This window comes from Scomber japonicus, chromosome 1 (genome assembly GCF_027409825.1).
Source record: "Scomber japonicus isolate fScoJap1 chromosome 1, fScoJap1.pri, whole genome shotgun sequence".
NCBI lineage: Eukaryota > Metazoa > Chordata > Actinopteri > Scombriformes > Scombridae > Scomber > Scomber japonicus.
In genome coordinates this window covers 31,083,143-31,227,321 of record NC_070578.1, presented here as the reverse complement: position 1 = coordinate 31,227,321, position 144,179 = coordinate 31,083,143, and the positions used below count along the sequence as shown (strand labels likewise).

General features: G+C 39.2%; 3 protein-coding genes across 3 annotated transcripts; all 3 read right to left on the bottom strand.

The window, feature by feature from the left end:
• Positions 1-5,865: 5,865 nt before the first annotated feature.
• On the bottom strand, positions 5,866-19,069 carry LOC128358005 (Bardet-Biedl syndrome 4 protein-like). The gene is given in 17 exon segments (XM_053318461.1): positions 5,866-6,020; positions 8,252-8,456; positions 8,541-8,685; positions 8,794-8,863; positions 9,457-9,628; positions 10,257-10,409; positions 10,618-10,686; positions 11,434-11,488; positions 12,400-12,527; positions 12,618-12,671; positions 13,329-13,401; positions 13,663-13,774; positions 14,014-14,077; positions 14,404-14,483; positions 17,416-17,458; positions 19,008-19,037; positions 19,040-19,069. Coding segments are annotated over 17 exon segments (1,638 nt in total).
• Positions 19,070-27,272: 8,203 nt separating this feature from the next.
• scamp2l (secretory carrier membrane protein 2, like) lies at positions 27,273-33,985 on the bottom strand. The gene is made up of 10 exons (XM_053321983.1): positions 33,929-33,985; positions 33,135-33,212; positions 32,927-33,013; positions 31,932-32,061; positions 31,692-31,820; positions 30,749-30,908; positions 30,268-30,369; positions 29,586-29,703; positions 28,255-28,429; positions 27,273-27,463 (listed from the first exon to the last, which is right to left on the bottom strand). Exons 1-9 carry the CDS (start codon positions 33,983-33,985, stop codon positions 28,274-28,276), a joined length of 1,017 nt encoding a protein of 338 aa, XP_053177958.1. The 3' UTR covers positions 27,273-27,463; positions 28,255-28,273.
• Positions 33,986-36,719: 2,734 nt separating this feature from the next.
• On the bottom strand, positions 36,720-129,792 carry myo9aa (myosin IXAa). Its single transcript, XM_053319181.1, has 45 exons — positions 128,908-129,792; positions 85,284-85,378; positions 85,134-85,196; positions 83,204-83,303; positions 80,865-80,918; positions 76,526-76,623; positions 76,141-76,267; positions 74,815-74,904; positions 71,729-71,845; positions 71,425-71,559; positions 65,447-65,568; positions 63,932-64,073; positions 62,901-63,096; positions 61,267-61,386; positions 59,680-59,755; positions 55,802-55,945; positions 55,195-55,234; positions 54,967-55,089; positions 53,687-53,767; positions 53,362-53,472; positions 51,110-51,232; positions 49,932-50,081; positions 49,000-49,310; positions 48,331-48,551; positions 47,831-48,300; positions 47,438-47,791; positions 46,770-47,380; positions 46,161-46,260; positions 45,710-45,925; positions 44,640-44,737; positions 44,333-44,463; positions 44,002-44,225; positions 43,588-43,704; positions 43,229-43,417; positions 42,872-42,922; positions 42,528-42,639; positions 41,603-41,664; positions 41,140-41,332; positions 40,861-40,989; positions 40,605-40,710; positions 40,378-40,509; positions 40,042-40,165; positions 38,721-38,929; positions 38,475-38,617; positions 36,720-38,326 (listed from the first exon to the last, which is right to left on the bottom strand). Exons 1-45 carry the CDS (start codon positions 129,790-129,792, stop codon positions 37,833-37,835), a joined length of 7,989 nt encoding a protein of 2,662 aa, XP_053175156.1. The 3' UTR covers positions 36,720-37,832.
• Between the last annotated feature and the right edge of the window lie 14,387 nt (positions 129,793-144,179).

Below are 144,179 nucleotides of genomic sequence, written 5' to 3'. Positions count from 1 at the left end.
TTTAGCACACTAAAAACAAATCTGGTGGTTGCCTGATGTGAACTGCGCACAGGGCCTTTTAACCTTCTAGCAGAAGTGATGCACGCAGCAACAAAATCGGGACACAAGTAATCAGCTCGAGATGCATAATAAAGACAGATGTGAACAGGAATGTGTCTCAGCTGTCCACTTGTGATCAGATCATCCGATACGCATGTTATTACCAGGTGTACAACAGTATTTTGAAGTGTTGGAAATGTAACAAACTACATAGTGTGTGAAAACAGGCTAATGAGGATGAAACAAACCAAGATATGTAAGTTGTGGCTGTAAAACTGAAACAATGACTTGAAAGATGCTCAAATACTCCACAGAGATAAGAGGAACTGCAAAGTCAAGTAATGACTGTCTGTGGGTTCAACACTGTGAGTGAAGACATTGATTAGTGCAGCTTTAATTAAACAAAATTAATTCTTTAGTATTAAGAAAAGACATGAATAGCCAGTACCACAGTCTTGGCTTTTTCTTCAGGTTGGATTTTGACACAGGCATCCTAAAAAATATAAAACACAGCCTACTTCTTCATAAACGAGTACAGAGTTGAAGCAGTCCTTCAACCTTTCCTGCCATTTGATCAGCGTAAGTAGTGGCATGTGGAATGTCACATGTTTAAGTTTCTATGCCCTATTAATCTCTGAGAAGAAAAATGTTCTTCTCACCAAGGCAAGTCAAGGCACTGTGTCGATTAGAGGTTAAATGTCTGCTCAAGTACACCTCAGCGGGTGGTATATAGAAGATATACTGAGGACAGAAACATGTAAGGAGAGTTGGAGTGTGGTAAAATTACAATATAGAGCAATATAATGACAATAATGTACTTGCTTGTGTAAGACGGTCACGCTTGTCCAAACATACAAATCACACCCAGATCTGTTTTTATCCTTATCTGCTTTCACAAGCTGCACAGTACAAGTAAAAAAATAGAAAGAAAAGCAAACATCACACAGTTCAGGGAGCACAGAGAATAAATCCAAACTAAATGCTGATGAAACCAACTGCACAAAACAAGCAAACAAGATCAGCTCTGGACGAAATTCCCCCCTTTTCAGTTCGTGGCCATGATATTGCTCATATTTTTTAATGCTTTCATAGTAGCTTCAAATTCACTTTTAAATACATTTTTACATGGAAGGAGTGCTGTGGATATTGTCCCCCATCACTTGCATTGAAAGTGCATTATGAAGGGATCTCTTAATGGAGCCACTAGGAACAAGAGGCATGATTACAGCAAAACATTGATGTTAATATTCATTTGGGCACCAATATATTGTTTTAGGACAGACTTGAAATGTGAACCTTTAATGTGTGTTTGAGCATCTCTTATTACTTTCCAACTTCCCTGCCTTATAGTCAGAGGCACTCAACCCAAAACCCATTCATTCCTACTGGACATACATAAATCTTTAAATACATGTCACAATACATACTTCCATGTTTTTTAAAAGGTCTCAGTAGTATCCTAAACTAGCTTGGTAATGTTGTTTTTGGCAAATGTCACTCGAAGAGGAGGAAATAGTATATTGGTTAGGGACTATTTTCAAGTGTGGACTGATACGAATCTGGTGCACTGGTGAGTATTTACAACACAAGATGGTGTTTGTGGGATTGACTTAAAATAAACTACACTGTGTGTGTCCATGGGAATTAAATAACATGTCACTTTGTGCAGCAGTGTGTCTCAGTGATGTGTTTGTAGCAGTTTTTGGACAACAATGGCTTTGTTGTTGAGGCTTTAGCTCCTCAGACGATACTTTTTAGCAGGTTAATTTTCAGCTTTTCACAGGATTTGTTGACTATAATAAGAAAGGATGTATCATCAGACCTATCCTTTAACAATTAATTTGAATAAATAACTTTAAATTTGGAGCTGATGTTTAATTCAAGGACTCTACAAAACAACAACTTGACATGTACCAAGTTTGAACCAAGTTTATATTTGACACAGTACATGTTACTTGCTGTGCTGAGGTTTCTCTAGGCATGAGAACAGCATGTGAACTCTCATGATAAGATGCGTGCAACACCACATAAATATTTTGATACAAAAATGGCCTAAAATTTTAATGATGCTGGTAATATCTTCAAAACAAGTTTAATCTTTAAAGAATATTGATAGGCGCATGATTGAATTCCCAGTTTCCGTAACTTTATATTAAGATGCCGAAGATGGAGAGTGGAATTTGATCTGTATGGACTCCAAGATTTATTACAAACCCCAAGGTACTTTATAGTAGACAGGTGCAAAACATATTTTCTATATGGGAGACTCAGCTTCATTCAGATATCATAAATCAAATATAACATGAAAAATTACGTTAAGACTCCATTAAAGCCTCATTTAAGCATGCAACTTTTATAAATGAGGCCTGGATAATTTCAGCACCATATCAGCTTTGAGAAAATTAAATCAGTGGATATAATTACTTGATAAACTCATTCATCTAAATAACAAGTGGATAGAAACACTTAAATTATGATTATAAGATGACTTAAAGATGCTTTCTTTGTTGAAGCACGAGGAATCATGTGACCTTCACCTATCTTCACCTTCTCTTTCACAGGGTGTGTCATCTTGTTCAACTTGCACTGTGAACACCTCTTATTCTTTTCAGCATCCTCCAGATCTCTATACAACCAAGCTCTTTATTTCAATACACAGGCCCTTCTGTGTTCAGGATCATCGTGCACGTGCATTTCAGAAGTTGACTTCCACTCTCCATTATTTTTAAGTCTGTGGCAGTGAGCTCAGTGAGTTCAGGGGAAACTAGACACAAATTATGTGTGCCTAAGGTAACTGGAGAGAAAAAGACAAGGAAAGAGGGTAGAAGTATGTGGAGGACTACTTTCAACCTCACCAAGTGGCCAGTACAGATCCGAATACTTGACACCTTATGATTATCTGGGGAACAATTTAAAACAACCAGACAAGGGGCAGTGAATGTATAAAGAGCTGCTGCAGACAGGATTACAGTAGTGTTATATACAGTTCAAGTTAAAAGCTACGACTGTAGAACCGACCTGGAAAGTAAGAACAAGAGGTGAAGGTTAACAGTACAGCTTATCAGAGATCAGACAGAATCCTCAAATATGAAACCGTCACATGTCACGGTACTTCAAATAAGAATGACTTGACGGACACAGGAAATAAAACATTTCTTCTTCTTTGTTCACAAAAGGCCTGTCAGCTCTGCGCCTCAATGAAACAAACAAAAATGCAGCGAGCCATTGTCGAGCATCTTGACAAACAAGTCAGTCAACGGCTAAGACTGACAGCTGAAGGCTACAGTTTGAAATAAAGAATAAAACAGTGCAAAATATTATATAAATGAAACTTTAGATGAAAATATGATAAAATCAAAAGTAAAACCAAACACCTTTATTTCAAAACCACAACTTACCATTTCTGTATAAATACTGTATTTATTTAGTGTTATTACTAAATCTTTACGTCCTCAACGGTCTGTAAAATCCATATAAAGCAATGCAATGATGAGGAAAAAAACAGCACAACTTACCATTTCCTGGAGCCAGAGAATTTTAAATGAAATTTGTACGAGCTACAGAGACGCTTCCACAGGCGATTTGAATTGTAGAGAAGATGAAAAATGGAAAACCAATCTTCCACAGCTGCACTGAAAAATAACTGCAGCAGGCGCAGTAAACTTACAGGCCATCAGCTGGCTTGTAAAAGTTATGACCACAGGCAATTCAGGCATGCACAGTTTAACAAGGGCCCTTTTGAAAAAAACACTACAGTCTCCTGGCGATAATATCAGCACATGTAGATGTTGCTCTCTGCCATAAAAGCAACAAAAAAAAAAGAAAAAGACCAAAAGATAGAGAAGATAGCGCAAATGGATTCATGACGTCTGGCAGTGTGCACCTTCAGGATGAAATAATGTAATGTAATGTGATGTAGCAGTGAGAAGAGCCTGAAAACCACACATTCAAACTTCTTAAACATCTTCTCTGAACTTTACTCAAGTTTGCTTTGAAACTAATAAATATTACTTTACTGATGGTATCATTACTCATATAACATTATTATTTCCTATCCACTAATCTTGAGTTTTTTCTCAGTCAGTTTACATCTGCTAATACTGATACTGGTTTATGTTTGTGAACCTTTTTTTGACTAGTATGATTATAAATACCAATGAACTAAATTCAGTTTAAACAAATCATCGTTAAACACATAAATAAAAGGAAAAATGTGTTTGATTGTTCCAATTAGTGATCTGAATACAGTTCACAGTCAACTTTTAAAGACATCAACAATGAGCAAGGAAGTGATTTGAGGTTTCTCTGGGCGTTGCAGGGAGGGTATTTTTAAATAATTACTGACACTGTTCAGATGTAGATTTGTTCTTTCTAAAATGCAGAGAGAAGTTTGATCTCTCTCAGGGTAGCATTCTTTGTCATGATGTTTAGTTGTTCAACACTCCCTAAACAGCTTAATATTTGAATGCCCCAAATGTTAAAAACATAGCATGAACATATCCCTGTGTTTCTAGCTTTTGTCAGAAGGGGGGCACATTTCATGAATATTTTTGGTTAATATCTACAAATGACCCCATCCATATTGTAATTCATACACATGAATTATTTAAGTCTTAATGTGGCCTTCGGTAGAGATAATTTATGAGGACCTATCTTAAGCCAAAGTTTATTCCTTATTCATTCCTTAGTTTGAGTTTTTTTTCTCTTCTGCACCACTGGTGGAAATTCACTGTGTCCTACCAGCTTGATGACTGAATCTGTCCTATCAGACAAAAAATAAATAAATTAATACATTTTAAAAAATCGATAATGAGAATCCACTCACCAACACTGTCAATGAGATACTCAATTACAGATACAGATACTCAATTATCAGCCAGCGACTACATCTGCAACTAGATTCAGCATCGGAATGAGAGGATGGAAATGTATTGTTATTATAAATGTAAGTTATTCTTGTTGGGAACATAGATTGTGGGTTAGATAATGGAGTGACTTCGAAAGCTCTTAACCAACACTGTCCCCTGTTGGTGGGAACTGCTGAACTGAAGGACAATAAGATAACAGTACATAAGGACTTAACAAAAGCAACAAGGCAGCTGTTTTCTCTTATTTAGACTCTTGTTTATTATTAAATACATTACTCTATATAAACATAACATTTATCCACATATAAAAGCATGTATCACTATTTACACTCTTTCCTCAAAAAAGGGGTCCTATCATACAAACAGCTATTGAAAAACATCCATCTCTGTATATTCAGTTTTTTTTTAGCAGTGATTGTCGCAGCATTGCCTTTACATTGATTTAGCTGACGGTACAACAGCTGAAATGGACTGACACCCTCCCTAGAAATGTCAACATAAGGAAAAAATCATTATTTAACCTTATTGCTGAGCTTGTCAACCTTTTTCTTTTTTTTTTGTTAAATGAGAGCCCCGCTCTTGAACTGCAACATCTTATGGAATTGACTTTGACATGTGCGACAAACCTCTCACGTCCACATAAATTTACAAGAAACAGTGATAAGAACTGTGATGACTTTCCATTTTCCTGAAATATGTGGTATGACAAAAAAAATGCACAGTAGGTAGAAACTTTGACTTTGCCCTTCTGTGCAGAAGTAAATCAAATTGTATAGAACATGTCTGTGCATCATGTCCCTAAAACCATAAAACCATAGCTCAAGCTTCTTATCTAACTACAATGAGCTAGAAAACCACAAATAGCTTGTTCTGTGTTCGGGAATCTTAATTTGCCTCCAAAACATCGGAGAGATCTAATGATAATGTTGTCGAGTGAGAGTGTAGCCTCCGAGCTCAATCATTCTTCCACCTTTGATTTCTTCTTAGAAGTTTTGGGTTTGGGATTTTCTGCCTCTGCAGGTTCTGGGGAGCCTGGAGGATCAGAGGGTGGGCTGGGGGCTTTTTCCACATCAGGTTCTGACTCAAGGGGCACGGAGGGGCCTTTAGAAACTCCTAAAAATAGATCAAAAAGTATTACTTATTTGAATGTTATTCATTAACATTAAGAACTGTGGCATTATTGAGAAACCTTTACTGTGATTGGCTTGTGTTGTTCCCTCGCTCTTAACTTGTCACGTCTATGTCAAGATGTGAAGAACCTGATTCTCACTGAATTAAGGCACAGACACATCACACTTCTGTCCTGCAAATATTCACTCTGGCTCACATTCAACCCAAACAAATGACAAATTCAAGCCTGCATTTCATGTTTACTGTGGGTCTGATCTCCAGCCCGATGTTCAACACTGACTGTGCCCATGTGCATAAGCTGCCAATAGAAATACTGATTTCATTATTCTAGCGATATGCTGGTTCATCCTGTTTGGTACAATATTACATTTCCAATCTACAAAACTGCAGCATTATTTTCACTGTTTACAGTTTGAAATTTCTCTGCTAAATATCAATTTATATGTATTTATTTATACTATTATTATATCTATTATATCTTAAATGTTCCTCTAGCCACATCACAACTGTAAAGGCAGAAGAAAGTAGGTATAGTTTAATGGGATATCAAGAGAAATGTCACACTTGATATTCCATTAAACCATACCTGCATTGGGTGCATACATTCTTCTGCCTTTACAGATTTCTTTTTTGTAATTTATTTCAGGGCTTTTTTGCTTTTATTTAACAGTGCACGGCAGAGGGGCGGACAGGAAACAGGGATAGAGAGAGAGAGAGAGAGGAATGACCTGCAGCATAGGTCCCTGGCCAGATTCGAACCAGGAACACTGCGATTATGTGGCATGCGCTCTCGCCACTTGACCACCAGTGCGTTCCAGGTTTATTTATTTTTGCTCTGGATGTGTGCGTCCACCATACAACTTTTCCACATCACGACTGTGACATCACATCCTATTTCAACACTGAGTGCAGGGAAACAGACTCTAATGTCACTGTACCGTTAGAAAAGTTAGGACACTGCATTTAGATTATTTTTCCAATTGTGACACACACTGAGAGACAATTCAGATCTGCTTGTTTATACAGTGTCAATTCATTATAAGACACAGCTCTTGTATGAGGCAGTGAGGAGCACGAGCTTCACACTTTAGCAAGCTGTCTAACAACAAAATTCACCCCGTGACTGAACAGGTTTTGTTTTCATAACACTCCTCCTTTATGGCACAGATTGGATGTGAAGGCCTTCTCAAACGGCTGGAAAATAAACATACCAGTACAGATATGGCATACTTTTTCAAACAACTGACTTTGAATCGCACTTAGCTTCGGTCAAAAGGTTTAAATCAACCCTGCACTTAGTGACAGTTTGTGTCTTATCATCGGGAACATTCAAAATGAACAAAGTGAGTTATGAAGGTCCTCAACATTTAATATGAGTTATGACATGTACAAAAAAGCTATTACAACAAAACCACTTGGCTGCTGTGATAAAGACATATTGTATCTCTGGCAGTGATGTGATGGTACATAGTAATATTGAATTTCTATGCAGTACATTTACTGACTATATTTGTATATTCACAACCACATCTGCATCCTTAAAGCAATTGTGGAGTGTTGGAAAACAAAGGATTGGCACAGCTGTGTAATTACGTATAATATCCTTCAGTGAACATGGATGTATTGTTCTGAAGCCCTGGTGTGATTTGTTAACAGTCACACAAAAGTGGAAGCAAACACTGCCTGAGCTGCTACAATCATTTCAAAGCAGCCTTGAATTTATTAGCGTACCCATGTGCCATTTTTCCACACAACTGATTTTCTTTTTTACCGAGAATATTCTGTATATTGGCTCGAAGTGAGCTTCTTTTTTTCCACACATATGCCATTTTGTTTTAGCCCATATTTCAATCTGCTACCCTGGTGCAGGGAAGAGGCTGTGTAATGTAAAAAGATATTTTTATGTTCCCATTTCAAATGAAAAATTGGGCTTTAGTTTAATGGAAGGAGGTGGAGGCTGTGAAATGAAATTTGTCATCACCTGCAATGTTGGTGTTAAAGTGGACTGTTGTGATGAAAAATAGTTTTTATATGCTCCCCTCATTTTGAGTTTGTGCTCAGAAATATTCAGCCTGGCCTGGTCTCATCAGAGCCTGGCTCAGACCTGGACATTATGTCAAGTTGCGGCTATACTAAAACAATAAACCAAAAGCCACGCCAAGGCGACGGATTATTAATGGATATTTTCTAAAAACTACATTAGTAGCATGTACCTGTTGGTAGCTGGATGTTTCTGTTGTAACTGGCAGCAGAAGACATGGCCTGACCCAGGGCTTGGTTAGTACCAAGGGGAGCACCGGGGGTTTTGGTTGCTGCTGCTGAGTTTGGTTTTAACTTGGAGTCTTTGGATGGTTTAGTCCACACCAGACTCTCTGTCACCTGAAGGGCAGCTCCCATCTTCTGAGCCATGTCCATTAGCTGCGACAGAAAGGCAAGGACTTGAAAATAAGTAAAATTCAACAACTGGCTTTGAGATATCAACAACAAATGGATCTGTGGTACCTCAGAATCAAACTCAAAGCTGCTACTGCTGTCTCTCAGCACATTGACTTTCCTCTCCATCTCCTGATATTGATCCAGAGCTCCCTTCTTATCACCATGATTGTACAAGAAAATTGCAAAATTCAGGTTGACCAGAGGGTTGGATCTGTAAAAAAAAAAAAAGAAAAAAAGAAAAAGGAAATATTCAGTTATCCAAGACAGTGTCAAACTGTTTTTTAGTATGTTGAAGGTAGAGTTTTAAAGACAGTCTCACTCGTCCAGAATCACAGCTTGTTCATACGATCTGGTGGCGTTTTCTACATCCTCCAAATTGGTCAGAGCCACTGTTAAAAAGGGAACAAAACAAGAGAGATGTAAACTATAAGTGGAATACTGTCAAATACAAAAGCTGGTGGTTTGATGGTGATTTGAATGTCAATAAACAAAAAAATTAGCCAGCAACAGAAAATATTTTCAGCAAGGTAAGATGTTTTAAGGGACTTGTGTACAAAAGGTGTTTACAATTTAAAAAACAAATGAATTTCCATAAGTTAAAAGGCCCTAAAAGCATACACCTCGGAAAACTGTCAGTACCCATGGCAAAGACGCAGATCTAGAGTTGGTCCATGGGCACTGCACAATGGCTGAATTTCACTGTACAACTGTATGTGTGACAAATAAAGTACCTTTTTTTAAATTTTTTATAAAGCAGCAATGTTTTTATTTAGTATGTTACTGTGAATATGCTGAAACGTGAGATGCAGCCCATCTAGCAGCTGCATTATGTGCCTTTTGTGAAGTCTAAAAGTATATATATGTATAAAAATAAACTAATACAAAAACACAGAACACCTACCACTATTTTTGCCACCTTACAGACATTTGTAAATACATGATTTCAATCTTGAGTTGTCTCTGTGTCTCTTTGACTCAGTACCTGCCAGCAACATGTAGAGATCCCCCATCCTTGGGTTGAGGTTGATGGCTGCGCTGAGGAAGTGGAAGGCAGAAGCGTACTGCTGCATGGTCAGGTGCACCAGACCCAGGTTGTACAACACTTTCCAGTCAAAAGGAGATAAGTAATGGGCTCTCTTCAGGCAGCTGATGGCCTGATGGGGCAAATTAAATTTGAAGAGAGGGGTTAACAGCTGACAGGACTGTTAGGAAAGTATCTTAATAATATATGAACTCTTGAGGAACAATGTAAAAAAACAACAGATCCTGTACAATGGTGGACTTAAAGCACTTCAGTGATATGTGAACCAAATAAAGTCTCATTACATTCATTAAAATACACTAACTTGAGGGTAACTGGTTTGCTAGTTCATGTGAGGAATTAAACTGAATGATATTTCTAGCAAAGCAGGCATACAGTAGCTTGTGGCATATTACATACTGTGTACTGCATGTGGAAATCCCGCTTGTAACATTACAGCATGAACGATGAAAACAGTCTACAATAAAATCTCGTCCATGTTGGTGATCTGATTACACTGAACAGCTCTGATCTGGGTGTTTGAGTTCAGCAGTTTGAAGTTGGGCTTCCCTCTGGTTGTCTTGATGGAACGATGATATTTACTTTGAAAATGGGAAACTACTGCAATGATTCATGTCCTATTTTAAGTATCAAAAAAAGGATCACAATGCACTATTTCAAATAATTAGCATACTACTTTGTTTGGAGTTCTGCTTTAGTTGAGCCCTGAATTAACAAAGACCATAAACAACGCTACTCACAGCTACGTATTTCTTTTTGCCAAAGAAGCACATGCCGATGTTGTTCCAGAGAGGGGGGCTCTCGGGCACAGCACATGCCGCCACTCGGTACTTGTTCATGGCCACATCAAAGTCACCATGGGTCTGCATCATGCTGCCAGCAGCCAGGATGGCCTGGGAATAAAAACAATGATTAGAGAGATATTAGAGGAAGATGTACCCTTTGAAACTCCACATGATGAAAGACTGACTGTACCACCTGAGAGTCAATGACCTTATATTTGAACTGAACTGCCTTAAAACGGGTTAAATGTGTTTCCTACAGCTTAATAGCCAACTAAGATTATACCACAGCGTAATGTTTGTGGAAGAACCCACATACCTTATAATTGTTGGGGTCAAACGTGAGGGCATTTCCAAGGTGCTCAAAAGCTTTTTGGTATTTCCCAAGCTGGCAAAAAAACACACAGAAATGTATACATGAACTTCTTCTCACAGTAGATGTTTCTGACACTTAAATGCCATTCTTGCTTTGACCGTTACATACTGGTCGGGTCAAATTTGACCCGTTTAGACACTGACAGCTGTAAAAACACCCCAAATGTTTTTTCTTTTACCCTGAAATGTGATGACTTTTCCTAAAGTGGCCCAAATGCACAAAATTCAAATATCTTAAAGTGCTACAATTTTTTGTGCTGGGTCAAATTTGACAATTAATTTTGTTAAATTGAGTAATAGATTAAGTTAATAGTTTTAATAAGATAGTAGTTATGAGGATTTCTTTTTTTTATGATGTAGCAGTGAAGACTGATGGCTCTAATGGTTATACAATAAACCCCACAGTTCCATAGAGTTCTTGTCATTTTCTGTTTCAATAAAATACATTTAAATTGTTGTAATGTTATATTTTCATGTCTTAGTTAAAATAGGACATAATATTGCATGATGGTAGATGTTTTTTCTCCAAAAATGAGCAGTATAAATCCTGAAAAACCCTAACCCTAACCCTGTGGTTCAAAATTTGCTATAAACACTTTTTATGAGGGGATTCTTACTTTCTTTTGACTAGTATATGTCAGTATGTGAACAGTATGTAAGGGGTTAAAGAACTCTCCTGACAAATGTTAACATCTTGTAGGTTTAGTCACTAGAGTGCACCTTATTTCACCAAGAAGGTTACAGAGAAAATTGTACCGACCTGTAGAAACAGCAGGCCAAGAGTAGTCAGGAGTTCAGTGTTCTCCGGAGAAAATCTGAATTGAAAATGAGACAATTTGAATGAAAAATGTCACTTTATCTACGCCTGTAATTACATTTAATTCCTGCACTTATTCTTGAGCAAACACAATTTATATTCAGGGAATCTGCTGATTATTCAATCAGGGTTTGATTCAGCATAATTGCAGAGAATTAATTATGACCTGTGGGGGGACGATGTGGCTCAAAGTAAAAAATGGTAGAGAAGAGGAAGATCGGCATTAAAATAAGACTCACAGTGGTATGTCTCATTAAAAGCAGCACCAGTATTGGAGCACTTGATTAATTCATTTCCCCCCAACAGGAGGTAGCCATAATGAGCTCTATTATAGACACTGATGTCATTTCCTTATTTACACCATTGCCTAATGTTTAAATATTCAATGTGTGAAATTAACAGATCTTATACTGAACAGAGGAAGGCCCTGGGTAAAAAGTGGCCAAGCTGGAATTGTGTGAGACTGAAGGACCACTTATTAAAATGAGCTCCAAAGGCTTAAAAAAAATCATCACATAAATCAAAGGGGGTACCCTTGGACGTAGCTCCTCTGAAACAGCATGTTTTATGGCAATTCTCTTAAATAAAGGCCACCATGAAGAAAGTTGTCACGCTGAGGCTGTGAAATTATTAACTGTAATTAATTAAAGTTGATCTTATTATTTGGGTTGTATGAAAAATATGTTTTGGTTTATAATTCTTGAACTTAGAATATCAATATTAATAATATGTATAGTATGTCTAGAATTATTAATAATATATACACAGCACCAAAGTCCACAATACCATATACCTATAATAATTGGTTATTTTAAATTTTAATGTGTGTGTCCTGTATAATTCCTCAGACTCCTCTTTAAATGTCTTCACTGTGCTTTTTAACATTTTCCACATTTTAACTGTACTTACTCCACTGCCCTCTTGTACACTTCGATGGCCCTGTCAGAATCTCCCACCAGCAAATGAACCTTGCCGAGCATCATGAAAGTCTTGTCGTGTTTGTTGAACTGGAGAGCTGCGTTTAGATGCTCTTCAGCCTGACAGAGACAGAAGTTCATCATGATCACATCAATTGTGGGATCAATTTGTACCGCATATTGTTGGTTTAAAAAAGTCAGTATACTCACATTTTTGAAGTCTTTGATGAAGAAATAGCACACCCCCAGATTATGACTGATCTCCTGAGGTGAGAAAAAGTCCTAATTATACATGGGGCGTTGGTACATGCTAAATTGCATGGAGCTGGAAAAAGGCTGAGCTAAATTCGATTTCCACAAATGCTGGTTATTTTGTAGCTTTATGTAATATACAATTTTACAAATGACTTAGAGTAATATTAATAAGATCTAGATTATATTTCTAATAGTCCAGTATGAACAGTTCAAACCAATCTGTAAAGGCCTCGTAGTAAAAGGACGTAGAGAGACGTCACGGACAGTCAAATCCGATTTGAGTGTTTGGAGCTGTTCAGACTCAGACAAATCTCTCCAAATGCGATTTGAAACTACCTCCCAAAGGTGGTTTCAATCTGGTTTGCAAAAATCGGATTTCATGTGATTTATGACTGTTCAGACTTCATAAGAGCCATCTGGTTCCAATCTAGATTGGCTAAAAATCGGATTTTGGCTTGCAGTGTGAACGCAGCCAAAGAGCCCTGAATCTTTGTGGAAGAGTAATCATAAAATTGTACTTTGATAAATTGTCATCTCTAATTCTACACGTGGAGATAATTTGTTGAGAGAAATACACTTCATGGTGTTTATTTAGACTGCGAGATGCCACTAAACATTCCTTTACTAAGTTTAGTAGCATCTCAGTGTTTGAGTGTTTCTTTTTACCCAGTCTTTCTCGTTGAGCCTCGCAGCTTCATGATAGAATTCAATAGCTGCTTTGTGCTTTCCCAGGAGAAATCTACGGAAAGAATAAACAACAATAATCCTTATGAGAAATTAACCCATCTTAATCAGTGCATGCTGAATAGATAGTCTTTTAATCCTGCAGCAGTAAAAAGAATCACTGGGGGTGGTTCAATCTGTCCCTAAGTATCAGAAAAGTTCAGCCCATCATTGGCCCGCAGTTTGACTGATAACACTGAAAATTTCTTTCTCATGTCTGTCTTGTTAGCAAATGGAAAAGGGTTGATGCACCTCAGGCTTCAGACGGTGAACTTACAATGATCTGGCCACTTGCTTCAAATTGTCAGTGCTGTTGGGATTAAGGATGGCACAGCTCTGAAACAGCTCCAGGGACTCTTGGATCTTGCCCTCAAGACGCAAGATTAGTGCTGTGGCAAGAGAAAAAAAAGACCAAAAAAATGGATCATCTGCATAAGGAAGTACAAAAAAGCACATTAAAAATCTAAAGCACAGCAAGGGGTCCAAAGAGCAGATTTGGGGGGATTTAAATGATGTATTGAGGCCTGGGTGTTGAGTTCAGAGCTTTCATTTGATGTAGCTCTTAATTAAAATCATACATGTTAAAATGTGTAAGAGGGGAGGGTGACTTTAAAAAACTTCAGCTCACCTTGAACATATATGGCATATTCACACATTCCATTGGTCTCCTGCAGCTGCTCTTTGATGATCGCCTGTGTCGACAGAGAATGATAAATTAATTTCAACGTGTGAATAGAAAAAACACCTAAATTAATAAGGTCACCATACCTGAAAATACAGAAATTTCATACCCTGAGAATACCCAATTTACATCAAAACAGACTGAAAATGAGGATGTGTCTCATTGTCTCACATTAATTAGATTTCCTAAAAGAAAGATTATTGTTGAAACATACTTTCATGTATATGCATGAGAGATATCATGATGTTTAAATGGTCGGTCAGATCAATAGAGCGCAGATAGAGGTACATGGCAGTCTAAACCACAGGTAGAACTGAAGGATGTGTGTTTTTTTACCTTACAGGTGTCATAATCTTTGCGGATATAGTGCTGGTGTATTAGCCAGTTTCTCCTCTCCACAATGGGAAGCTCTGGAGCTGTGGGGAAGAAGATATAATACAATTAAGACAACTATAATTTCAAAATCTGTGCAATTTCTAAGCTCATTACCCCTTCACTGTACAGAAGATGTCTTATTTAGTAGACAGCTGAATGATTAATCCTGGAAGTGCCCTCCTTTTGCAGTCATCACTTAGTCTCTGATCTGACATTTAACACAGATGTAACACTTCAGCCTAAATCTACAGGCTATGTTTAAATCAATTCACCAGGCACACTGTAAAATTAAGCTAGTTAGAAACTTTTTTTCTTACAAACACAGACGCCAAGTTTATTAAAAGCGGTGTCTATTTAAACTAGTTTTTAATTTATACAGTGTTAACATAGATGTTAGCACTTTAACCAAAAATCCTCGGGCTGAACTATAATTGATTCACCTTGTAAGCAAGTTTTTTGCTGCAAACACAGCCCCCCCCATCCCCACCCTACCCCGCCCGTTTCCTTTAATGTCTCGGCAGGTTGAGATATCCTCCTCGTTGCCAGGTCGACAGTGTCTCTTACAAAGTCAGATGCTCGTGACAGAGAACAGGGAGGGTGTGGAGACAGACTCAAAGAAGGAGGCTGGAGGAATGAGTAGCATAGCACAAAGCCAGCTTTAAAGAGGGTAAGGTAACCTCAACAACTGAACCACAATGCTCCGAGTCTTCTTCCCAGTGGAGTACATTTCATTTTTACAAGGAAGCAAACGTAATTCCAATTTGAGCGAGTATGATTCTGGTAATCCTGTTATCTTGCACCTACTACCTTCCTCCGAGGCTAAAAGGAGGATTCAAGGCAACATGAAATGAAGTGCTAGGCTTTAGAGTGTGCCACTGACATTTGGGGAATATCATTAATGAACTGCCTACATGCACAAATACAGTGTGAATTACACTAAAGCTCCCTTCTGTTTTTATCTGTCGTCGCTTCAAGCAGGGCTGTGTTGATTTGCAGCGTGAACCGCAGCCTCTCTCTTCCAACTCCTTCACTGAAAATCCTTCTCCATCGTCGAGTCTGAAACTGCACGGGCTTCACACGTTTTTTCGTCGGCAAGATTCGGAATGGCCCTATTTGTAGCAACCTAATCCGCTTTCTTCCTGCTGAGACAGCAATAATATTCTTGTCTCTGGGTTTCAGCTGTGGCCCTGTGGTGCTCCAGTGTCCACACGCACAAAGCTAGGGAAGATTTGGAGAGCAGAGATGGGACACATGTGTGACACGCATTCCTGAAGCTACTGTATGAAAAGAAGGGTAGAAAAGGAGCAAGGAAAAAGAGCACAGCATGAGGTCCCCTAAATATAGCCCTGTGAAAAAACTTCATCCCAAACATGGTGGAATTCGCTCATTGTTATATTTGATCTGGCTAATGCTAAGACAGATTTGCCCTCCATGTGCTTCAACCATCTGTTAAAAGGGGATAAGAGCAGAGGAGCAGCATGCTGAGATCAAAAGACACATGGGGAGAAATGTAATGAAAAAATATGATGAAAATTATTTTAGAAGTTTTACCACCAAAAAAACTTCAAAAACCTTTCATGTCGACAAGTAATTTAGTCTCACATTCAGCCATCTTGTGCACACTCGTATTTATGTGAGTCTCGGACCAAAGTTCATCATCCAACCATAATTTGAGTTTGAGCTCTAAGCTTCACGCAACTGTAAAACTGTTTAAAAAAACCCAACTGCAGGAGCTGTGACCTTATTTTATTTAATACTACATATCTTTTTCCATACTTAGAGAACTTGCTCTAAAAGCTATGAATGCACCACTACTATAATCAATTCTACCCACGTGTGTATTCGTGTGGCTTGTCTCTACAGCTTTTTATTAAGATTTAATACTTATTTACTTACTTTTTATACTCTATTCTATTCTTATTACCAAATATTTTACCCCTTATGGTTGTTTTTATCTAATAAAATCATATTAGAGCCTTGAGCAGAATAAATAAAAAGACATTACCATAATTATAGAGGTTCTAGTGTCCACTTCTATTACGTTCACCATTTAAAATCTAATCTTTTCTTTCTGTTTTTATTACTTCATTACTGAGTCATCTTACCGTGTGTTAAAGTCCCTTATGGTTTTGATTTGATTTCTCTCCTCTAATTACTCTACATAAGACTACATTACAGTAAGGGCTTGCAAGTCATGTGAAAAATCATTGCATGGAAATACAATATCCTAACATACCATATGATACTACAGCATATACGTAATTACTCCCCTAGGACAGGAGACTGATGATTAAAGAAACATCATTAAACACACACATAAAAGAAGCTAAATGCATATAGGCGATGGGGTTAACTGGTACATTAAGACCTAACTTTGATGATAAAAAAATATCCCGATCATCAAACGGTTCCTACATAGAAATATCTGGAACATGGCTCAGAAGCATACAGCTTCTTCTTCTTATTAGGCAGACTAAAGACAAGGACAAGAGTGACCTCTGCAGGACAATTAGCTCCAAACTCATTCTTTCACTACCGTTCAACAGCTACAGACAAATGTGGGATTTATATTGTTGTCTCTGATGTGCAATTCTTTATAATTAAGTGATTAGATGTCAAAATAATGGATGAGAGACTTTGGGATGCACATTCCTCACAAGTAAAAGCTACATATGGTATATTAAAAAATAATAGACAACTACAGACAACATTTGAGGTCAGGAAAGGACACTGGTCCATTTATTTTGATCCTGTTTATATTCAAACATGGGTTATGTCTTTTTCCACCTTTAATATACTCTGCTACTTTACATTATTACTGTTGCTATACTTTGTGAATGTTTGTGAGTGTTAGGGTTTGCAGGTTTTGTACAATCCTTTACAATGTTTGGATGAAAAGACACAGTTTTAAAAAGAATAACGGAAGAGGTAAAAATCTCTTTATTTACACCAATGCAAACTGTCTTACTGTACCTTTAGGTGCCCGACGTTTCTTGGCTTCGGAAGCAAGTGGGAGCTGAAACATATAAAATACAACATTAATAAAATGTACTGTACAGTTTTTTTGTGAAGTCTATTGCTCTTAAAAGGCTGTGTGTAAACAACACAAGTTTAGACTGACTGATATTTACGCAATGAGATTTTTAATAAATAATCATTAGTAATGTGGATATAATGAATAAGTGGATAAAGGCAGATAATAGAAGCCTGTTGAGCTCAGTAAGTTACATTTTTACTGTAATGCAGCCTTTAAAAGCAGGAAAAGATAACATTTACTCCATAATATGATATTCAGAATCCAAGAGATATCTATAAAATATATAATATCGATTTATTACAGAGCCTTAATTATAATTAATGTGTAATGTAATAAATAGTGCTATTAGTTATCAGCTGGTTTTCTTACAGCATGATAAAGAGATGCTGACATGAGTTTCAACTTCGTGGTAATCTGATTTAAAAATGAAACGAAGAAACGCAAAGAAATTCATTTTAGATGGTATAACCAGAAAATGTATTGTTTTTTTGAAGTCACTTCATGCTATTAAAAAAAAGTATTATACAGTATTTGATTTGTTGCTGTATTAAAGTAATGTTACACACAAAAACTGAGCTACCTTGTATGCAATCGCAGTGTTTTGCTCCACATTTTTACATATTCAACTCACATTAAGTTGCTTTTGACATTAAGGTAGATTTATATACTATATAAATAAAGATATATATAATAAAGGCAACAAGCAACAGGGCAGAGCTGATGTTACAAGTGTGGGCTAACTGGCGTCAATAATAGGGTGGATTAGGGTAATGTGGGACACTTTTTGCAATGTTGACTTGTTTACCCTATTCACATATGAATCCAATACATTATATCAACACCTAATATCATTATGAGAGATGTTTCCTTGTTAAAACAGAAGACAATTTTTGGATATTGAACTCAAAAGTTTCAGAATTTGAGGATTTTGCAACCTGGGACACTGGTTTTTATTGTTTTTATCTGCCAAAACATTCAGAAATGTGTATACACATATTTGGTCATTTAATTTAGTAGGCCTACAATTTTTAGGTAAACAAACTAGCAGCCTGTATGTTCACATGTGTCATATTAAACAATATAACCTACACAGTTTGCATATACTAGTTAGATTTACAATAATTGAATAGAAAAAAGATAAATGGAGCTTTACCACATTACCCTAATCCATCCTACATATATTTTAACTGGCCACCGAAAATCTGACAGTGACATTACCTGCGTGTTTTGTATCTGTTGCATCCTTACTGTAGCTATAGCTGTAGCTCTAAACATGTAAAGTGTTGTCCTTTTGGAGGAGTGAGATTAGACACACACATAGTCCTTTTAGCTGCAGGTTATAATCAACTTAGCTGCGACTTAAGCTCGTTTAGACATGCAGCTAACGTTATAATAAGAAAACCTACGACAGATGCACTCACGGCTAACGTTACATACACTCAAGAAGCGCCGAAACTATCACAGCATATCGCCACACGTTAATGTTTACTCACATAAAATTATAACTAGATTTTAGCTTTGCACTCACCGATGGGGCATTCTCCTCGTCCGCCATCTTGGTGGATGAGCAACAGTGGAAGCCGTTGCCATGGATACGTCTGTGGAATGCGGCGGTTCTTCTTCTACGATTAATTTTACGGCAGCTGGCGTCTATGATCTCAAATTACTGCCACCGTCAGGTTTACATCCTCCATCACTGTACATTCATTTTAAATCATTTTAAATCAAGTCAAGCCCTCAAAAAAATTAATAATAACAATTTCCTCCCTTCAACAGTCTGTTATCATTTAAATGTTTTAACGTGCAGAATTTAATTACTGCACTTTATGACTACTGCAAACATTCGTATTAGTATTAACACTGTTACAATTAATATTTGTAGTAGTGATTTATATTGGTCTTTAACAATAATTTTCCAAAAGCATAACATGAATAACTAACAATAAGGAATTAGATCAAAAGAAAAACAAACAAAAAATCAAATTGATATTATATTTCATATATAAATTATTATTTATTATTAGGCTATTATAAATTGTTACATTTTCAATTGCATTGCACTCAGTAACACTGCCTCAACTGCAATGTCTTCAGAGGTTTCACTCTTAATCACAATTGTTATGAACTAATTCAGATTCAGTCAGAAGCTGGTTGAAGTCACTGTTCAGAAAAAATGACAACAAGATTTTCTTTCTTTTAAAAAAATAGATTCAGGGCTTTTGAGAAAGTATTCAGGGCTGAAGCCACAATATCCACCCCATAGCTCTGCCTATTTTCTTGTGTTTCATGAAAACATTTCTCTCTCCTGTGGAAGCATCTTCCAGATTCATTCCAGTGGGCAGACACTCTCTCTACATTTAAAAGTAGGCTTAAAACTTTCCTCTTTGATAAAGCTTATAGTTAGGGCCAGCCAGGCTTGCCTTGGACTAGACCCTAGTTTATCCTGAGCTCCTCTCTCCTCCTCTCTCTCTCTCTATCCATTCACATTCATGTCCTACTAATGCATTTCAGTAATTTAAACTTCTTCCCTGGAGTTCTCTGTGCTCTCTCATCTCACAGGTAGCCTCGGGGCGTCGATATTAGGACGCTGGGGATGTTTGGAGCTCCTCACTGCTGTCAACACTCCTATTATTTCAAATGTTGATTGATTGTCTGTCACTGTGCCTCTCTCTCTATCATCTCTCCCTCTCTTCTTTATTTATCCTTCTCTCCCTTTCCTTTCCTTTTCTCTCTCTCTCTCCCTCAACCCCAACCGGCCAAGGCAGATGGCTGCCCACCTAGAGCCAAATTCTGCCTGAGGTTTCTTCCCATTACCTGTCGCCAAGTGCTGCTCATGTGGGAACGTTGTGTCTCTTTGAATTAAATTAAAGAGTTCGGTCTAGACCTGCTCTATGTGAAAAGTGCCTTGAGATGACTTTTATTGAGATTTGGCGCTATATAAATAAAGCTTGATTGATTGATTGATTTCTCGCATGTAAGTATATGCCAAAATGTCTCAGCCTCATGGCATCTATCGCTAAGATCCATTGGATATTTTCCTATTTTCCTCTTAAGGTTGCTGTGTCCATTTCTCAGCCTGGTTTTTATTAGTTGACCTTTGTCTTTTGTTCTCCTACTTCTTAATATACCTAACCTATTATGTTTTGGATTGATGTAAATGTCCCCCTTTTATTGCATTAACCCAAAGCTGTGTCCACTGCTGATTTACTTTCTCAACACTATGCCTTTTCATTTTGGTTTTGATCATTTTATATTGATTTCAACAATTGCTTTTTTGACTGCCTTTTTTGTCAGTTTTTTCTACTCTATTTCCAGGGATACCTGAATGTACTATTCTTGAGATTATAGACTATTTTTCATAAAGCAGATCCTGATGACTTCTGGCTGTATCTGTCTTAATACTTGTGAGGACCAAAGCAGAATCACTACATATTAATATTTTGCTGGAACTAACCTGTTAAATCCATTCTAGTGCCATCAGTAAGGTGAAACATTCACAAGTACACACACTTAAACAACCAGATGTTCCCTTGTGAATTTCCACTCGGTTATAAAGCACTTTCACAGATCCTTTGATCTATCTGTAAATATCTGAACACTATCTTTATACTTACAACCCCTGTATGAACAGTATCCACTAATTAAATCAGCAGTCATATTACTGTTTTACTTAACTTTAAGTAATTCCAGATCTACAACCAGATTTTCCAGTTCCCAGATAAGTATATCAGGCCTCACTAAAATTGTGCCAAAGTATTTATCATAGACTCCTGTATGTTTTTCCATTTGATGTCCTCTCCAACCAAAGCTTGTTTTATGTGTCCTCTCCTTCTTCCAGCATGTCTGCAGCACCCTTTTTGTTGGATAGTTATCTCCATGCTCTGTTAGATTGACTCAGTAATTGGCTATCAGTTGTTTTCAACATACCACAGTGATATTTCACCAGCTTAAACTTGCAAGTTCACACACTGGCAAAGATCTAACTGCTCCTAAACACCCTCTTAGAGCCTGAGCTCATATAATATCAAGGCCTGCAAGCACTGGCTACATAAATATATTTCATGGATTCAATATCCATTCCCCACTTCAATCCTACAAGACATTGCATGACATTTATCACTTTTTTTTACATTTATGAACTACATATCTCATATGCACTCTCCATGTTAATATCAGATCGTTAAATGCACAAAGTTATCACCATACAGATTCAAATAACCTTCTCTGAGTTACTTTTGGAGTTTTTTTTCCACAGAAAATTTAACTCCCCATTTTGCTCCCCACTTTTCATCTTGATCAATTCCATCTTGCATTTTCTTAACCATATGTTCGGCATTTCTCCCTCTTTTCCACAAAGCAGACTCATTTGCCAAGAGTGATCTCCCCATATCCACTGGAATATTTATAAATATATAATTTATCGTAATGTAAAATAAATGTGGTCTACCCTGGGGTGACCTGTTTTCTACAACATTGGCTTGATAACTCTTGATAACATAACCCCCCCCCCCCCCAATTCCCACTAAGTGCACCTATTTTCATGACATATCATAGACTTTCTCAACACAAAAAACACTGCAGCTATTGTCTCTTTATTTACCCGTTCATCCTGTAGACACAACACTAGATCTGAAGTGTTCCTTCTTTTTCTGAATCTGCTTTGATATGTAACCGCCATGTTTCTTTTTTTTTTTTTCAAGAAGTACATAAACGTCTGATTTATTATACGTTCCATAAATTTACAGATGTGTGATGTGAAGGCACTCCGTCTAGTTTTCAGGCCTGCTGGCATCTTTTCCTGGTTCCCTTATTGGAATAATTATCGCCTCCTTCCAGCTCCCTGGCATTCTTCCCTCTTCCCACACTTTGTTATACAGCAGCAATAATTTCTCCAGACTTCCTACACTTAGATGTTTTAACAGAGTGCCATAACTTATTTCATCTTTAACAGATGCAGTCTGTCCTGTTTTATCTAGTGCTTTTCTTGATTCTCTCATGCTTATGCTGAAAGGGACATTTTGCTCACCATCAATACTATGTTTTCTACATAAAGCCTTCATGTTTTCAGTGTTTTTTTTCTTTTGGCCTCGTTTTCTTTCTTCAGACAGCTATACACCATAATAAAAGTGTTTGCTATTAACTCAGCCTTTTCCTTATGTGTTACAGCCTCATTTCCACCAGTCAGAACCAGGTAACTCCACTCCCTCCTGCCCCCTTGCATCCTTTTTATCATCCCGAGTTTTACAATTGTATCACAGTACTTTCTCCAGAGTGTCCTTTTTGTCTGTCTTACTACTGTCTGGACTTGCTACTGAATCACATGTTGAAAATTATGAGTTCTTTTCACTTATTTAAACACCTCTCTCACTGGTTCCTCACACTTATCATCCCACTATGGCAAGACTTTCTTCTATGTACTACCTTTACTTTTGGGAAAGGATTTTAATGGACATGACACATTGTGGAGGAGTGACAGAAGAGACACCTATAGTCAGATAATAGAAGAGTTGCTTGATGAAATGAATTCAGTTAAATGATGGCAATAACACAAGAATAGATCTTAAAACAGGAAAAGAATCTGTGCTTGAGCTTCACACTTGTATCAAAGACTATAGCGTCAGTATGTGATTGGACAGAGTGCCAAGAAGGAACTACAGGGAGTGATCATTACCCAGTTTGGTGCAAGATGAATATTGCTACTTCACTGACCTTCGAGAGCACGGGTGGAAAATTGATCTTTTAGAAAGTCTAATTGGGAGAAATTTCTGGAAGAAAGTGATAGATATGTAAGTCAGGGTAATGGTGAACCATAGAAGAAACACTTAACAGCCAAATGAAGGAAGGCATAATATCGGAAATAGAAGAAGCCTTTCCTGAAAGTAAAGGAAATACAAAGAAAAAATTCATACCTTGGTGGAATGGTACGACTTGATATTACCACACCATATCACATTACTACCATTCTGCCCTCATATCTCCTAACTCTTAATTGGCCAACGGTGTCTGCCAACACTGTCTGATGTGTACAAAGGGAGGAGGCTGTGCTGTGTGCGAGAGAGTTAGAACATACATGATACGACAATGATCCAAAAAAACAAAAACAAAAAAAAAAACACTGACATTTTTCTTCGTACAATTTGCTGAATTAGGCAAATGAGTTACTAGATTTACCTGCTTGATGATGTGGTGTGGCATTTAACATGACTCGGGCAATAGGGCAAGGCTTATCACATGACTGACTAAACACAGACAGTCTGTTCCAACTTGGACAAATCAGAAATACAAGACAACATTTCCTTATTAGGTTACACGCAAATTAAATTTTGAACTGAATGCAATAATACAACAGTGTGTGTCTAGCAACATCACCCCTTTCCCTATGTGGAGTGACATAATCACACACACAAGCCTGTGTCGCAAGTCTCCACTTCCTTGTTCAAAAGATAAGACTCTCTCCACAGAGGCCTGTACATGGGACAAAATAAGCAGCTTCTGGCAAAAAGCCTAAAGCTGTGGATAGGGGCTTGTTAAACAAACCACAAAAGAAGATCTCCAGCCTCTATTGCATCGGCAAAAAAAGAGAGGAACTCCTTGCTTCTGCTCTCAAGGGACAGGAAGGCCTCAAATTGTTGGAGAATGACATATACCTATACCTAATGATAAATATATTGATAAACCGTAACATTATATCAACAACCTGTTATGGTTATAATAGTGAACAAAATCACTATTGTAACTACATTTGGTTATAATGTTCAATAGTGTCAAAGTCTATTCTTATACAACAAGAGCCACTGTACACAGAACAGAGAAGATAAAATGACAATCCACACACACACATTTCATCCTTATTAGAAAAAGAAAAAAGAAAAGACTGCACAGAACACATATAGGTCTAAAAGGTGGAGCAAAAAATGTCTGGCTGTAATACATTGACCGTGTTTACAGCATTATGTTTGATAGTTCAACTAAATATTCACAATATTTTTGAGTGAGGACCTCTTACTTTAGTTCAGATCCTACAAGCAGAAACGCCTCCTGTCAGGTGTTTGTCCTACAGAAATGACATTTCATCTGCCTCCTGCACCTGTCTTGGTGTCCGAACATGACAGAAGGTCCAGACATGCCATCTGCTTACGAGTTGGATATTGGATATAAGATGGGCTCTTCTCCGGCATTTTTCTGACAATGTTTGACAGTCAATGCATGCAGTCCCTTTTAAACTCAAGGACTCGGAGCTCAACACTGCTATGGACAGTGGAATAGTAAGCCATAAATAGTGTGTGCAATAAAATTATATTTCCTGTTTATACTGGACCATAATTTGCAAAATGATCATTGTAAATTACTAACTATGTTGAGGACTGACCCAAGTTGACGTCAGTGTCCTGTGGTTGAAGCCAGTTCCTTGTATCAGTTACATCAGGTTTGGTTAGCTGCAGTATGGTAGTGTCCTGGAGGACCTCAAAGTAGACACTGTCAAAAAAAAATCTTAACAGTAAATGCAAGTCTCTTGTATCCAAATTTATCATAATTCTAATGCATGAACAATGGTTGAAGAATTAACCTAGTCGCCATTAAGAGTGTATACATAAATTAGGCCCAATCAGTAGTGACATGAGTTTTGTGATGATAATTTTCAGTGCCACCCATTTGAATCACTGTCTTGATTAACTCAGACAATTCTTTGCTGAGGAAACTCCGAAAGGGACTGAAGGTCCTGGTGAAAGTCGTGTACAACTGTATCTCGGCCAAGATGAGTGCTTCTACTGTGTCGAAGAATGCTGTCCCAGGGTTTGGGAGTTTCTTTCTCTTTCAAATACTAGTGAAGTGATGGACAGACTGCTAGGTTGCTCACTACCACATGCAGGTTCTTGATCCACTGGTGGCCACAGGATGATAAAGGGAAGACAGTAGATTTGGTGACAGTAATGTAGTCTTCTCTCCTTGCTGGTATGTTGTGGAACAGAGTGTGGGTGACTTTTGAAGTTTCTACAGCTGCCACATGGAGAAGCCACTTTTAAAAGAATTGTGTCATGTGTGGAGTCCACAGCTCCCCACAGCAGCAAGCTGAGCACCATACTGTTACACATGATCTTGTTGAAGTTCAAAAAATTTGAAATTTGCACTGGGTACATCCATCAAGACACACAGCAGGCTCCTGATGTCATGTTGGTCCACACACTCCAGAGGGGGGGAAAAACGTTACTTTTCTGGGTCAAGTTCAATTAAATGTCTCAGTTTTACTACATTATTTCTGGTATTTTAACTGGTATTGTGGTATAAGCAATGGAAATTATCCAAGAAATTGATGAGTAGCGCTACATTATTAACAACTGTTACAATTCATCAATTTCCAAAATATGTATATAGTTTCACGCTTACCTCTAAAGTGGTATGTAGGTCAGCAGTAATGGCAGCCTTCTCACGTGGTTCTAGCTGTGCTCAGATAACCATCCACCCAACTATAGCCACGTAGCACATCCACAACCGTGTGGGTAGACAAAATTACTTCTACATATCCATTCTAGTGATACAGTTAGTGGAAAAGAATTTTATTTGAAAAATGAGAACTACTCCTTTAATATGCAACAGAGTATATCAATGAATGTGATAGAAAAAATAATGTTATGGTTGCTAAAAAACAAAACATTTACTTACTTTGACATGTTTCAGTAAGTCCTGGGCTGCCGTATGTCCCCTTAAACTAGGACAACAGGTACCTTGACTGTACCTGCTCACCTTCCCAGAAAGGTACATGCAGATGCAGCTGCTGTTTTTTTTTTGCTTGTTTGTTTTAGATTTTCATTGAACATCAGTGCCAATGGGTCCCTATTACATTTTGAGTTAAAGTCTCTGCCAATCCAAATAATAATGATAATAATGTAAGACATCGTTCTATCCACACTTAAAAAATCTTGGCATGACCCTTGGGGTTCTGCACCTTACCCTCATGTGTTTTCACATTGTAGCCAAAACACTAAGGAGAGATGAAAACCCTTTACTTAACAAACAATATTAAACACAGTCCAAAGTCCAAAAGAGAATCAACAATTTATTGATTGTTAAGACTAAAAACCAATTTCCAACAATGCCCCTCCTGTAAATATATTTTAAATAGATCACCAATATATACATACAACACACCATAATGCACATACTTAAGGTGAAACTTCATAAAACAAATCCTTATGGAAAGACAAACAAAAATAAAACAAAACATTAATAACTAAACAGCCTTGTGCAAAAAAATCCCCACACAAACATTGGTAGGTTACATCTGCTTAAGGCACCGAGGTTACAGTTAAACAGTGATTCAGAGTTAAAGTAACAAGATTTTAGACTTTTACAGTGTATATATATTCACAAGTAAAAACATGAAAAAGCTAATACCTAACAATAAGTAGTTTCTGCTACAAAATAAAAACTATCTGCGACTATTCAGTAACACCTGACTTTTGTCTGCAATACAATTCCCATTGATGCAAAGTCAAACAAATGGATAATCAACAGATAAACAGTGTTCTTTCTGCTCATTAATGCACTCTTTCCTGGCAAATACGCTTAAATTATTTATGTCAGTAACATCACATAAGTAAACCTGCACCCTGTCTTTCATTTTCACCACAGCAAAGCTCCATACTACTGCAGAAAACAGTACGGTAAGCTTTACAACATGAATTCAAAATGCGACACCCCAGTTACACCCCTGTCTTCATTTGACCATCTGAAGAGCTTTTTGCCTCACTTAAATTAGAAAGCTGATTAAAACAGTAAAAAGAAAACCCTTTATCCCTTCATTAATCATCAGCTTATCCTATACAGTAATATACACATGGAAAACCTAAAATGTAGTGAGCAACAGTCAAACAGTACTCTATTCATCAGTAGTGTAACATGTTGTGTTAGAGTACAACCTTCACTTCTCACTTCGGTACAATCATCAAGCTGCATCTCATTTTACAGGGTGACTAGTCTGATTGCCTGAGAAGACAAAAACAATGAAACAATCAGAATTTAGTAGCATCAAGAGGTTTGTTAAAGAGTTAAAGACTGGTTACCCTGTAAAGCTTTCTATGCTGCTGTAGTGACACAAATACGTAGACATACATTATAGGGATCCATCACTCACTGACAGAAAAACATTCTCACGTCAAGTATGCTTTTTATATATCCTGAACTCTATGCACAGTGCTTATCTTTGAGACCCGAGACTGTTATCTCTACTGTACACTAACAGGGAGATGGAAAGTCCTAATACTTTAACAGTGACAGAATTCAAATAAATGCACTTTTACTTGGCCATATCTCTTTTTTTTAGTAGTGCACCTCAGATACTTTCACATTTATATCCTTAGTTTGTCTAATATTAAATTAATTCCGGGGGTTATTTTAGGATGAAGTGTTGCACATTTCTTTCTTTTATCATAGCCACTGCTTCAGTTTCCCATAATCTTTTGATAGTCTGATCTTTAAACATGCTGTATATTGATGAGGGTAATGGGGAGTGCAAATACAGCTGAGACATGTGCAAGTTGTTACATGTTTTGCTTTATAAGATTAGATATTATATAGAAGATATTTGAGACACCTCAAATAGGCTGATCTGTTGAACATATGCCACAAAGATGTGGACACAAGATGCTGCTTGGTTATAAGTTACTTGTTTTTAGGCGCTTTTCAATAAATAATCACATCCCCATCCACCCTAAAACAGAAAAGAGATTTTGGACTAGTCTGGAACTCTGGTCAGAGAAAAGACTAGTCTGAGTCACCAAGGATGAAGGGGAGGGCTTAATTTCCCTGGTTCCTGCCAAAGGCTCCCTGAGCAGCAGAGGTGGCAGCGCTGGTTGCAGCAGTTTGGACCGTTCGGTTGGTCAGGACTCCGTGGGAAAACTCCTGCTGGGCTTTAGTGAAGCTGGCACCCGTCCTTCTGTACTTTGAGTGGACCTTTGTGAATGGGGAAGAGGGACACAGGTTAGATCAGTGACAGGTTTATAAATCGAAAGAAATGTCGAGTCACAACTGTAAGTGCAAAATGTGTCAGCTCTCACTTGGAATTGGCACATTAGAGGGATTTGCAAGTGCGGAAAGCCACAGCAAATTGTCGAAATTGTGCTAAATGGCTTCTGAATAGGCAAGTCATGTCTGTTGCACATTTGGTCACATTATGTGTTTGTTAATGCCACAGCTTTCAATCAAATTGTGTGGAAGGTTATACCATGGGTAAAGAAAAATTTGCTATTAATGCAACACGCTTTTGCTGTTTTGCTTTCTCTGGCGAGCTTGTATTGGCAGATCTGGATCCACATGCAAACCAAAAAAGTCACATTTTCTATTATTTAAAGAAACCTTAGTGGAGACATACAGTATGCTTTCTGCAGTTTTTTGGTCGGTATGGAGAGGCAATAGTGCCACAAGTTCTTCAGATTCCGAAAAGAGCACAGGTTCGCTGGTTGAATGAAATAAAGGCTTCACACATTGCCCATAGTGAACTCACAATTGCCCAAAAAAAAATCACAGAAAGCATATAGCGTAATAATTGATTTTTTTGTGTCTCCATTTCCTTTTCTCTTTCACTACCCTTGTGGTGTGCTATGTTGTGGTTGACTTGTCCAAATAAATAGTTTGGAGGCTCAGCTTGATGAGATTTGTTGGAAGTTTTTGCACCTTTATAAACCATCAACAGTTTCTCAATTCACATATTCCCTCTGCTGTCTAAGTTGCCCTTTCATTACAGCTATACCACTATATTTAGTTTTTCTGATTATGTTTTTCTCTGATCTGCTCACACACCCTCGCTGAGTAGGAAACAAAATGAGCAAGATGAAGCCACAGTGAGAATACCCATATTTATACAAAGTATTTATATGACGTGCCATGTTTGACTTTCTATTTTAGGCAAGTGCAATTAATTACAAGGCACTGTCATCTTGTGTAGACTGCAATTCACAAATGGGCGCGTTATATAACCTACTCAGAAACACATAGCATATTAATCTCTACTGGTTAATATTTAAATGGTAGCCACGTTATCTGCAAAGTACACATATGCATCATAGCCCAGTATTCTCTGTTGTGAAGTGAAATTGTTATATTAACATACCATTTTCAGTAGGATAATGGCCAGGACAGAGTTTACAGTGAAAAAACCGGCCACCACCATCATAACCACGGCAACAGCCAAGTTTGAGCCAATCACGCTGATGGACACAATCCATCCACTGTAAACAAAAGAGGCACACAAACACAAATGACCATGTGTCATATTACATTTTCTCTTCAGTGAGTGAGTCCTGTACAGTATACAACAGCATTCAGTTGTTATTAAAGAAAAATACTGTAAATTATTGAATCAAAAAGAAATATACCAACATCATATCTTGCCCCAGTGACCAATGGAAAAGCATGAAGTTTGAAAAACTGAATGATGGAAAACTGAAAATTCTAATATATTACATGAAATAGAAAAGAAACGGAAAAGGAAAAGTTCCACACACTTACAAAGCAGCACCCCTGACAAGTTAGGGCAGCAGGAATCTGTCAAAGAGACGCAAGAGAGGAGATACAGGCCGGAATACACACAGAAAGACACAAGAGGTGTGAATGAAGAAACACATGGACCCGTGCACACCCACATTTACTACCCAAAGCTGAATGTTTCATTCTTACTAATGAATCTAGATACCAATGTAAGCGATGAAAAATTGTCTCATGCATTAACCCCACACGCTCAGGCTTTCATTCAACATGCAGATGATGATTCAGTTAAAAAGATTCCCACTGACCTGTTTCCCCAACTGGGGATCCCCACAGTCTGGATGATGTACACGGCCACTTGGAAGAAAAAGACGAAAAAGAAGAAAAAGAAGCTGAAGGAGCTGTCAGACCTAGGGAAGAAAATAGACACACAAAGGACTTGTTATTATTGTTATCTAGTATTTATGAGGTCTATTCGATTACATAAGTCAAAAAATGTGACAATTCAATGCATAATGCAGTGAAAGTTCCTTCCAGACCAAAGAAACAAAACAACAGTCTTTAAAATCTGAACATTATTTTGCTCATATTACTCCAAATGTACAAAGTATTATTTGAGTGAAGGTGTAAATACTATTTCAGATGCTGCTCTTCTCCGACAGGGATATAAGTCTAGGGACAACACTTATTAACGTATTGACTTAAAAAGTGCTTAACTATTTCCAAGCAATTTAATGCAAATCTTAGAATATTTACTAGCACAAGGCTAATTAAAACAGTGTACTGTACCTGAAGGCCTTGTAAACAGGCCTGTACCAGCAGATAAAGGACACAGGGGTGAAGAGGATGAACCAGAGGATGGACAGACCAAAGTCTACACCGCGAGCAGGCTCTACAGTGAAGTACGCCAGGCAGGCCAACACGTTGAGGAACAGAGTGGCACTGTGGACTGGAGACATAGAGACAACTGATGAGCGGGACTAACACTGGTGGAGTGGGAGGTGTCGTTAAAGACGTCAAACACAATGCTCTTTGTTTTTGAAAAATATTTTTCTGATACATCATTTTCATCTTCTCTCGGTCTCGTTTTGTAGGCATTACTAGAACTGAGTGATGCTTCGATCAAATAATTAATTAAAGGTGACAGACATTATTGATGTGTAGTATGTGTGATCGGTGTAAGGGTTTGCCAGTATGAGTGGAGTGGGCTGACCTCTGCTGGAAGTGTGGAACTGGAGTGTATCAATATCTGCAAAATCCTATCCTCAAATGTTCAAAATGTTCAACATCTTCTAATAAAAATTCAACAACAGTGTGTTCAGGATTCGTGTAAGTTTAATATTAAATGTGTAAAATCATTGTCTAAACTGTCAGGGTTTTTCAGATGGTCTACTAATGAATATTAACCAATCAGAAATAGAAATATATTGTGCATCATCATTATTTTGGAGTCATGACGTGAAAAAGCAGACATAATAATGCAATGTGCAGTAATACTGATCCATCTTCAGCTCAAAAGCAATAACAAAGCAGGAAGTGTTAATATATACATCTGTAATTACCTAATAATTTGATCCAGAGTTTTAAAAAGGAGATCAGCTCATTTACATACAAAACCATCAAATATCAACTACATTATCCGAAAGATAAATGATTGTCTTATTCACAAAAAACCCAGTTTGTTGTGTAAGAAGGTCAGTATTAAGGAAATGCTGCATGCAGCAGTACTTACACATCCAGAGGTAGTACATTCTCTTGCAGATCCTGCGGTATTCCTCTGGGATATCCTGCTCAAAGTCCTGATAGAAGCACGGCTTCACAGGGAAGATCTTAGGAAGAGGTGGCCAGTTGTTCTCTTTGGCTGACAGACAAAGATTTTCCGACTCAATAAACTTTTTAAATTTTGTATCAATTATTTTTGTTCAGATAAACAACATGAATCTACACGCAGTCACAAATTGTAGCTACTTACTGCCCGAATTCGATGCCGAGCCTGCAGCCTGGTTCCGAAGCTCTTGCTCCTTCCTCTCCAGCTCTGCTGCTTTCTTCTCCAGCTCCTCCTGCTGTTTGATCAAGTTAGCCTGACCAGCAGTTGCAGCTGCCTGGTGGGTGATAGAAGAGCTGCACTTTAAACACTGTCAAATAATGTCAATGGATCCCTGTGACCCCCTGCAACATTTTTCCTCCCTGTAGATGAGAAATTCATGAACTACACACAAGGGTGCATCTAGCCCACACCTAATTCAGCTGTGCTAGACTTCACCTCCACCTTCAAAGATCAACATTTACTGAGATTTTCTAATTCTGATCTACTGACTAGTTACCCTCAGTTCCAACTTGATTAGATGTTAAATACTGACTCAAGTAGGGCTGCAACTAATGTCTATTTTAATTGTCAGTTTATCTTCTGAGTAATTAATAGACTGTTTAGCCTTTAATGTCAGAAAGTGGTGTACATTGAATAAATACATTTAAAAAAACAACAAATTATCAATAATGAAAAGTATTTACATTTTCTGTCTCTTGACTTATCAGTGAATCATGAATTTGTGTCAGCTCTAACCTGAAGCTAACTGTAAGTAAAAACACTATTGTCATCATTCCTCCTGTTCATACGTAACGTGGCCATTCAAATCCTTGCTAAATCCACTTGCTAAGACTAACTCAGGCTGCTGAAGCCTCATATAATAATAATAATAATGGCTGTGTGGGTGGGTGGACACACTGTGGATTTTGACTCCATCACTTACACTGAAAGCACATTTGAAGGGAATCTTTTAATAGCCAGTATGAACAGGAGGAATAATTACAGTGTGATTAGTGTTCATATGGACACCTGACTGTTGTTAAGTCACACTTAAAACAATGTTAATCTATCCTTTTAAGTTTAACTTCACAACCTCTGGTTATCTGTGTGTGTGAGTGTGAGAGTGAGTGTGTGTGTGTATCTGTGTTAATCCAACTCACTCGTGCACTCTGCTCCGAAGACGTTTGGAGTATGGCGGGTTGAGATGAGGCAGCAGAGATGGGGATGGTCGTGTCAGAGTTGTTTCCCTGTGAAAGAAATTGAAAGGAATACAGCTTTTTTAAAAATCATCAAATGACCTTTCACTGATGGAACATCTATACATTACATTAATAAACATGTGACAAAACCAAAAGAAGCATACTGCACCATTTCGGTTGAAGAGAATGGGTTGAACTCCCCCATGCTTTCAGTGGCTCCGCTGGTGACTTGTGTGACTGAGGCATCCTAATAAAAAGAGATGTTGATATTTACATGTATTGCTGATATGCTTCAACCACTTGGAAGTCTTTATTTAGAGGTAGGTGTGGAGTAGGCAGTGGCCCAGAGAGTCCCAACCAGTCCAGGAAGAAAACTTGAATGCTGAATTGCCTAACACTACATTAACTATTAATAGACTCTTGGCCCGGGAGCACTTTTTTTGACTTGGTTAAACTACAATTTTAAAGTTTAAACAAACACAACTGATCTGTCATTGTGTAAATATGTCAACAACAAACAAAAAAGACATACATGCATGTCACCAAACACAAGCTGAAGACTACAAATAACTATTTCCCCTTAAGGATCATGGTTTACAAAAATCAATCTTCTGTTTTTTTTCAATGGCGTGCTGAGGAGGAGTCACAGTTGGTGGCGGAGTATCAGCAGGCACCTGTTCGTGGGTCTGCTTACCTGCGCAGGTGAGTTAAAAGCTCCCACACACCTTCAACACCTTCTTTGTATGATTATTTTTTAAGAAATGGCCTATAATTGTACTACAATGACTTATACTTTATAATAGTTTCAATTCTTAGCCAGGAAATGCTCAGGCCAAACCCAGCAACCAACCAAACAGGTTTTGGTTGCAGCATATTCTCTTACAGCCTTAAAGACGACAAAGCTTTTTAAAAAAATACTAGCTTCATACACAGAATAAAACTAAACAAACACGACAGTCCCACCTGAAAGGGGTTTACGTCCACTGGATCAACGAAGGGGTTGCTGTCAAATCCCGACATCGTAGAGGAAAATGTTGTTCTGGAATAAACAAATCAACAGCTCCGGTCTCCTCTCTGCACTGCTGCTGCTGCTGAGCCTGACGGTACCCGGCATCTGCGCATGCGTCAGTCGATAGGTGAACAGCGTCACCGGAGATTGTCGCGAGTCAAAATCTAATCAATTAATCAAAACTTCAAATAAGATTTGTATTGAAGGAAAATACATTATTTCCGGTTTTGTATTTCAAAGTAACAATATTAGTAACATTGTTTAACCTTTTTATTTTGTTAGGAAAATGTCATATCCACAAGGCCAAAACATCAAAAACAACCCCATCATTTATTTTAAATTGAAATAAAATATTATTTTGAGTCTCTAAAATGTGTAACTAATAAGAAAAGTATATCTGTCATTGAATTCTATTCAAAGTGTTTTAATTGAAGATATTTGTCACTTATACCATTTTTTATTCATTTACTATTCTTTATTTATAGCCTATTATATTATATTGAAAACGTTTTATTTTTCAATTTACACTTCCTTGATATTTAATATTTTATTGTTGTTGTTTATTCTATGTTTGTTCTGTTGTGAGAAAGAATAAAGAATTTTGGGGAAAAAATAAAATAAATAAATTATGCAATGCAATTACAACAGCTTTGCTATTAATTCTACATTCATGAAGCTTATACATTGTCAGGAAGGTGATAATTCTGCTTTATGTTTATTATTGAGGTCGTAGTGGGTGATGGTGGTGTATTAGGGTGCATTATATTGACTGGTGATCCTAATATTTTGTCTACTCCATTAACATACATGAGGGGGGCAAAGTATTAGGAACACCCCAGTATAATGCACCCCAGTACATCCTTATCACACACAATGACCTCAATAATAAACATAAAGTATAATTATCCCTTTTTGGACAGTGTTAACAAAAACTGAAAATGTAGAAACTTAAAAAAAAAAGTAGAATTTAAAGCAGAGCTGTAGTATTTGATTGATTTAGATTGCACAGGTGTATCTAATTAAGGCCAGCGACTGTATATGTTCAGGCTGCAAATATACAATTAAAACATGGTAAATAAAGATAATAACAATAGGCCTACATATGGCTAGGCTACGTTAAATTGCTGACTGATAGATTTATATAATATAGCTGTATACAATCTATGCTTCATCCTAATAACAGGGTGTAGGAATTGTTAAAATTACAGATAAACACAAATGGAAACAGACACCTGGGACCTGTATTCTGCTACCAAAGCAAAGAGTGGTAAAGTAGTTAATGACTGATGTCTATCTGACTCAAATGTTGCATTATAATCACGAGAGCTAATAAACAGTGTGTGAATTAATTTTCTAATAAATTACAGTCTGGTTTTTATTTCCAGCTATCACTCCAGGGATAAAATAAACTTTACACAATTCACATGCAGGTACAATTATCATCATGTGTTTTATGTCATAAGGATCTCTGTTTTTAGGATTTTTGTCCATGTCAAGCACGCCGTAGTTCGTTTCCTAGGATGGCGAAGTCATGACCCGCCCTACTCTACATCTGATTGGCTTACCCTGACATTCTTACCCCAACTTTAACCAATCTCGATCTTCATTCCTGAACCTAACCAAGGCAACGAGTGCTAGCCAATCAGAAACAGAGTAGGCTGGGTTATAACTTCGCTTTCCTAGGAAAAAAAGAGCGCTCTGGGGAAGTATGTTACTGGATCCCAAAATGTGTTTTAAGCCAAATGATTGTAAAATAAAGTAGATTATATGCATTTGAGAACAATTTATTCTCTTCCTCAACATTGTAGTGGGTCACATTTCCCTCTCTATTGGATATTCATGATCAATTATTGATCATGGATCATTATAACTGGCCTCTAGTAATGTCAATTTTTTTCAGGTGACACATTTCATATACAACACTTCATTGACTGTGCTATTGCAAAATTCACAAAACTAGTAAAAACTAGAAACACTGTCTAAAGCTCCGTCAACCAGTCAAGTTTCAGTTTGCATCCATGTCGACCCAGACTCATATTTGTAGTGAAGACTTTAAATTAATTTAATATAACACATTAAGTATATTTTCTGGCTAAATGGAAGTTATCACTCTACTGACATGTATGATTCTAATCATAATTTCCAGTAAGAAACATGCTGTCTTCACTTAGAGACTATTTGGATATAAAATGGCATCACTTCATCATTTTATCCTATTACACGTGTGAAACTTAGTTATAATTAGCATATGAATTCTTGAGTTATGGCCAAAAACTTGTCTTGTTTTGTATGGTCACAGTGACGTTAACCTTTGACCACCAAATTCTAATCAGTTCATACTTGAGTCCAAGTGGAAACATCTGTGCCAAATTTGAAGAAATTCCCTCAAGGCATTCCTGAGATATTGCGTTCACGAGAATGGGACGGCCATGGCTGTGGGTGGCACAGAGGCATAAAAATCTCTGTACAAACTGCAGAAATATGCAAGAGGTTTTTTGGAGAAAAGTGCAACTTGAAACAATAAAAAAAACTCCTGCACACTGGCTCACCTACTGCTGGAGTGTTTCATTAGGTGTTGTGAACTAATAAATAGTCCAGCAGTGTATGCAGTTTTTTCTTGTTTCAATATTCACAAACTAGAAAGTGTCAACTACTTTGACATAAATAACCGATAACATGGAAGAACATACTCAAATAACACATGTAAACATTTATCAATAATAAAGACAGAAGACATGATGGTTTTATGGTCTTGTTGGTTGCTATTGAGCAAACACTTCAAAGACAGGAGGTGGAGAAGGATTTGGGAGTGGGGGGCAACAATAGATTTTAAGAATAGAATGGCATTTTTGTTCACTATACTGTACATATGAACTGTACTGTACATTACAAGTGTTGTATGGCTGTTAAGCAGTGAATGCAGGGATTTTATACACATCCGACATTCTTTACAGAGCTGGGATCCCCTTGGCTGGAATACACACCAGCTAACTTGGTCCCTTTGATGGCGGTATTTCCCTTGGAGAGGGAAAAAGCAGCACAAAACTTAAAAACACATGGAGTGGTTTTTCTCTTTCTCACACATACGTACAGTCACTCATGAGCGCTTGGCACATGTACACACACATAAATCATCCACTGCCCAAATCCGTACATCTCTGTCCAAGATACTCAAAAAAAAAAGAAAAAAAAAAAAGATAAATATTTGACTTCAACTACCCAGCAGAGGCTGGTGTTCCGGCTTTGTACAGTATTTATACCTGTATATTATATGCTATAAAGAATTTCTGTGACATTAAAATTTATTAAATAAATGTAAGGGAAAAATACATTTGTAATAACAGAGCAACCACTGTTTACACTGATTGTTATGAACTGTAAACTCATTAAGCAGCTAATAATTGTGAGCTATAAGTTCACTGCAACATCAGCGACTCCTGACGTTGTCTGGTTTTCTTCTTATTTACTGTGGTACACTGCTTCAGCTTTCCAGCTCCTTAACATTCCCTGATGCTGAGTGGTCATTCGCGTATTCCAACATTCCCTTTACTCTGTCCTCCTGCTCGCTGCGTCTCCTCTTGGCGCTGAGAAAAGAGCTGCCAAGGCACTGTGAGAGCTCGGGTGACAGTTTAGTCCACAGAAGAGGAGCCCTTCCACTCATTCATGTCCCTCTGCCAAAACATCTTCCCCCTCTGGAGGTGGAAACACTGTACACGGCACTTGGGGACAATTCTCTGCAGATTTCAACAAAGAAAGGCTAAGCAAGAGTGCTTTGAGGAGTGGCCATCGTGTCACCTCCCATTCAGAACATGCCTGCCAGGGAGTTGAATAGGGAGTGCTTTGGTGTCCCAGTATCCTTCATACCATGAATTCATTACTGCCGTACAATACCAGCTGTTGCGGTATGTCTGGTGGGTCCCTGCTGTGTCCACTGCTGTCTCTGGTGTGCCTCAGGGTTGAATGCTTGGCCCCTTTAAGTTTCTGTTTGCCTTTCTCTGGATTGAAGGTGCCTCGGCTGGTAAACTGGGGCCTTTCGTCATAAGCGCCTTCTGGTTCTGCTGTCGGGCTACTGTCTATGCTGTCACAGCGAGAGGCATGAGAGGCATTCACGGCCTGAGTCTGGGCCGGTCCTGAGCCTAAGGAGGGAGATTTAGAGTGAAAACGAAAGCGCCGGGTGGTGGCAGAGGAGGAGGAGGACGAAGCGTTAAAGTGTGATGAGGAGGAGTAAGAGGAAACAGTGGAGCAGGAGTCCACAGAGTCCAGGGAGTCAGGCTGCCGTCTGAGAGTGCGGCGTCGGGGGCTCTTCCCGTCAGATCTCCGAGGCCAGGGGGAAGTCAATACTGGACCTCTTTCTGAATGGGTAAGCAAAGACATCATTTAAATTTTAATATCTTTTTTCCATTCTTTTTTTAGTTTTTCTGACCAGAAATATAACTACACATAGGGCCCTAGTGGAAAACTAGATGAGCACATTATGTTTGTCTACATGTTGTGACATACCACAGAAGTCAGATATGGTTCCCTCAGAGTCCACATTGAGGTTTTCAGAGCTGTCAGCTGTACCGATAGAGGCCTCCGACTCCAGAGTCTCATCATCTGATGCTCGTGGCTCCAGAGTCAGCATCTCGAAAGTCAACTCCTCTCTGCACAAGCAAACATTAACCAGATCAGTGATAATACAAACAACTCTGTAAAGACATTTTTGTAAATTCAGTGCACTTTTATAAGTGTAGTGACTATGTTTACTTCTCTTTCTGCAGGCTTTCAATTTGCTCTGTCAACACTCTCTCTTCCTGCTGCATGGCTGCTTGCTGATGCTCTGAGATTTCAGAAAACGAGTCTGCTGCCTCTTCGCCCTCACTCTCTTCTATCACAGCGTCCGTCACAGGGGGAAGCCGGGGACTGACTGGAGGCGAGGGTGTGTGGTAGCTCAGTCGCTGTACGTGGCCCTTCCCCTGTGCAAACATATCAAGGGCAGATGTCGTCTAATCACTAATGTGAAAAACATGTTTGTGGTGCATAAAAAGTAGCACTAAATGAAAACAGTGATGGTGCTGTATACATTTGAACACTTTGAGCAAGCAGCTGAACCACATAAAATGACCAGCCAAGCTTAAAAACACTAGACTAAATGACTCATCAGCACAACTGCACACAAACTTTACCTTTTTGGCTGCATATGGCTGCATAGCAGGAAAGTGAGAAGCGAAAAGAGAAGTATTCAGTAATGCCTGGTTCTTGAAGGTCATATGAGTTTTAATACTACAGTCTGTCAATTCTAGCAACTGGTTTGCTGCATCAATATGGTTTCTTCTAGCTGAGTAACTAATAAACTAGTAACAACATCATACTTGGTAGATATTTGCCTGGGAAAATATACAGTGAGAGTTAATGACAAAGTTATTTATGATTTATCAAAAGCAAGAAATAACAAATTCAAATTGCATCATTCAATTTCCATTTCAGGCACTACTTTCTAAAAAGCTTAATATTTCTAAAGCTTTAAAAGACTAATTTATGGATGTATGATCCATACTCTACACAGCATAATATAACTAACTAGAATTGCAATTGCAAGTGCAGTTGCAATTGTATGATGCATAATATCACTAACTTTTATCCACAAGACACGGCTACAGGATAGAGCCTGACAAGGTAGAGACATGGATGGGGAGAAAACAAAAAATAGACGCAAAAATGAAGTGGTGTTATGACTCATGCTTTGTGGATGAGAAAAGGAAGACATTCATATTTGAAGAGACAAAGACTGTGCAGTGATCGGTGCCACAACAACATCACCACTGGATGATGGTTTACGTAATCCATGGTGTGTGTATACATACCATAGTGCGCACTATGCTCATAAATCTAACCGCTATTAGTACAGGTTTCTGGGTAAAGGAAAGGACAGGTTAGGGAGGAGTATCTGGAGAGGAGAAGAACAGCTTACAGAGGAGTGGCACAGTACTGAAGGAGTTTTTGGGATAGCCAAGTCAAGCCAACGAATACTTAGGTGTGAATAATCTGGTTTGATAACAGTGTGGTTAGTCATGTTATTTGATTTTACCATTGACCGTCGGATGAGGGTCAGTCTGCATTTGGCCTTATTCTCAGCAAACTCCAGGGTATTGATGTCCTTTAGTCGTACTTTGTACTTATTCATCTGTTCACAAATGATAAGTTCTACACACCTGTGGAGAAGCAGCAAGAGATAAAAACACTTCAGAAGGACTGGAAATATTTGATAATAACATATTTGATAACACAATGCAAAAAAAGAGAGTTAATATGATGTTACCCCCCCATAAAACCCCATATCTAAACAGTATTTGCACACTTTATGGCCTGTATTGGACAAAGGCACAGAATTTCTTGATTGAGATTACAGTGAGTTTTTTCTTACGCTGTTGTTTTGCTGATGTCCTGGACGCTCTGCAGAGGATCGATACTGTCAGGACAGCGCAGGATACAGGGGGCAAACACTATAGCCAAGGCATTAGCTGACATACGGTTTGTGTCCTCTTGCAAGGCAATCCTGAAAGCATGATTTCAGTATTAGTATAGCTGTAGCTTAGCCTACCAGAGAGGATTTAAAGTTTGTACATTTCACGGGAGTGGATTTTTCATTACCTGACAAGATGAAATATGAGCCGCTCCAGCGTGTTTAGGTGAGTTCTGCTTAACTGGTCAATAACTGAATACACACCTCTGATCATTTCCTTTTTATCCTGCAAACCTGGAGAAGCATTCCCACAAGATAAATCACCATTTATTGTTATTAGTATCACAAATACATATAGTATACTATTCACAATGTGTTATTGTATAGTGTGGACCTAATCTCCAGTGTGAGGCTAATGAAGCAGTTAACACGATGAGCTCTTACCCATGGCACGTATAAACTCCTCATACAGCTCAAATGTCATCAGAGGATTAGGCAGGTCTCTTAGCCACTGCTTGAAAACACTGGCAATGACATGGATGTTGTAGTCATCCAGATTCATGCTGTCCACATCTGTATGGACACCAGGAGAGTACAGAAAGACCAAAACAACACTTAGTATTCACTTTTAATTCTTTCCCACCCATGTTTCTCAGTTGTAATACCCAGCTGGAATTTCTCCCCTATTAACCATGGTTTAGAGCAACTTTTTCACAAGATTACCTGTGTCAAGTCCCTGCTTGAGCTCTTTGATTTTATTGGTGGAGCCAGATTTCCGGTAGATTCCCTCAGTGTAGAGGCCATGCATCTCAATGTAGTTGATAAGCTTCTCCACAAACAGGGGCACCGTCCTCTCGTCGCTTGTCAGACGAGAAACTTCCACTCCGAATTGTCTGGAGGAAAGCTCTGGGTCGAACTGTTCACAGACACAAACGTAATAAACTCATCAACTCTTGGACGTGTTGGGCATTTACACACACATGCATGTACACAGAAAGAGACACCAGTATTTTAAAATGCATTAAAACGTTGCTATGCTCAAAACAAATATATTCTCAGCTCACTAAGTTTTTACAGCCAGCATATTAGGTGGAAGAAATAAGACTAGCTACTGTATATAAACCCACAGTAACACAATGAATGTCATGGGACTTTATTGTGCGTGTGCACAATATGGCCGACTCACCTTCTTACTGCATTTAGTGGTCATCTTCTGGCAACATTTTCTGTGGCAGGCGTACCGGCACACTGGATAAACACAGCCAGAGAAATCAAACAGGTCATTCCCATTATCCACAGAAAGGCAGTGCCTCCTCATTATTCAGCAAAAGATCAGACAAAGGAAAAATGTTATCGCTTCAGACACAAAAGTAGCATTGGCTGGCAAGTAGAAAACATCCTGTGCGAAGAAAGGACAAACTGTGTGGAGAAATCTCTGGAGAGACGGAGCCGCAGACCCCATGAGTCCAGTTGAAAACAATCTGATTAGGGCTGAGGAGGGAAAGAGGGCGGGGCGTGCTCTTAGAGGCCAGACTGAACACAGCTCAGCCTCAGACACAGAGAGTGTGTGTGTGTGTGTGCATATGTACTAGTTCATGAAAATGGCTTTGTGAAGAGGAGAGGTGGTTGTGTGTGTGTGGTAAAAAAGATTTGGCCTGAATACAACTAATATTCTGGTGCTTGTTACATCCCACCACTGCTGTTGATGTTTGTGTGTTTGTGTGTATTAGACAGTGTGTATTAATTATTTGGATTTGCTAACAAAAAATGACTTATTTGGAAATTATACCACTAAAAAATTAGTACATTTGAGCTTTATTTTTAATATGTTCATGTTATGTCAATACATTATATTAATATATTTTAGAAACTGGAACGAGCAAATATTGGGATTTTGTTCTTGATAAGTGACTACAACAACAACTTGATTGACTCTATCTTTTAGCATTAATATATTTTAATAAGAGAAAATAGCACCTCCAAGGCCTCCATCGCTTTTGAAACAGAAGTTAAAAAGGCTCATAACTTTCTCAATTTTCTCAGATCTATGTATTTCAGTGATGTTCAAGGTCTGCTGCAACCCTGCTGTGATATTTTGCATGCACACTTACATTTGCACACACAGGCACGGTCCATCATCCAGATGAGCGATGAGCAGTATTCACAGTACGTAGGTATGCTGTACTGGGTGGACTTGAAGATGTGGCCATTATGCTCCTCCACCTGTAGAGAGCAGTAGAGCACAGGTTCATTTGAAGTTCATTTCCATTTTTCCATTCACATTTATATGTATATTTTATTGCCAATTCGAGTAGAGCCACTGGTGTATTTATATTTTATGATACTAAAAACTAAATTAAGGTGGAGAGGATAGGCTGTTAAAGCAAAGTGTTGTCTGTCTTCTGTCATGATCATGTAGTCTTCTTAGTAATGATGTGTATAAAGTGAGACTCACAATGTCTGCGTCTTTTTTCCTTCGTTTTTTACGTTCAGGTTTAGGTGCTGGCTGTAGTGAAAGAGACAAAACAGAACACAATCGTTAAAATCTCTGACACCAACAACCCAGATGGCAGATGTAAATCAAAGTACTTGACACTTAAAAGTTTGTAAAACTGAATTTACTTTTTACACAAAAAAATGCTTATACATCCTTCTTTCTCATCTAAACCTACATGTAGTTATGAATGCAAGTTACCAAAAAACTATTAATTCAAAAGAAGAATTAAAAAATCTTTCAACAGTTTAGACATCATCCAAAATCTGATTAGTGTGTCTGTCTTCCTGAGCAATCAGGAGGCAGCTGTGGCATTACCTTGGTGAGTGTGCCATCCATCGGTTTGTACTCAGTCATGAACTCATCCAGGAAGACTTTAAAGGTGTTGACCCACACTTTGACAGGAGACTCACTCCAGTCCCTCTGCTCCTGTCTCATGGTCTTCTCCAGGATGTGCTCAAACAGAGCGTAGAGGTCTTTGTAGCGGATGCTTTTACCATCATCCATCTGGGGAAGGAGACATTTGATCACAGAAAGAACAAAGAATTTATTTGATCTACTTTGGAAATAATGAAAGAAGAGAAGGAGAGAAGATCTAATTTTGTACTCCTAATTAATTAGTTTGATGAAGGTTGTCACAAGCAAAGTATCATGTAAACACTTTTACAATCACTTACCGCCAGCGCTGTGGAGTAGGAGTTAAAAATGTTGAGGCGAAATTCCTTCAGAGCCTTTTTAAATACGACATCCACCATGGTGTCCTTCTTACTGTCCTCTGTGTCCAAGTCATTGATCTAAATAATGAGACCACAATCGACTTAGCAAGAGCATGTTCTACCTGTAGCTCAAAAAGTTCAGAAAAAGCATTGACACATAATCCCTGCAGTTTATTACTAAAAGCTCAGTGGTTCTGTTGAAATTTGCACTGAATCCTTTAAGTCAAAGTAAATCCCTTTTTGCGTCATGTGTGGAAATTTCAATCTCTTAATGAAACTACAAGCGAAACTTCAAGCCTGTCATTCACTTGTGAGCTTAACGTTTTAACCCACATTATGTATTGAGATAATTACAGAGAGCATATGAGATTGTACCTTCTTCATAAGGAAGTCGTTCATGCTCCTGTAGTCGTTGGTGCAGGTGAGGATCTGCAGGGCGTCGTTCTGCCACTGAGCGGATTCAAGAGCCACGCTGCTGATCTTAACACTGCGCCTCCGCTTCACCTTGGGAGAAGGCTCCTTGTTCTCTTTCAAGTCTCTGAACCCTCGATCCAACGTCAGATCGGGACTGCAGGGAGGCGACATGTTTTCCTGACCTGCTGTGTGTGTGGCAGAGAAAACCAGTCAGCATCAATATCTTCCATTGTGTAAACTTGAATCATATGAAAGTCCTTATAATGGATGTATTTGCTTTTGGATAACACACCCTCTCCCAGTAATGGCCCAGTGTCTCCATAGTCTCCATCTAAGGAATCACTACCACAAATCAGCTTTTCTCTGGATGTCTTCTTGTCACCATACTTGGTTTTGCCCCAGAAGCGCATCTTTCCACGAACCCTGTTCAGAATGAAAACAAGATAGATGAAAATTGTATGATTTATGAAGAGAAAAGTGATCACAATGTCCTAAGATACAATTTAGAAGAGACACATTTCTAATAAGATAAAAAAAAACATCTCTATATATTAAAGGGACAAATGTAGATCCTAGCAAATCTGAGGAGAGGAACAAACCTTCCATCCTGCGAGCTCTTGCGCAGTGTGTCCACTTTTCCTAAATCTCCTGATGACATAGCTTTGTGTATCTTCTTTTCCTCTTGAGAGATTGTAGGCTGAAACAACACCAGGTCAGAGGGCAAATTAAAGATATGGCATAGCTGAAAAAACAAGCTTTTCCATGTGAGCTGTAATATGACCAGCCAGTAGATGGCAGCATCACATCACTGTAGCACAACAATATGATGCAAAGTATACCACTACATTATACATTTAACATACAAAACAACTGCTCAAAAAATAACATTTTTAGAATAAGAATACATTAATAAGGTCTAATTGTTCATAACATATCAAGCTGACAACATATGGCACATTTTTATTCTCAGGAAAACTGCTAAGGAGTAGAAGGAGTTTGTTAAGTGATAAAGAAAGTGAAGGGAGGCTGTCCGTTTACAAGAATCCCCGAGGTTTGATTCATGACTACAGCTACGGCTAAAAGAGGAAAAATAACCAGAGTGACATGCAAATATTGTTAGTTAATAAGAGAGAAAAACATCAGGTGAAAACTGAAGAAAAACCACTGCTATAGCTGTGAGAGTCAGAGAAGAGAAGCCAAACCATGTTAGAAAAGCAACTTAATGTTTTAATGGAAAACACATTTCAGAAAGTGCTCTGCATCCATCATGATGAGTAAAGTCAAGTTAATATTCTGGACCCCCTCGAAAACCAGATGATGCATCTCAAGGGGTTTATCCAAATAAAATAACTGTTGATCATGATCTCTTGGGGGGGTTGTCAAACCAGTAAAATTTAAGGTTTGTGGTTATTAATTTTGGATTCAAGTCTTTAAAAATTTGGACGGAGACTGTTACATTACCCAACATCATTTTAGCAGGCATTTTAAAGTGTGTCCTCCACTGAAAATTACTCATCACCATTTTCAGAAAACAGAAATGTGTTGAAGCTCAGTTTGAGTCAGAAGTGTGATGCAGATCTACGCGCTCTCTGCTGAGGGGGTTAGACAAGAGAAGCCACGCTTTAAGAACGTAGAGAGGGCCAGTAATGGCTGCGATGGTGCCTGTTACCATGTCTGAGTCACTGAAACAGGACTGTCCTAAGCCTGCCTCCGTGGAGCTCTGTTTGGAGAGGGGCAGAGTGTAATGTCGGGGGCTGACGGGGCTGTCACCGTCATAGTCATCCTCGTCTGAATCGCCCCCAACTGAAAGGATGGGGGCGCGGGTGAGGAAGTCGGAGCGGGTCCGTGCCATTCTGGCTTTCTTTTTTTGGCCCGCTCTGCCAACCTGGAGTTTACCAGAAGTGATAACAGTTTAAATGTAAAGACTGCAGTTGCCTTCGAAAACCCTGCAGTGCATTTTTGTTCTTGTAGGTCAGCTATGCAATTTTTAGTGTTAAGATTGAAAGATATCCTGCCAGGATTCATTCATTAATTCACAACACAAAAAGGCACTCTTACAAACTTGCAAACACATGCCATATCCATCTGTTTATTGTCTTTAAAGAGGAAAGATTGCTTACATCCCGCGCTTTTGTTCCTTTAGAAGGCTTGGAAACTGGTGCGGGTCCTTCTCTGGGAATGGCTACGGGCGTCTCTTCAGCCACAGCATCACCGTCAAACCTAAAGTGCAAATAGTGAAGAAGAAAACATGCTTTAAAAAAAGGAAAAAATACTATCCTATTAAAGGTACACTTATTTTATACATTAAGGTCTGGCAGGAGCTTTCTGAGGTCTGAGAAAATAACCCTGATTGTTGTATGATCAGATGTTTTTGGAGTTTGTCCCATACTAGAGCTACTAGGCACCAAGGATATCTAATCCTGTGTTGCATTGATTGTCATCATTCTGTCTTTATTGTGTCTTTTTGTTGTCTCCCAGCTTTATGGATGTGCACTGCTAAATCACTGCAGTACAGTTATGTTAGTAAAACTTTATTGAAATACACACTTAGAATTTGTATGTGATCATTTTCGTATCTTTTAAATTATATATAGGAATAGGTATGCAGAAAAATGGTGCAGTCTGTGTTGATTTCAACCACAATCTGCCACTAGGATATTTTAAAATTCAACACTTTTAACATGAATGAATAAAGGGAATTAAAAGCAGCATGCTAATTCTATACTCACTTTGTAAATGTCACTTTGTCCTTTGGAGAGAAGAAGATGTTGCCTGGCTTATCCGTCATGCTAACCGTGGTGCCCTGATTACTTTGAGCCTTCTTGGTGGCTGCTCTCACTCTGGTCCCTCCTCCATCTTTGGACTCAAGGGTGAGTTTGGGTGCCCAGCCCTCAGCGACAGGCCTTCTGTCTTTACGTCTTTCTCTGGGAACAGAAGCAGGTGGAGGAGGCAGCTGGGGATGAGGGGCACTGGCCTGGATGTCGACGCCTGCAGGAGAGTGTGCTGATGGGGCAGCGGACTCTGACCAGGTTCTGCTATAAGGAGCTTGCCCTGCTGTCCTCTCAATCAGCAGAGAGCTGGGTCTCAGTGGCTTGCTCGAGGTGGCAGTTGCGCCAACATCTTGTCCACCCTGCCGGTTCTGTTGTATCCTCTGGAGAGCTTCTCCCCTTTGTTTCTCAAACATGTCTCTCTCATACTGAGCAAAGAAAAGGCGCTGGCGCTCCAGCTCCTCTTTCTGTTGTCTTATTTGCTCCATCATCTCCCTCTCATTCTGCTGTTGTTGATTACGTTGCCTCTCCTCCTTCTCCTCGTTCAGTCGCACCAGCTTCTCTATGACGAGCTGGTCAGCCTGAGCGCCAGCAGTGGAAACCGGGACAGGACCATGAGGCGCAGGAACTGGGCCTGGTTTCTGTGGCGTCAACTCCCCTGTCTGGGCTGCCGAATCTCGAACCTCTACAGGGGGACGGACCATACCGCTCAGCTCTTCACTTAGCGGGGTTTCTTTCTGCATACTTATGACCACCACCACTGGACGACGTGATGACTCTCGCCTTTCTTTGAGAGGCTTGATAACAGTGGTGGTGGATGTGGTGGTTGTAGAGACGGCTGCCTCTGTGTTTTGTTGAGGCTCTTCAGCAGGACGATGGGAGATGACCGTGGTGGTCTCACTAGCAGGGACGTAAAAGGTAGGGAGGTAGTTCTCGATTTTGGGCGGATGTGTAACATAGGGGGTTGCCAGATCAATTTTTGGCTGGTCCTGGATGCCAGGGTGGGCAATAGCATCAGAAACCCATGTCCTGTTCAGTTCATCTGGCTTTGGGCTTGTTGAGATGACCTCCACACTTGGCTCTGGTGCTGGAGATACTGAGTCAACAGGGGAGCAGGGATCCTCACTGTCGGTCACCTCTTCTATGGCCTTGGGAGCCTCGTCATCCATACTGAGAAGCTCAAAGCTGCCTTTGGAGCTCTGGCTATCAGGCGTGCCCTGGGGTGAACGCAGAGGCGGCGTGGTGGGGGGCACCAGTTCAAGAGACCAGCGCCTCTCCTCTGAGGGGGACGAGGCTCCACCACTGGTTGCCCGGACCTTGAGGAGCTCCAGGCTGAACTTGGCCTGCTCCAGCTCTCTCATCCGCCTGCTCTCTCTCTTGGCCCGAGTGGTTTTCTGGCCGGGCTCGTCTACAGTTCTGGTCTTCTCTCGCACCACCACTGCGGATGTTGGGTATGAGGCAGGTGTTTCAGAGTATGCTTTAGGTGAGCCCTCTTTTGTACTGTCATGTTCTCTTCCTTCACCTTCTTCCTGAACTGCTCCATCAAGGCTGCTGAGGATTTGGAGAGTCCTTTCCCGTTCCTCATAGGAACGGTCCTCCCACCTGCTGAGGTCCAAACCTATGATTCTCTCAGGCGGCTCCTCCTCTTCTGGTGAGAGACTCACCTGGCCATTCTGTAGCTGAAGCAGCTCCTCCTGTTGCTCCTTCTTCTCCCTCAGCTTCTGTTCTCTCAGTTTTCTGAAGCTGTCGATAAGAAAGACATGGTAGCAACTTTAGCTGATGTCAAACTACTTCATAGAGTAAATTTGAAACAGCTTTGAGCTTTGTTTTTCATATCAAACTATAACTGCCTCAAGTGTTTTCACTTATATTACAGTCTGATATAAAATTCTTGCTCTTAGCAGCTCAGCTGATTGTAGAGCTGCTTTGTGTTGGATCGCTTGCGTAATGGTATGGTCTTACCAAGACTGTTTTGTTAGCACACTGAACAATGACCAAACAGACTGCAGGAGCACTGTGCAAAGATTAATCTGGTTTTTCAGCAGCTTGAAAAATCATGCAGTCATTTACCTCCAGAAGCTGTTTTGAGATTATTGAGCTTATATAGAAATGCTACAATGTTTTTAGGAACAAAAAAAGACTGGTGCTACTGCTAAGGATAATGTAATAGGTGTTTTACAGTATGGGTTACCTCTGCCTGGCAAGGTAGCCTCTGCTTAATGTCTGTAGTTGTATCACAGCGGCATACAGACGTAAGTAGGCTTCTCTGGCTTGATGACAGCGCCAGGCTGCCTGAATAACCAAAGCTGCCGTGCAGCGGCGATACATCCACAACCTCCATGCCCTCTGTAGCACCAGAGCAGCCGCCCTGCACAGCCTGAACCTCTGACGTTCCCTGTAACCTCGCCAGTGTGTCTGTAGACACAGAGCTGCCCCCTCCTGGACATTAGGGTCATAGTCGTCATCCTCCTCTTCTGTGGGCTGGTACAGACGCCACCATTTCTATGATGACAAAACGATGATGATGAATGATACATAATATTTATGATACACTGATAGTAATAGTGTCGGCCTATGTTAAAGTTCACTGACTAAAATAAGTATAGTCTACTACAGTCATGATTTTAAACAGTTGAAAGTTAGACCACTAGTTACTCAGTGTGGTCTGTTGTAATGATAACAACTAGATCTGTGTAGCATGCAAGAAATTATTATTTATTAGTGAGAATATTATTATACATTGTTGAGATACTGATAAGTATCACAATCTTTTAAATCTAGGCAAACTTACATATAAAATAAAATAATAAATTAATTAAATTGATGTTCAGTGCAATTGATTGCATTCACTTCAGTGAAACAAAAACTTTTTGTTTTTAATTATAATTCACATTTATTTGCTTCCTTTGTAATGTAATAATAGGAAAAATATAATTTTGTACAATAATATAATTTGATCATATTAGCACAATACAGTTCCTCTGAATGCTAATACTGTACATAGTAATACTGAATTACATACATGACAACACACAGAAGCAAAGTGAAAAACAAAACACATAGGTAAATTATGGAAATGAAGCAGATAGGGATCAGATCAATGATAAGGGAAAAACACTGTACCTGGATGCAGATTGCTGCCTCTCTCATCCGGACAAACTGCTTCCTCTCCAGCCGGGCTCTGAATCGCTGCTGCAACATGACGATGAGCCTGAGAACTTCGCTGTGGAGTGAGGCCTGCAGCTGCTGACGCTCACCCTCGCGCAAAAACACCTGAGGGGAGGGACGGCAATGAAGTCAGCACAAGGATAACACACACATACTCTTAATGAAGAGCGGGGTAGTACACACACGCCTTTAAAAAACGCACACACATTCCCTCACAAGCGTACACACAAACATCAGGAATCCCTGACACATGGCCACAAGAATGTCAGGTATGATCTTCTAATTATATAGACAGCATCCCAAAGGCATGGACCCTTCCATCATGCCCCATTCATACAGTGGACATACACACCACAAATATGGGGCACTGTCTTGATTACATCCTTTTGTTCAGAGAGAGGATGCTTTCAGGTAATATGCGGTTACCCCCAACACTACCCTTTCCTCATATCCCTCTATTTATAGACTAAGTAATCTAACAGGTTAGTAAAGTAACCAAGTCATTTTAAAACCTCAAATTATTTTGAGTTAATCAATTTTGGGGTCTGTAATGGTAATTTCCAGACTCCTAAAGTGGACAGTATGACCATGAAAGAGATCATTGAATAACAATAATTTTCACCAATGCTCAATAAAGCTTATTCTGACTACCTCTAACAAAAGAAAATCATTAAACCTTTATCATAGGTTTGTATTGTATGTAATGTGACTTTATTTAACTTATTGAGTCCTGGTATTCCACTAAAGTAGCTATAAAAAACATTATTTCCCCATACAATATATATTTTTACCAAGCTGTTCTAAAACTTACTGAACACTGTACAAAATATTGCAATTTTTATGGCTTATGTGAAAATTCAATCTAGATGAATTTATATAACATTTCCATGTAATTCTGTATGCAATTATTGATACTGACTGAAATTTAAAATAACTTCTGTCAGCCTAACATAGCCAACCTTGACACAGTTCATTTGTAATAATATAACAAAACCTTTTACATTTGTTTGTAGAAGAGGTTAATACAGACGGGGATAATGCACCCGTTTATTACAACAAACGTCACACAATGTTTAATCTGTTTATCTTTTAAGAGTTAAGAGGAACGGGAGACGAGGAGGCAGAGTAAATACCATTGTCTTGCCAACTTGGTAACCATCTGGTGCCAGGTCTAGCTGGTCCAGACACTGCTGGATGCTCTCTCTGGTAGCGGTGGTGCTTTCTGGGAACAGCACGCAGAAGTGATGGACGAAATCCTGTCAAGAAGAACAAGACAGGGTGTTAATGAGAAGTCTTTTTATTACCCTACAGTATCTGTTCTGGATTGTATGTGTGTGTCTTGTGACCCAGATTTTTGAACAACAATAGGTTTGTGACAAAAACGTTTTACTTGATTGAATGCATTTCTTTTTCTAAAACAGATGACAGAAAATAATTCATAGGTTGGGACTGTACTGTACACACTGTGGCCCTGACTTTTAAATGTGTCTCTTGACTAGAAACAGACACTGAATCAGCCATCCGTAGCATCTCTTGAACAGAAACCAAGCTTGAAAAAAAAAAAGCTGTCAAGGCACATGTGGTTTCAGGTAAAAGTCCATGCTTTCCATATTTGCAGGGGTTCAAACATCATGGCATAAATATGCTGAACTCCAACTCTTCAAACTGAGGCCCATTGTCTGAATTCAATACACTCTGCACCCTGGGCTGTAGGGGGTGGATAGGGAAACAGATGCTGTGTTTATACAATTACAAGCATGGGGAGTGTTTCAGAGACCTCAGGACAATGGAGAGGCTCTGTTCTGAGTAGTCGGGACACAGCAGAGTCCTCGAAAGTGATACCATGCCAAAGATATTTCTCATTAGTGCTGACCGCAGCACTAAATATGTTTGGAGGAATTTCTGGTAAATGAGCAATATTCTGTTGCTAAAATTACCTGAGTGAGCTCATCAAGCACACATCAAGCAAATTATGTACTCAGGTCTGCTTACCCAAATAACAGAATATGAAGTATTTTATTCTGTAGTAGTTTTCAATTTTCTTCTCAAGTCAAGTTGGATTATCCTGAGTAACTGGGACACTGTTTCTAGACAGAGTTAAATGACTACTCTGACACTGAAATGACTCATTTTCAGTGCGTGGGGAGTGATAAATAAAATTTCTTTAACCTTTACTGTATTTGGGTAGTGCCAATAACGCCAGCTGAGAAATCAAAACCTCAGAAAATAAATCGAAAAGGATCAGATTGGCAAGATATCACAGTAGTTTTGTGATTTGGTGAAAAGATCTTGTAATAAACTAGCTCTGTGACTTAATGGTGGCCTAAAATCTTGGCATGACATAACAAGTCTGGCACAAATTAACATTCAGGACCACAAAATGGAAATAAATGTAAGAAAAACTGGACTGGGAAAGAGCCACTCCCAAATGTTTTTTGTCCAACGACTCACTTCCAATCAGCGTAAAACACGATCTGCTTTATTAGTCATACAGTGCTTCTTGCAGGGTTGACATCATTCGAATGACAGCCAGTGCGGTTAAGTGCTGCCACCTCACGTCCCCCCATAATTCCCTCTTGACACAACACACGATGAATCCTGGCTCAAGTAACATCAGCAACATGTTTCTTGGAGAAGAATTCATTGCAGGCACCTAGACTCACAGAAACCTGAGTGTCATTCGAGTTTTGGGACGTGAACAGCGGGATTGATAGTGCATCAGTGTTCTGACCTGCACACAGCTGCACAGAGGGAACATGTTCATATTATCTGCTTCTGCACCTCCTTTCACAATTTGGCTTATCAACTGCTTCCTGGATAAAATGATACTTGGCAATTCTAGACCAAGATTAAAAATAGTGGATGAAGTGGAATTGTTGTAACTGTGTAACTCCAGAGCAGCTTTGCTGCAGCTTTTGTCTTGGGCTTGGAGACAATACATTTTATTAGAGAGCCTGCATTACAAACTGTGGTCTAATGAAAATCTGCTACTAGTTGAATTATGAAAGGTTTTTGGAGATTTGTCAATTTTGTCAATATTTCTCCGACAAATATTCCCACCTTTATAAAACCTATCATACAAAATTGCTGGAGCGCCCTTTACAATTAATCCCCTGCTCCTCCTGTCCACATAACTACGTGTCCTTGGAAAGATACTTAAACCCATAATTGCTCATGATACTGAGGCTAGCCCCTTGAAAGAAAGCTTGCAGCCATCGGAGTGTGAGCAGAAAAATCTTAAAGTGCTGTAGATGAAATTTAATTTAATCTGTATTTTTATAATGTATTGTACCGTTTCCTCTTTTCAGTTTGTTAAATATAAAACGTTCCAGTTGGGACTTGCCTCAGACCTTTAAAAAAATGACCTTCAGTGTGAAAATGTTACCTTGAAGCTGTACTTGATGTTGTAGCCTGATTGCCGGATGCGCACAGTCTCCAGCATACCAGTGTAACGCAGCTGCCTCAGCACCAAGTTATCGTTAAACCGTAAGGGCAGCTGAGAGAGAAAGTCGCAGATAAACAGAGAAGTGAGGAGAGGAGAAAATAACAATAAAAGGGAAAAGCAACAGGCAGCAGGGGTTGAAGAGAGGAGGAGAGGGAAATGATAAACAGATTTAGAGAAGTTCAAACTTCAAGGGAAATGAAAAATGCTTTGAAAAACTAAACCAGAACAGTCAAAGTGGCTGCAGTCTCAAGTGAGCACACTGTACCTTCTCAGCATTGGAACGGATGCACTTGACAAAATAAGGCTCAGACTGACCCAGGGTCTCCATTAGCTTATTGAGAGAGGCCTGCAGAATGAGACACAAAAACAAGACACAATAAAGCAAGATCATTTTTTGTCTCTTCACTCTTGTTTAAGAGACAACAGTCAAAGAAGTCAGGTGGCTTTGTTACCAGTGAATAACTATACGACCCATCTGTAAGAAAAAGATGAAAGTTGCTGTCTGGAATCATTAATACTAACAATATGTCTACATAAGCATGTGGTTCTGAGGGGGAAGGGGGACCATGTGTGGAGTATTGGAGTATTTCCATGTGCAGTCACTATGTGTATGTGTGTGTGTGTGTGTAAACATATGCACATGTGTGTCAGCATGTGTGTGTGATAATTCAGTGGCAGGAGGAATTCAGTCTCCTCCCCCTCCATGGGAGATTAAAGCAATCAGTGCAGCACAGGATGTGGGAAGTGAAGTCATCCACACACTGGGGCCAGGGCTGCCTGCCAGAGGGGCCTCAGCACTCTCACCACCAACAACCAGAACACAGAGTTCACTCTCAAAGAAATTGGTAAAAAAAATTGCAGTTTTTGGTTGTTGAAAGCTTTTTTCTGACCTGGAAAGTGTTACTGGGAGCTGATGACAGCTTTTATCTGACCTTTTTTTTTTTTAAACAAATATTAACAAAATTATTATGAATCTTAATCTTAGTATGTAGTTGTGGTTACCTTTATCTGCTGAGTAAGACAGGAAATTACTCTACCGACAAATTAAATGGGCATGAATGAGTTCATTTTTGGATCTACGCCCATTTCATTTTAATAAAATAATCACTACAGTTATCTATTTTCTTGGTCTCATCGCCCACAAAGACAGAAAAAAAATCAAAAAAGAGTGTCTAAGTAAGAAAAGGCTAACTTTCTCACCAAATCAGATGCATTTCTTTTTTCATTAAATTTCCAGACAAGATGTCATACATTTAAGACTTCTGGGTGGGTGTATGAACTACGTAATGGACTTCACACACTTGATGAACAAATACAGGGATTAGTCAAGTGGACAGTAAAGGTCGTGGGCAAGCAGAGAAATGGAGGGATGTTTCCACCCACAGCTGGGTTTAAGGGACACACCTTGTTTTCATCATATTCACAGCTGGAGGGAGATTCCTCTGTCCAGCTCAGGCTAATCATGTTGTTTTTACAGTGAGAGCGCTGAATGGCAAACCACAGTGCTGCAGTTCACTACTGGCTCCATGTGTTTGTGTTTCTGACCTGGAACTGTGCGCTGATACTGGGTGGTTTCTTCTTCTTGTGGAGGTGAAGCAGTGACTTGGTGATGCGGTCGTGAAGCGTCAGGTTGCTGAGGTACTTCAGTGACTTGACATTCAGTAAGTGCTGTGGTTGGGAATGATGGCAGAACATTGAAACATTAAAATACATGACTTCCTTTAATACGAATAACGCAAGACAATAACATAAAAATATTATCTTCCACTGTACCTTCGGAAGAACTGGCTTAGATTTGTAGTTTTTGTTCCTCCTGTTTATAAAAAACAAAGCAAAAAAGTTATAAATTTAGCATTAAAATCCTTCCTTTTGTTCTTTAAAAGGCAGAAGTGTGAAATGTACCTTTTTACTGTTAAGTAAAAGGTCACAAGTGCATTTAATTAATCCCTGAAAGTCTTCCCAAGTGGGTCATATCCCTGTCAATAAGTTGCTACTTTATTCATCCCTGTGGGGAAATTTTCTTTTCACTTGCTCCCCTCCGTAGAGAGGTCAGAGGTCAGGGTCAGCTACAGAGCAGCACTCTTGGAGCTCGTAGGAATGCAGTGATTGCTGAAGGACAGTTCATCAGGGCAGATGTTCACTGACAAAGAGTCTGAATCTGAGACTTTTCAGTTTTTGGGCAATTGGATCCTACAGCTGGCTACGATAACAAATAGCAGTAAAGTTTTGTGTTTCACAATTGGTAAACTAAACACATACACAAAAATACAACAAATAAATTAGAAATAAAACACTCAAATTAGGGGAGCATAATCTGTACATCATCGTTTAAGGATAGTTTCAAGTATTACAGTGTCTGAGGATACTTCTTGTAACTCACATAAGGATGTCGTGGGCTCTCTCCAGGAGCTTGCTGCTGGCAGAGTTGACAAAGATGCCATCTTCTTCTGTGGTGGTGGAGCTGCTAGAGGATAAACGGCTCTGCCTTCCAACACGCCCATTCCAGCCGAGGCCCGGAGAACTCCTTCGGAAAAAACAGACGTGGATACATTTATGAAAATCCATTAATTGAAACTAATAGTTAAGGTAGAGAGTGGTACACAATTAGTAATAAATAATGATAGTGTTTATTTTGTAAATTAAAAAAAAAAAGAAATATGCCCTTATATAGTAACTGACAGAGAGAGAGCCGCCAGGAAACGGGGGGGGGGAATTACCTGCAACATAGGTCCCTGGCCGGATTCGAACCAGGGACGCTTCGATTATGTGGCATGTGCTCTAACTACTTGACCACCAGGGCACTCCTTTATTTTGTCAATTCAATCTAGATTTTAGTCATATAACAATGAGTCCACCAGCCAGCCAGGGGCCTTTCTGTGTAGAGTTTGTATGATCTCCCTGTGCCTGCATGGGAACCTTCCACAGACCAAAAACATATAAGTTAGGTTAATTGATGACTCTAAATTGCTAAATTGCCTGTAGGTGTGAATGTGAGTGTGTATGGTTGTCTGTCTCCGTATTATATGTTATCCCTGTGGCTGACTGGCAACCTATAATGAGCCTCTCGCACAGTGTTAGCTGAGATTAGCTTCAGCTCCCCCGTGACCCTCTAGAGGGTTAAGCGGTAAAGAAAATGGATGGATTATATGTATCTGAAAATGAGAACTGTCTACTCTAGGGCTATAGTATTTTCCCCCAAAAAAGGTATATCATCATCAGGAGCATTATGCTGTAGTTCATGTGTTTTTTTCCACTGACAGTGAGTGGAATTCATCTCACACAGTATCTGACACAGTTTTATGAAGTCTTGCAGTGTTTAAACCTCAGGCCTCAAGGTGAAACCTAACCACCTGCCCAGAACACAAACATAAACACGGGCGGTCAGGTCATGGTTAAACCCATTAACCAATCTGAACCATTTTAGCCAAGAGGAGACGAGAAAAGACCTGAGGAGTAACAACCGTTTACACAGAAGAGGTGAAAAGGTTGAGGTTCTTGGTACTGTAGATCTTTAGTGGAGGGCTGGCTGTTTGGATTTAAAGTGATTTTCCACTGCAGCAGTGTCAGAAAGTGCAAAGAAAAAAAAAAGTTTAATAAATAGATGAAGCTTAGGCCCCAATCCATGTAAGTGCTGACATCAAAAATTAAAAAGGAGAGCGTTCTCTGTGCTAACTGTTTTTGGCTTCTGAGGCACCACATAATTTCTTTCCACATATTTCTTGAATTATTTGTCTAAGAGTGATGTAGTACAACTATTACAACATAGGTTTAATTTTACCGTGTTTTCTTTTGCAGTCAGACCTTTAAAATACTGAGTGTTAACTTTGAAATGAATTGCAGATGCAGGCTGAAAATAGAAAACAGGCATCAAATAAAACAACATAGGTATGACTGGTCTTCACATTACTTTTTCTCTCTGTAAGAGTCATGGACGAGACCCAGAGGATGCTTCTCTAACACGGCTCGACTATCCTTATGCTGAATCTCTGGGGGGCAGTTCATATGATTTGAACTACCTGCATTACATTACATTATTGTGAATTACGTCACAGGCCCACAAAGCCCCAATATTTAAGAATAAATCAAAGCCTTTGAGAAAGCTTTCATATAAAAACGGCTTCCTTTGAGATGTATTTTCTCATATAATCGTAGTTCCGATGTTTAAACAGTTTATTATGTATGACTAAATCAGAAAACAATTTCTGACCCCACAGTATGAAATAAAGAATAAGCACGAATATTCTGTTTGCATCTGGCCTATCAAATAAAAGAGAATCTGTCCCCATTTGATCATCAATTTCAGTTAATGGTGATAGCACAATACGGCTTTTGTAGTGACTGTTTATCTCCATAGTCTCCCTAAGAGTCCCATAAAGCACCGCACTGTCCGCTGCTCTGTCCAGCCGTCTAGCACCCTGCAGGGGCTTAATATTTATCACTCCCCGAGCACTTCTCTCCAATGCATAGTTCCGACTTTACATCACGGAGGAAGCAGCTGGGCAGGGTTTAGAGCTGTCTCAGTACGGAGAGGATGAGTGTGTGCAAGTGCGAATGAGAGAAAGAAACCAAGAGGGAGGGCAGAGGTTGCAAATCACATTAAGGGGGGACTTTAACAGCCCCACACTGAGCTCCTGTGTAACAAAAGCTGTCTTGTACGAGCCGCTCTGTGCTACCAGTCATGGTCGTGGGCTGCTAATCTCACGATCCACAGCTAATTAGATGAGGTGGTGGACCAAGGTCTCAGTGGGATGCTATGAGAGCAATGCTAGGGGTCACAGCACAGTCATCACTCTTTTTTGTCTGCCTCCCAAGGCTTACCACTTTTGTCCCAAAGCTCAGAGCTGTATGAGGATTAAAAATATCTAAAAATATGACGGCATCTAAAAAGCTGTTATAATCTGTTTGTTGACACTGACTTTCTATAGACATCTTTGTTGGATGTGTGTAAGAAATATGTGATCAAATACAAAATTTAACAGCATACCCCAGCATGAACTGAAACCTTTACTGCATCTTTCTCTTTGTATTGACTGTCTGTTTTTCTACTATTGTCTCACTAAATGAGGCATAAAATGACAGAAAAATGCCAAAAAAAGGTTTACAAGAAGTTCAGTCTATCCGAAACTGCTCAACTGAAACTGGGTGAACAGACCGTATAAATATAAAGAGATATCATTCAAAAAACAGACACACTACTTTCATCTTGTATCAATGTCTTTTTTTCCTTCTATAAAAACAATCTGAGGAGTAAATAATCCAAAAGGGCAATATAAACAAATATGGAAGTAAACACATAAATAATAATTCATCTGTCATATAAATTTACGATATGAACATATTCAATTCATCTGGGATTTGAAAGACAAACTGCATGAGTAGAAGTGGTGAAAAAAGGACATTTTGATAAACTGTGCATCTACATAAATACATGGAAAATTAAATAAACACCTGTGCATTAAAATCCAATCAAAATGAATTAAAAAATATAAAGACAACCTCTATCAATCGGGCTGATGACGTAACCGCTGGTTACTGTTTTCGGTTTTCGGTTTCTGGTGTTGTTGTAGGAGCCATATATTGATTGTTTATTAGTTATTCTGTGTTTAATTAGCTTTGTCTTGTTGCCATGGTGATATGTAGTGTTTGGGGTCACGTGGGCACTGTAGCCACAGCCGGTAGGTTATATCAGTACCTGCTTCACCTGCACTGGGGATGGAGGCGAGTCTAGGTAGCCGTAATTTTTGTTGACCGCATTTCATTATCGCTGTTTTGTTTGTTTTGATACACGTTCGCCAAGTGTACACATATACCATCCTATGGGCGCGTGTAAAGCCGCTGTAGTATTCATTTCATTCATTAAAATCTCCGAAACTTCTTTTTGGACTCAGTGTGCTTCTCTGGAACAGCAGCAGCGTGTCATACAAATACAAGACCTATTCTGCCTCACCAGCGACTTTTAAAAGGTACTGGAAAGCCGCTACAGTTGTATTAGACTGTATTACATTGTCAGCTGTGTGTCACAGTAGCTTGTCCTCATATGGAACTGCACAGGTGTTAACGTCAGTGTGTCATTCCCGTGCATATCTGAGGTATGTTTATGAATGCCCTCATTAAGAAAGTCTACTACTGCATTTTTATTGTTAAGTAATAATTATTTAACTCATGCCCAAACCTGTTATTCTAGATCAGAAGCCTTATAAAGATCTTGAAACACGATACTACAAGAAACCACAAAACAGTTCCACCGAAGACTCTTACCGTGGCGATCTCTCATTGATGGTGTTGCTCCCCTGAAGGTCTGACAGTGGTGTACGCGGACTCTTTCTGGTAACACCTGATCACGAACAGACAGGATTGCATTATATGAGGAAGACACACACAGACACAGACACTTGCTCACACACATACACGCACACACACACACACATTCAGACAAACACACAACAAACAATCCAACCCTTTAAAATCATCACAAGCAAAGACAGAACACACTTCTGACACCATGTGACACTCCAGTGTTATTGCAGTGAGTGTTATGTGCCCTTTCATTGGTAATTTAATTGACTGCAGGTGATTTAATATTGAAACAAAGATCTGCAAGGTTAATAGTGAGTTACTCTTGTTAGTGCCAAATTACGGAGGATAATACTAAATAGCTATTAGTTTAGTCTGGACTGTAGGTTTACTTGAAACTTTAATCTGCTATTTTAAATGCCGGTATAACAACCCCCCCCATAATCAATTATTCAATGAAACAAGATCCAGAGCAGAATTGATTACAGGGTGTACTACAGTGTGAACTACAGTGTAAAGGCTGGGTTTTTGGCAGTGATAAGCCTACAGCTGATGGACAAAGTGATATTAACTCCTACACCAGCAACCCTTCTGATCCTACATGCAATCACAGTGATGAGAAATCAAAAGAGATCTAGAGTGTGTTAGCCTACTATTTTTATAAAGCGATTTGAGAGGTTTTTTTTTTGTTTGTTTGTTTTTAAATCAGGGGACTTAACAGTATACCGTTTTCACTTTCATCACTTTGTACAACATTTTCACCCTCATCTGGAGCTGCAGGGTGGCACAGAACAAAAAGACACAAACACATTTGAGTGTAATGGAAGTGTGTGAGAAAACCTACACATACATACAGATTGGCTGTATGCCCTGCACCACATGTGAGGCCAAAACAGCTGCCTGTGAGGAAGTTAGTGACAATAATATACACATCTGCGTCCCAACTATGTCCCATCAGTCTTCTATCACCATCACCAGCCTATGTGAGATTAGTCACAAGGGAAGTAGTTTTTTTGTTGTTGTTTTTTTTAGAGGTGTGCTGTGGTGGACAAGCAACTATACCCGCTGCCCGACAATACTGGACATAAAAGCGTAGCAGTGTGCCAATGTGGATAAGAGTGATGAACACCTGGAAGTGTTACCAGATAAAAGTTGACAGAGCGCCACAACCATGCATGTATTTGCTAGCACTTTTTTACTAACACAGAGTTAGTGACATGATGGCTAAAGCATGCTAGTGAAAAACATGCAAGACTAAAAACAAATGCATGCAGGTGCAAAAGGGGGGGGAGAGGGAGACAGAGGGAGGGGAGACCAACAAGCATCTAGTCTAATAATAGAAATTAAGAGTCACAAAGCAGAGAAAAACTTTGTGAAAGTATGTCTCTTTATATTTGAATGTTCTTATGCTTTTAATCTCTCTTGGCTTGACACTGGCTGCAATAGGCTGCAGTTATGTTGATGATGCTGGTCGGCCTCGCCCCTACAGTTTCCCAGGTCATAGTCTGACATGAAAGTAAGGAGGAGTTATTGTTGTATTGGCAGCCTTACTGTACTTCTCCTCTTTGCATCTCTGCAGGATCTCTAAGCTTCTCTGATGCACAGGGTGCTGCAGAAAGCTAAAACTATCCACACTTTTCAAAACTGCACAGGGAGCAGCGTCATCATGCCCTTGGAGAAGCAAAACAAAAGAAAAAAAACAGAAGAGAGAAGAAAAAACACACAAGGGGGGAAGAGAAAGAGAGAGAGAGAGAGAAATGACAGATTAGATAGCGAAGAAGAAGAGATCAAGAGATGCAGTCGTCTACTGGAGAGATACCTGTGCAAGACTTTTGGAGAGAAGATGATTGACATTCAAAACTGCAGTTGTTGGCAGCAGTGGGATGTTTGTCATTGTAGTTTTTGTATGTAAGTGTTTGCCCCCCAAGGTAAATCCAAATAATGTCTTCACAATGCAAGACAACAATAATACAATGTAAAGGTGTCGGCTATATGCTTTACAACTCCACGTCATCTTTGACAAGAGTTTTAAGAAGTTAATTAGACATGAAACCTGTGCCAAGTAAGTCAAAAAATATTGTCATTTTGCAGGAGTGCTCTAGAAGACATGTACTGAGATTCCCCTTGGGTGACACTGAGGTGTTCAGTTTGGGTTGGAAGAATTTCTAAATGATATCTAAGGATTAGCAAAAGATACAAGATTTTTAATAAATATATTTTTACATAACCACATCTACATTTAATACTGTAAGTATAGGAAGGATGGAGAGGGTGCAGAGCGAAGTCTGAGTCATACAACGGCAGTGCTGAGAGAACATCTGATGACAGGTTCTACTGCATATCAAGTACAGCTTTTAAAAAGTAAAACTCTAAAAGGGAAAGAAGAACATTCATGTAGAGCCAAAGCTGAGAGAGAGAGAGAGAGATAAAGAGCAACAGCTACTGTAAATACATGGCAGCTCTACAACTACACAACAGTGCACACATACTACAGAACAGCAGCTAATGAAGCACAAAATATGTCGAATGTAAAGCAACCTAAAGTGAACGAAGAGGACAAAGTTGTAACTGTATGGTATGTGAGCATAAACTGTAGTAAAATCTAAACAACTATTTTTAAACGTTCATGTCGTTTATTGGCTGAACACTGCTCTTTTTTCCCCCCTTCTTTCAACACTTGTGAGCTCTCGCCATCCAAACTGTTTCAGAGGTGGCAGACAGTTTTTGCTCGTTGTCAGCAAATAAACCACAAGCTTCAAAAACACAGCAAAAATAAGCATTTAATAATTACTCCCCTCCTTTAGTTTGTCTGCTAGTTTACCACTACTCTTACTGAACACTTTATAATCTTGACCCAATAATGCTCACATGCCATCCAGGAAACTCAATATCCCTTCTTTCTTTGTGGATTCTTTGGCGTTGTTTTGAAACATCCTGAGCTTCACACACAACATTGATTATTATTTCTCTGTCTGCTTTTGACAGTTGACAAATGTGCTGCTGCAAAATAGTACAAAATATAGACACAAATGAATCACTTGTCTTGATATTTCCTTTTTTTTTCATTTTCTAAGCTCAGATAAAGTTTCCCTTCTTTCCTTTCCTGTTTTTATGTCTTTCAACAGAACATACATCTGCCTAACCACTATAGCATGCCTCTTTAAAGAGCTGGTGTGTGAGCTTACCAGTCTTCTTCTGCGTGTGTCTCTTCCCAGCCTCTCTGAAAGCCACCAGGGCCCTGAAGTAGGCTCGGAGTACCGCCCAGCGGAAGGTGGCTGATGGGTCGATGCCGATCAGCCCGCAGATGAAGGCGTTCTTACTGCTCTTCAACAGAGCCACAATGTCCGGGCGCATGTGGTCTGTATTCTTCTCCCTAAAGTCCTGTGTATGTGTGTGTGTGTGAGAGAGAGAGAAAGACAATGGCATGCAACAGTATTATGATGATCAAGTTTGATTTTGAGTTCGCCACCATGTCTTCAAATCTAAGGATTGTGAAAAGTATTGCTGTGCTTGTGGAGTTCTTTGGTTGACTGCATATGAGGGCTGTAGTTCATGCCAGATACCATACAAATCTCGATTTGATTGCGTAATACACAGACAGATAATACAATGGCTTCTAATTGTTATAGAACCAGTAGCAGTGCAATTATTAAGTGTGTAGTTTGGTTTGTGATCCTGGTGTTGGAGGTCAAATTTAAAAGGTTGTATTAGTCATGTAATAACTGCAACTTCATATGTTATACCTATATTATTATACTAAATATATTAATAGTACATGATATTTCTACAAAATATACTTCTCATTCTTTTCACATCCTTAGCCAATATCAGTTGTGTTATTTGTTTATTTAATATGTCATTTATATATTAAAAATATGTTACATTCACTTAAAAGTAATACTCACCACAATTTCACACAAAATCTAGCAATATATTACTTATTTTATAAAGGTGATGTCATTTTTTAAATGAAAGGTTTAAGCCTTTCAGCTCCAATTTGAAAAACAAAAAAAATCATAATAACAATGTTGTTTAACATGTAGTGTGATACAATCACCATCATATGATGCAATCAGTTGTGTGTGAATGTGTGAGAAAAACACAACGAAAGCTCAAAAGGGGGGGGCAATAAGGTGGAGACGGGCCTCTGCTTCTTCTATTCCCTTTCTGTCTAGTCAATTATGAGGAGGGGAAATAAAACGAAGATAACACTGACCTTGACACCGTACTTGACCTTGCCAGCATAGTGTCGGATAATGAAGGCGGGCTCCATGACAGCAGGGAACTCGATGTAGCTGTTTCCTTCATGTTGCCGCTTAAACTTATCCAACAAAGTCTGATTGGTTGCTTGGGGGAAGCTAAAATGAAAACCACAAGAGTTTAGTTTGCATGAATTTCTATGGAAGCTGAAGAACAACAGGTTTATTTAACATGTTTTGTCTAAATGAAAACACTTTACAGAGGAGCTCTGCAAGGGAATCATACCGTTTAAAGCTGTCAAATACACTATGAATACAGTCCTTTAAATCACATTGAAAACATTCTACAGGTTTCTGATCAGTTATATACATATATCATATAACACAACACCTTTTTCCCCATCTATACCACACATTTAACAGCAGTTACCTTACCATTACTTATAGTGAGCCAGTGGAAACCTGGCAAATTAATGATCTGATCTGTAAACAGTTTTGACATTTTATCCTCTGAATCCACAGGATAAGGATTATCATTTTAAAATAATCCTGGCTCAAATGTCCCTCCTTTCATTTTCAAGAGCCAGACATTTTGCAGAAAATCAACAGTTTACAGGAAGAGAAGAGGGGAAGAATGACACACCAGGGGTTTTGGATCAGGGTGAAACCTGATCTATGGAAATATCACAGCCAAACACTCAGTGCTATTCCCAGCTATTCCAAATCGGGGGAATTTGATTTGGTGTCCAAATGGAGAACAAGGGAAATTTAAACTGGAAATATTGTTAGTAAAAATAGTCTCAGCACAGCTGTGAATCTGTAAGAATTAAAACAGTAATCTGATTACATTTCAGTTAAAATAAACATACATTAAACAAAATGTGCATGTATTTATTGTTTAAAATGATCAAATAAAGGCAAAAATAGGAAAAAAATCTGTCATTTGCCTTTTACCTGACATTAGCCATTTTCATTAGGATTGCTTTTTCTTTTCCTGCAAGAGTGTTGAGACCTTCTGTCATTCCTTCAGCTTGAGTTTTTAAAACATGCACGTCAGCAGAGCCTTTCAGCTTGCAGAGCTTCATGTTCCCTCTGCTCTGAAGGGTTTGACAGAACCCTTAGCTACAGTCCCATGTTTCTGACTTCATCAGTTATCACACGTGCTTAACATTTTCATTGGCAGACTGACAACTGGAGGTTGAATGAGCTAATGAAAACTACATTTGATTAGCATCAAATGGCCTCATACATGCAGAAGTTCATAGAGTTGTCTTTAAAGGACTGAACCCAAACAAGCCGAGGGGGACAAAACCTCATATACGATCATCCTATAAAATTAATAAGTCTGACAAGGTAGCAAAAAAAAAATGCATAAAGCCGGCAAATGAAGAATAATGTCAGCATGGACATCTGCCAAATTTCAACCTGCCTGAAGCACTTGATGGTTGGAGTTTCCCCACAAAGAAAAATAAGATGAGTTATAAATGAAATGAGTAAGTAAAACAGGCAGTCGGACAGGCTGAGATACCCACTTGCACTCTTCATCCAGGAGGTGGAACAGCGCTGTGGGCTTCTTGCTGATCAGGTTGATGCAGCCCGTATTGTCGATGTAGTCGATGTTTCGCCAGCTGATGCCCTCTACTCTATATTCCTCCTACAGGAACACAAAATGCAAACAGAGAGCTCAGCATTGTTCAATAATATTGTTGCTCCGAGAGTTTTAATGTAGGCAGGCTGCAATCCTATGTACAAATCAGTGAGTAGCAGCAGATCAGTGATAGGCTCTCTGGTATTCATGGTGTATATATCTGTAAAAACATTTTTTTTAAGTCATATTTCTCATGTAAAGAAATAAAGTTCCTTATTTCAACACACATATAAACAACATAAAATATGTAAATTTTAAAGATTCCCATTGTATATTTATTTTGTAGAGCAATTGGAAATAATTATTGTTAGGTCCAAAGTGCATGTGGCATCACCCATACAAATATAAATTATCAACGTGTCATCAAAACCAGCAGCAGTCCTACGTAGGTTGGGCTGTTTTCAGTTCTACTATCAAAGCAACAATGTTGTTTGTATGCATGCTTTCATGTTGTCTCGCCGTGCTATAAAACGCTCCTCAGATCTTGTCTGGCCTCTCTGTGGTTTAATAATGAGAGAAGCATTCAGAGCATTTACCAATGTTCTTCTCCATACATGTTTTTTCCCCTGTGTTCCTGGGAAAGAGATTCAGCAAATAAAGACCTTAATCTAGGGAGGATTTAACAAAAATCACTAGTCTCCTTTTCTCTAGTCCCCTTCTCTTGTTACCCTAAAGTCACAAAGCTGAAAAAAATTCAAGTTAATCATTGTTGCTTAAACCACTTTCTGGGCTGAAGACAGTAAAGTTCACCAGGAGTACTGTAAAAGAGAAGATGATGCCCTCCTGTTGTCACTTTTTCAGTATTTGATCAAACAAAATAAAAAAAAAACATTTTCACTTTAAACTTTGCAATCAAGTGAAAGAGTTTTCTAGATTACTTCTGCTGTTAATATTATTGTAGAAAAAATATGTTTCATTAACATTACGATGATGTGTTGTTTGTGCCGGGCTTTCTCCACGGAAACAACCCAGCAGCTTCCATTTGATTCCCATAAACGAAAGATTTTTAACCAATTCAACAAAATACATTCATCAACACTGGCTGTTACTCCCCTGCTGAAAACCGCAGCTGGTTCATCCACTTGGAGATATTACAAAATCAGATGGAGAAGCTGTTTTTTGAGACTGTATTTCCTGAGTCTGTGGAAAAACAACTATTTCCTTAACATCCATAGACCCATTTAAAAGGTCAGTGTTTCCCTGGAAAATTCAAGTTTCAAGAAGTTCAGTGCAACAGCTGGAAGATGGATTTCTCATTCCCAGAAATCACCATACAGTAGTTCATTCACTAGACATTGTTATACATTATATTGCTTTATGTTATGTTTGTATGTTTATGTTAATCTTCATCACTGTACATCTGTGACCTATGTCTTTAATGCAGGGGGCTGCAAGCTAAATTTCCTCTTGGATTATAATATGGCAGAATCTGTCCTTTTTCATCGTTTAACAACGTCAAGTCTGAATGCCTGAAGGTGATAGTTGTCTTGTCTCAGTAAATTACTAAACACAGGATTTAATGACACATGCTGGGCGGAAACTATAAAACGAACACCTGTGTAAGATAATACAGCCTGCGAAACTTATAATACTCAATGTTTGTGTCAGATGGATGCTGACTCGACTCTTCGCTAATCGCCAGGCTGTGGTTTGTGGGGGTGTTGGATTAGATTGCCTCATGTCACACAGGATACTGCATCCACCCCCTCTACATATTTCTAAAGAATCGTCCTATAACTCCTTAGATTCGCTTTTATTTTGACTCGCCCAACAAGAAAAAGAAATCATGAGATGTCTCGACTTCTTCTCTTTTCTACGAATATTGTAAGTGAGTCCATTCATGATGACTTCTACATACATCGCTGCCGGTCATCACAACCTCCATCTGCTGTTATTTTTATCTGTCAAAACAACATGAAAGACATTCACGTGAGCTCCATAAATCATAAAGTAAAACAGAAAATTGCACTCGTTAATGAGTGTGTGTATCTCTGCGTGTTCATGTGATGTTTGACTATTTAATTAATGACTCTATTACAGAGAGATCTATGCAGTAGGTATACAGCACATGATCAAAGAAAGGCAGAGGAACTAATCTCAGTATTAATTATTCATTGCTACTATCTCTTCTTTCCACCTTTCCACACAAATCATTGTCAACATCCTGGAGGAAGATTTAAAAGCTGGACATTATGATTATGTTATCACCTTAGATCTTTCCAGTGGAGATCAGCAAAGTTTTATAACAATGTCATATACTGTACAAGTATAGTATTTTCCCATACTACTTCATGTCTTCATGTGGAGTTCTTCAAGGGTCAGTCCTGGTCTTATTCGAGCACAATCTCTTATCATTGCTATGCCGATAATGTCCCACTCTAGGTCTTTACACGAGACCAAACTTCAGAAATTTTTCAACAGCTTCTTACTCAAAGGAGGCCTCCCATAAAACCTAGGGGCTGATATTTGTTTTTCAGTTAAACTTTGACAAAGACCTTAGGTCAGCTACTGTATAAATTAATAAACATTAATGATACGTCCAACAGTTCAAATCATCCACGGTGCATGTGATTCCACCATACATCAGTACCAATCCAGCTCAGGTTATTAGTACAAGGGTTCCTGGTAGTGCCTCGCTCAAGGCCAGTGGTACCCAAACTATTGCTGTCCTGACTCCAAAAGTCTCTCTGGGGTTCAGTTCAGTTTTAAATCGCATATCAAAACCTATTTATTCTCAAAAGGTTGGTTAGTTCTTATTTTTTTTAAGGATTTTTACTTGTTTTTGCAGTACATTTTTATTCAAATGCTTTTAATGCTTTTTCTGAAATTGTGAGCTACGTGTGAGTAAGCCTGGTTTTGAAAAGTGCCACGTCAATAGAGTTTTACTGACTTACTTCACAACAATGTGATTATTGGCAGAGAGGTTGTTTGAAAAGGTTGAAAAATAAAAGAATGAGTACGGTTCCCCCTTAAAAGGACCGTCAATGTGCCCTTAAGTGAACCATTTAGCCCTAAAGTGCTCCAACAGTGTGACTCACTGGCCAACAGATGAGTGGAAATATACTGTATGTAACTGTATACCAGGGTGTGAAGCTGGCTTCAGCAAAATATCAAGCATGCCAGCTCTCAGTGAATCTAATCTATGCTGGTTGAATCATTTTCAGAGGCTTTCAGGCTGCCTTAGCAGTGTACATTGATTTTTCCACACATAACTTATGCTATACTCCACTTACAGTAAGCCATTATGAATACCTACTGTAAATTAATCTGTTTTCTTTTGGTATTCTTTTAACCCAATGTCATAAGATTAGTACTCCAAAATTATGTTAATTTTCTCTTCACAGCAAGCTCATATTTTTAATAAAATGTGGATTAGAATTGATATTGGCCACATAAAATCCAGGATGTGTGGTTAAATACACGCCATTAAAACTGCAGTGGCAGCATGATGAATGGAAAACATTAGAAATCAATTGGAGTACACGTTTACAGATAATTTCACATGTTTCACATGTTCACACACCATGTCGCTGGCTGTCATGGAAGTCAATACACTGTAAACTTGTGTGTCAGGGCTGGAGTGTAAATGGCTACACCTTTGCAAAGCTGAGGGCAATAATGACTAAACTTTTGTCTGACTACAGAATAAACCGCAAAGCCAAATGCAACACTTAAAAAGCCATTAATATAATTATAGACCTGTGTGACGATAAGTTTCAATCTTGTGTCTAAATGTCATTTTTAAGTAGAGCTATGCATCATGTGTGTAACATTGCTTTTGGCAATCTACAGCGGCTCAAAAAACAAGTATAATCTCTAAATTCAATTTTACTTTCACTGTTCAACTCAATGTTGAATGTTTGCTTCATGTTAAATCATCAGAAAGTGGAGGGACATCAGGTCTATAATTATCTGGTTGGATGTTTGTTTACAGCAAGATTTCAACCTTCTGACATAACAGCCGATGACAAAATATTTGCATAAAGTTTGCATAAGGTGCACTCTGTTGGACACACAAGGATATGCAGTATGCTCATGCAGACATTCTTAGTAGAGTTATGCAAGAAAATGAACACTCCTGGGCAGACTAGATGTTTGTTAATTGACAAGGTAAAAAGAAAGAAGCACATTTTCATCAGACTGCAACACAAACACAGATAGGACGATGGAGCCCATAAAAAGAAGATGCATTTGAAGAGAAGAGCACTTTACCAAAGTGTTTCACTTGGGGCTGGATTTTTGTGGACTGGGTTTGTGCCGCAAACAGTAGCACAGTAAGTGCTGAGCGATTCTAATAAGTATCAACAAATAATGGAAACCAAAGTCCTAGTAAGTGAAAAAACTGAAAAGATGTTGACTATTACAAAACTGTGATCCATGCCATTAAATCAACCGTGAAGTACTTAAAGATATAGGAGACTAAGGCTTTTGTAATGCCCTTCACTGTCCTTTTTGAAATTTTCAGTTGGATCCAAAACATGCTGTTTATAAGCAACAGTTTCTAAGCAAAATACAATCTTCGTGGGAATGGAGGCAAGAATGGAAAGACTGTTTGCTGGTTACAAGAAACATTTCAAGACTTTATACTGACTTACAGGGTGCCTAAACTTTTACACACACTACATTTTTTTTTATTTCTTTTTACTATAAAATGTTATTGTTATTGGTTCCTGCAAAGATTATTTTTAGGGCTGCAACTAACAATTATTTTCACATTTAACTGCCGATTTATGATTTATGCCGATTCTTTCCTCGATTAATCATTTTGTCCATCAATTGTCAGAATATTAGTGGGAAACCCCTGTTGAAATTGCCCAAGGTGATTGAGGTTCTTGATCAACACTCAGATACACAAAGATATTCAGTCTTAAATATAACAGACAAACATCAAACCCTCACATCTGAGAATCTGCAGCCATCATTTTTGCTTAACAGATGACTAAAACTGTCAAACAACTATCCAAAGTTGCTGATTAATTTTCTGTCAATCCACAAATCGACCATTCATTGCAGCTGTACTTCTTCTAAGAAAACGTACATGATTGACATCTGTTTGCTTTACGCAAGCTTGAAGCTGTAAATCTTGTGCCATTGATTACATAAGCTATCAGATCATAAGTGTGAAGAAATCATCCTTACATGACAAAGCTGACATGTGCATAATTTACAATTTGGCAATAAGACTCCATTTATTTCCATGTATCTAAAGAGAACAAAGACGTCTTTAGAGTCTTGTCTCATGACATGCACCTATAGAATGAACCTTGACATATTTCTAGAGGTAAGTTGAGCTTGTGAACAACTGCCTTTGTACAAAACAGGAGTGACTGGGGACACACGCCTCCATGGCTTTGTGTAATTCATAAACTGAATGGAAGCTTTCCAGCATCTCATGACTCTCAAACATGTCACGACAAGCCGCTGATTCAGTCACTCTCAAGGTAAACACAATGTTTAACTTTCAGGCAAATCTTACAGATCATGACTTTAAGACGCCCTTTGAAGTTAATTAGCTCACTTAACATAACATACATCCACAACTGGGGTGGCCACAGGGAGAGGTGATGTGAGTCATACGGCTGTCAGGTTCTCGAATAACCATGTTATGTAATGTTATAAAGAATTCCCCCATGCTTCAATGTCACCGTACCGTATGTACACTGCATGGTGTGATAATGATGACAGATTTCCTTGGAAAAAACTTAAGTGGCTAGATCAACAGTAAGTTAAAACAATAATTGCGGTTCTACAGAGGCTCAGAAGTTCAGGCCCATGTCAAATATTTAAATAGGAAGCCAGTTCCTACGAGTTGTCAACCTTCACGTTTCAATACTGACAAAAAGCATCCTACAGATGTCTTACTTGTTCAATCTTGAAGATGTGCTGGTTGAAGTAATGCTGGAGACGTTCATTGGCAAAGTTGATGCAGAACTGTTCGAAGCTGTTGTTCTCGTAGTCCTCGAAACCAAAAATGTCCAACACTCCAATGGATAAGATCTGAGGAAAAAACCAAACCCATGCACGCACCCATATAAAAAATGTGCAAATGTAATCAACTAACATATTTTGGAAAAGGCTTGTTTACTGAAATTCATTAATGATGACAGGATTCTTGCCATCTGTGTGACATATTACTGTAAAAGCTGATATGTGGGTGTCGTGCTACCTTGGTGGTCTCCTCCAGGTCCTTGATGTTGAGCAGAGCATGGTTGATCCTGAACACAATCCAATCAAACAGAGCACTGTACAACGATTTCGCCATGGAATCTCGGACTGTCCCAGCCTGGAAATACACACATATAGTTTCCCTGTCAACTGTATTCATCCTGGTGCATTATGCAAAGTGATGCCTGTACATTATGACTTTTATTTGCATAATGCATCAATCACTTCAAATGCAAACTAATGCTTGATACACCTGCAGACATTCCTGTGTACGTATAATGTCATCTGTATTAAGTCAGATACAATACTCAGGATACAAGGGAATGATACTGCCTTCCTTCAGCGCTGCAGCGTACATAATAAGAAAAGATAAAATTAAAAAGCAGTCATTTCCTCCACAGAAATTACCACAACTTTTCCAACATTTGTGAGTCTGACGTGGCTGCAGCCTCTGTGTGCACCTCTATAGAGCTTGGCCTTGTACTGTATGTCAAGTATTTAAAAAGAAGTCAAAATGTGCAGACAGTCGTATTTCAGGTTAACAATCAAACATTCACAGTCTGAACTAGATATAAATCACAACATTATTGTGCTGTCAGTCGCCATTAAATTCAGAACGCCTGATGGAATTTATATAATGGGATATCCTCGAAACTAAAAAGCAGATGGCGTCAGCAACCTACCGCCCCTCTCCAGCCTTGATATTCCCTGTTGAGACTTTGGCACAGACTGCAATATCACAGACATGCTGGCAGCCTCCACTGTGACACAGCAGGACGTCCCTGGGCCATTATTAATGTCATTGGCCAGCCTAACATTCATCAGGTTGACTCATCATATTTGTTGATCTGATCTAACGTGGCAGAGACAGTTTGATCTGCCAAGTTCTAATGGATGAGACTGCAGAAGGTTAGTATTTCAAGCTAGGCCTGATGGAAACAGTAGCTTTAATAGGCTAAACAAGACTTTACACATGTATATATATATATATATGCACACACAGTATATATACAGTATCTGTGTTTGATTGACAACAGATGGCAGGTTGAGCTCTGGCAGGGTGAATGAAAGTAAACTTAGCTATAGCTTACAAACAATGGGCAGTGCGTTGTTAGCAGTGGTACTGATGAGCTGAGACCTCACCAGCATCATAACGGACCAAAGTGACATTTGCAGGCAAGTTTTTATGCTGTTTTATGTGCTGCAGCTGAGCAGCTGATTAGCTATGTACAGTAGTCTACAAAATGACATTATCACCTAGCAGACAAATGTTTGGTGGCTCATTCAACAAGCTAACATGCAGGACGAGAGTGTGTTCACGTTTCTAAGTTAAATAAGCAGGAAAAATTGTTCAAAATGTGTAAAACAAATGCAAAAATAGAGGATGAAAACAATCATGAAAACAATAAAAAAATATATAAAACATAAACCCTTTCATTTTCAAAAGGACATGGGGTTTACAGAGAATGTGTGCATGCTGTAGCAGAAAAAACATACAATTTGATTCCAGTTAGAATTTAGATGTTTGTCATTTTTCTGCTTATGTCACATTAATCATGACCATTATGTTTTATGTGTCCTGTCTCTAAAAGCTGGGATAGACTGAGAAAGAACCAGCGTCCTGAATCACTGCTGCTGTTACATAAGCACAGAGAGTACTTAAAAAAAAAAATCCTTGTCAAATTAATGAGAAAAAATGTTCTGATTCACATATCCGCTGGAAAGATTTGACCTTGCAGAAGCAAAGGTGAGTCTGTGACCTTCAAAAACAAAACAAACCGTCAAGTGGCCACTTACTGTAACAATTCCTTTGTTTCTAAATAATCAACCGGGATATTTTTAGCAACCTCGAACCAAATATTCCTTTTCATGAGTCAGGGCAGATATTATTTTGAACTCTATACATACTGTAGTCTAATGACCCATAAGCTTTTCATTATTTAGAGGAAATGCGACTCAAAACAGTCAGAGGGAAATGGCTTCATAACTCTGAACAAATGGAGAAAAACTCATTACAGAAAGGCTGAGATTTCTTTGAAGCTTTCAAGTGTATGATTTCAGTTAACAGGCGATGAGATTGTTGTGACTGTTAGAGTAATATTTACACTGAGACCACCCAGTGTACAACCAAAACAATCAGTGTTTGTTCATATAAAAAGGCTCCTAAACATCTAACGGCCATTATGAGGTTATTGCCATTTTGATGGGAATATGAAACACACCATCATCATCTGGGATAGTTTGTGGTAAAATAGTGCTGAGAAAGTTTCTCTGGGTGATTATTAAAAGAAATTTGTACTGGAAAATAAGAAAAACATTTAACCCAAATCACAGTTTGTGTGTAAGAAAAGAAATGTGACATCGCTGGAAGATGATATAATGAGGCGCGATGAGGAGTTTCCAAATGAAGTAAACATGTGTGAATCATCTGTAGACAGGCATGTTACACTGTGTATCCATGTTGTCCCCCTCTTCTCTCTCTCTCTCTCTCAGATGGCTCTCATCTACAGACCATGACGTGTGTTTGTTTTCAGAGCAGGGGGTCCCAATGAAAACTGTAGAGGGGCTTGAAATGCCTTCCCTTCTCTCTAAACAGACTGAATGACTTTGTGCATGTGTGTGTTTCTAAGTGTTGTGACTACGCGTACATGTGTGATCATGTGTGGCCGCAGGCTGGAAGAGCTGGAGAAAGAGAGAGAGAGAAACAGAGAGAGAGGTAGAGGGAGAGAGAGAGCAGGAGGAGATCCGGTACTGGTGCATGCTGTCCTGTAAACACACCCGGGTCAGACTGGAGAGCCGAGGCTGCAGAGCAGTTATTGAGTTGGCAGCGTGCCTCCTGTCACATTACTGAGGATGATACTTAACTTGAGCATAAGAAAATGTCCAAACATACAATAACTGACCTTGTGTGTTAAGATGATGCATGCTGAGCGATTACAAGAAAAACTGGCCAGTAAGTGCTGAGCGATTCTGGCTGTGTTTCTATCAATTCATATTCTGTAGCTTTGCTGTATTTACTACTGTATTTATCTAGTCCCACTTTATTTATTTGGGATTTGTACTGCTGGAAAACTGCTGCAAACTCACCTCTGCAAGTTTATAGGGAACGATCAGCTTCTCTCCCACAGTAACTGTCTTCCGTGTTGTCAGAGCTTCAAACAGCATCTCTTCTTTGACCTGGTTATGACGGCGAGAGAGAACGTGAAATGCAATGTCTTTTTGTGTACTTTACCATTATGTGTACCAAAAGTACAGCCACACTGTGCATCGTGACCAACGAACCACAGATACTTTTTTCCCCACTTGTTTTGGAACTTTCTGTTCAAGCTGACTTTCATTTTGGTCAGTTTCAGTTTTAATCTTTGTAAGTACATTTACAGTAATCAGTTATGAGAGGAAAGTAATATTCAAGTGGCAAGGAGAAAACATGAGACAGAAGATTGTTTTTTACATGCATAAGAAATACCATAAAGAAACTTGGATGCAAGATGACAAGTTTGCAGATTTTAAATATTTCTTAAAGCATCTGCAGTAGCAATGTTCTCTGTATTGAAAACCCATCTCCTCCTTATAAGTCTGCATTGTCCCACATACTTCCTGTTAGCACAGATGTTTAGTCAAAAGGGACATGTGACAATTCAAATACAAACACATACCTATTAACTTGTAATAAAGACAGTGACCACAGTGAGAATTCAATTTTTAACCCGTCTAGTCACTCAATTAGCTAATGATCTACAAACAATAATACTTAAATCACGTCACTAGGATATTGCTCTACTGTCACTGAGCCGTAATCTTCATTGTATGTAATGTAAACATTAGGGCCCCATGTGTAATTATTAACTACTATGGACTCCAAGGAAATTGGAGAAAACTAAACTTTGGCTGTAGAGAAAATGTATGTGCTGAGATTGTGAAAGACTGTAGTCATGTCACACTGAGATAAAAGCTCAGTGAAAAGGAAGTAGGAAGTGGTCTTGTAGGATGTCCGATCAACACACTCGTAGTGAGCTGGAGAACACATGAAAGTGAGTGAATGACTAAGGACAGACCTCGAGTTACTTAATGAACAAAAAATAGCTTTCAGGAAACTGTTGTGCCATTGAGCACTGAAGATCTGCTTTGTAAGCATGATATCATTTTGGGTGGATAACTAACATTTTAAATTAAGCAAAAGCATTTCACTTCATATTTAAACCCTGGTGATCGCAAAACACCTATTATGGTTTACTTTTTAGTTTATGTTGTCAGTAAAAAACAACAACAAACATGAACCATAACCATTGCAGAAATAAGTCCGACTTTGTTAGCATCCATATTATTTGAACTGAGCGCACATTTAGTAGACTCTGTGGCAATAAACTGTCGAGCCAGTCTTCTCGTTTAACAAAACATACGATATATCAGTACCTCCAACAGTTCTGAGACGACAGGCAGAACCTCTGGGTTACAGATGTCGATGGAGTCGTCCCTGTAGGTTTTCCTCTTGTAGCGGATGTTGCCCAGGTGGAGGATGGCTGACAGCAGGGAGAAGATCCTAAACAACAGTCAGGAATAATGTTGAATGAAATCACAGATTGGTACTGGCAGTGATGAGTGGAAAAAAAGCCAAGTTATGTAGCATCTTGTCATAGTAAGTATACATTAACCATGTAATAATAGATTATGTATTTATGGGCATTTGTGTGACTGCTGTTTTTTTATTGTAAGTACTTTCTTCCTTCTTTTCAGAACAAATGCGTCATTAGTGGCTATTAAAGTTATCACACACTTATTGTGGTTGTCAGTCACTCACTGTTTACGCGTGGCAGGAAGAAAGCCGACCATCTCCATCCCAAGCTGAAGTCTCTCAAAGTCATGCTTCAGGTCCTCTCCTTCAACCGTGAAGCAGTCCTGTAAAATGTGAAAGGCGGGATTCATCAGTCTTACAGCACTTATTATGAAATAGTGGCCTGGAAGCTAAATGCTATGAAGTTGCTATGAAGTTCAGAGGGACTTACTAAATACTGTTGACATACACAATGCACAAATATTTTCTCTTATGTTTACACAGTGTCTATCAGAGATGCTTAAAATAGTTCTTTAGTTTACGTTGCAGCTGAAACAAAAAAACAGCAGATTGGTCTGAAGCAGTGCAGAGTGACTAACTCATACCAAAATAAGCTATCATTATGAAGCTTGGGGGAAAAACAAAACAACAAGTCTCTGGTCTGATGTGCACTGTCAAGTCAACAGCAGCATGTGCAGATTCTGCTCCTGTAGTGGGAAATCTGGCCTGAGCTTCCCATCAAACCTTTCCACAGAAATTTGGCAAGCGGGCAAAAAAGCTGAGTGTAGCAGCAATTTATGGGTTCCTGTGATGATGGAGGAAGGTCTAAGCTAGCAGGGATAAGACAGAGGAGGACAAGTTTGTGTTGATACAATGAGGATGATTGCTCATTGTCTGGAGTCAGGCACTTACTGTATGTACAGATACAAATAGGCAGGTGCAAATTTCTCACACTCCATGCAATACACAAGGTGCAGACATGCAGATGATCACACTTTACATACTGTAACAAGAAATTTAATTTGAATATAGATCTATTGTATCCGTGATTAAAAAAAACAAACATATTCTATCACTGGCACAAGTGCTCAAAAAGTAGAAATGCCATAATATAAAAATACTATATTGCAAATGAAGTCCTGAAATCAAAATGTGTACTTAAATATGAAATAATTAGCAGCAAAATGAACATAAGTATAATATGAATGTCTCCATTCAGAATACAAATCACATTTTTTATGTAAAATACTAATCAGCAAAGAAACTAGTAACAGGAGCTGTCAAATAAAGGAACTGTAGTTGAGTAACATGTATAATATTTCTCTCTAAAATTAAGTTTATTAAGCAGCTTAAAAGGAAAGTTCTCAAGGAAATCTCAAGTCAAATTTGTACATAACTATAGTACTTGACTAAATGTACTCAGAAGTCATTATTTAAAGCTAAACATGTTTATTTAGTTGTTTACAATGAGAGAAAGTGCTTTTCCCAGATGAGGATACATACGCTTTGATGTAACGACATAACTACACAGTCTTTCACTACATACACCCACCATAATGTGAGCTCTGCTTTTTGCTTTATGGGCCCATTCCACGATGGCTGCCGTAATTATCACATACCGAGGCTTCAGAAAGACAAACACTCCAAGCATAAGACTCACACTTACGCCAACGTGTCTCCTTCCTGCCTCACTCTGCTTTCATGGCAGAAACTTCACCCTGACCTATTGGTGACATTTCCAGAGTAGGGAAACCTACATCGATTAAAAAATAGGTAATATCTGCCTGTTCTGACTTCTTTCCAGTGAAAATAATCTGTCTATGTTCTGAAAAGGTGTTTGAGGACTCCAGATGTTATAAATGACTTGAAAATGAAACAAAACAACATTTAATCATAATAATCATTTAAAGAGGCATCAGTTTGGAATCACATTCTCTTTGCTGCCATGTAATTCCACAGTTTACTTAGCCGTACTAAAATTTAATTTAAAAAATCCACTTCAGAAAGTTGACTGTATAATTTCATTTTCAATTTTTTCGTAATAAAAGGTCATTGCTACAGTTCACACGGAAGTTGCTTCATATTTAAGGTATTTTATATTCAATTATTTCACTCTGTAACCTATATATAAATAATCTACATTTTGCATCTCACCATATTTGTAATATTAAAACAAACAAAAAAACCCAGTTGATTTACTGAGATAGAATTAGTCAAAATGAATGAATTAATCAAATGTTACTCAAGAATTAAAGTGCACAGGTACACTTGTGTGTTAATAAACAAACCTTAATACCCACCAATACCCACCAATACCCACCATTTACCCCAACACAAACCCAAAAAGACATTTTCGATCATTGACAGCATACAGCATTCCTACAGTGGCTACAGTGATTTCAATCAGATCCGGTAAGTGATAATAGAAGGTGTGTCTTTGAGCGTAAAAAATGTTGCCCTGAGTTATTTGCCCAAAGATATGTGCGTGTAAATAAACTGTATCTCAGCCACTAACTTAGAGAGTGAACACTCCTTATTCAAACACTAACACGTGTTTTCTGGCTGCAATGCATCATGGTCTATCCAGGCTGCTGGTTGTGGGGTATCTGTGCCGAAAACCTTCTCTGTGATTCTGTGTTGCTAAGTCTGACCAGCTCTCTGTGTAACATTTGATAATATGAAGTGTTTTTAGCAGCGACATGTTGGGTCCCTTATCTTTATTAACTAGCACCGAGCACATTGTCCTGCTTTTTAACACAAAGGTATTCTGCTATACAATGAAGTGACCACACCTAGTTGTGATGTGTCATTGAAGGGTAATTCCAGGTCAATACAACAGATTTTATAACATTTTCCTGATTGACCATCTTGGAATCACTTCATACTTTATGTAAATATGTGGTTCAATGTACCAATTTCATATTTTCTACATTCACTTATTAAAAGATGCTATTTCCAGTGGTATCATTGTTTTTTCTAACATTATGGTAGACGTTGTCATATATGGGTAATATGCACTTGAAATGGAGATAATTCTTTCAGACATGCACTTAGTTGCAAAGGGCGTACTATGGCATAGGTATTACATATCAAGATTTTTGCAATAACCTGTCAAATATGCAACTGTTTGCCAACTATTTCACAAGTTAAAGACATATAATAGTGTAAAGCAATGCCTAAAAATTTCAAGCATCTATGGAACTTAATGATTTTTCAGCAACACAGTTTTGGCAGGCTGCAGCCCCTTATTAAAGCCTCAATATCTCAGAAACTTAAGAAAACACCCTAGTTGTTGGGTTCATTATTTACATCTAATGTGAAGCAGATCTGATCTGATTCCTGCCAAGTGTCTATCGCAGCTTCTTAGTCATGAACACTGAACTGCATTGTTAGTTGCAACTGATAAGAGCCTTTGCTGAGCGTTGTACAGGAACTGTGATGTGAATGATACAGAGAGGCTGAAAACAAAATCCTACATGAAGTTTAAAGTTGGGAAATGCTTTGCTTTTGTATTTTATTTCGTGGGAGATGATTAAAAACATCTCGACATGAAATAATTTCATGTACTGTGGAGGGGAGGCACCTCACTACTAACTTCTGAACCTTTAGTTGTCTCATAGTTGAGTTGCACTCGCACCAGTGCAATGCTGGAATGAGGCGTCGAGATCTCATAGTTAATCTTTTAAGAGTCGAGGCAGAGGGGTCAAACGTTCAGAAGTCACCTCAGATCTAGTTGGTTCATACTGACTCAGAATCTACTATTCTGAGAACTGATTACTCATTTCAATTTTTTGTTATTTTTCCAAGTAAAAATGTTAAACATTTACTGGTTTCAGATTCTCAAATGTGGAGACTTGCTGTTTTTCTCTGTCATGTTTGATAATCAATGATATATCGTTTGGATCTGGACTCATGATGGAACAAAACAAGCAGTTCGGGTTCTGGGAAATCGAGATGATCATTTATCACTATTGTTTTGACGTTTTAAAGACTGAACGATTTACCGATTCTGAGAAGATAATTAGCAGATTAATCGATAATAAAAACAACTGTCAAGTGCAGCCCTAGTAGATCATGATCTAAAACAGCCCATCATCCGGTTCCTGGTAGACCCCTGAAATATTTTCTATTTCTGCCTGTTCCACCCACAGCTAATTAGCTACTGATTTATCCATTTTACAGATTGTTATATTTCCAAATATCTTAATTCAACTTTTTTTTTTGTAAAAAAGTTTTCATTATCAGGACAAGAAAACACTGGACTGTCAATGATCAAAAAAAGTCATACAGGTTACAGCAAAACAAGCAGCTACATTGGCCAGGATATGACTAGACATACCAGCATAACTCAGAGAAGCAGCACAACACGGAAAGACAAACAAAGCTAAAATAAACAGTACCCAAACCAAACCAGGAAATATCCAAAAAGCAACAAAATGAGCGAGAGGGGAAGGAGTGTGCAGGGAGTGTGGCTGGCTTGAGTAGCAAAGTGTTCAGGTGACTCAAAGTCTACTCGTTGAGGTTTCTTCAGCACCGACGGACACATGGACACACACACACACAGAGCTAAGGCACAGATACTGACCGGTTCACTCTCACAGTAACTGTCCCAGTGCAGTCGGTGGGTTCTCTTTGTCATCTGGAAATGTTAAGGCAGAGTTTACAGGGGGGCGAGGTTAGGGTTAGACAGCAGCATTCCAATGACAACGCATACTGTACACTTAAACATGTACTAAGCACACAGATTTATGTGCTACTAATAGTAATTGAAGGCCATGCTGTTACTGAAAGGCCTCAGAGTTGCATTCATTACATACAGACGCACAAACACAACAAATACCACGTACTTACAATCAGACATAACTCAAACATTCGGAAGCATTTAGACACTTATGAGAGAGATGTAGTTACACAAAAAAAGCATTCACATACACAAGCAATAAGCACATGTCATGATTGAACACATTCAGTCATTAAAGCAGGGTCAAAGGGTGGAATGAAAGCTGTACATTTGCAACACATATGTACATTCAGCATTCAGAATGAATGATTGGCTTTGCTCTACATTACAGCTAACCGGTTTCTAAAGCACACTATGAGTTTTCATGATTAATTTACTATCTTTCAGGAAGCCACTGACTTCCAATAATGCAGATAACATAGAAGAATGAGCTTGCAGACACTTGAAATCCACCAATGTTTTTTAATTAACTCATTATCTAACTGTTCTATATTTACAAAGACTACTCCCACAATACCATTAGAAATTTCACATTAGATAGAATCTGTCAGGAAATTCATTCCTTTGCAAGAAATTAGCTGATTCACATGACTTCATTTTTGCTAATGTCTCTCTCTGCTAGTTTGGCGACTGGATTGCATTCAGCATCTTGTGAATGCAATACATTTAGGCTGCCAATAACAGTCCGGATGTTTAAAAACACCAAGAAAAGGAATTTTGCTTCTACCTTCCAACTATTCCAGTACCATAATTTTGATAAGAATAAAAAAGGCCACAAATTCTTTCGTAATTAAATCGTATTTCAAGCATTTAAAGAAAGTTCCAAATATCTGCTAAATGGTTTTCATTCTATAGTTAATGAGCCTATAATTTCTTCAAAAGCTGAAAATCAACCGAAAAACTCATAGCTTACTTTGTGCAGTGGCCGGTTACATTGTACAGCATATTTGCAGTTAATGGGCTGATGCATGAGGTGTAAGACGCAAAATCACAAGTGTGGGTTCTCAAAGCAAACTGCAGGGTGAGTTATGAAAGAGAACCTAGGTGTGAAATATAAACGGCGGGAGAGAAACTGGAACATCTGCAACATGTTTACGTAGCTTGTAAACAAGTCTTCTTTATTGTGTGGACTGGAGGGGGGTTGAGAAATCCATGCAGGAGCTGTGGCTGGTGCAAGAGTGTGAATGTTTATGTAAATGCCACAGAAGAGACAAAAAGGGAATGTGGAAATGAGAGATACAGGAAAAAGGAAGACTGTGAACAAACTGCAAGAATATGTGTCTAAATTTGTGTATGCGTGTGTGTTTGTGTGTTTGCGTGTGCACGTCAGTGGCCGGCAGGAATGGAAGGAATTCCCTGCTCTTTTCAGCGTGGGCGTAAGGATTTTGGAGGAGGGGAGCGGGTCGCTGGTTGTCATGGCGTGACTGTCAAAGCTCGGCTGCAGAGACGCGACAAGTTTTACACAACATCCACATTCCATACGTGTAATGTGTGCGAGTCCTTGTGTGGCTTTGTTTCGTGGTTATGTGAAACCTGCTTCTATTTGAGAGCACCGCAAGCACAAAAGAGACAACGGACACACACTATTTATGTCTTTTGGTGTTTGTGAGTGTGTGTGTATGTGTGAGTGAGTGCATCTGTCAAAGGTTAAAATGGACCAAAATGTATTTTCCAAACCCACACACACACACACACACACACACACACACACACACACACACAGAAACACACAGAAACACACACACACATGAATACACTGTCAAATGAAAAACTACACACACACACAGACTCGTTCCGGTGAAACAAGTGAAGACAAACTGAGACACATCTTGGTGTGTGTGTGTATTTGTGTGTGTGTGTGACTGAGAGAGAGGGAATATATAGTAGGTGTTGAAAGCCACCAACAATGGTGGAATGTGTTTCCTTTGTGTCCTGATTTCTCTCGCTTTCCTGTTTGCAGAGACTGAGGCACAGAAGTAGCTGTCCTTAGTTTCCTGGGATGACACCAATACAGAAACACAAACATACACAACTCTACAAATAAGAAAAAACTATGGCAAAAATCCCACAAAACAAAACTCCAAAAGACAAATGATGAGGAACATAAGCACAGTAACAACCAACATACAAGAAAACCAAACAACATGACTTGTGTTAGAGTTTTTTTACGGCTAGGGTCCCACCTGACTGAGGTAATGGTATTCTTCAGGCTTCAAGAGGTGAAAGGCTGTCCTCTCATCTTCACTCGCTCCCGCCAGCAGGTAGTAAAACACGTGGTAGTTTCTAGAAAACAGGTAAAAAAAAAAGACCATTTCCTCTTATTATTATGTTCATTATTATTATGTTAAACTTGTAAGAAATACAAGCATTTCATTTAAGCTTTGTGCAAATTAAAGTTTATATTTTGTGCATTATTAGATGAGAAAAGCATGTAAATATGGGACAGAAATATTTGCTTTTTGGAATGGTTATTTAGTGGTTAGCATACGTAGGGAAGACATGAGCAATATAAGCTAAAAAAAGAACACAAGCTAGTCAGGCTCAACATCTATGTTATCAGACTTGGCTCAGCTGTCAGTCTAAGCTGTACTTTAATAGGCCCATGATAACATTACCATGTTAACACTGATGTGGTGTCATGTTAACATTTTGCATTTTAGCGTTCTATCAGCTCACAGTGAACCTGTTAACATGCTACAACAGTAGTTACATTAATTAGTACAAACTCTTAAGGTTATCTTGTTAGCCATGGTGGTACATATTAAAATGTTAGTTTGCAGCAGCAGGAAGATTAGTAACATACATTTAGTATGTTAACGTAATAAACTAATCTTAAGCATGTTAGTATCTTAACATGATGTCATTTATTTTAACTGGAAAGGGAAAGCTGACACTGATGGCAATTTGGTCACTGATTTTAGAGATATTCTGTCATCAAATGATGTGTTGAACAGACACTTTGGCTTGAAGAGATCACTGACATTATGATCTGGACTGGAGACCATTAATGGTTTTTCCATGTACTAGCTGGACCAGTGCACTCAGTGTGTTGGACTAATAGACAAATATTGATTCCCTACAGCCCCAAAGCTAAAATAACTAAAACAAAAGCAGAAACTAGAGAAAAATATAAAGACAGGCCATTTATCTCATTTTGTTTGTGTGTACATGTGTGTGACAGCGAGCACTCTTTTTCTGACAGCATCGAGCTGCAGCATAAAGGTTAGAGGTCAAACGTGTGCAGCAGCTGCATGACCAAGGTCCTCTTGGACATAAACACACACACACATACAAGCTTTTATGGGTCTGGAGTCAGCAATCCATCTCAATAAGAGGTGGCTAACACAGGGGGCCCACTGTGAGCCCCCCATGGTGAGGTTAACCCTCGCCACACTGTCCAGCCAGACGAGCACATTAGTGTCAGCCCCACTTAGAGCTCAATTTGTGACTATCTATGACTCACATGTTGGCTAACTCACACCACAGGCTTTCTGAGTTAAATATACTCAGATGCACATTTTTTCAACTCCATTTATTTTATTCTTGGCTGCTGGAAAACAAAATCTTAAGACACAGGATAGTTTATGGATAGTGCAGTTGAAATGTCACATAGCATTTCCATAACACATAAAAATGTGCTGGAATTGACACGGCTGGATTTGTTGGAAAAGGAGATGTAGTCCACGCACACTGATTATTGCAAGCTCCAAAAACGTTTGCCATAATTCTTCCTTCAACGTTTAAGTTCATAACAAAAAAAAAACAGTTATTTTTTTACATTTTGGCTGTATTAGGGTGTTTCAACTTAATCCTTTAAACTTTATCAAAATAAACATCTTGAAAATTACTCCCACACAAAATTCGGCAAGATTCATGTGGTCACAAGATTAGAAGATAGATCATTTGAGGAATACCAGAAACATTTTGTTTAGTCTTAATTTGACTCCACCTGTTTGTAGTTAAATGTACTTCATAAGAACACCTTTAAATCTGTTGCTCAGAAGTGAAATTATCACTTCTGAGCAATGACAAGTGTCATTTCCTGTTCAATACACAGTAACCATATAGTTTTGTTTTTACAGATTATGATCTGTTTTTCTAAAAAGTTCTCACCTCTCATTGTGCTCCTGATAGACCAGCCGCGACTTCTCCAGGAGATACTTCTCCACATATGCTCTGAAAAAGAATAATCATGGTTAATCATGGTATGTGCCTATCAATAAAATGATTATGATGAAAAAAAGTGTGTCTGTGGTTCCTTACCCTCTCACAGTGCCGCTCTCCTGGTAGTTCACCTGAATGAACTTGCCAAAACGACTTGAGTTGTTATTGTGGGCTGTCTTTGCGTTCCCAAATGCCTGAAGGAGAAAGAGAGGAAAACATGGTAAGGAGAAAACAAGTACACACTGGGGGAAAAAACATGACAAGAGGGCGCATGTTACATATCATACACACAGGTTAGTGACAGAGGTTTGAGGACAAGTTCTGCAGAAACTTTAGGTGTGGATCATTTGTTTGTGGGTCAAGTGCACAGAAATGTTGGTCTCGTGCCAAACATTGTCTTGAAACACTGTCAGTCTGGATGGCGCGGAGCAAGCTTTTCCTCTTGCATAGTTTCAAACAGCGTCAGCCCGAGACAGATTAATAACATGGTTTTAGGATCTATTTAAGTCAGAGTAAGACAAATTGCCAGAGCGAGGATGAAGGAGTTGGGGCCAGCAGTCCTGATGGAAAAAAGCTCCTCAGTGAGTAATGGGATCCATGTGGCCGTGTGGAACATGTGTAGTGGTTGTGCTTTAATAAGACGCTCCAGTATTTCCCCTCGCGGCTCTGTTTATGTTGTATGGCTGCCTGGAGGGGAAGTAGTTTTTCGTCCCATATAAACCCTGCAGTTATTTGTAGCTTCGCCACAAGTAAACAAATTCCTCAGTGAATCACTTAGAGCTACCCCGAGCCCTGTGTCTGTGGAATGGGAAAACACCCCTGCCATGACCCCACCCTTCACCAGCGCCAATGCTCTGCAGTCGTGCTAACATGCAAGCATGCTAGGAGGATGCTAAATGCGTTAGTATGCTTCAACCGAAATGCTACCACCCCCCCTTCCTGCCACCCAGGAAGTGGAGGGGCTGCATCGGACTATTTTTGTAACTTTCCGAAACCAACAATTTAAAAAGCATTGTCGGCTTGATGTACCGATTTGCAGGTGTTAAGAGGTGAGAAAGAAGATCTGAAAATCTTTTATCAAGCTCTGTCTTGTTCTTCATACAACTGTTTCCATCACTTTTGTGTGCAACAGAACACAACACCCTGAATGCCTCAGAGGGAAGCAATTTTGCACCATTACCCCAATTTGTACAAGTCATCACATCTCATCCCCTCGATGGCGGCAGTCTTTGTACAACATAGTTTGTGTGAAGGCAACTGAATCCTTAGAGCCCGTATGCAACAAGCTGTATAGGTAACATCAGAGGTCAGCTAATTCAAAGTACGAACATTTGCAGCTGAAACTTACTGCAAACTGCAAATCAATGCAAATCATCTGTCAATAAATTTTACTTGCATTATGTCATAGGGTGAGATATGATTGGTTAGTCACTTTGCTGCAACACAACACGAACACCGCACGCAGTTCTACTTTCAAGCTGCAAGCAGTGACACAAATCAACCCTACTTTATATTTTGTTTTTCCAAAATATGAGTCAATGACAGTTGGCAATTGGACTCACAGCTTGTGGCAGGCTGCAGCAGAAATGTCTGCAGGTACAGTCGTTCTTAACAAAAGATGGCAGCGCTATGAGTTTATAATGCAGTCCAAGTGAGTAATAAATCTGGACACTTGTTGAGTAGAGAGCAAAAGTACATCTCTGTTGTAACTTGAACTTTGTTATAACTGCAGGAAGCAGAGCAGGGGTCTTACACATTTTAATGTTAAGATGATCTTTTCTCCAACTGTAAGTCAATGGGCTAAGATTATCATTCCATTAAAATGCTTTTGGGACTCTGGGCCCAGAAGAACCCAGGACACTTTGGCCTCTCTGCTACTGGTAGACCCCTAGCTCAAAGAAACTGGATCACTGCAATGAACTCGCTCCTCATTTATGACTCACTATGCTGAAAAAAAAAATCATTAAAATGGGCAGACAGAGTGGAAAAACATATTCAGCTCTGCTGTCTGGACAAAGAAAGAGCACACAAGGTCAAACTGAGGAACAGTGACGATATCCTTTCACATCCAGACATGTGGGTTTTTAAAATGTGAGTCCTGATGCATTCAATATTGCTAGTGGAGCTCCTCACTACTCTATCTATGAACTGGCTAACCTGCCTGGTTCAGGAACTCAAGGTCAGATGAGGGCAGACTACCATCAGTCACCGTCCTTATGTAGTAAGAATTTCCTGAATGGACAGCCAATAAAAACCAAGAGCTAACACTTGCGGACAAAACAACCTGCTCGCAGACAGGGTGAGGAACTCGGGTCAGACTAGGCAGATATTAGAACTTTTCTGTGTTATTTTGTTAAACGGCCTGACATTCAACATTTTGTGTTAGGCCAGCAGGAAACAGGATGTGGAACAACTAAAATACTGAGAGTTGATTTATATTCAAGCACCGTGTATTCATCCACCTGGTCTGTGTAAAAAAGATGCATAGTTAAGAAAGACAGCTTTACAGTCGACAGTTTGTATTCTTTCTAAACTTGGCAAGCTCCATATCGAAGGCTCAGTGTCTCAACACAGTGGAAGATATGTCAAAATTGACCTCTCGAGGGAACTTAGCTACAAGAAAAGTCTAATCAACATGAAATTACAATATATATATATTGATGCAAAATAAATTAAAAAGAGCCACGAGAGAGAAGAGCTGTCATTAGGTTGCTGAGCTCGTAGACAATTCCACTATTTAAACTTACAAGAACAAAAAAAAAAGATTACTTCAGTCACATTGGCTTTACGACATAAGACACATTATGACTCCCTTGCTAAAATACAACAGAGCAATCTATATTAAACATGACAACAGGGAAAAAAAAGTTCACTCCATAAAAATTCAAGAGCCAGACATATCTGTTTTTCCCCCCCCGAAGTAAACCCAATAGTACAGAATGCAAAGCAGCCACAAGGCATGTTGAGATTTGAGTAACTTTGTCTCAACTGCGAAAATTATTTGACTGCACTATTGCTCTCTCCACCTACAGCGTGCGTTCAACCCACAACTATTCAAATTCGTTCTCGCCCTCTCTCCTGTGGGACTTGTCAAGTTATTCTGGGAAAAAATCTAAGAAGTCACTAACTTAAGCTTAAATAGACAAAAGCAGAGAGACAAAAACACCAGATCACACTTCATGATAAAATAACCCCTTGGCTTCATTAAACAGATTAAAAAGATTTATAATGTATAACAGAGAAAGAGTATCTGAGTATCTTTTTTTGACTTTCGACCGGTCACAAAGACTCAAAGGGACACCAGGGCTGAAACTGTTTGTACAGACACGATTTGCACCACTTCAGTCACTCCAATAGGTCAACAACATTATTCTTGGCTTCAGACCACATAGTGAGCCTTAGGCAGGCCAATGACAGACTTGAGATGGTGCCAGTGTGCTCTGGTTATAATGTGTCTGTCTAGGGGTTCGGACAAAGCCTTTTAGAGCAGCACAGACAGAGAGGATGCCACAAGGCTGATGTGATGTTTTCATAAGTAAAATAATGAGGGGCAAATTTAAAAAAAGAACAGATTCCAGCCGCTGATAGCACCATGAGTTGTGCATCACTCACAACCGTTATGTGCCCAATTTGTGCCAAATGTTTGCATATTATCAAATTTAAATAATGCAAATAGCCAAAGGATCACTGAGACACTATTTGCTTGGTAGGAAAATTAAGGGTGTATTTCACCCTTTGTGGATGCTGTGTAAATTACAGTTTCTTTTTGTCTTATTTGTGAAGGTTTAGTGGCTGCAAAAGAAACTCAGTCCTTATGTGTATTCACTCCTCAGTCTGTCCTCATGGTAACAACTTGGTACTCTGCAAAATCCTTTTAGATTAGATGATTTCCAGTGATTCCTTTCCAAATCAATTAAATTTGCCTGATTTACAGTTTTTAAAAACTCATTATCTATCTTATACAGGCCCTTCATGCAGTCACTCAGTCACTCTGTCTGAAATAGGCTGTTCTTATCTCCTCGCCCCTCAGCAAACTTCTGTTGTTCTTGAGGCTACGTAAATAAACTACAGTAGATAGTAAGATAAGATTTCACTTCTTCTTCTTGTTATTTACTCAAAATGCAAACATCCCAAAGCTTTTTGAACCCCAATCCCGACCAGAAATATGGGAGTGGACAACGTGAACAACCAACTCAGCAACAAAAGCTACTAACAGATGAATGTTTGTGGACGTGCAAACAATCTGACATTGTAATGAGGAGGAAGTAGAGGTAACTTTCAGAGAAGGCTGATGCTCTGGCTTTTGACTTGCAGGGAGCATTTTTACATACATTCACCTCCAGTTTTGGACTACGTTTAACATTAGACATCTGACATCATAGCAGTATAAAAAATAACATAAGACCCCTTTAACAACAGTCAATAAGAAACTGTAGTTAAATTGTGTAATGTCTGGCCAACTCTGATCTACACAACTTTAGTTTTGCCAAAAAATAAATAAATAAACGTTTGTATCAGGGGTTGCATTACATCATGGATCTTTAACAGGAAAATCACAACATAAAAAAGGAAGTTGGCAGTTTCCTTCGAGGAAATAAATTGGATTTCCAGCCCTGCCTTATACAGAGGCATTCAATTGAGATTCAATTAATGCTCCTGTCGGTTGTGAGGTAATTAGGTCTTAGTCTGCCTTTGTATGCTCTGATTCATGCAGTGTGGAGAGGAGGCGCATGGCCATTAATCATATGAGGATGACTTCATTAGTGACTTCTTGAAGAGAGGAGAGGATAGGAAAGGAGAAGAGAGGAGAAGAAAAGAGTAGAGAGGAGACGTGAGGGAAAACAGGAAGACGGGCAGTTGTCCTTGGTCGAGTCTCCGGGGAGTTGGGAGTGTTTCAAACAGATGGAAGGGTCACACTCGGCACTCCGACAGAAAGCGGAGACAAAAGAGCGCTTGATTTAACTCACAAAGGGATTATCTTTTAGAAAGTCATCAATTGCTTAGGGTTACAAATGAATTTTCCATGCTGGGTTGTGTTCGGAGGTCATGTGACAGGGTGTCCTAAAAACCAAGCACAGAGAAATGCTTTGTTCACATTTCAAACTGTCTCAAGTCAGATGGGCCACGAGATAAAAACAGCATTCTTCTGACTGACTAACTGACTGACTGCTAATTGGTTTAGGAAAGTGTCACCAAATGTTTAGCATTCCTTCTCGGACAGTAGCTACGGAGCAAATTACTCCTGTGTGAATCATTGGCCGCTTGAAGAAGCATTGCTAATTTAACCACTTGTAGATTCATATCCTTCTCTGAGCTCATTACCAGGCTTACTCATCCACCACAGTGTGCGTACAGGATGTCAACAATAGAGTGAAAGAGCGGGTGACTCGGCCCAACATGTATCATGCTTATGTCACGGCATGTGTGGGCAGACAGTTTTCTCCTGAGGCTAATCTGTAACCATGCCCCTTGTAATCTCACACCTCAGGTCATACTGGCCAGAGAGGACTGTGGTCACTGCGGTTGTTTTAAATCATAGGGGGGGGGGGGTTCTGCAGTCATGGTTCCTGACTGAAGTGCACGGTGGGGATGTGGGTCCTGGCACTAGCTGGTTCTCTCCAAACAGCACTCTAAACTCTAAAATGTGTCTGAGGCAGGATATGTACACAGGTTTAATGGTCAGTGTAAAACTTTTAAGGAGGTATTTATCTTCCCTGCAATAGAAGCAGTGAACATATGCAAGCTCTTTTAAAAAATCTCACTATAAATGTATAAAATGAATCATCTTTGGATAATAAGTCTTAAAACTACATTAGATAAATTTACTTTGGAAATGTTAACTGTAATGACAACTATTGCTTTACTTATTCAGTGCAGGATAACTTATGTTTGTCTTGACTTATTACAGTATAAACAGTTATAGAGTAAACTGTGAGCTCATCAGTTAAACTTTACTGCTACAGGCTGTTATTACTATTCTCACTTCACTTATAGGAGATTCACACTATTTGTTATTTATTGATATCTGCAATTTGGGCTTCAACTAACAATTGTCATTATCAATTAATGTGTCAATTCTTTTCAGATTTCAATGAATCGATCGTCAGTAAAATGCCCCAAAAAAAAAAAAGGTAAATAATGCCCCATGACTTCAAGTTGTTTGTTCTGTATGATCAACCATCTAAAAACCCAAAGATATACATTCACAATAATACAAAACAGATTCCCCACATCTGTGCTATTAAGTTGCTTGATAAACAACTTTAACATTGAATCTGAATCTATTTAACAATTGGCAATTCATTTTCTATTGATCAACTAATAACTTCAGCACTAATAAGTGTTGGAGTATGAGTAAATGTAGCTTGGTAAAACAAACTGTCAACCCTTTAGTGTACCGTCATGTATACTTTAATAATTACTGAATAATAATGAGTGAAATACTACAATGGATGACCACGCCTCTGTTTACAGTTAAGAGATCACGTCCATTCCTTTTTCTTTTTTTTTAGAAGGCAGTGTTTTACACAGCATATCCATGCAAAATGCATTAAAACCACTAAGTAATGCAGGAAAATGTGATTCAGCCATTTAAAATTGTGCCAATATTTGGTGAGATCCCCTACTTAGCTTGAAGAATCAAGCTTTTCTACAACAACACACTAGATCCTGCCGACATAATTTTCTAGAAAACTCAACATTATTCTGCTTCGAACACCCCTGAGAGCAGATTTGATGGTCCACTGAAATTTGTACTTATAGGCGCCAAGCTTGACAGGTTGTGCAACACTAGCAGGACGCATCAGGCTTTAAAGAACTGCTAAAAAAAACCTTCACAATTAGTTTGTTTTGGGGTTTTGTCAGCTTTTGTGTCCAAGAGAATTTACAGTGCATGATTTTGTGCAATATTAATGTAGGAGCAGGCATTTATTTCAATGAATCAATAAATTAATCAATTAGACATTATTTGTATAGCTATAGGATATAAGCTATCAGAATATTTCAAAAGGAAACATTTCCCAAACTCATCTAATCAAACTCTAAAAACACAGATCCAAGACATCAGATTTTAGATGAAACAAAGATGCTCTGCTTGTGTCTAGAATATTTCAAAGCAAACATTTGATATTTGTGCTTAAAAAATAATTAGCTTATTAGCTTATTCATTCAACTCCAAGCAAATTATGTGTGTTAACTTTGGTGGGTGGCCAAATTCTTATATTACATAACAGTGATGTAACATGTAGAAAACCCTATCTTGTGACATGAGCAACAGTGATGGTTGATGGATAGCGTCTCATGTTAGGAGACAAAAAATATACAGATTAAGGAGGCAGAGATCTGAGTAGGAGAGAAAGAAAGAAATAAAGAAAGAGAGAGAACAATGATGGAAAAAAAGCAACAGCCTTTGGAGAAATGAATGGGTTACTGAAGTATTTGTCTCAATCAGAAAGTCCTCCAGACTTAGTAAGACGGAAGTGAACATTAGTCACAGGGATGGAGATGAAAGCCCGGCATAATAGAAAAATAATCATGGAGCTGCAGGACTCCTCAGCTATCAGAGACATCTCTCATATAACATAAACCTCTCTGAATTAGAGAAGATGAGTCGGGGAAAAAAAAAAAAAAATCACATTCCTAAGTTACAAAAGGCTGTTCACACAGAACCAAATCTGCTGTGTTTCACACACTTTAAAAAGCTTGAATTTATTTGATTTATCTCCCATGCTTTTCCATGTTTATGATTCCTACATAAAGGCAATAAAGAGCCTTCTGTCAGTGTTTTACTGTAAGTGAGGCTGTAGTAGCCAGGAAATTGTGGGTATGTAGCAATACTGGCGAACCATAGATTCACCATGATTACTGCATTACCATGGTAACGCAACTAATAGGGCTGGGTATCGTTTAAAAAAATGACGATACCAGTATCAATCCAGGTACCCTTAAAGTGATACCGATAGCAATTGAGTGCTTCATCTATTACACATTTGTGCTTTTATCCAGCATAACAGGTGTGTAGTGTAGACACACTTTGGAGCGTTTAGGTGGCATCTCTGCTGCTGAACTGCTAAGCACGCCAACTCAAAACCACCACCACGACTTCACCACCACAGACAGGTTGTAGCTGCTGTGGCAGTGGGCCAATCACATTAAATTGAAAAATGCTTGTGTTGATTGGCCGTGAGCAAGTCCATACAAATAGTCATATTTTCTAGCTCTGGGGATTCAAAAAACGATCGATTGCAGGTATCGTTTGACAGGAGATGTTTCGATACTACTTGGTATTGATTTATTAAATATAATAAAAGTACTGAGTAACGATACCAAGCCCAACACGTCACACCCACCACAGAGTGAAACTGACCAAGTGATTGGACATTGGTTATTCTCTCAGACTTGACATAAAGAATGACGTGCCTGCTGAATACCGACTAATATTTCTGCTGCCAAGTAAAGATACAAATTCAAACTAAAGAGGATATAAATAATAGACGACTACAGGAGTAAATGCATTTGAAAAGTTTTCTACATTGATCCGAATATAAGGTCCAAAATATGTTTGAAAAAGTGGGATTTTTTAAAAAATATTCTGGATCTACATAATTATGTGTCAGATATTCTTTTTGAATGGATAAAGTACCGGTGTAATACCGACCAAAGTCAGCACACAGCACTAAAAGTGTTTCAGTTGTCCAGTTTAACCTGCAGGAGTTTCTCAAGGCTTGTGTAATGTGTTCTTCTGCCACTGAGGAAATAAATTCATGATATGTCCAAAGCATCTTCCAACGTCTTTGCAGAAAGTGAATATAACAAGCTGCCAAATATCATTGTAACAGATGATGAGGAGCTCAAAAGGACAAACAGGCAGTCTTGTAAATGCTAACTGCTGGAGAAAATATTTTTTTCAATGCTATAAAGAGTCTTACATAGGAGAGTATGTGTATGTAACTATACTATGATGTTAGTATTCAAAATGTATTTTTCCAAAAACAGGTGTTGGAAAGAAGTGGGGGGGGGGGGTCATCTTATAATCAGGGTTGCTTTATATTCGGACCAATATGGTATTTCAGAACCAATTATTTTATGACATCTGAGGTTTAAATGATTTTTTATGGTGGTCACCGTGACAGTTTGAATGGCTTCACTAATTTCAGAAATCAATACCGTGGCAGCTGTAGCGAACCGTATCGTGCAGGATCTCTGAATGCATCAATTTCTCCATTTTCAATAATTATCTGTGAGGTATAGACAGAGACTTTAGTCATGATAATCTGATCCTACTTTAAGTTAGCATGTTTCCATTTGCTGTAATTACTGTTAGCAGCATAACATTGATTACAAGAGAAAACTCTACTTAAACAGACAGGAACATGTGCTGTATTTGTCGCTTGTGTCAGATGATAAGAGTTCGATTCAAGCCCAGGGGTAAGAAAATGTTCTCAGTTCACAATCAAACATTATATTTCCTTAACTGTGATGAAAACAGAAAATAACACAGAAAAAGAACAATGAAACAAGACTTGATCCTAAATCAATAAAATACGTGAAAATGAAAAGGACATCAGTGTGTTGTTCATCATTTACAGGATTGGTGTAAAAGCGACACCAAGATCAAAACTGAAAGACTGAGGTCAATATTTCAGAATCGAAAGTGAACTACCTAATTTACCTCCTTTTGATTTTGATAGGTCAAAAGGTCTGCCTGCCTGCCTGAGGTTTGCTTGTTTTCTTCTGAAGTGAGTCAGCATAGTAAGCTGCCCAGTCATTCCTTATCTGCAATACGGGTGTGTGTGTGTGTGTGTGTGTGTGTGTGTGTGTGTGTGTGTGTGTGTGTGTGTGTGTGTGTGTGTGTGTGTGTGTGTGTGTGTGTGTGTGTGTGTGGGGTCTGCTTCCACTGACTGTCCCTCTCTGGTATTTGATCCCAACTGTATTGTGTTTCTGATTTCACTCTCTCTCACTTTCTCTTACTCATCACTGATTTCAGTACAAAAGTATGCATATAAAAGAACACACACACACACACACACACACACACACACACACACAGAGAGAGAGAGTGAGAAGCAACACGTGCATGTACAGTGTGTTTACATATGGAGTTCTCCGATACACAGCTAAAATTGGAAATGTTGATGAGTTGAGGGCTCAGCTGTATGTATGGCCTCAAGCAGAGAGGTGACATTTAAACACGACTGCACACTGAAATAGGAAGTTAACACTAACGCTGTGTCTTCTTCAACCCCAGGAACTAAAGATCTAAACTCAGGGACTGGCATTTGTGTCGACCACACTGCTAATATCATATTAAAAAGATAACAACACCGTTATCTTCTTGTTATAGTTTAAAGTATTTTGGGGACTGGATGATGATCAGATGGATGTTGGACAGAGGTACAAAGTTAAAGTTACCCATAGCAGATCCAATTAAAGGGAAACTCTTAAAATAGTTATCATAGTGTTGTGGGAATGCAATGAAATAAATAGGAGGAGTACTCTTTTAAAAAAGGTCACACCTCTTAAGGTGTGTTCAAACAGAACCTGAGGTCAATTTAAGCCCTGGCACGATTGTAAATTGCTAAGTAAACCGAAAGATGCTAATTGAGGCAAAGATGTGAAGAAGAGTTGAACATGTTTCAACTTGGAGCAAAAAATCTTTGTTTATCCCTTTTTTGATCCCTCACCGCATGCTGCAAGCTCGCTCTAAGTGCACTCATATTTTGCCGTGACTCAGACTTTCATTTAATTTAAAATAACAAAAAAGATGCATCAAAACACACATTTAGACAATAAATTGACTAATTTGCCAGTACAACTTTTCCAGGCTGGAACATTTAAATTTTGACAGTGATAAGTGTCCACTGAATGAACAGGACAGACAGAAAACATTGCACCTGGAGCTTGTCTGGGAAATATCTTCCAGCAAAATGGAGCAAAGTATTTTGGGCCATTACATCGGGGAAAAAAAAGAAAAATCATAAAATTATGAAGGCTGGACAGCCATCTTGCATTCTTCCAAAAAGCAGTTAAACCACATTCTTCTGCATTGTAACGAGACGACTGAACTGGCTGTCCTGACTGTGTAGGGTGACTATTTGTAGCAGAGGCCCCTTCCTTTTTCTGTGAAGAACAGCTGCCCTACTGGATTTATTTCAAACATTGTCAAGATGCCTTTGACGCAATGTCATTTCTCACACTGGCAAACAGTATCTGCTCTGTTCTTCAGTCACTCACCTCATTATTCCTGCTCCTTCTGCCATGTGACAATTTCAAAGAAAAAAAAAAATTTCCTCAACTGAACTTTTGACCTGGTGTTACATAAGACTGCTTGGCTTCTTAAGTGTGAGAAAGGGGTTAACATGAATAAAGCAGGATCCAGTGAAAGGAAAGAACCTCATTTCCTTAAAACTTAAGAAGCACAAAGCATGGCAGAACAAACAAGACCGGGGGATCAGACAAGTGCAGGAGCTTCTTGTTTCAGCACCAACTTTACCGGGACATTCTGGGGTAAACAATAGTGCAGTGTTTCATCGCGGTAATGAGATGAGGTAAACGAGAGGCACAGAGAGGGAAGAAAGCATGAGGAGAGGCAGGATGAGTGAGAAAGGAAGAAGAGAGACAGAGAGAGAGAGAGAGAGAGAGAGAGAGAGAGAGAGAGAGAGAGAGAGAAATGTAGACAGACATTTCAAAGATCTACACAGCAGAGACTTTTCTGTTTACTTGTGCCAGTAGTTCAGCAGCATTTCCACTCCTATTTTTACTCAAAACAAAAACAATAATGTGTGAATGTATCCTCAAAATGCTTAAGAAAGCAAAGAGGCTCAATGCTGAATTATGCTGCTAAACTGATATGGAAACAAGGAAGTTGGATATAATTCAAATAATTTAGAAGTTAAATAAACAAAGAAGAAAGAGGAAGGAAGTTTATTGAGAAATTCCCAGTATTGAAAATATCTATAAAAAAAATAAGCAAAATATTAATAACAGCAGGGACACATATTTAATACTTGGTAGATATTAACTTAATCATCATTGCTGTCTGGAGCCTGTATGGTATTTGTGCATTTCGACTCCACTCATGATCTGTACTATAATTACACAAATAGACACATAAAATTTAACTGCGGCTTAGCGTGAATGTGGTTTGCAAAATGATGACTCAGTTGACAGTTTGATTTTTTTAACTTGTATTTAATTCCCAAAATAATATGGCGCTCTGGAATTAATGCAACATTATTTCACGTACTTTTTTGTTGTGGTGTTTTAAATTGAGGTTTTCATTTTCCTGATAGTGAAGAAGATAGCAAAGTGTGTGCGTTAAGGTGGCAGAAAGACAGTATCCATTACAGATTATCTCCCATTTTAAACATATACTTTATCATGTATTCCTCCTTTATCTACACTGCCTGCTGAAGCTTTGCAATATTTCTGATTCTTTTTTTGGGGGGGGCATTTTTGCCTTTAATGGACAGCTGACAGTGGAGAAGCAGACAGGAAACAAGAATGAAGAGAGCGAGGGAGGCATGACATGCAACAAATGTCCCCAGCCGGAGTTGAAACAGGGTCGGTGCATTTATGAGTGCAGCACTGTAAACTTTCAGCTACCAGGGCGTTCCAGTTTGCTGTATTTCATGTGATTTATTTCAGTTGATTTTGAAATAATTGACTTTGCATTCCTCAATAATGGTTTGAAACGTTTCTTTATCTCAATAAAATGACTGATTTGAGTAAACCAAAACAAGAATTTCCTCACATAAAAAAGATACATCCACAACTGTTCTGCTCAAACTGACTCACTATACTATATATAAACAAGCTATACTATGAACTGATGCCCAAATTACAAAATATAAATCTAAGTAATCCCCCAAGAATTTGTTTATATACCATATCTTAATCCTTCTGTCATATTCAGAGACAACTGCAGTACTGTATGTCCAGCCCATATTACAGTATACTAACTGTCCAGTCTTATTAGGATTACAAAATGCAGACTGGTGGGTCAGTTTCCAACACAAGTGACTGAATATGTACAAAATGTTTTCACCATCCATCTCTATTAGCCCGCCTTCCTGCAGTTTTGGGTTTTTTTTGTTTTTTTCCCCCAAAACGGAGGGAGAGGAGCTGATGTCTGATAGTCATGAATGCTGTCATTCCTTCCACTCAGCCCACAGGCTCAGCTCAGTGCTGTGAGTCACTCCTCCAACATATAGAGGAACAAGACCTGATTGTTGAGTCAAATATCAGATTTGACCACTGCACCCACTACAATGAGCCACAAAACCCGTCTCTACGGAGATGAGGCACAGATTTGGAAACAAAACCTGGACTAATAAAACTGACTTATTTTATATGAATAATGTAGAAAAACTTACAAATAGCACAAAATATAAAGAGCAGCAACTATGTCAATAAATCGATTAATCAGCAGTTATTTTTGGTAATTGTTTTTTTTAAAGGGAAAATGCCAATGTGAGGATATGAAACTTTTATCTGTCTTATATGATAGTAAGCTGGATACATTTGAGTTTTTGACAGTAAATCAGACAAAATAAGACATCTGAAAATGTTATTTGGCGCTCTAAAGCATTATAACAAGCATTATCCCCCTGTTTTCTGAAGTTGCAGCCCTAAAAATAATTTAATTAGGGTACATTTTAGTAGCCTTATTAGGTCCTTTCTAGGCAAAAAGATAACAACACATGAATCACAACAACCAGCACTGAACCTCATCCAAAAATATAAAACCAAAAACATTCACTGGCAGATGTGTTCAGTCCATCTTCACTGGTCCGCTGTCACTAGTTAATGTGAGTAAATACTAAAAGTTTTATTAGTAAAACCAGTTAAATGCAGTTTTCTCTGCAGAGACCTTCGCAGTCTTTCAAGCCGACATGAATGAACAGAGTACAGACAATAAACCAGAGGCTAATCTAGCTGCCAAATCCTGTGTGACTGAACTGAGTGGGTCACCAGGCGAGCAACACTTGTATTGATCCACATGCACACGCTTCAGCATACAAACCAATACACACTCACACACACAGCATCTCTTTTTCTCCCACCCACCCACCCACCCATCCCCATCCCCACACACACATACACACACACACACACACACACAGTCTGAGCCCTCAGCTTGAATCTCTGCCAGCATAATGCAGCACTGCAGACAAGGGTGTGGCCTCACCAAAAAGCCTTTTCATCAATACTTCTCTAAATGTGATGCTGAAGTGAAGACTGAACAATCTGTTCACACAAACTGGCAACCAGAATGTTTGATTGCTAATATCAGTGCGACAAAATGTGTGTTTTAGTCATACTATCTGCTGCATTATGAATAAAGTTCACCTAATACTATCAGCCAAATGGTCATGAAGGCAGCTGAACAAACATCTGAGGGGAAACATCTGTCTTTCATTCATAACACACACACAGCTCTTTTGAAGGCGATGCAAAATAGTGAATGTGAGTAGTAATTACTTTAGTTTTGTCCTGAAATTGACCTTCAGCGTCACCGGATCACATCTGTGGAAAAATACTTCAGCTGTCTCTAAAGTGACACGAGGACAGGACACTGCGGCCGCAACTAATGACCCTTGTCATTATCAATTAATCGGGCAGTTGTTTATTATCAATCTAAAAAAAAATAATATCCCATCACAATTTACCAGGGGGGGAAATAAACATATGATCACTTTGCTATCATAGAAGGGTAAGAAAACCACCAAATATTCACATTAGAGAGGCTGGCACTAAAAAAATGTTGGTCAATCAGCTGATCGATTCATTGACAGATCATTTCATCTCTACAATACACACCAATAAAGACAGAAAGGGCTTTTTTCATTATATAAAATACAATAATAGTAATGATTATTTTACACAGCCAAGAGTATAAAAGGTGGGAGGGGAAGAGGAATAGAGAATTTCATTGTCAGTTTTAAATAACATAGCGACTATCTGGTATTAAAAAGGGTTTTACTGTCTAGCACTAAAATTTACAAGCCACCAAACTGATGATCTAATCACTTCCACAGCAAAATCCCTTTACATGCCCACATCCATGCCCTCGTCACTCAAAATGTTTATTTTAATGGCTGGGTGGGGATAATGTCAGGTTAAAGTACAGCTGTGGACTCCAGAAAGAGGATGAATTACATCAGAGTGAGTCTGTCACACGCAAGTGCGTTTTATTGGTCACCAGTTTGATTTCTAGATGAAATACAAACTTAAGAAATATGATTTATATCCTACTGTACACTGAGGTGTAGCTGAACGTGTTTTTCAAGTGTGTGACCTGCATTCAGAAACACTGAGTTTATAACAAAACTTCAGACATTTCATCTCCTGTCCAAAACCACAAAACCACATCAATACAGATAGCTTCAATATAACGCAGTTCAACACGATGACATCAGCCTCCAAAATGAGCTCCATCCACACCAGCAACAACTACAACTGAATTTAAGTCCATCGCATCTATGTGTACACATGCTCTAATAAAGATATGACTGGTATAAATCTAGCTAAAACTATTGCACTTAAAACTTAATTTAATTTAAAAACTATGTATTACAAATAAAATGCACTTAGTTATATAATTTATTACTAGACCACTACTGGTAAGTATTTCAGTGTAGTAAGTGTTTCACCACTCTATACACTCCAAGGTGCAGAAGTCTCAACACATCAGTCAACAAAGGCTGAACCCAGCACCTCGACAGACATAAAACTGAGGCAGGAACTGGAAAGATGAGATGTGGAGCACACGGTAATAAAAAGCTGTTAGTACGGTGCAGTAACTGATACTTTGGCACAAGGTGTTTTTAGACTGCATGAAAACAACAATAAGTTTATTTATTGCATGTCACGCTGTGAAAATACAGTAAGTCACACAAACTTTTGGTTTTTGTGTGCCATGGATGTTTAAAGGAGAACAAAGCTGTTTTCGTTATAACAAAAAACTGCACTTAAGAAATGTCATGCCACAAGCTGTCTTCTGGTCAACGAAGCGCCACACTGGTCATCTGTGTCTCATAATGACATCACCATTTTGGACTGATGACCAAAGATTTTACCACATTTCTCTCACTATTGTCAACTTAAGTCTCAGACAGCCCAAAGTCACACTGTGTAAAAGGACCTATAAAGCATATCTTCATTAGACTAAAGGTTACGTCAAAATGTTAGCTGCTGCACTTAATCAGAAGCTCTTATTATTACCTTCAACAACCTTCTTCCAGATTTGTTGTATTTTGTATGTAAAACCTTAGAGTAACTTGTAACTGCAGTTATGTGTTATTGCTTTAAAAATGGACTGAATTGCAGGAGTTTAGCGGTCTATTTTGTTAAAACCAGAGAAAAAGAATAACGTCAGTGCTGCAGCTGATTTGGGGGCATTCCAGTCAGCTCGGTTGTGCTTTGATGATGACGGAGGGTTGAGTGACCTGAGTCAGTTTGCCTCCCTGTATAGGATGTGTTTGACAAGCACTAAGTAAATGTGCTCAGCCATTAGGAAAACAGGCCTATCTTTTAGAGCAAACACTAATCCCACTCACTCTAGGAGCCTGTGTCAATATGCAATTTCTCAGTGCCAGCAAGTAGCCTGGATAACCTGCTGCAGCTTTGGATAAATTCGCTCCCTCCTCTTACTGTCAAGTTTTTTTTTTTTACTGGGAGTGAAAAAAAAAGGAGATGATCATATGCTAAAGTTAGCACAAGTTAATTTCAACGGGAACTGAATAGCTGACAGGAAAACACATGATCCAGTTCTGTCAACTAACTGGGCTCTTTTTTTGGGCTGCACTTTGTCTGCAAAGAGACAGTTTTGCACAGCTTTGTTCAACGTGCCAACCAAATATGTGTGTGGCCAAACAAGGGAAGTTTAAATGCACAGCTGATCTGGAATAAAAACGAGCATTGACATTTGACTGCAGCAGAGGATGGTTTGAACAACTCGGGACGATTGTAGGTTACAAAGTGAAGGCATTTCCATATAAAAACCTCAAAGCTTTGTGTTGTACACACACAGTTCTCTGTTTCGTGTGTGGCGTTGTCTCTTGGCAAGTGTAGAGGTGTGCCATGAGGGATCATAGGGTGGATTTATGGAGTAGTGACAGATTTCGAGGCTAGTAGAGGAACCTTAATCCAACTCTTTGAATTCTGACTGTGTGCATGAGTCATTTTTACAGCTTAGAACAGTTTAGTCTGTGTGGAAACTGAGAAATCGAAGATATATTTAATAATTTGCCGTGTGCAAGATTGATGTTTTAGCTGTACCGACTCAAACAGAAAAATGATTAAAACTCGTCTTAACACAGACAAAAAACTAAAAAAGGTGCTCACTGTAAAGCGGGAGAAGTTAAAAAACAGCCCAGACACCAGCAGAGGAAAGAGAGGAAATGCAGGAGGCGAGGAAAGAAGCTTCCCAAATCTGGCCGCCATACAGTGAGATGGAATGCAATAGTGAGGGGGAGTGAGGGGTGGGGGCGCAATGTCCTGGAAAACATGGAGTCACATCCAAGCTTATAGTGTTCAGAGACAAAGTCAGAAATGTATTGTAACCAGTTTTAAGTTTGCATCTTCAAGTTGGATACCAAATTATAGTTTAAAAGAGATTTTTGAAACAAGTGAATGATCCTAATGTAGAGCTGAACAATAAATCAGTTTATCAGTTACTTGATAGACAGAAAATAATCAACTATTTTGAGTGTGCTCAAATATTTTTTTCATGGATAACATTTTCTCATTTTTCTGTAGCCTTTCATTTATAAGGATGTATTCAATGATAAACTTCATATTTTTAGGTTTTAGAGAGTGTTTGTTGGGGGAAACTAACAATTTGTTGACACGGCTGATTCTAAGAAATGTAACGGCGGTCACAGTTGTCTGGCATTTTATAGACTAAATGCTTAATAAGGACGGAAATAATCACTCTACTCAAATGAGTCTGTCTCTAAAACCAGATGTGAAATATTAATTCTTGAAATGGACCATAAAGGGTAAATATACAGGCTTGTTTTCTGTTTCTCACACTGCAGTCATGATATATATAAAAGGGGATACAAATATTTTGAAAAATGAATACAGTTAAGGAAATTAAAAAAAGGTTGTTTTCAGGTGAGATGTGTCATGTTGAAGACTTGAAAGACTGAATTTTAAAGCTCTATACATGAGCTCCATCATAAAAATGGCTGCAGGCATTACACCACAGGACAGAGAGGATTATTCACCCACAGAAATAAACTCTCTTCAAGTATTTATAAGCTCAACAGGCCCCTTACACTAACAGTGCAAAGCTATTGCTAATTGTTATTACAGATCAGTCACTGCTCGCCTGGGCCTCAGCTTTCCCAGTTTCTCAACTTAACACAGCGAAGTCGACCGCACACAAGAAGAGAGGGGATGATTACAGGTGCAGGTGAAAAACGAGAAGGATCGGTTGCATGTTAGGATAGTAGAACAGGTTCTGCTGAGGTTTTAAGAGGAATTAGAAACAAAAGCGATACTTTAAAAAAAACAGGTTTGTGGTATTTAAATGTGAGATATATCATAAATATAAGGTCATGCATTGTAAAAGGGATCTGGAGTGTATTTTTCACAGCTGGGCGGTGACATGTTATCAAGTTAGAACTTATGAGCAGACTTAAAAGAATCAGGTCTTCAGGTCTCCATTATCCACATTTATTATCCTCCATATGATCTTACTACATATAAAATAAATATCTACTGGCTCTAAAAAATCAGTTTCATAGAGATCAACAGCTACCATCTGACTTTCCTCAATAAGTTTATAAATATCTGCTTTAACTCTGAGAGCCTGGCTTGAGACCGTGAACATGTATTTCAGCCTGGCGTGATGTCAAGTATCACCACAACACTAGAAACTTTTTATCAATAAATCCGAGCTGTGTACCCGACACTGTCAGCACTGTTTGACTTTAAAGCTCCTCATGCACTTTGGTAATGGATTTCATCAATTCATTTATCTGTTCATCTAGAAATACCAGAGTTTTTAAAAAAAAGAGGAAAAAAACACAACTGTGTGGCTCAAGAAGGTATTTGACTCACCAGGAATGTGTTTTGTCATATCAACGTTTTTCATATAAAACAGCTTTGTTTTTAAGCTTTGTGATGACACAATGTTGAGGTAATCCAATTAGTTTATGAAAGGTTTTATCAGCTTGAGAATAGATTTATTTGTAACTCATGAAGGAGCTTCCTAATCCTTCAATTTACTTGAAAAAATATAAGAGAATGACCAAATATTGAGATATGATACATGGATAAAATTGGACTGTACTGGTTTGCAGTTTGTCTTTGGGGCATTTGAACTGGCCCAAATTTAAGATATTTTTTCCTGGAAATTCAATTTTAAAAATGGGGGGCGGGGGGGTCGTCTAATATTTAAGGTTAGACGTCAATCACCCCTATAAGTGCTCAGTTTAACACTGGATTGTGTTATGTTTGGGGCAATACAGTTATTTCTTTCCATTTCTTTCACACCAATTGGTCAGTGAATCAATCAATAGACAATTCATCTACAACAATTTTGATAATCAAATAATCATTTAAGTCAATTCGCTCGTTGCAAATTTGAGTATTTCAGTCTTTTCTGTGTCATATATAATAGTAACTGAATATCTTTGGATTTTGGACTTTCAAAAAATGATTTCTAACTTGTCCTTTTTGCTATTTTCTGACATTTTATAAAGAAAATTATTAATTCAAATTTTAAAACTCACATTAAAAATGTGTTTTAATCACATCCTCCATACACAAGTTCACATACACACTTAGTTACCACCTTAATTACCATTCCCCTACAATAACATCACCAATCATTTACCTAATTATCACCTTTTAATCTCACTGCCATAATCATACTGACTGTTATATCTGTAAAAATACATATTAATACATAATAAAACCTATTAATGTTGGCAATAAGCAATGTAGAAAGCTCTCTGTTGTTATGACATATACTGTTCATTCAGTGAGATATGTAAGCTTCTAACTTCAGTTGACAGATAAATCTCCAGTACGCTCCAGCATGTGTTCTGTGACCTCCCCGTCATTAGCCAACACCCAGGTCATATTAGTAAAGCTCCGTCCACACGGCCAGCCATGTCGAGGAAAAGTCGGAACAGGTGGTCTCATCGCCAACACGCCCATATGTAGGCCACATGTCAAGCATTAGCCGGCAAGATGAGCATCGAGCTAATGCTGAGTTTGAGCTGAGCTACGCTGCTCTAAGGAAGACAATGCAGCCAGGTGAGGGGAGTGACTTAGCACAATCACTACGCTAAAGCTAAGCCACATGGTCGAGGCAGAAAGGAGGTCAATCCAATTAGTTTGATCTGAGAGATACAAACACCGGGACTCTGTCCAATCCCGTGCCTATCCAAGAATATCCGTCCCCTTCAGGTAGTCTGTCTTGCATTACACACACACAGACACATTAAACTGGAAAAGTCAAGCATGTAACTTTTAGCCAGTCTTCAAACCACACAAATGAGACGAATGTGTGGAAATGGTATGCTATTCATTAGCTGGAATTAGGAGGTTAATTATTTAATCCAAAAAGCTCGTCTTCCCCATTGTTTGACCTCAGTACTTCAATGTAATGCTAAATAAGCTAATGCCCTAATCGGAGTCTTCTTGTAAACAAACACAGTTATGTAAACACAGTGTGTGTTTCTTGAGGTTTAATGTATTCAATGCATTTCAAACTTTAAATATACTGAAACGTGCATGCTTTAATTGGCTAGATATCTTATTCTTACCAACTTTTTACTGGCGCATTGCTACATTTCTGAGTGCATTACCACCAACCTGGCACGAGGGTCTGCTCAGTTGAACTTTGCTGCTTAACTTCAACATCCTTTAAGAGGACACAACATGAACATTTCCAGGTCTATAGTTCTTATTCTGGAGCTTTACTGGAATATCTTCACATGATTTACAGTTTAAAACCTCCCTATTTAACTTATACTGGCCAGTTCAGCCTCCCTCCCCCTTCCGATGAGCCCACTCTGGCCAGCTTCTGGACTCTTTTCCTGCTCTTTACTTGACATATAAACTTCTCTGACATTTACTGTACATCTGCACATGTTTGAGGTAGATTCTGATCCAAAATATGCTCATGGACAACATGAGCAACCTGTAGAACAACCTGGCTGAAGACCAGGCGGCCGTTTGTGGGCACGCATGAACAATATGACGTCAGTTTGATGAGGAATACTGGTGGAGCATTCAGAGCTGGTTGAAGTTCTGCCTTTTGACTTTCAGGGAGCATTTTTACACACCTCAAGTTTTGAAAAATGTTGAACAAAGACATCTAACATCATAAAAGTATATACAGTACCAGTCAATACCAGTACCAGTTATTGACAAGTATGCTCTGCTGGGTGTATATCCTTCCTATCTCTATGTGCTTTCCTGTTGATTTTAACTGTTAACCGTCAACCAACAAGAAAACAATCTTGAAAAACAGAAGCCTGATGAAGTACTGTTGTGTATAAGAAAGAAACCAAATTTTACCAAACAGCCTCAGAAAGTCTAAAATTATCTGAAAAAACTACAGTAATACAGACTGAGCGTAGCGTATGAGCATCATCAGTCATGGTATCTTAATGATTTAAACCTGAGGTCAGCGTATGCAGAGCAGAAGCAGTGATGTCTGGAAGACGGCGGCAGCTGCTGAAAGCTTTATGATGGAAGGGAACCGTATCTCCACACTTACTAAACACACCGCAACGCCTCTACAGAGCCATTGTTCTGGGTATTTAATGAGTCATACACTTTACAACAGGCAACTTCCACAGAGGACAACGATTTATTATTCTTAGCGTGGCACTGACACTTATCTTCTCGGTGGGATGGGCCAGTGAAACCGCAACTGTAGTTACTGGCCAACAGAGGAAGAGAGGAATAAAGATAGGGAGAATACGGAAGATGATAATGGCACATGATGATTGCTTTTCATTTCCTACAGCGATAATGTATCAGGACCACATCTTATCTATGTTAAAACGCTCATCTACATTTGTCTGTGAGCTGGCGGAAATGGCCACCTGCCACCCAGAGACAATTTTAAAGCTAACTGTCTTCAATTTGACACCAACAAATCCCAGACAAATGTACCAGAAAATGTGCAGTGCAGCACGTGGCCTGATGGGATGATCTTTCCATGAGCGCCTTGCTCCAGGGGTGACATCCCTCATGTTTTCTGCTCTCTTCCAGATGTGCGAGCGCTTCGCACTAGGTTTATTACACCACATCTGGACATAAGGGATAGCATAAGATGACCGCAAACCACACACACACCACATGAGATCCTCGCAGCAGAGAGGTCACCTGCGAAGATTTATGTAACTCAAGTGAGGAGTGGAGGGTGAGCTTTCTGTGTTTATGTAACAGACTTCATTGATACTCAAAATCATGAGGATGGAAAATCTGCTGGGGTAAAAAACTGTGTTTAAAAGGAGGGAAGGGAGCGGATTTTTTTATGTTAACTTTTGGTGTTTTCAAGTTTGTTTTACAAATACTATTTAAGGTTTTAGGAGAAATGTGTTTTATATAAATAATCAGCAAACATCTGTATCCTTCTGAGTTATTATTTAACTTAAAATAGTGTCATCAAAACAAGTCTTTTTCTGCCCTCTCCCTATCTGTTGTTGCCATTCCTACAGGAGAACAGCAAAAGGAAGGAAAAGGACATAACTGAGAATCCACAAAGGGCTTTTAAAGTAAGTCCTGAACATCCGCTACTTAACAAAAATCAGAAGAGTTTCTACGGAGGGATGACGGGAGTGGTGGGGGGGTGGGGGGGCAACATCTAGCCAGCTGCAGATGGACAAAGTCAAAGCAACTCAAGGGAGGACACAGAGTGCGTGTCTATATCAGCATGTGTGTGTTTGTCATCTCAAAGACACAGGAGACAGAAAACAGAGATTTCAATTTACTTTTGTGTTTGTTCTTTCCAGGAATGTCTTTCCTGCGGCAAAAAGATGACCAAAAATACACCAGTGAGGCCTGTGTGTACAAAAAACATAAGCCATGATCGAAGACACGGACGTGCTTAAAAATTAATTAAATTAAAAAGAGCAAGCACACACACCATGACTTTTACATCACAAAGAATAAAGCCTTCTATGTCCAGCTCCTCTCTGTTTGACCCAGTGCTGCAGGTGTAGTCAGGGCAGTAGGGCAGCTGGTCGAGTCTGACAGCAAGCGCTGACTGCGTGTGCATGTGTGTGTGTGTGTGTGTTGCTGACAGGGCACCTGCAAACTCTGGCATGCCCCAACATAAATAAAGAGCCTGTGAGGGGGACACAAACAGGCACATTGTCGGGCTGCTGCTGACGACTGCCTAGTTGGGTGAAAAAGTGCAACGAGTCACACAAGACAGCAGCAGCAGCAGCAGAGGCAGCAGAGGCAGTGACAGATCCTGTAAAAAGCTTCACTTCAGCAGTCATTCAAATCTGCTGATAAAATCTATCTGCACAGATGTACTAAGGTTTAAATTAGCGTCTCCTTAACCTCAATAAGAATTTGGAAAAGTCCAAAAAAGGTCACGCACATGTGGTAGTGTGCCGGTGAAATAACTTTTACCGCTGTGAAATACAGTGTTTAATACCCTAAGATTCACATCAGGAGGGAAGTTAAATTGTCTTCATTATCCCAACTTTTGTTTCATTTGTCCTGGTAAACAATCTACACTCAACCCTTTCAGCTTGATGTGGCTCCAACAAATCTCTCTGTAACCTTCAACCTCAAGCTGTTACAGCCTGTGTTAGAAGCTGTATCAACATTACCCTCTGCTTGCTTGGTAGGATTTTTTTTTTTTTTTTGGTGAACAGATGGGTTGACAAAGCAGGAACAGTATGTACTCCCCTTTCCCAGCCAGTGGTACCAGTCTTCATGTATACAGTTTCAGAGAAAAAATAAGAGCTTGGCACCGGGGTGGCGAGATAAACAAACAGTGAAAAGTAGCAGCTGGAGCTGTTGGCGTTCTTCATGTCACGGCCGTGCAAAATGCCATCAGTTGTAACAATTGTGTCAGAAAGTCTGCAGCTGTTGATTGTGGATTATCGGTTCAAAATAGGACTGAATGAAAGAAGCTGAAATGTGATTTTTTTTTCCAGGCCTCCCACAGACTCATTTTTTTTAAACATTTTTTTAAATGTCTAAGAGTTCATCCAGTTCATTGTGTCCATCTGTGTTTGCATTTGTTTATCAGTAAGTCAAGTGTGTGTTGTACTGGGCTGATGATGGTGATGTAGATTTTCTGGTTGTTTTGAGGGAACAGAAAGTTTAAAGTCACCAAATATTTAGGAACTAGCATACTGGATGTTTAATAGTTGCCATCATCTGCTCTCATTATGAACACTGCTATGTAATTACATCAAATCAATTTTTAAAAAACAGACAAAAAAAAGATATTCATTTTGGTTATGTAATGTTTCGTCTGTGTTAGTTACTACAGAACTCTCAGAACAATGATGGCTAAAAATACAGAGTTTCCCACACTATAAACACTTCATCTCACAAAAGCCAACATCCAATAATGTTTGTTCCACTGGCTACTTCCACTAAAGAGGGTGAATAAAGGGCTGTGTGACTCAATCATTTCCTTAGGAACTTTTTTTTTGTTGAGTATGACTAATAACAGTTATGAGAAAGCACAGGAAAAACATGCTCATCTGGATGAGGAAAGGAGCGCCTGACATCAAACAGTGCAGGTAATCTATTAATCTATTGTTTTATGGTCAAATGTTATCAAAGGTGGTTATATCATAAAGCAAAGGCAAGGTGTGATCTCAGGAGAACATAAAATCTGTCTTGAAGGATGTTTTGGATATTTTAAAGGTGTTGGAAAAACTTTCCACAACCAAATCTCAGTGTAGCTGTGCTAAATATATTTATGAAATATGACACCAGACACATCCATTGTGTTATTCATGTAAATATATACAATTAACAATCATAATTTTCATCATTTGGGTTCTTTAAATGTATATATCTTCTAACAAAACAACACAAACCCTCCTCCTACTACTATGCTTGGTTTTGCCTCCCCTCCAGATATCAGCTCCTCACTATCGATTTCATGTATGTGATTCTGACAGCAGCATGGAAAAGTGGAGAGATAACAAGTGGAGAGGTATGTGGACTAACAAATGAACTTGTGTGTCACAGTTATGTTATTTACACATAATCTACCATTTCTAAAGATGTTGAAATGTTTAACTCTGCGTGCTGGAAGATAAAAAGGCATCCAGACGTGACTGAGGATGGTGAAACTCTCAAGCTCAAGCAACAAACACACATACTGCAAGTTGTGTACATATTGTGTGTGTTAAATGTGTATTAGGGCACGGGCAAACACTTGTGACAGTAACTTTTTAACTTTAATCCAGCACCGGCATAATGTGTGCCAGGAATACACACACTCAAAACTGCCTCGTATAACTGACTGCTTGCCTCTAGCATCCAAGTTAACGTCTGTGTCAGTAGCTGCAAGGCGTGCATGATTACAGGCAGGTGACACACAGACTCCATCTACACAGCGATCAGTTTGTTGTGTGCTCTGGTGAAGGGGAAGCACTTGATCAGCTTATCAAGCAGCCAAAACAGACAGTGCTCATTTTCAGGTTGTTGTAGGTGATTAGCGGAGACCTGCTCTAGTTGTTTGATAAACTGATGAAGTGCACACTGGGAACTGATCAAACTCTGTGTATTCAAAATACCTAAACTGGACTAAACCATGTAATACCAGCCAGACTTTTCTTGCAGATTAGTCACGGAAAATGGGAACCTTGCAAGTTTTCCTTTTGTATCGAGCAACAAAAGACTTTTAGCATGACCTGATTGAGTTTATTTGCCTTACTTGACATCATGCATCCTTCACCATTGTGACTATTACACACTTGCACATTGCAATGTCGACGCTGAAACGATATATCATGTAGGCTTACTTGCAGTGATGTAATAATCATACCACAGTGAGGAGTGTAGCTGTAGCTGCTCCGGTTGCTTTTACACAGTACATTGAACCCACTGTGGTATTTGAGACGTCCACCTTGCACGTTACTCAGCCGGAGAATGCAGCCTATATGCTGATCCAGGGTGTAAGCATTAGCACTTGCCAAAAAACTGCACTTTTTACCCTAGTTTCACCTCGATAAAACCCACAGCACTGTAATTCTACACTCAGCCGAGGGACTCTGCACGTGAACGGTGCTCAATCATCCCTCCCCCAGCTTTCTCATCTCATTTTTTTTTTTCTGTACCCCAGCTTGAGGAAAACAACACTTTCAGGGCACAGTAAATCTCGCTTGACCCGGCCCAGTTGGGGGAGATCTAGTAATACACACTAATCCTACGCAGTATCCGAGGAGGGTTGAATCAAGGGCAACTGGACTTGGTTGTAGATACTTGAATAGAAAACTATTGAAATGAATACTATTGAAGTATCTACAACTAAATCCACTTGCCCTCAATCCAGCCCTCCTTGAAAAACCATAACCTGGATGACTGAGACTGACTGATCTTCACAGACATCTTACTAAGCATTTTGGGATGAACACCCTCAGAGCGGTATGAGAGTATTGAGGGGACGGCCAGGAAAATTGCAGACTATAAAAACCACCTACGGTTTAACCTTAGATGCCAACAACACAGATTCATATTCAGGCATCTACAACCAAGTCCAACTGCCCTCGATTCAACCCTCCTTGGATAACCATGACCTGGATGACTGGGAATCTTCACAGAAATCCTTCTCAGAGCGTGCACTTCTGTGTGTGTGTGTGTGTGTGTGTGTGTGTGTGTGTGTGTGTGTGTGTGTGTGTGTGTGTGTGTGTGTGCATGTGTACTGAGGTAGCAGTAAAGGAGATGCTGCGAGGTAAAACTGCTGACCTGGGCTGACTCCCACTGTGTGTGTGTTTCTATTGGCCTGAAAACAGAAGAGCACAACAGGAGCTCCAGCACTCACTGGACCAACGAGGTCTGCAGATCCCTCACATGCACAAATTATGAATAATTGTAGCAGAAAAAAACCCCCAAAAAACAACTAATTTATCTTGAGTATTTTTTCAGATAAGCTGCACACAAACAAAAAAAGTTCATGTGCAAAATCTTTTTTTCTAATTGTTTGTGTTGACTGTTTTCTAATACTGTATTTAAGTCTCTGTCTGTAGTAAGAGTAGCTTTATACAAGACTTGTGATTTCTGACCTGTACTGTTATGGTCCACTCTGCTGTCACAAGGAGACAACTCTCACTTTGAAGCCTCTTCAACACCACAGGGCAGAAAAGCATCAAAAACAAACAGAGAGAGATACAGCCACAACATATCACTGGCTATTAAAGTCCAACTAAAATCAAATGTAATCATCTCTCTTCACAGTTTAAATACTTTAACATTTTTTAATTATTAGCATGAAGAAAAGAGGTTGTGGTGGAGCAACAGAAATGCTCCTTCTTGTCTGAGTGTGGCTGGAGGGGTGTGCCATGTTTGATTGACATTAGCTGACAGGCTACCGGCGTTACACCCTACAGAGTGGACACAAAGTAAATAAACTGCTGCAGCTATGAGTCATGAACAGAGTGTGAGTCCCTACAAGGGATTTTGAAGCAAAATAACCAAACCAGCATCTAAATGATGATCTTTCTGCACCTGGTAATCCCAGACTTTTTATGCCATTTAGTGCTGGGCGGTAGCATGTGTTGTGACAAATATTCGATAAGTTTCTCGTTGTTCAAAATATTAAAGTTCAAAATTAAATCAAATCAAAGATCATCAGGAGTCGTCCAGCTGAATGCAGTTAGAGTTTTATTGTCGACAGCAAAACCCGGAATCACAATACACAGACATAATCCATGCATGCATACGTGACACAAAGATAAGACTCTTGGGGAGTCTTTTTTATACTGTCAAAAGTTGTATCTCCGCCCATGTTTGGTGTACGTTTAACCAATCAGCTTTCTTCCAAAACATGATCTTACCCCTTGGCACCAAATCTTGAGATGCCCTCACTGCAGGTGCATCGGCCTTATAAGGCCTTAAGTTTTGTTTTTTTCCCTACACAGCTGCTGTTTCGCTCAGCAGATCTTGGCTCAAGTCATGTCAAGGTCACCCTGACCCGTTACCTTATTTCAACTGCATTCGTTTTCAATAATAGTGGTTATAATGATTATAATAATGAAAATAATGATAATAATGCAGATTATCGTTAAACACATATATTGTAGTTTTCATACTTATTCAATCATAAAGTACTTATTCACTTAGTAGTTGCAGAATCACATATACTTCTTCATTTAACACAATGCCTTCAGATATGATCACCTTTAGCATACGATGGTCAACAATCAAGTACCCTTTTAACAGATACAACATTGTTCATTATTAGTAATTATCCCCTAAATTTTACACTACATATCCCCCCTTTGTGACTTCATAGTCACACCAATGGGTTCCCCTAATAAGGGTTCAACTATGCACTTATTTTGCAATAGTACACATCACATCAGTAATTGGTTACAACCCCTTTAATACTTCCAGAAAGTCTTAGAGAGTACACGTGAGGTTTTACTTTTACTTCAAATACTTTCAATAATCTTTGGCTTTTATATCTACTTAATTTTTCATTGATTGTAGTTTAATATTTTCAGTAGTTTAATATTTCCAGAACATGACTTAAAAGAATTAGTAGCATGTGATGCCTCTAACTAAGTGCTTTCCGTACTTGACGTGTGTAAAACTTAAAACAGAAATACATGGTATAGCTGTACTTCTCAATATAATCGATCAATTTAGTGAATTTAATGCAGTTAATCATTTCAGTAAGTTTCGATGCAGTTCACACAAATGTTCCAATGTTGGTCTTTTTCAGGCATACAATTCAGTCCCTCTTTTGATTGGTACGTCACCGTCAGTTGGTGGCGCTGTACTGACAGTGCAGGTAGATCCCTCCCTGCCATTACATGGCAAGACAACTTCCAGACAGAAGAAGGAAACTGGCATCTTCTGTTGCCAGTTCTGTCTTATTTGTTCTCTTCTCTCTTTTGAGGACAATGAGCTGCGTTTCTGCTGGCATGTCAGTGTATTTTGAAGCATCTGGGCCTTTCACCATTATTCACTCCTGTATTTATCTGCTCCTAACGTCATGCTGGTAAAGGCACAGGTGGTGCTTGATGATAGTTTGCCCTTGCAGATGGTCCTGGTCCCTCGATTCCTGGTACCGGAAGATCGGGTAGCCATGGTCCTACGATGACTCGTGATGGGTTGCCTCCTACGATTGTCATGGTGTCTGGTCCCTGTGGACATGGCAAGTAGTGGCTCCCCTGGACCAGTTCACAAGGTTCCCCCTGTGGCCCAAGCATTGGTAGTAGTTGCTGGGCCTGGAAGTCCTGGCTTGGCCCTGCTGTTGGATATGGATTGTTCTGCCACATGCTTATCTTTTGATTTTGTGAGCAGTTGGAGTTGCTTAAAAGACTCTAAAGACCTTGTTGTCGGAGGTGCGTCCCACTTTCATTTGAACACCTTAACGTGGACCCAGTTCCCTGGTTTGATCTTCTACTGTGTACCTGGGATGTCTGCGTCTCTGTCCTTGGTTGCATCTTTCACCTGTTGAAATGTAACTTTTTGTATATATGCGTTTAGATGTTTGCAGAAAATTTCATTGGTTTACTATTCAAGCAGAGGTCCATTATGGGGACCCTTTAAATAGGGAACCAGCATTGGTCTCCCTGTCATTTTTAAGCGTTATGCGTTGTTAAGCGTGTTAGTCTGTTAGTTTATGTTCGCATGAACACAAGCGCAAGCTGCAACAAATGCTTTTTCCATTGTATGAACTGATGGTATCTGGGAAACCAAACCTTTTAAAACTTTTTTCACAAAAAATTTAGCTGCCGAATCTATCAATCATTACCAAGATGTTCCCTTACCTTTTAGCACACTCTGTCACATCTACGTATGCCATAATCAGATGGTGAGATGCTCCAGTAGGTGGTGGGATGTGTGTGAGTGAAAATACTTTTATGTTATGGTATGTACAAACATCACATTCTGCCAATGTTTTATCTACTGTTTGTGCCAAAAATGTTTTTTTTATCAGACACTTTGGAGTCATGTTATCACCTCCCCCCTTGCGCAATGGCTGAAGCCATGCGCATTACAAATAACACACCTCATTAACAAAATAGGTAAAACACAGTATGTGTGAGCATTATGCCAAAAGCATTTCTGAGGTCCATCCTGCGTAATTTTGATAGCACTTCTTTCAAACTACATTAATTCTTCATATACTTCTGCTTTGTCTTGGGCTGTTTTTAAATATGCTTAAGTAGTGAGAGGCTCACAGTCTTTTAGCAACTTAATAATGGACCTATACAGGTACTAGGTGCAGCTTGTTTTGGTGGTTTCATCTGCCAAATTGTTGCCTTTGGCTGTGAAAAAAATTGCTTTTTTTTTTTTTGATGGGCTGCACATTTAATAATGACTAATGTTGTTAGAAGATGAATATCTTCTTAATAGTACTTAAATGGCTCCCCATGTATTACTGGTGCGCCATTAGCTTTTAAATAGCTTCTTTGTTTCCTGATGTTACTGTGTATATGACAGATTGTGTAGGCATACTATGAATCTGTATATACGTTGAGACGCTTACCTGCTGCCAGTTTACATGCTGCAGTCAAAGCTTTGATGTCTGCTAACTGAGCTGAGAATGGTTGAGATAATTTAATCGCTTGGATTTCTGTGAAGGTGTCATCTGGCAGCAGCTGTACAATTGAATAACCTGCATGGGTACCTGTGGCGTCTCTAAAACAGGAACCATCAACCAACAAAGTAAGGTCTGCTGTTTATTGGTCGATTATGCATATCTTTTCGTGGGTTCAGAAACACATCAGTGGCTTGAAGACAATCATGTGGTGAGCCTTTTACAGGTGTCACCTGCGTTGCTGGGTTGATAGTGTTGCAGCGCTGAATTCTTAATACTGGTGCAGATAGTATTCCTGCATAAGTACAAAACTGGGGCTGGTGAGGAGAGCATGTAATTGATAAGATGTATACAGAATAGTTAACATAAACTGCCACTGCCTGCCCCTGACAACAGGGTGTCAGACCTGTTTTAATTTTGTCCAATTTAGTGTTGTAATAAGCTAATGGTTGCTTACCCGTTGTAGTTTCCTGCATTAGACCCATGCATACATAGCCAGTTCTTTCTGCAATATACAAGTGAAATGGTTAAGCATAGTCAGAATCACAGAGTACTGGAGCGGTCTGCATATCTGTTCAGGGCTTGAAAAGCACCTTCTGCCTCTGCTGTCCAAAATGAGTCAGCAAAGGATTTTGTTGGACCTGCAGCTCTAATTATTCTTCTATGTGGGGCTGCTTTGATTACATAGACGCAAATCCACGGGTGACCATACCCTGCCATCCCAGGAAAAGCAACATTTGTCCAATCGTTTGCGGCTTGGAAGCTTTGTTTATAGTTTCCATTCTGTGAGGGAGCTATGCTCCTTTTTTTTGTTTCCATTCTACTGTCTTCCTAGCTATTGAACCTTTATCTGGCATAATTGTAATTTGCCTCTACTGTTTTTGTGTCCCCCCTTTGCTAATGAAGTTAATAATACAATTGAATCTTTTTTGCATTGATCCTTGGTGGGGCAACATATTAGCAGATCATCTAAGTACTAAATTATTGTGCTCACCATATTTAGGAGCTGCAAGTCATTGGCTAACACTTTGTTTAAAATAGAGGGGCTATCGACAGAGCCTTGTGTTAACCGAATGTACGTATACTGTTGGTTTTGATGAGTAAATGCAAACAGATATTGTGAGTCTAGATGCAGTGGTACACTAAAAAATGCAGAGCATAGATCTATTACTGTGTACCATTGAGCTGTTGGGGGAATGTTTGAAAGTAATGTGTGGGGGTCTGGGATGATGGGAGTGTCACCATCCACAATGGTGTTGATAGCACGCAGATCATGTATCAAACGATAATCATTTGAATGTGGCTTTTTAGTGGAAAGATGGGCATATTGCAAGGGCTCTGGGTCTTCATGAGCACTCCTGCTTTTAGCAGACCTTCAATGATTGGTCTGATGCCATCTATAGCATGTTTTAGTGGATATTGTCTTTGATGCGGAACTCTGTTCCATATTTAAGATAAGCGTGACGTGTGCTGCAGAGTCTGGGACCTGGAACCACTGTTGTAATTTGGGCAGAAGGTACACTGCTGCTGCTGCTCCTTGTGGTCCCACATATTTGTTCAAACTGAACATATAAACAGGTTTTTTGTTGATCATTTCTTCCCAACATTTCTCATAGTCCGCGTGTTCTTGTGTTTCATCATACATCATGGTACAGTGTAACAGTGATAGAGGTTTATGCACTGCTCCCATCTGTTTCAATGTCCAGTTTCTCCAGGTCTCCCATTTTTGGTTCAGTTCTGATTTTGGAGGCCATTGGATCCAGTATACAGCTGGTTATGTTAAGGTGTCGATCTTTTCCATTACTCGTACTGGCATTAGCCGATACGTATGATCACATGGAAAGTCCACCTTCAATCCTTCTTGCATGCATATGATGTTGGCTTTTAATGGGCATAAGATGTCTTGTCCCAACAGGTTAATGGGGGTATTTATATATTTATATAATAGGAAGCTGTTATTGATTTTCCTGTGATGAACATCGGTACAGGTTGAGTTAGGGGTATTATTTGTATTTTCCCAGAGAGGCCTACGGTCTTGACAGATGATCCTGACAGGGGGAGTCTTAAGCCAGCATTTCCGATGCAGGAGTTGCCCCTGTATCAACCATAAATGAATGTTCTTGATTTTGTATCATTACTGATATTGTTGGCTCTTCTTGTGGTTGCATTGAAACCACTGGTGTCATAGACTCCATGTCAGGCTTCTCTGGGCACCCCTATTGCCACTCCTGGGCTGGGCCTATCCATGGATTGGTGGGACAGTTTCTTAGAACGTGTCCCTTTTCTCCGCACCACCAACATGTTGCGGTGTCATGTCGGCCTCTGCGCTGTCTTCTTGGGGCCTGGAAATGATCGTATTGGTTTAGTCCGCGCCCTTGCCCTCTTTGATATGAACCGCCTCTTTGTATTGGTCTTCCTCTTTGCCTCCATTGCTCTCCATAATGAGCTTCCATCCTGGGTTGGGGTTGGTTCATGTGTCTATAGACAGGTGGCTGTGCAACAGGTGATGCTATTTGCTCAGTTGTTTGTGGAGCTCGTGTTTGGTTCTGTGGTGGGGGTCCTGTTGGGCTCTGTAGTGCCATTGTTGCAGTTTGTTCTTGGGGCTGTTCAGCTGTTATCACTGGAGCCTGTATTTTACTTTTCTTCTGTTTTATATTTAGTTCTTGTAATTGTAGTTGTCTTAATTTATTTGTCAAACAGTTGTTGGCTTCTTCTTCTCTTTGTTTTTCTTTCCTGGTGGTTTCCACATGATGAATCAGATGCTCAGAGAACAATGGCCATTCCATTTTCATGAGGCCCACAACGTTGTCCAGACGTTTCTGCACTTCCTGTGGCATAGCCTTCTTTACCATGACTTTGAACAGACTTTTTGTTGTGTCGTTAATGTTCCAGACGTTGCCAGTCTCCTCTCTCCATTTTGTTTGGAAGGCGTGTAGAAACTTGGCTGGACACTCTCCATCCTTTAGCATTTCTCCTTCCAGTTTTGATGGATCCATCTTTTCCGGATATTGTTTTCTTATTTGGGCCCAGATGTTGCCACGGAAGCCATTGAACCCTATGTGGTCAGCTTGATTATCTGTCAACACCATGGCTAGGTTTGCGTTCAGGAAAATTTCTTCTGTGGCATGTTTACCTGCCATATGCATTAGTAGTGCCTTGATGTCTCCCAATGCCAGTGTCACCCCTGCTGTACTTTCCTCCAGCGCTGTAATCCATTTATTTGCTCCTCCGGAGAGGTCAGGAAGTCTTCCCGCTAGTCCAATCATGTCACAAAATGACCAGGGTATGTATTGGGGTGGATTCTGTCCAGGTTTTGTTAGTAATGGACATATGAACTTCAGTTCCTCTTCATTTTCTTCATGATTTGGTTCTAGCCTTAGCTGTTTTCCACTTCCGAGTGTAGCCCCTGTATTGCATTGTTCATGATTGGATCTCAGCCAACTTGTTTGGTATTCTACCAATGCTGTTAGGGTGTTTTGAATATGATTCAGCCTTTGTGCCTCATCTTCTTCCTCTCTGCCATCATCTGACTCCATTTTGCTTCGTGTTGGTAGGACTGGAAACTGCCTTGTTGGGGCTTCAACAGCGTTTGGAGCACATGGGGGCAGAGACGGCGACTGTGGGGCACTAGGCACTTCTTGTTGGCGTTGCTTTTTCACTTTATCCTCTTTGCATTGTAATATTGGCATTTGCTTGATGTCCGACACATGTCTTTGTGCAGCTTGTCTGAACCACCTCAGCACCTCCATCTCTCTGGCTCTTTTACCCTCTCTTGAGCTACTTGTGTTTTTAGCTTTATAATGTTTGATGTTGGTTTCTATTTCGTTACATCGGGCTGCTTCAAATGTTCCTTCCATAGGCCACTGAAGTGTTCCTGATGTGCGTTTATGCCATTTTTTCATACAGAATCTAATCTGTTTTTCATGATCCGGCTGCGTCCTCACCACCACTGCCAATGGAGTCAACACCCCCTCCCCTTTTATCATATTAGCCCCCATGTATCCTTGTCCTGCTCTGTCTTCTTAAAATCCTCTGGCTTTCCTTCTTCTTTTGTTCTGATCCACACAACTATTTTATCTGAGAGACACTGTCTTAAGTCTCTTTACTTGTGTGGGGTTATACTTTACCTCCTCAGTGCCGTCTTCTGCAATTGTTTTGGTAACACCACTAAATTTACCTGTTTCCCATTTTACTTTCCCTGGAATGACAGTGATGTCCAACCGAGGATCTACTGCCCCTCTGCTTCTTCCTGCTAGGGTCAAACCTTCCGGGATTCCCAGAAGAGGACTCAATGGGATGGTGGCTTTAGATAGTGGATTGTTATAGAGTTGTTCCAATATTGTTGCCAATACTCGAGGAATCCAAATCCTGCGCAATACCTCGGTCCGCAGTACTGCAGGGAATAGGGTCTCTAAATTTGTGATAAATTGACAACTTTCGTTAGGTCCCACAGTTTTTGACTGATTTCTTGTTCAGTTTGCCGTTATTCTGCCCCTTCTTCGTTAATGTATATGCGTTCAAGCCAAAAATGTGTTCCCACTCCCTTGGTATCAGCACTTTCTTCCGTATTATGACTATTGTCTGTTACAATCTCATCATCACTACTATCTCTTATTTCCGTCAGTAGTGTTACTATGCTCTTGTCAGTATGATGTAGTCATTTAGGTGAATGTGTATGTGATTGAAGGTTGGTGTATGTGTGTCAAATGATGTCCCTTCAAGTCACACAAATGAGTGAGAGTGTGTGATGTGTGAGTGTGAGTGTGTGTATGTGCGTACGTGTGTGTGTGTGTCTCAGGGAAACGTGTGAGTATTTACTATTCAACACGTCTGAGTGTGTGTGTGAGTGTATGTGTGTATGTATGCTTGTTTGAGCGTGTACGAAACAAGTTTAAGTGTATGGTGTGTGTGTGCTGTTGTGGTGTCCGATTAAGAGTGTATGGTGTGTGTGTGTGTGTAGTAAAACAAGTTTGAGTGTATGGTGTGTGTGTGTGTGTGTGCGTGTATGTCAGTGTGGAAGTTTGTGTGTGTGCGTGGTCACGTGCGGCTGCAGGTGCAGGGCACGTGTGTGTGTGTGTTTAGGGATGTTTGTGTGTCAGTGTGGATGTGTGTGTGTGTGAGATTCAAAAGTTGAAGATTGTGTGTGTGTGAGTAAATGTGTGTGTGTGTGTGTCTCTCAGGCCTGTGTGTGTATGTGCACTTCGAAGGCTTGCACTGGGTAAAAATGTGTGTGCGTATCTCGGGCCTTGGTGTATGTACTTGTGTACCTCAACTAGTTCTATCCAGGCCTGTATATGTGTATGTGTGTGCACGTTCAAGGTTTTCGTGAGTGTCTCTGTATGTGTGTGTGTGTGTGTGCATGAGCACAGGGCTGTACCCAGGCACGTGTGGGGGTGTGCGTATGTGTGTGTGTGAGCACAGAGGAGACAGAGCCTCTGTGCTGTATGTGTTTAGGAGAGAGAAAAAAGAGTTTCTGTACAGGAGATTTGACTGCAGTCGAGAAAATGAGAACGGTAAAAGATATTATCTATGTCCATATACCGTCACACAACCGCTTAAACACGCAGATTAGTCAAGACAGTTTCAGTACACAGATTTACACGTAGTTTATGTACAAAGCGTTCCTACGAATATCAAGAGTTTTAAACTTTCAACAAACAAATCACAAAGTGATATACGCTCGTGAATCAACCCGTGATAATCATGAGATCGGTCCTGATCAAATCCGTTGACAGCCCTACTTCACACGTACAGACCTACTAAGTGTTTTGTGCTGCTCCCGAGGGCGCAGGTTATAAAATAAAACAAAAACACTATGATTCAGCGGCTCGAACCACTCCAATCTCCGTCAATTCACGGCTTCATTCACACACACTTCCGTTCTATTCTTTCAAAATAAACCACCATGCATACACTGCACAAATACTCAAATCAAACAAAGCTTTATACACATTCAATGCTGTTAATTAAACACAATTTTATATACAAAACCGGTTATAACAAAATTATTATTGTTACTCGTTTCTACTTTGACACACTTGTTTTTCAGCAAGAAATATTTACAGTCTGCCTAGGACTTTTATTCTTTAATCTAAGTGTTTTTGTAACGCGTATGTTTTCTTTACTTTGATGAAGATATATTTTGATTTTCGAATCGCTAGAGTTTAGTTTTTATGATGTTCTGTTTATTTTATTTTATCTTCTCTGATTTAACTTTGTTTTTACTTTTTATCTTCTTAATTTTGACTTGACTTCAGCTGATTTCTGCATGCTCATGGCTACTGGCACTATTCTTTTTTTTTTCAATAGTCTGAGCCTAGTAAGCCTTTTTATGATTACTGGTACTATTCTTTGGATTAATAGTCTACACCTAGTAATTTTCTTTATGATTACTGGTCCTATTCTTTGAATAATAGTCTAAACCTAGTAATTCTCTTTATGATTACTGGTCCTATTCTTTGAATAATAGTCTAAACCTAGTAATTCTCTTTATGATTACTGGTCCTATTCTTTGAATAATAGTCTAAACCTAGTAATTCTCTTTATGATTACTGGTCCTATTCTTTGAATAATAGTCTAAACCTAGTAATTCTCTTTATGATTACTGGTACTATTCTTTGAATAATAGTCTAAACCTAGTAATTCTCTTTATCTGCTCGTCAGCAGTAACAGACCTAATGGTTACAGTCTTAACCACCACTGCTTTGTTGTTAAAATAGCAGTAGTTGTTAATTCTCAACCTCTAGATGATTATTTTACAAGCCAAACATACAACATGCAACTAATTTTATCTGAAAATAATTGTCCCTTACTTACACTGATACATTACTATCTCCTCCTGACCCTCTGCACTTACGGTTTTCCCTCTACAGATATTTTCACTTCTTCTCTATATAACAGATGACTGCTGTGTTGCTTCAATTCTTTCGCTCTTATCGCCAGCCAAAACCTCCCCCTCAAACACAAGGTCGGCGACAAGCCAACATACAACATGCAAAATTTACTTTGTCTCAAAACTCAGAACCATCCACACTCTGTTCCACTTGTAATGTATTGAGTTAATAATCATGGACACAAAGACATACGAACATACAACACAGCAACACAGACGGGTGCATTCAGCTTTCCGTAACTCCCTTTTTTTCTTTTGATGGTTTTAGCGGTTGTTCTTTTTCTTTTTTCAACATTAACTTTTGTGTCAAATTAGTTCGGTGCGTGGGCCGTTATAGGTTCTTATCTTTTTGGGTGGACTCCCTTCACATCTGCTCACTCAGCGACTCAAATTTGCAGATATAAAAAAATAGGCTCTGCTTACCTTATTTTCAATTTGTTTAGGGCCCACGCTGGAGCGCAGATGGAAAAGTTGTCCTCCCGTTGATAACGTCGGCCACAACGCGTCCCGTCTGAAGGGTGCCAATTTATTGTTGTGACAAATATTCGATAAGTTTCTCGTTGTTCAAAATATTAAAGTTCAAAATTAAATCAAATCAAAGATCATCAGGAGTCGTCCAGCTGAATGCAGTTAGAGTTTTATTGTCGACAGCAAAACCCGGAATCACAATACACAGACATAATCCATGCATGCATACGTGACACAAAGATAAGACTCTTGGGGAGTCTTTTTTATACTGTCAAAAGTTGTATCTCCGCCCATGTTTGGTGTACGTTTAACCAATCAGCTTTCTTCCAAAACATGATCTTACCCCTTGGCACCAAATCTTGAGATGCCCTCACTGCAGGTGCATCGGCCTTATAAGGCCTTAAGTTTTGTTTTTTTCCCTACACAGCTGCTGTTTCGCTCAGCAGATCTTGGCTCAAGTCATGTCAAGGTCACCCTGACCCGTTACCTTATTTCAACTGCATTCGTTTTCAATAATAGTGGTTATAATGATTATAATAATGAAAATAATGATAATAATGCAGATTATCGTTAAACACATATATTGTAGTTTTCATACTTATTCAATCATAAAGTACTTATTCACTTAGTAGTTGCAGAATCACATATACTTCTTCATTTAACACAATGCCTTCAGATATGATCACCTTTAGCATACGATGGTCAACAATCAAGTACCCTTTTAACAGATACAACATTGTTCATTATTAGTAATTATCCCCTAAATTTTACACTACACATGCAATAGGTTTATCAGAGCGTTTTAGCTGGAAACAGCTGCATGTGGGGGTTTATGAGAGCTGCTGAGATTACCCATCCATACAGCTGCAGAGTTGGGTGTCAATTCCCTGTGATTTCAGCACTATGAGTTACTTGTTTTACATTACACAATCCACATCCAATCGGTAATCCTAAACACTGATTAATGCATGTGTTACTACGAAAGAAGGGATAAAGCGGGGGGGCACTTAACATTCCTAAGGGCAAATGCACAGCACATCTGTTTGCACCTCACTATAAAAAAAAAAAAGGCAGATGTATGCAAGTATGCATATCGGAGTGTGTGTGTGTGTGGGTGTGCTTGGAAATTCATATTTGCAGGCAGGTGTTGGTATGTCCTTTGATGACAGTGACAGCCGTGCCTTGCAGCAAATTTCCCCTACCGACACGCAGCACACACACACACACTCGTGCACACACACACGCACACGCCATCAACCTAGCTCCCACTCTAATGCCCTGTGACATCTCCTTGGTCTTGGAAAGCTGATTCTGATGATGCACCGTCAGAGCGAGCAGCATGAAGTAACCCCACACTCTCCCTCTTGACCTGGGGGGATAACTGAGGACAGCTAGGTTCATATTAAGCTGTCACTTCGCTCACATGTAAAAACAAATGACTGCACTTCCTGTGAGCACTCTTTGTTTTCACTAGTGTCAAGAATTATGTTGAACCAGAACCAACTCCCTCCTTAAAATACTTTTTTATCCCACTATTGATATCATAAAAACGACCAGGATCAAAAAATCCTCATTGATTTTATTCTATCCTTTTATATTAATTAAACTGCATTGCTCCTAAAAACATATCTTTTAGTAATTTCTGTACATCTTGCACTTTCACACCACTCGCATGCCTTCAGTTGAGCTTTTAATCATTTTTAAATATCATGTTGCCACCTGAAAGCCCAAAAGACTCAACAGGCTGACATCTGGATTCAAAGCCTGAGTGCTCGTTAAACACTAGATGATGACTAGCTAGCACAAGATAAAATACATAAGGAATCTATCTGAAAGCATTGCAGAGACTGATAAGAGTACTATTTTTAATCTACCAATATTTAATCTGATGCCTTTGTCATCACAAACAGCTCAAAAGAAAGGAAAGGTAACTATTATGTAGCGCTGGGCGAACTCAGTAATCTCACAAAAGCCAAGATACACAGTTTTCTGCAGTAACCTATCATTACTGATAAACACTGTTAGACAAATGGAGATCAAGCAAAGAAGAAAACAGCAAATGGGCTTTAATGGTAACCTTGCACAAACAGCTTCCCTTTATAGCTGTCTGTCATCTGTTGCTATAAAGCTAAAAGTACAAAAGACTCAAAACAAGAGCTGCATAATGTTCTGCAAGTCATCTGCATTAGTATGCATCCTTTGACAGCAAGTTGTTTAAAAACATAGTCACATAACCTACAGTACCAGGAGAAACCGGAGATCTAAAGTGCAAAGGAGCAAAATTCTTGACTTACAGCATTCGTGCAAATGAGTCAAAACTTTCTACATATCATGTAGCGTAGTGGTATGGAGACGAGAGAAGATAAAGACTACACAAACAGTCTCAGAATGTAAATTCCAGTGAATATGTATGCAGTCGCAGGAATTTAAGGCTTAATGTCAAATTCAGTCATATCTGGCTCAAGAAGGTAAACAACGTCAGGAATGAAAGACAGTAGATAAGCACTAAACCAACATCTGGAGAAGTATTTGTTGAATTTCATGTATGCTTTTAGTCATCTTCGTTCTGCAGGGTCGACTGAAGTCCTGAAGTGTTGAAGTACAATCAGTACTATACATACAGTCTATTTATAGAAGACAAATTCTGGTGGGGAGGGGGGGTCCCCATGAAACCTTTAACCAAAAAGTGAGAAACTGTTTTTTTCTAACCCCACACAACCTGTTCTTACCGTCTATGTTTTCATCTCCTTTCAGCTGACTTTTATTAATTGAAGCACTTGAGCGACAGGGCTTGTCAGGATCTCAACACGTACATGCAGCTGTTGGCTGGTTTCCAAAAAGACCAAAACCACTTGTAAATGATATCCTCTATCAAGAGTTTTAAAAAAACTGTCTCTCTGCATACTTCAGGCCTCGGGGGAAAAGTTTTTCCTGCGACTGACAGTCATTAGAAAACAGTGTTTGCTTTAGTATTTTTCACATGAGGGGAATGACACAGCACTGTCTTGATGTTTGATATCAGATGATACTGAACGATGAACTTGCCTAGACAACCACCTGAGAGTGGGAAGGAGAAGTGTGTTTTTCTTAAGGCGTCTTTGTCACATGTAGTGAGCAAGACGATAATAAAATCAGACTGCACGATATCAATGTGAGGCTTTCAGATTTTGTGGTTGTAGCACTATGATGCAAATAGCAAGAAAAGCATATGAAAGCAGAGAAATGTCTTCAGCTTGCATCATCCATCTGCTCATATGTTTTGAAAATGCAGCAAAGTCACACAAATGTCTTTTTTGTTTCACCGCCCTCATTTTTTAGTTTTGTGTGTGTGTGTGCTCTAAGGAAAACAGGTGTGTTTTCCACAAAAACTTTATTGAAATGCTGTACTTACGAAACGTCATTCTAACCACTGTAGTTTGTGTCACTTCATGTCGTATTCTGATTGGTGTATTTGTACATGTGGGTCATAGCAGCCGTCACACTGTGAGAATTTGGTCTTAAATTTCCAACACTGGCTTCAGGCTGTTTGTCTCTTTCTCACATGTTTAAGCCAGTGGAGCCTTGACTCTTAAAACCAACGGCTCATGTCAGGGGTCAAGTTTAAATTCAATACTCTTTACATCAAAACGCACAGAACATTAACTCCAGTAGAGGCCAATACCCTTTCCTGTCACTGACGCACTGAATGTCAAATCAATGACAACTATCTGGGTGAAATATTCTTAGAAACAATGCTGGCAGGAGATGAGAAACTATTAGCATATTCTACATAACAAAATGTCTGCAGCAACCATGTTTCCTCCTGTTCTGCTTGTCTACTTTAATGAATGAAGCTCAACAGGGAAATGAAGATGATGAAGTATTTCTATGAGGTAATGTTGGCGTCTGTTCCTCCACGCCTCTTGTCTCTGCAGTAGCACCGCAGCTCTTTGGCATCAATCACCAACAGGCAGATACGCAATCTTACTGTGCAAACAATTAAAGGCTGCTCCTCTGCACTCACAACCACTCAGTCGTGTTGCTGTGTTCAGGATTAACCCAATATGCTTACACATTAACCCCGGAGACACACCAATGAATGGCATTCCTGAGAACTGTTTGCTAAAGCGAGGCCAATAAAACACAAGAGTGGAGCTACTTGTTGCAAAGATTGTTGTCTTGATAGTTAACTTTGAACTTGGCTTCCAAGCTGCTATTTTAAACTTGACACTGATGCTAAAAAAAGGGCAGTATTTTTATTTTATTGCTTAGAGATAAACTGAAATAAATGAGTTAGCGTGATATTAAGAATCTAAAATCAGCTGTGGAAGAGTGGCCATGAACTCAAGATTTACATTACTAAAATTTTCAGATTGTTTTGCTGGTAAATAATTAACATTCATCTGGTTGTGGATGTGTTTTTCACCCCTTGCGGTCAGAGGAATGCCCCTCCGACTTCACCCGGATGAAGAAACACCTGAGAATATATATGTATTTCTCTGGGCACTGCCATGTTCCTTTTGTAACTAAATCGAGTGTAAACAGCTGGTGGTTAGGTGTCGTGACAGTGAGTAATGCAACCCCTTATAAAATACAACAACCCTCTTGACAATATGGAACCGGTATTTGCCTTCCTGACTGGCAGCATTGTCCGTAGAGTTGAAGGGTGTTACGCAACCTTCAAGAATCCAGTTGATGTGGAAAACAAATGAGAAAACAATGTGCGGTTGTGAACTTGTCAAAGACTCTTGACTGGTGCTTGTGCTTTTAAGTGACAAGTCCCTGAAGAAGGAAAGGAATATGAGTGGAATGTCTTGAGAGATATGAAAACAACCCGTTTCCTTCGCAAACCTTTGGCTGGGCCTCTACAACGTCTACCTTAAAAAAGAGTCTGTCCAGTATGCAGAAAAAAAAAGAAAGTTGGTTGTAATCACAAAAACAAGAATCTACAACTGTAACCGCTGACAGGCCACTGGTTGCCTGCAGAGAGGGAGGGAGAGAGCGAGCTCCTCTGTGCACTGCATAATCCCCACACAGCTGTACCAAAAGTGCAATAAACCTCTGTATGGGGCAGACACAACTCAGGGCCAACCATAGAGACAGTTGTGGATAAGAAGTGTTGTGTAACTAATTTCACAAGCCACACAGAACCTCACATTCACAGCAAGTCATGTTGAATATGGTAGCGGGAATCCATTTAAACTCTGAACACATCAGTCTAAACTGAATATAAACAGACATCATAGCCGAATTAACTAAAAAACAATGTGAAGCAGGCAAGGAGGCAAGTCTCAAGTCAAGACTGAAGGAATATTTCCATGTCAATCATCTCGAAGCTCAAACTGATGCCTCAACAGACAACATCTGGACTGATAAGTTCTGGAGCACAAAAGTTACTATTAGAGCTTTTTAAGAAGGTTCAGCAACTAATGTTTCAACTGATTTGAAGCATGTTTTCTGATGAAGTCAAACCTCTTCGTAAGTGAAGTGCAAATAGGTTTCCAATTTTCAAGTCAAGTCTCAACTAAGTCAGGTGTCACAGCAGTGAAGTTTCCAGTGTACAGGTCCATTATCAGTTGAGCTCATTCACTAATATTCTGCACTTCGGTGTGTAAAGTTTGCCTGAAACCTAGGATGTTAGCATTTTTGCTTACCTCTAGTACAGGCCCTGCCCCCAAGATGATCTGCTCCACTCCACTGGCAAAACCTTTCTGGCTGAGAGCGGTCAGATGATGAATGAGAAAGTTTGTGCTTTGCGTTTTCCCAGAGCCACTCTCACCAGATATAACAATGCACTGATTTCTCTGTCTCTGCAGCATGGCGTGGTAAGCAACATCCGCCACTGCGTAAATATGTGGCTCCAAGCCTCCCAGTGTATGATTATCATACATCTTCACATACTTGGGATTGTATATGGGCAGGAACTTGAAGGGGTTGATGACGATGAGGATGCTTCCAACGTAGGTGTAGATCTTTTCGTTGCGGAAGCGTGAGCGCAGGTTGTCCAGCAGCGAGCGCTCGTTGAGCTCCGGTAGGTGGCACAGATCTGCGTGGTCGCCCTGAGGTTCAGGCTGTGGCAGCAGTCCACGCTCCACCATGCGCCTGCGCTCCTCTGTGACCTGTAGCCACATCTGGAGGCTGCCACCGTAGTGAATGGAACCATCCAGGTTCTTCTGCCGCAGGAGGAAGCGGTAATCCTCGCCGCCAGACAGGGGGCGGTGCTCTAGTGCCACACGAGGCCAGAGCATCATCCTCTGCACGGGGCAGTCGCTGGGGTTCAGAATCCATTCTTCTCCACCGAACTCCTTCACCTCAGCCAGAACGTAACACCTGGTGCGGTCCAGCTGCAGGCGGTCGATGACACGTTCGATGGCCTCAGCGGCGGTGGTGGATTTGCGAGCACTGATCGGGCAGTAGATGGTGCCCTCAGCCAGGGCGCCTGGGTAGATGCGGACAGTGAACTCTGAGTTCTCAAAGCGCTGCCGCCGACCGAGGGTGCCCATGCCACCGACGCCACCAGCGCCATCACGAGCACTCATGGCGGAGCAGGAGTTCCCATTAGCAGCGGCCCGGCACTGGCACGTCCTTCACTGGGCTGGTGGGGCCACCGATTCAAGACATTACCACTGAAAGAAGAGGAGAAAAAGAAGGATCAATACACTGCAATACACTAAAAATCCAAGCAGCAGCAGGACTCTCACTGTATTTGAGCCGAAACAGCAAAGAAACCGAACGTCTACCCGCTATTCAATTAATCTAAGACTAGACATTTCTACACAACTCTGTGCAATCTGCCAGATTACGAAATCTGTCCGATTATGACACAAGGATCTCTTGGGCTATTATGTAATCTGCTAAAGGGCCAAATTATTTTGCTGAAACCCACTATGCACACTCATAAAGGATAAAGGATAAGTCATCGGGATCTACAGGATTACCATTAACACACATACACACTCCGGAGAACACACATAAGCTCCCCCAAACGCCAAGACTAGCAGCTGCCATCGTCTTTACTGAATACACAATCACGCCATTCACAAGTTCCCTCTTTAATACACAGAAGAGAGACATCATGGGGCGAGTGCCGGACACGGAGACACAGAGAGAGACACAGAGAAGAGTTTAATGACTGAGCTTGTGTCAAAAACTCTGCCGCTCTGTATATTTATTCACAATACCAAAACAACACTGATGAAACTACTATTCATTTGACAGGCAAGTGAGTAAATGAACTAAGTATTTGTGTCACATTTGATATCTTGAATGCTGCTGATGATACAAAAATATAAAAAGCCTTACTAAGTGATTTAGATTTAGATTCAACTGGTCAATAGCAGCTAACCCCTAGAGTCAATAAATGTGTAAAGTCACTAGTTTTTACAAAGGTTATATCTTAAAAGGAAAACCCATTTTTTATTCCATTTATAGGCCAGATATTCGTAAATGTTCTCTTTCTCTTCACTCTCTCTCATCAGACTTCATTTGATTTGTTTCAGGGGTTTTTTTTAGTAGGTTTATTATAAATCTTAAGCTTAAAACTTAAAACTGGAAACACTGCAAAGATGTTTATAAAGGGAAACAGAAACTGTAAATGTGAAATAGTATCATAATGAATGTTGAAGTTAAAGTTAAAAAAAATGAACTCAAAAGTCAAACCCCTCTCAGATAGTGTTACACTCTTGTGCATCACAATGTAATATGATCATACCAGGAGTTGTAATTTGTCTGAATCTTGTACCCGCTTTCCCTCAACCTGTCTCATTGACTTCTACTTCACATCCCTGATGATTTGGAACTTTAAAAAGAAAAGACTTTCTAAAAGACCGGAGAACGGGCTTTAACTTGTTGCTATCAGCTGCAGCATCTTCAAACAGGTAGAGAGAGCAATAGACTACTTACATTGCACCTATTAATCAAATATGTTGTGGCATTTCGTTCTGGGGCCCGTTTCGCCAGATTTGCAACATGACATCATTTCTTTACGCGATTGACATATTAAAGAAAAACCCCAAAGGAACACAAGATGTACGGGAAGACGGTTATTTGCAAGTGACAATCATTTGTGTGGGGATGCTGGTACAGCAGTGTTTCACAAATCACTTCTGTGAAACGGACCTCTGATAGATAAAGCGAATATTAGTGCAGAAATTTGTATCTTAGCCTATTCTATGATTAACTTTTCCCTGAGAAGCATTTGATCTTTAATTGAGAGAAACTTTAATCGAAATGTGACATTTGCCAACTGAAGAAATGTTGCTATGAAAATCATTGTAACTGTTCATACAATATTACATCATGCCAGGTATAAATAAGTATATACATGTAGGTATAAAGGGGGGAAAGTAACAAGAAACATAAAAATGCCCAAATTCAAAGTACATCATGTTTCAAAAGTGAGAAAGTCCTTTTGCCTCCTCTAATTCTAAGACATTCAGTTTACTATCACAGATTGCTGAATAAACAAGTAAAATATTCAAAGCAATAAAAATATTCTTCAAGAAGCTGGAAACAAATGGTTGATCTTATAGACATCAATACAATTTACTTCTTACTCTTACTTATAATTTACTTATCAGAAAGTTTCATCATAAACTTTTCTTAGAATCAGAAAACAGATAGTAGATCATACTCTGCATCCACTTTAAAACTGGATGACCACAGCAGAAACTGAATGAAAACAGGAAATGGAACAGGGACACGTGTAGTCGGTGTGCAGCGTAGAGAGCACACACGACTCCAGCTGGGAACTGATAAAAACGCTGCACCCCTGTCTGGTCATTTCCTGTCACCCCATATCCAAGCCTGTCATGACATGTGTCACCTCAGCAGCTTTGATATGTGCCATACAAACACATGCACACAGGACCTCTCCCCTTTCCAAACACACACACACACACCCATACAAAAGACAGGCAAACACACACAGCACCTCCTCTGACCTCACACATACAGCACTCAATCTATCTCCACGCAGCTGAATCCATACAAACATGGTCTGTGGCAAGTATTAACTGACTGATGAATGTGAATGTATGCGTTTCCCTGCCTTTGTGTATGTGTGTGTGCGTGTGTGTGCATGTGTGTGTGTGTGTGTGTGTGTGTCGTGAGCCCTGATCGAGGGCCTGGCGCCTGGAACAGATGGTCAGCTCACTGCTTAAAGGATGGGGGGGATTTAGGGTTGTGGCAGTGCCGGACAGCACATGGCCATGCTGGCTGCCTCTCTGTTTACCATCACATGAGGACAATCAACTAATGGGCATCTCCTCCATGAAATCACTGGCACTCTTACTAATCACAGCACATCTCCCATTTAACAAAATTGCAAATGTTTTTAATTCTAGTTTTATTCTAATGGGACATAGGTTACCTTTGGAGATCCCCTCGTAGGGAGTGGATAGACATTAGACAGCATAAAGCGACGTTATGAAATGCAAACTAAATCAGCAAGAGTTGTGCTCAATCGAATTCTTAACAGTGATGAATTGATTAACATCCCTATATGGACATTGTAGGGTCCTGTACTATTGTGTGCAACATATATACAGACAACATTATTTTAGATAACATACTGTATACTATTATTCATAAACTGTTCTTTAAGAGCACAAAACTTGAGTGCGAGGATAGAAAATATAAAGAATGCCTGACTGTAAAAGGTTAAAAGTGATACAAATAAACTTTCAAAAAGTAAGAAAAATCTCAACTGTTGCACTTCTTTAGATAAATAAACTATTGTGTGCACAAACACACGTACAAACAGTCACATTGTGCATATACAGCCACTCTGCTGCTGAGAGTGTCCTTAGAGTGAAAAGCAACAGAGTGAACAAAGAAGAAGGGAGCATGTTTGACGCATGATGTCAGCCCACCTAAACTGTGTTTGTGTGTGTGTGTGTGTGTGTGTGTGTGTGTGTGTGTGTGTGTGTGTGTGTGTGTCTGTGCATGTACACACAAATATTTAAAAAAAGGTCTAACGGAGATGAGCCTGAGGTTTGTGCTTTTGGAGGGAGCGACGAAGCAGACGGAGCTCAGCTGGAGGAAAACCTGCAGTGGCCTCTTCTCTTGTTTCTGTTCTTCCCAAAACGACTCGACCAGAAACAGATCTGGTTACATCACCTGAATGGTCAGAGATTACAGTAGGAACCGCAGTCAAGTAATCTGACCTGAAATCTGTTTGAGGAGCCTTTTCCCCAAGACATAACACATCTCCCTGTGGGATCAGCAAACTCCACTAAGATACTGGCAACCGGTAAAGCCAAAAATTCATACAAACCAAATTCTGGACATGTTAAACAAGATACGTGTTCTTGCTTTAAGTCTTTCTAGTTCAATTCAGGTCAGATGCTATCAGAGTTCAAAAAGCTAAAGAATAATGTTGGAATGTACCTGTACTTTGATCTGTCGCTTCACACAACCTGCATTTAAACAGGTGATCAGATTTTAAGACTGTAACACATCTGTCAGCATCTGGGCGGACATCCGTTTTTCTCTTTAAACAAACAGCTTTGTGTTGTTTTTGTACGTCTGAAGATTTAGCTGTGATTCAAATTAAGATGCTCACAAGTTTACATATAGATATTCAATCATTAGATGAAAAATACACACTTTTTGCATTCTTCCTATTGAATGTCGTCTGAAAGATGTCAGTTTTGGAGGTTCCCACTGACAGGAAACCAAGAAGAAGTTCAACCATGTGAGTCAGACACCTCAATGGTTTCCATTGTTGGAGCGGAGTAAAGGATCAAGTTTGGTCAGCTTTCTGCAATGTGAAGTAATCATTCTGAAAGGTTGTGTGTGTGTGTGTGTGTGTGTGTGTGTGTGTGTGTGTGTGTGTGTGTGTGTGTGTGTGTGTGTGTGTGTGTGTGTGTGTGTGTGTGTGCATGTGCGTGTGTGTATCACTTGTCATCAGGGCTAAGCTTGTGTATTCAGAGCTCATAATGTTCTGGTGGCTCTTTATTATACCTTTAGCCACTGGGATTTTGTATGCGTTACACTAAGGTGTGTGAGTTGGCACTGGACTGTGAATTCTCACATCTAGTCTACACGTTTTTCAAGGTCCATTCGCGAATCTGACAGCTCTGCGGTGCCAAATTCGGCTGCTATGTTCTTACTTTGTTGCTGTTGTACATTTTGGTTCCTCCTCAACTTGGAAGTGATTTTGCATTCAGGTGTTGCTTAACTCTTCAGCTCAGACCTATAAACACGTGCAGAATAAAGACTGTAAACAGTCACTCCTTAAAATCACCAATGACATCACCCTTTTTATCATTCCTGACACATAATGAAACACACTCGAGTATCACTTTCATGTTCGATACCAGAATTGACAACCGCTCCAACTCTTCAGTAAATTTTACTGTTTGTAAGTCAAAGTAGAAGCAGTTAAACGTTTTATGCAGTTTTTTTACTGTTGGAAAATAAAAACTTGTACTCTTGTAAAAGCAGCTATTGACATTATTTTATAAGTTTTATAGTTTAACTCATAAACTAAGAAGGTAGTCTGAATGCTGTGTTCAATAAACCTTTAATTAGGAAGGTTAGAGCCAACATAGGTGTGTCATCTCGTATTTACCCATTTTATTACCATTTTAAGGCATGTTTGACCATATTGATTGTAATAGTGTATAATGATTATGATTTCACACCCCTTGGTTTATTGGTCCTACAATGTGTTTGTAGGTGTTACATTATGATCATGAAACTGATTGGATACATGATGTTGTTTCTGATGTAGCTGTAGCTTTTATACCGGATTGAAGCTGTTGTTCTCTGAATGCTTTTTCTTTTATGTATTGTGTAATAAAAGGGCATTCTTTACAACTTCTTACAGCATGTGTGAAAGAAAGTGCTAATTATGGCAATGTATTTCAGCCCAGATAAAACACAGATAAGGTACAGATAACCAGACTGTTATGCCGTACACACATACCACACAGAAACTAATTTCCCCTGCTTTTAATAGGGCTGCACTGCCTTCAAAAACACGCCCATCCCCCCCCCTCACTGTCACAGGCACAGGAAATTGCACTTCAGACATAAAACACATACAGTACAACCAGTCATAAAAACCAACTGTAAACTGTGAGCTGTGAATTTTCTGAAGAATGCACTTTGAGTTGTCATATGGTAGCTATACTGTGTGAGCGCTATACATATAAAAACGCCTGTGGCATTTCCAGTAAGGAACTGCCCCTTGTGTCGTGTGTGAGGTGTGCGATGATTGGTTCCTATGTTTAAACTTGTTGTCTCTTTTGGGGTCGGGTGAAAATACATCTTCGAGTGTTGCCATAACTGTCATGACTGGGTAAAATAAGAGTTTAGAAGGCTGCAGGCATTCAACAGGAACCTGTGAACATAGCTAAAATTGTGCTTCACTAATACATATGTAATTTAGAGAAACTGCATTTTACACATGAAGCTGTTCCTCTCTCATACCCCGCATGCATGCACTATTTAAGTTGTGACAAAATATTACTAATCTGGTTACTCTATTTTTATATGTCATCTTCAGCTGAGTAAAAAAACTATGTATGTCTACTTTAATAAAAGCTTAGAGTCTGTGTAAAGGCAAGTCAGAGATTTCTTTTAAAACACTTTATATACTTTAGAAAATAATTGCTAAAAAACGAGAAAAGAGCTGTAATAGCGTTCAACTGTTTTTCATCATTTTTGGGCAACATTATTTAACCATTCTTGGCATGAACCCTCTCTTAACACTATATAAAACTAGCACTTAATTGCGAGTCTTATAGCGAAGCACGTTAGAGCGCCACCCATGTACTCATAGAGCTGGAGCTACATACAGACTACGGCAGATAGTTTCACAAACTTTGATTGGAGATAACTGGGATTCATGGATAATCTGCTGCTCCTGGTGAGTGGGGTCTTTTTTTTTTGGTCTACGGTAGCACTCAAGAAGTTATTTCTAACCTAGCTGAAGTGCCCCTAGGCCGTTAGTGTCAGCGTCAGTCAGAGTCAGTCTTCAGTTTCAGCACTGGCTGTTCAGACAGGGGGTCCCTGGGCAGAGGAAGAGCTTTTGCTGGGCTGCACTTAACCAAAAAGCACAGTGTGGGAGGCTTTTGGTCCGAGGGTGACGGCCAAAATGAAGCCACGAAGGACTTCAGAGCAGAGAAATGAATAACGTTAAATGCCAAACATTTGCTGGATATAGCATCTCGGTTTAAGACCAGTGAGAATTGCTAAATTTTGGGTTCTAGGCTATTGGGTGGACAGAACAAGCAATTTGAAAATGTCATGTTTAATTTGATTACTCCTCTTCTCTTTTTAGTGAAGACATAACCTTGAACTGCAGAAGAGGCAGCCCAGCTGGAGTATGAGAGGATCGAAGGGTCAACTGATTGATGTGGCAGTGGACGTGCCATACGAGCACTGACACGTTCAACACAAACACAAACATTCACACACGTGCGCACACATACATATATAATTACAGGTCACCATTCACTGCACCCAAAATGTATCAATGTGTAACACAACTCTGCCCACAGAAATAGTTCACCTTCAGCCTGTAGGCAACACTGTAGCTCACAGAGAGAGAGGCCTTGACCTTGTCAACCACTTAGCTACAATTCTCCAGCTTGTTTGGCCTTTGGACAAACTGCTGGAGGAGCAGAGGAGACAGAAACCTGCAGAGTCAACGAGCTGCTGATTAGTCGACTAAACAATAAGCTGATCATTTAACCCATTTATCAAAAAAATATGCCAAACATTTGCTGGGTGAAGCGTCTTCTTTTGGGATTTACTACTTGTCTCTGTTTTTATATCATTATAAACTACAAATATTTAGGTTTTAGACTGCTGGGAGGACAAAGTGAGTAATATAAAGATGTCACCTCTAATGGGCATTTTCACTATATTTTCTGACATTCTGTAGACTAAAGCTGTGGTCCCTAACTTTTTTGGCTTGTTAACCCTTAAAATGAAGCAAGGGCCACAAGTTATAGGTTTTCCGTGTGCAATTGAACCAAATATCAGATTGTTTAATGGAAGGATTTTTAGATGCCTTAAAGTATCTAGTATTTCACAAGAAAATGAAAACAATTGTAGTTAAGTAAGATAAGATAGTTATTTGAAGCCCTAGACTCACTATAACCTGTGTAAGCAACAGCTACTGGAGCTTTATTACAGAAACTCATTTATAGTGTTTCTGACAAAGTGATTTTTTTTGGTTTGTTTTACACAGATAGCTTCAGGTTTTTCCTTTGAAGAGGAGATCATATCATGTGGTCATTCCAATAAGTCTGCCCAAAAAGTGAATGGTTGACAGAGGTTAATTCTTTTCTAGACTGTGTGGTAAATTGACTGTAACATGAGGATACAGCACAGCAGCCTACTGTAACCTCTCCCTGTACTTAACTCCAGGGTGAATGACCATGTTTGGCACTAATTTAGGCAAATGGAAAACGGAGGAGTGCAGGATGCCAATGTTGTAGTCAGCGTCTTTAACGTTTTCGGTTTTGGAGGTTTTGTCAAAATTGCACTTATGCAAATGCTTCTTCCAACCTTCAGATGTGTAGACTGAGCTCACTGCTCCAGAACATGGAGGGTGTGTGTGTGTGCGTGTGTGTGTGTGTGTGTGTGTGAGAGATTTTTTTTTTAGGAATGACAGCACCAGCACATTTTGCTAACGCAGGAAATATTTTCTCACAGCAGCGTCTGTAAGCAGCTCCACATTTTCAGATGGGATTTACAGTCACAGAAGAACCTATTTTTAATTCTAGCTTCTTGTTCATTAGAAAGTTTTTCCAGATATTCAAGAACAAAATCAGAGCAGAGATTCCCATCTGGAGGTAGGAAAAAAAAAACATGAGAGAAGATAATTAAAAGGGATAAGAAGGAAAGAAAAGGATTATCTTTATTTTTTTACTGCCTTTTCACCTATTTGAGCTTTTTACTCTTTCGGCCTGTAAAATTCCTTCAAATTAAACAATCTGAGGAGAAGAAATCACTCTTTGGTTGAACTGCGCACATCTCGTGTCTACACTGCAGCCAAAGCCTGTGATGAGACGTCACCAGTACACATTACTTCATCACATTACTTCATTTTATAAGGGTTGCATGCCCAAAAATAATTAGGAAGCTGGGATCTCGCCTGACAAATTTGACACTAAATCGAGCCATCAAGTGTAGAGATAAACAGCGCTGCAACTCTTACTCTTACTCTTTTATGATTAACATTTTTCACCATTTTCAGATATTTTATAAACCAAACAACTAATCGATTAATGAATGAATGAATGAATAGACAGAGACAGTGGCAGACACATAGAGAGAGAGAAAAGAGGATGTTGGTTTCCTGAAATCTGAGCTGTGGGAAAGTGAGTCAGAGCAGAAGAAGGGAAGCAGAGTGAGAAATGTCAGAGAGGAAGACAGAGGACCTGCCCAGATTCAGGATGATGAGACATGATCGTTTCACTCTTCTGGTTCCTCCATCCTGCTGTCAGTTCATTATTATGTCCACTAACCATTTTATTCCAACATTTCAGCTATTATTTGTGCTCTCTAAACTGAGATTTTACTGACAGTCACGCCCATGAACCACACAGTAGACTCTACCTGACCTTTCCTTCCATTTCATCACAATATAGATTCACCTTAAAGCTGAAGAATTAGGTGATTTGTATCTCATATCAGACTGAATTTCACTGACCAGCATTTTAATCAAACCACACACCAATGTTCATTTAGATAAATGTCAGAACACATTACAGAGGATGTGATTATTACTCCATTTGGGTTTCAGAACTTTAAATGGGACATTACCAGTGGTTTCTACTGGCTTTTGTTGGATGTATTTTTCCTACAATTCCAGAGAGCTACTGGTTTCCAAATTTTATCATTCTGGTAAATGTTCAAGAAAAACATTTGATGCTCCCAACTTTTAAAATATGAGGATTTACTGATTTTCTTTGGCTTAGTAAATATAATAAACGGAATACCTTTGACTTGTGGACTGTTAAGACAATAAAAGGCAATTTGAAGAAATCTCACACTACATGAAACTCAGATTTTTTATTTTATGAGAATTTATAGACCAAATGATCGTCAGTTGTAGCCCTGCTATTAGCAAATTCTTGATACTTGCTTCAGTGGTATAATCCATCATTGTGAGCATTACATTTGCATAATCTTTTCTCAATTTTACATCACTGCTGCATGGTTAAGTAGTTTAAGTGCAGACTGATTTGGAAAAATCTACACTGAATTACCTCGCGATGTAACTTTGAGTGTAGACTTTATGTTCAGTGACGAGTTATGAAATCCCAGCAAGTTTCAATCTAATCAATTCATAGAATACTCATTGAACCGCTAATTTGGAAATGGTCAACAAGACTGTAAAGCATGCATGAAAAAAAGTAAGAAATACTGGTATAGTCCTTTAGTTTTTTTATTGTTTATCTCAGCTTTACATTCATTTATTTAATCATTCATTTCTTTATTTATTATTTATTTTAGGTTACTGAAGGGACAGAGATGCTTTATCAGCGTGGTCACTGAAATCGACCGATCAATAAGAAACTACAACCTCTTGGTTTTAGGGCTGTTTATACTTTACATTTACAAGTGTGTTATCAAGACACTTGAGTCAATGAGGTCAGGGGCCAAGCTGGAACAAGTCCATGCTGGAATCACTGCCCACACCATAATTAAAAATGGCTGAAGGCCTCTTAGGCCCGTCTGTGCACACAGCGGAGGATAACTGTGGCCGGTCAGTGTGAATGAAGTACTGTCTACACCGACTCCCTCCACATTCCACCGGCTGAACACCAACAGGTGACATAGCCTACGTGAAAATATGACACTGCCATCCTGAAAACGTGAGGACCTGTTTCTGGTGCCATGTGTGTTTGCTAAATTAAGAGCCTAACTTTGCCATATGGGGAGGGGAAGGGGGACTATTATTGTTATTGCCTGGAGTAGGCTGGAGAGAGTGAAGGGAGAAAGCAGAGGAAGGAAATTAACATTGAGTACTGCAGGAGTCCCAAGGACAACATTATTAAAAAAACATCCGCTGCATGCTACTGTGTGCTCTCATATCTACAACCTCTGCAACCTCTGCACCTACGACAGGTATCTTTTTTCTGCTTTTTTGACAGAAAAGAAAATTGTAGCAAATGTTCTTAATTCAACCAGTTTCAGTCAAAGCTTTAATGTATCTTCAGGTTTTAAACAAAAACTAACAAATCCAAAGTGCAAGGTTAAGATGAAAGCTTGTAAAAAAGAATGCTAGATTTATTTTAATGGTCCTCATAAAAGGCAAATAGGCTGAAAGAAAGGGAACAAGGTCTTTTCCACACACACGCACACATACAAGTTAAAATGCCCTTTTACATTTCAAGTAAACCTCTGATGTCCTTTGTGATGAGCAGACGTCATGTCAGGTTTTAGTAGCTGGTAATGATGACGCCATGAAACAAGAGACTGGACTACTGTGGGCTGAGGAATGACGAATAACAAAATACGTGACGGGGGGGGGGGGGGGGGGGGGTTCTATGACAGCTCACTTAAAAAAAAGTGACTGTAAACAGCACCACTCCTCTGTTGTCGCCATGGAGAGTTCCACTTCCTGTGTCCACTCCCAGGACAATGACAGCAGCATTGGGTGAGACAGGAAGTGTAGCTCATGGGGTTTCAACATAACAACACCATCATAGCATTGTTAATACATTTATAGACAGTGTTTCACCTTCAACAGAAGAGGACAATGTAGAGCTTTTAATCCGTGTTCATCTTTAAATATCCCAAGTTGTTTTTTAAATGAGTGTAGAATTTGAAGAATTTGTAGAAACAGTGGTAAAACGAGTTCTGGAGAAAAAGCAGCATTCAAGACTTCACATCAAGCCCAAGTTGAAGGCAAACAATGAAGTCAAACTTGAACTACAATTGAATATGGCGCCACATACACACCACAACAACAACGGCGACAAGTGAGGAGTAACAAAGGCAGTTTAGTCCATCTGGTGCAGAAAACCAGTGTTTAAGGAGGTTTTCCTGCAATGCAACACAACCAGTCATGTGACATTTTAGACAATCACAGACGGTCACACAGTGGGGACTGGTGTGACTAGACTGCAGACTCCACAGTGTGTACCACTAATGTCTTTTCTTAGAACACGCAAAACTAATTCCTGCAATTAGTATTTGGCTCCACTGAGAAAACACACACAAACACCCCATGAGAACAGTCTGCTTATCCGGCTGCCAAAAGGATTCATGAGAGGAGCAATTTGAGCTTCATGTTGGACATCAGTTTGTCCTGTTTCTAGTGTCCAGGCGAAGCAGATGAGACGGTCGTGTCAGCTGATCCTGAAACACCTGCTTCCAAACCTGTTGGCTCTGGAGCAGTTATGTCTCCGGTAACTCAGCTCTCTGCTTATTTTTGCTATCTTTAAGCTATCCGCTATTCTCAAGTCAATTATCTACATATGTCACTTTGTCTGCCTCCTGCTCATTCTGGTATAAATATCTTGGAGATCAGAGCATTTTTTATTATCCCTCAAGCTGTATATTCATGTATCTTATCCAAGAAAAGCCTGTAGACACAGATCTGTACTGCCGGTGATGTCAGAGTGAAACAAAGAGTAGTTCAGTGATAGTCAAAGCCATAAAACTAAATAGATGTGAGCTAATGCTTTAATGTTTTACTGTTATCAGTAGCCAGTATTGCTTAGGTTTCTATAAAGGAACAGTCAATGACTGTAATGAATGGCCTCAGAGCATAATAAAACTACTACACAATTACTGTAAAAAATAATTACAAAGATCAAATCTAAGATGTCCCTACATACTCCATGCATCAACATGTGGGTCCAGAAGTCTGAGAGACCCCTCAGGAGGATCAGGTGATTGGGAAAGTGTTATTAAAAATTGGTAGATGCTGGTTTACATGTATTGTATGACTATGAGTCAAAAACAAGGCTCTTGCTTTTGGACTAATCCAAACATTTACATTTTATTGTTTTAGAGAGTGGAAAAATGTTTTCCATTCAGACTCCATCCTAACTCTGGAAATATCAGTATGACGCGGCGGACTACATTTGGCTGGTGGACTAGGAAAAGTACACCACCCCACAATAAAATGGGCCAGCAAAAGAAAGGCGCATCATCAACAGCTGCTTTAAAAGCTTAAAGTGTTTAGGTTTAAAGTTGCTCTGGGAGAATTATGTACAGTGATTTACATTTTGACTTTTATATTCTAAAATCCAGTCGCAAGGCTATTAAATCTCAGTGTATTTGTACTGTGGTACAAATTTGCCAACTTTATTAACACCCATAAACTGTAGCTAAAAAAGGATCACACATAAATGCGAACTGAAACAACTGCATGACACGTGCACCTGAGAAGCAATGCTGACATATGCCGGCTGCATACGTCACAAAGCAAAGAAACACTCATGACTGCCATCTTATAAAGCTAAATATTCCCAGGAAGGTGCAAATAAACTTATAATTGACCAGACTGATCCAAATCTACTGTAAGAAGAGGAGGGAGGAGAAGAAGAGGAAGACTAGGAGGTATCATTGACTTGGATTATGCACACTCCATTTCCCCTTCAGAATAGGAGTCTGTTGGGCCAAACGGACCCATTCAGCTGCCCCTTGCCTCGGGGTAAGACAGTACTGAGGAGCAGCCAGGGCATCGGCACGTTTCCTCCGGACACAATCAACATGTCTAATAAAAACACTACCGGAGAGGAGGCCGTGTGTATGAAAATCTCACATCCAAACACAAATGGGCACAGTGTATGCACAGGGTTACAAGTCGGTCCACATGCACAAACACACACACTTACAATAAGAGAGGCTGCAAATGCCAAAAGGACTCATCTCGTCTTTCATAGATGAGTGGAGATGAGCAGTAATGACTGTAGCTGCTCACACAGCGCAGTGCCAAGATGCCTTCAACCTCATGGTAATGAACACTGATGTGCAGCCAAAGGTCAACACTTTTTTTGGACACCTGCGACCAGGTCAGACATATAAATGTAAAAAAAAAGAAAAAAATGAAACTAAATTAAAAAAAAAAAAAAAAAAAAAAACATTTTCAGCCTCAGGGTACAGACATGGAGTTTCCATCTTCACAGTCAATTAATTACAATGAATTTTCTCAAATTAGCTGTCAGAGAATTCTTTTGTGAAGTGTTGCATAATGATACGGAAGCAGAGATTTCTTCCTTCGGGGCATTCAACACCTACTCTGATCTATTCTAAAAGTACGAATCATAACACACGAGTGGCCAACAATGATCAAAGGGAAATGTTATAATAGAGTATAATAGATTTTGGCAGAGTAAAACTACAGTCACAGGCATGTTTGTATGTTTTCATACTTATCTTAGAGCAACTTTAACAAACCAACCACACATGATTAGACTATCTGACATCTTTGTACGATCCAGCACAGATCAGACTAGAGGCTACAATTAATGATTAACCTATCAATTACTTTCTCGATTGAGTAGCTTTTTGGGCTATAAAGTCACTCACTGTTTCCCAAAGTCCAACATAAAATGTCTTTTTTGTCCCAACCAAAAGTCCACAACCCAAAAATATTCAGTTTGCTATCATAGGAAACCAGAAAATATTCACATTTAAGAAGCTGGAACCAGATAATTGAATCAATTTTCCTTTAAAAAATGACTCAGGCATTCATTGATTACCGATATAGTTTGTGATTAATCTTCTATTGATCAACTAATCAATCAATTGACTAATTATTCCAGCTGTAGAGCAGACAGCAATCTAATCCTCTCTATGACGGTCGTTTATTTCAAAAGCTGCTTTCAAATGCAAATTGTGAAGGAAATATTTCTAAGACTTTTATATGTTTTTTTCTTTTTTTAACTGTACCTTTTTTTTTTGTCAATGAAAAGTAATGTGCCTATGTCTTGAACAATGATAA

What these genes read in the sequence shown, in the direction of transcription:
- scamp2l (XM_053321983.1), bottom strand. Translation starts at nt 33,985, where the DNA reads ATGTCGGGATTTGACAGCAACCCCTTCGTTGATCCAGTGGACGTAAAC. An exon ending in CTCGGCATCGAATTCGGGCA is followed by an intron (nt 31,821 to 31,931) that starts GTAAGTAGCTAC and finishes TTTGTCTGTCAG; the next exon opens with CCAAAGAGAACAACTGGCCA. An exon ending in ATCCCCAGTTGGGGAAACAG is followed by an intron (nt 29,704 to 30,267) that starts GTCAGTGGGAAT and finishes TTTTGTTTACAG; the next exon opens with TGGATGGATTGTGTCCATCA.
- myo9aa (XM_053319181.1), bottom strand. Translation starts at nt 129,792, where the DNA reads ATGAGTGCTCGTGATGGCGCTGGTGGCGTCGGTGGCATGGGCACCCTC. An exon ending in ATGCAAAGAGGAGAAGTACA is followed by an intron (nt 59,756 to 61,266) that starts GTAAGGCTGCCA and finishes GTTCGTGATCAG; the next exon opens with GTGTTACCAGAAAGAGTCCG. An exon ending in ATGAACTGAACAGGACATGG is followed by an intron (nt 47,792 to 47,830) that starts GTTTCTGATGCT and finishes ATCCAGGACCAG; the next exon opens with CCAAAAATTGATCTGGCAAC.